This window comes from Leucopleurus acutus (assembly GCF_964270905.1).
Source record: "Leucopleurus acutus genome assembly, chromosome: 3".
In the NCBI taxonomy this organism is placed as follows: domain Eukaryota; kingdom Metazoa; phylum Chordata; class Mammalia; order Artiodactyla; family Delphinidae; genus Leucopleurus; species Leucopleurus acutus.
Window position 1 is genome coordinate 175,856,713 of NC_139145.1, and position 121,896 is coordinate 175,978,608.

Here is a 121,896-nt window from a genome sequence, read left to right on the forward strand (position 1 = left end):
GCGGGGGGGGGGGGGTGCCCATAGCAGGCTGGTGACCCAAATCAGAATTAAGGTTTAGAATTTGGAATCAAGATTCTAGGCACAGAACTTGGAATCCAGAATCTGAACACAGAACTTAAACTAATGAATTAAAAGCAGAATCCAGAATAAGGATTTGGAAATGGAGGCTGAACAGTTAGTGCCAATATTGGCAGTATTTCTTTTTTTTTAACAAATTTATTTATTTTATTTATTTTTCTTTGGCTGCGTTGGGTCTTCGTTGTGGTGTGTGGGCTTCTCATTGCGGTGGCTTCTCTTGTTGCAGAGCACAGGCTCTAGGCACACGGGATTCAGTAGCTGTGGCACACGGGCTTCAGTAGTTGTGGCTCGCAGGCTCTAGAGTGCAGGCTCAGCAGTTGTGGCTCACGGGCTTAGTTGCTCCGAGGCATGTGAGATCTTCCCAGACCAGGGCTCGAACCTGTGTCCCCTGCACCGGCAGGCGGATTCTTAACCACTGTGCAACCAGGGAAGTCCCAACAGTGTTTCTTAAACTTGTGAAACTTAACACTCTTTCCTTTTCATTTTAATATGGTTAATGAATTAACTTACTTGCACACCGTAAAGTCTATGTTTTTCTTATAATGGCACCTTGATGAGGACACAGCACAGCTCCAGCACCCCAAAAACTTCCTTTGGGCTTCCCTTTTGTAGTCAAACCCCTCCTCTACCCCAAACTCCTTTCCATTTCCCCATCTCTAAAGTTGTGTCTTTTGCAGAAGGTCATATAAATTTACCTTTTGAGACTGGTGTCTTCAGCCAGCAGGATGTCTTTGGAGCCACCCAAGTTGTCATATGTATCAGTAGTTTTTTCCTTTTAATTGCTGAGTGGTATTCCATCCATGGACGTCCATTCGCCTGCTGAGAGATACGAAGTTGTTTCCAGTTTTTGGTGATTACGGATAAAAAGCTACTATAAAGAGTCAGGTATGGATTCTTCTATGAAACAGGTTTTCATTTCTCCAGGGTAAATGTCTAGGAATAGATAGCTGAATCATATGGTAAAAGAATGTTGAACTTTAAAAGAAACCGATTTAAAATGCCATTTTCTGGAGTGCCTATATACCACACACTCTCCCGCCAGCAGCGGAGGGGCGTTCCAGTTGCTCTGCGTCCTCACCAGCACTTGATGCTGTCACGTGTTTGGTTTTTCTTCCTTTCTTCTCTTTTTCCTTTTGTGCTGTACTAATAAGTGCACAGCAGTATCACACTGTGGTTTTAGTTTGCACGTCCCTCGTGACTGACGATGTTGAGCATCTTTCTGTGTTCTACACTGCCATCTACAGTTCATTGGTGAAATGTCAGTTCAAATCTTTTGCCTTTATTAACTGGTTTGTCTGAGAGCTCTTTATACCGTCTAGATACAAGTGCTTTGTCAGATAAGTGCCTCACGAACATTTTCTTTTAGTCTGTAGCTTGTCTTTTCATTCTCTTAACAGTGCATTTTGCAAAGCAAAGGTTTTGGTTTTCATGAAGTCTAATTTATCCATTTTTCTGTTTTATAATTTGTGCTTTGGGTGTTAGATCTATGAATTCATATTCTAACCCAAAGTCAAAAACATTTTCTCCTATGTTTCCTTCTAAAAGTTTTATAGCTTTACATTTTGCATTTAGATGTATGATCCATTTGAGTTAATTTTTATAGGTCAACATAGATGTGCATATAAATGTTCACTTTTTGCATATGGATGCCCCATTGTTTCAACATCATTTGTTGAAAAGACAGCCCTTTCTCTGTTGAATTACCTTTGCATCCATTATAAAAATCAATTGACCATATTTGTGTGGGTCTATTTCTGGACCCTCTGTTTTTCCCCATTGATTCGTGTCTATCTTTTTGCCAGTACCACACTGTCTTTGTCACAGCACCTTTACGGTGAGTCTTAAATCAGGTAACATAAATCCTCCAACCGTGCTCTTCTTTTTCAAGACTGCTTTGGCTAATCTAGTCCTTTGCCTTTCCATATAAACTTTAGAACATGCTTCTCTTTATCTAGAAAAATCTTGTTGATATTTCTATTGGAATTGCATTAAACACATAGATCAATCGGGGGAGAGCTGACCTTTTTACTCTGTTGAGTCTTCCAGTCCATGAACACATTATGTCTTCTTTGATTTCTTTCATCAGCATATTGTAATTTTCATCATACGGACCCTGTCATGCTTTATTAAGTGTATGTGTATTTTATTTTCTTTGGAACAATTATGAATGGCACTGAGGTGTAAATTTTGGTCTCCATGTGTCTGTTGTTAGGGTATAAAAATGTGATTGATTTTTTGTGTGTTGAGCTTGTAGCCTGTGACATTGCCGAATTTGTTAGCCCTAGGTGTTTTGTTTTGTAAATTTGTTGATTTTTTATATAAACAATTATAACACCTACAAATAGATATGGTTTATTCCTTCCTTTCCAACCTGTAAGTCTTTATGCCTTCTTTTGCACTAGGACGTCTACTATGATGTTGAAAGGAGTGGTGAGAGAAGCCATCCTTTCCTTAATCCTGATTTTGGGGAGAAAGTATTCAGTTTTCTTGCCATCAAGTGTGATGTTAGGTGTACATTAAGGAAGCTCCCTTCTAGTCCCAGTTTGCTGAGAGCTTTTGTCATGGATGGATCTTAAATTTTGTCTTTTTTTCTGCATAATTTGAAATGATCATGTAGTTTTTCTTCTTTGTCTGTTAACATGGTAGATCGTACTGGTTGAATTTCAAGCGTTTATCGAATCTTACATCCCACTTGGTCACAATGCATTATCATTTCTACACGTTGTTTAGTTCGATTTGCTAATATATTGCTGGGTATTTTTGCATCTAGGCTTATGAGGTATATTTCCATGCAGTTTTATTTTTCTACTGTCATTTACTTGATTTTGCTATCAGGATGATTCTGGCCTCAGAACATCAGATGGGAAGTGGGTTTTTTTTTCTTCTGTCTTCTGGAGGAGATTGTATAGAGTTGGTTGTATTTCATCTTTAAATATTCATAAAATCACTAAAGGAACTGTCTGTATCTGGAATTTTCATTTTTGTTTTTTCACTGTGAATTCAATTACTTTAATACAAAAAGGATTATTTGGGTTATTTAGTTCTTCTTGGATGAGTTTTGGTAATTTGTGTTTCAAATAATTGGTCCACTGCATCTAAGTTGTCGAGTGTATGTGCTGGAGCAGTTCATGATGGTCCCTACAATCCTGTAATGTCTGTGGAGTCGACAGGGCACCTCCTCTTTCACTTAATTTATGTCTCATCTCTCCCTCTCTCATCGGTCTGGTTAAAGGTTTGTCAGTTTTATTGATCTTTTCAAAGAACCGGCTTTTAGTTTCATTGATTTTTTTTCTTTATTGTCTTTGTGTTTTTCATTTCATTGGTTCCTCTTATCTTTATTATTTCTTTTCTTCCGCTTGCTTTCAGTTCAACTTGGTCTTCATTTTCTAACTTCTTAAGGTGGAAGCTTACATTGTTCATTTCTAATTTTTTTCTGTTTCAAATATTTCTTTATTCTTTCTAGTTAAATGCTTCTAATATAAGCAGTTAATTCTATGAATTTCCCTCTAAACACTCTTCAGTTTTGATATGTTACATCTTTATTTTCACTCGGTTCCAATAATTTCCAATTTTGCTGAGATATCCTCCTTGACACATGGATTATCCAGAAGTATGTTGTTTACTTTCCACATATTTGGGGAATTTTCCAGATGTTTTTCTGTTATTGATTTCTAGTTTATTCTATTGTGGATTTTTTTCTTCATTTTAAGTTTATTAAGGTGTGTTTTATGACCCAAGATATGTCTATCTTGGTGAATGTTCCATTGGTGCTTAAAAAGAATGTGTATTTTGATGTGGTTTGACGTAGTAGTCTATAAATGTCAATTAGATCCAGTTGGGTCTTGGTCAGTTCTTCTATAGCCTTGCTAATTTTCTGCCAACTTTTTTGTCAACTACTGAGAGAGGAGTTGTTACAGACTGAATTGTATTTCCCCAAAACTTATATTTTGAAGCCCTAACCTCCAATGTGACTGTATTTGGAGAGAGGATCTCTAAGAAGTAATTAAAGTTAAATGAGGTCATAAAGATGGGGCCCTAAGCCCACAGGACAGAAGAGAAAGACAGCAGATATCTCTCTCTCTGCCTCTCTCTCTGTCTCTCTCTCCACACAAGCACAGAGGAAGGTCATGTGGGGACACAGCAAGAAGGTGGCTGTCTATAAGTCAAGGAGAGAACTCTCACTGTAACCAGCCCTTCCAGCACCTTGATCCTGGACTCCCCGGCCTCCAGGGTGTGGGAAGATAAATGTAGTTCAAGCCGCCCAGGCCGTGCTGCTGTGACAGCGGCAGGCTGGCTGAGACGGGAGGGTGGGGTGTCCAGCTACGGTGATGGGGTCGTCTATTCCCTTTCAAGTCTATAAGGTCTTGTATTTTGAAGCTCTGCTGTCAGATGCACATGCATTTAGGATTATTATGTCTTGGTGACTTGATTGTTCTGTCATTACATAATATTCCTCTTTATTTCCAGTAATTTCTTTATTCTAAGGTTTATTTTGTAACTTCATTTTTTAAAATTGGTCTTTGCTTGGTGTCTTTTTCTATCCTTTTACTTTCAGAGTCTCTGTATCTTTATATCGGCAGCAGGTTTCTGTAGACGGCGTGTAGAGAGATCTTGTTGCTTTTATCCAGGCTGACCATTACTGTCTTCATTGGATTCTTAGAACATTTGCCTTTATTTTCATCATTGACACGTTTGAATTTAGAGCCACCATTCTATTACATGATCCTTATTTGTCTCCTCTTCTTCTCCCCCGTTTCCTGTCTTCTTTTGGATTATTGGAATAATTTCTAATATTTCATTTTAATTTACCTGCTGGTTTAACTAAATCTATTTGTGTAATTTCTTCAGGGGTAACTCTAGGGGTTACTGTATCCACATTAACTTCTCCCTCTACTTATCAATCTAGTGGAATTAACATTTTACCATTTAAAGTGGGATGTGAAAAGCTTATCGACTCTCTACCTTTTGTGGTTGTCAACGTGTATTACACCCATATCCACTTAATCCCTAACCCGTACCCTAACCCTAACCTTAACCCTAACCCTAACCCTAACCCCTGACCCTAACCTTAACCCTAACCCTAACCCCTAACCCCTAACCCTAACTCATACACTAACACTAACCCTAACCCTAACCGAAATTCTACCACTTCATGTTATAATTGCTGCTTTCAACCGTCATACATATTTTAAAGACACAGCTACAAGCTGTCTACAGTTGAAAATATAATGGTGTAGGTACATTATAAATACAGGAATGGAAGAAGTTATATCAGACAAACATCGATTAAATAAAAATCCTCCAATGGCCTTATCAGCGTTAGACAAATTGACTTCAGGGCTAGGAACATCCACAGGAGGGACAAGGAGAAACCAGCTGCTTCGCCTGCCCGCCCTCCTCCCTTCCTCCCTCTCTCCCTCCCTTCCTCCTTCCCTTCCTTTAGCTCGAGTTTCCCTCCAGGGACATGCCCTCTGCCTGAAGGATTCCTTGGTATACCTGTCAGAGCAGGTGTGCCGGCCACAGGCTGTCTTGGTGCTCCTTCACTTCCCTCATTTTGATAATGCTTTTGTGGGACACACAGCTCTGACGTGATGACCTTTCAGATTTGGCTTTTTTTTGGTAAATAAAGTGGGTTTTTTTTAAGTAGAGCTGATTTACAATGTCATGTTAGTTTCAGGTGTACAGCAAAGTGATTCAGTTACACACACACCCCACACACACACACACACACACACACATATTCTTTTTCAGATTATTTTCCCTTATAGATTATTACAAAATATTGAGTATAGTTCCCTGTGCTATACAGTAGGTCCTTGTTGATTATCTATTTTATATACAGTAGTGTGTATATGTTAATCCCAAACTCCTAATTTACCCCTCCCCCCTTCCCCTTTGGTGACCATAAGCTTGTTTTCTATGTCTAGGGTTTGGCACTTTAAACATGTTCTTCAACATCTTCTGGTCTCCACGATGTCTGATGAGAAACCCCAACCGTTTGAATTAATGTTCCCCTATGGGGAGTGTGTCATTTCTCTCTGAGTGCTTCCCAGCACTAACTTAATTAATTTAAATAAACACTATTCTCCCACCAAACACTTCATGGAACACCTGTCACGTTCACCACCTCAATGATTAAGCAGGTGCAGGAATATCTGTCTTTGTTATCTCTTTATCTTCACATCCTAGGAAATACAGTGTGGTATCTGTGACAGATTTTCTGTTTGATGGTATGTCTGAAGAATGTTTGGGTTATTACTTCTATAAGAAAGAAATAATTTCTCAAAGTTGACAAAAACAATGATGGCCATTAGGAGGCATTAGAAGGTAGAGCGGGAAACACCCAACACCAAGCCTTGAACTCGATGCGCACCCAACCTGATCTCGGGCGAATTACCTGAACATATAATGTTCATGTAACGTTTAACCTCGCTCTCCACAGTCCTGGGGTTAAGTGAGGTCAGAATCAGCCTGACAGCTGTGAGATAACGCTTCCACTTCTTTCAAAGCACAGGCAACCTTGGAGGTACTGTGGGTTTGGTTCCAGACCACTGCAATAAAGCAAGCTTCACGGTAAAGAGCGTCACACAAACTTTTTGGTTTCTCATACGAAAGTGCATGTGAAAGTTATGTTTACATCGTACTGCAGTCTGCTAAGTGTGCGATAGCTTTATGTCTAAAAAAAGAATGTATATGCCTTAACTAGAAGTAGTTTATTGCGGGGCTTCCCTGGTGGCGCAGTGGTTGAGAGTCTGCCTGCTGATGCAGGGGACGCGGGTTCGTGCCCCGGTCCGGGAAGATCCCACATGCCGCGGAGTGGCTGGGCCCGTGAGCCATGGCCGCTGAGCCTGCGCATCCGGAGCCTGTGCTCCGCGACGGGAGAGGTCACAACAGTGAGAGGCCCACATAACGCAAAAAAAAAAAAAAAAAAGAAGTAGTTTATTGCTAAAACACACTAACCATCTTCTGAGCCTTCAGTGACTCATAATCTTTTTGCTGGTGAAGTATTTAAAATATTTTGAGAATTACCAAAAAGTAACAGAGACAGTAAGCGAGCAAATGCTATTGGAAAAATGATGCCGATAGACTTGTTCAATAGAGCGTTGTCACAAACCTTCAATCTGTAAAAAACGCAGTGTCTGTGAAGTGCAATGAAATGGATTGCAATAAAGTGAGGTCCGCCTGTATGAGGCGTGAGCTGCCCGTCGTGTGAAGCTGGGGGGCTCTCCACCTGGCGAGAGGACGGGCTGAGGCAGGGGTGGGGGGACTGGAAGGGCCCTGGGCCACCTGAGAGCCGCTAAGGGGGAGCAGGAGCCAGCCAGTCCCCCAGGGCAGAAAAGGCACCAAGGGAGGACCTTTGGAGGCACACGTGAAACGGAGCGTCTCGGGCTGGGGGCCTTGGAGAGAAGCAGCCCTGCTAGTGTTATGGGGCCCCTCGTGGGGCCTGACTCCACGCCTACGCTGCTGTCCCGCTTTGCAGCCATCCTGACGCCTGGAGGCCGAGGCGCGGGGCCTGGGCTCTCACCCAGGTGTTCAGCAAGCAGCCTGCCTGTCACTTTCCGGCGTGTCCTTCCAAAGTTTGTTTGTGCAAATGTATGCAAATGTATGAGCACGTCATTCATCACCCTCCCCCACTTTAGGCGAAAGGCCGCATGGTACACAGACCGCTATTCCCCACCTGTTCTTTTCCTGATGAGAGCGCTCGGAGCTCTGCAGGACGGATTTGAATTGGGAGTTGGTCGACGCCGTTCCAGCGCGTCGGAGCGAGCCAGCCCCAGCGGGTCCCGCTCAGTCACGGAACCACGGTGCCCCCGCCCTCGCCCCCCGCGTGGGGACCCCGTGTGGCCCGACTATCCCCATTTTACAGACGAGGGAGCCGCGACAGCGTTTGGGCCTGCCGAGGGCTCACAGCTAGGAAGAGGCAGAGCCAGGATTCAAGCCCAAAGCTGTTTGTTCCCAAAGCCCACACCCTTTCCCTTGAGCCTCTGGACTTCTCTTGTCCACCCCCCTCGTCTGTCCACCACCCACCCATCCTTCTGTCTAACCATCCAGCCATCAAGGGCTCACGGGTGCCACTCCCTGGACCAGCCCTGACGTTACAAACCCCACAGCCAGAGCGACCTCCCTGACACGTAGAGTGGCCACGCCCTGTGTGAAACCCGCAAGGGTTCCCATCGCCTGCCCGCAGAGGAGGCCCCAGCGCCCCCCCCGCCCCCCCCCCCGGCCAGGCGCCCCTCCTCTCCCACTTCATACTCCGGACCCGCCCCACCCCCTCCTGCCTCGGAAGGCGCCGCCCTGTCCCTGTGCCACGCTGGAGCACACCTCTCCTCACCCCAGCCTCACCCATCGCCGGACACATGCGTCCTCTGCCGCTGCGGCATCGGCTTCCCTTCTCTGACTTCCGAACCTTGAGTTTCCTCTGGAGCTGCCTCTACCCCGCTCTGTCCACGTGTTTCCAAGGGCACCGGGGTGGCGCCCACCTCAAGCTGGCTGAGTGAGAGTCTGAATCAAGACCTGCTGACTCTTAGGAAAGAGGCAGTGTTTGTACCAGATTTTGGAGCTGGGATCGATTTGCCACTACTTGGGAGAGCCCACCTCTCTGTGAGAACACCGCATCGTGAGAACTCGACAACAGAGAGGAAAATGGCTAAGAGATGGACTGGGGCAGACTTGTGAACTTATCACTTTAACACCTGGATCCAGCCGTGTGTGAATGAATTGAGGCTGCCCCAGAGCTGGAGCAGGAGGTCATCACAGCTTCTCTAGAGCATCTGCTGGAGATGTGCTGACTAGCGGCTCAGCTTGCTTTCTGTACAAGTTGAAAACAGCAGAGTTCTGTCCTACGATTCCATCTGTGGCTTCAACAACAAAAAGTCAAAATGAGTTCTGTCCACAACTTGAGAAACCACCTTAAAAACAGACATGCCATTCCAAGAGGAAACACACGTCACTAATTCACACCGTGGCTTTAGGCTGTAAATCTGCTTTAAAAGTACAGTTATAAGAACCACCATACGACCCAGCAATCCCACTACTGGGCATCTACCCTGAGAAAACCATCATTCAAAAAGACTCATGTACCACAATGTTCATTGCAGCTCTACTTACAATAGCCCAGAGATGGAAACAACCTAAGTGTCCATCATCGGATGAATGGATAAAGGAGATGTGGCACATGTATACAATGGAATATTACTCAGCCATAAAAAGAAACGAAATTGAGCTATTTGTAATGAGGTGGATGGACCTAGAGTCTGTCTTACAGAGTGAAGTAAGTCAGAAAGAGAAAGACAGATACCATATGCTAACACATATATATGGAATTTAAGAAAAAAAATATCATGAAGAACATAGGGGTAAGACAGGAATAAAGACACAGACCTACTGGAGAACGGACCTGAGGATATGGGGAGGGGGAAGGGTAAGCTTGACAAAGCAAGAGAGAGGCATGGACATATATACACTACCAAACGTAAGGTAGATAGCTAGTGGGAAGCAGCCGCATGGCACAGGGAGATCAGCTCGGTGCTTTGTGACCGCCTGGAGGGGTGGGATAGGGAGGGTGGGAGGGAGGGAGACGCAAGAGGGAAGAAATATGGGAACATATGTACATGTATAACTGATTCACTTTGTTGTACAGCAGAAACTAACACATCACTGTAAAGCAATTATACCCCAATAAAGATGTTAAAAAACCAAATAAAGTACAGTTATAAATGGTGCACATTTGGTTTTCCTCGGACCCCACCCATCTACCCTCCACCCAGCTCCTGCAGTGTGGTTTCAAAAGACCTGCAGGTGTGACACCTTCCACACCTGCCCAGGTGGCCGGGGCACAGGGCAGCCACGCCATCAGGAACCCTGAGGGTGAGGGCCACTGGAGCAGCCATTGCTTTGTTTATTCTCTTCCTGCCTTTTAATTCTGTAGCCAACAGGAGCATAATACCCGTGTGAAGGCTCAGGAATTGGAAATATTAAGTATCAGCAGATATTGACGGACTAAGAGCAGAGAAGGGAACACCTTATGCCCTGGTGTCATGTGAATGCCCGAGTAGGGCAGAGCAGATGTAAAGAAATCTTTAAAACACACATATACAGAGACTGGGCGAAATTCAAAACAAGGCAGAGCTTATCAGAGGAGGAATCTGCCCACACAGTTAAGGATTAGGACAGAAGGATGCGGTGTTTGCCCACGTACTCCATTACCTCTGTGTTGCTCTCATGCCCGGCAGAGAACCCCCCAGCTGGCTGGCCCTCTCGGCGGCCCCGGACCTTCTTCCAAGGTCCTCATCCCGCGAAAGGAAGCGAGCGCTCCCACTGGGCCGCGCACACACTGCACCATCCAGTGTGGAGGCTGAGGGCAGGACAGCCTCAGAGGCCGCGGGTCACACGTCCTCATCACAGCCAGCACCGTGATGTCCCCAAAACCCACATCCTCGGAGAGAGGCGACGAGTGCCCCAGGCCATGGCCCTCAGGGAGCCCACCTCTCAGACACCCCATCCAACTCCCCCGACCCCAGTGCCTTAGGGCGAGGGCACAGGCCAGGGTCAGCCCATCTTTCTCGACCCTGAGGATTCAGACAGATATCCCCACATAGTTGTCTACAAGTACTGATAATAGTTTAGGCCTCCTTAATTCCATTGAGGAACGAGATGGCGATAAGGAAATAAAAGTGTGATGGTGGACGACAGTTGAGCACGAGGGATAAGGGCTTGAGTCCCAGCGCAGCCTCTGTCCAGCTGCGTGACTCTGGCCGGATCTAGCAGCCTCTCTCTGCCTCAGTTTCCTTACCTAAGCATGAGGATGCAGCTGCTCCCTGCATCCCAGGCTGAGCCACCAGGGGCCCCAGAGCCATTGCTATTGAAGGGCTGATTTTTGAATCAGGGCTCCCTCCCACCCAGCCCGTCTCTGCCCTTCCTCCACCCCAGATTCGTCAGACCCTCTGGGCTTAGCAGCTGGGATCGCCGGGAGCCTACAGTCAACCTGGGTAGAATTGACAGCTCATCAATAATGAATGTTCCAATCTGTGAAGGCGATTTCCCATGCCTCTGATCGAGACGCCCTGTGTGCCTTTTCTTAAATTTAGTCCTAAGTATTTTAGAGTTTTGATGCTATTAAAAACTGGATAAGTCAATATTTTTGTTTTTGACTTATTTGCTACTGTATAGATACATAACTGATCTTGAATTCTGAGACACAGCTAAGCTCTTATTCATTCTAGTAATTGTTGTGAAGATTCCTTAACATTTTCCCTGTTAATAGTTGCATCATCAGTGAATAGTTGGAGGTAGTTTTACTTTTTCCTGGCCAATCTTTATTCCTTCTATTTCTTACCTTACTGCTCTGAGACCTGCAGTGAAGTGTGAAATAGACATGGTTAGAGCAGGTTTCCTTCCCTTGTCCCTGGTCTCAGAGAAGCGTTCAATATTTGGCCACTAAGTACGGTTAGTTGTAGGTTTTACGCTGATGCCTTTGCTTCCAGAGAGCTTTTATCTTGTATGGGTTTTGAATTTTGGTAAATGCCCTTTCTGCTTCTACTATGATGTTTATATGGGTTTCTCCTTTATTTTTTCAATGTGGAGAATTCCATTGATCTGATTTTCAAATACTAACCTAGTCTCACATTCATTCCTGGAAAAGCCCTACTTTGTCATGATGTATAACCTTTTTCATATATTGCTGGATTCACTGGCCAGTATTTTGTTTACATTTTTAGTGTCTCTTTTCATGAAGCTGTTCGTCTGTAACTGTCATATGTTATACTGTCTTTACCTGGTCTGGACATCACAGTTTAGCTAGTCTCACGAGTCAGGCCGGGAAGCGTCCTCTTCTCCCTGGTTTGGGAATAGTTTATGGAATACTGCCGTTATACCTTCATTAGCTATTTCATAGAATTCATTTGAAGCCATCCGGCCCAGGCGTTTTCATTGTGAAAAGGTTTTTGATAACAAATTCCATTTCTTGGATAAACAACGTGCTCTCTGTAATAGTATTCAGTTCATTAAAGTTCTTGCCCAGGAAATAGGGCCGTTCTGATTGTCTCACTTGCTGTCAATCTTGGTAAGTTGTGTTTTTAACAGAATTTATGTATTATATAAATTGTCAAATGTATCAGTATAATATTGTTCATAATGCTCCGATATTGTCCTATTAAAATCCATAGAATTTGTAGTGATATCCTCTCTTATATTCCTGATCTTGGTAATTTATGATCATTTTTTCCTTTAACCATCATTTTCTTCCTTCTACTTATTTTGGATTTCATTTACTCATCTTTTTTGAACTTCCTAAGGTGAATTCTTAGATCTTTCGTTGAAAAAGTTTTTTTTCTCCAATGTGAGCGTTTAAGGTTATAATTTTCTCTTTAAGCTCATGTTTCGCTCACTTTACAGATTTGATATGTTATATACTCATTATCACTCAGTCTCAAATATTTTCTAATTTCCCTGGTGATTTTTTTGACCCATGAGTTATTTTAAAGTGTGTTCTTTAATTTACACATATTTGTGTACAATCATTATTGATCTCTAATTTAACTCTCTAAGTTTTCACATATTGGAAATAATTGAAACTTATTTTATGACCTAGCATATGATCTATAGTAGTATTAAGTTCCAGAATTTCCATTTGGTTCTTCTAAAAAATCACTTCCATTTCTCTGCTGAGACTCCCTGTTTATTCATTATGATTATATTTTCCTTGAATTCCCTGAACGTATTAAAGTTCTTATCTTCTAATTTCACCATTTGTCATTACCTGCCTACCAGGTAGGTTTCTATTAACTTCTTCTTGTAGTGACAGTTCACATTTCCTGTTTCTTTGCATGTCTAGTAACTTTTATTGTAAACTGTTGTACACCTGGCATTGTGCCAGTATGTTGTAACAACTCTGAATTTTGTGATCTTCATCTGACGAGTGTTCACTGTCGTCCTAGCGGGTCGCTTGCCTGACTGAACTCAAACAGCAGCTCTGTCCCCCTTCCGTGAGTGGCAGCGCCCTGCTCAGTTCTTCCAGCTGTTGCCTTTCTTCATGGGACCCTTGGCATCTTCCCCGCAAAAGCAGCCAGGGGCCAGCTGAGGATTTGGATGGAATTTGCACACAGATTTGAGCTCCCTCCTTTTTGCGACTTTAGCCTTCATTTCCCGGCATCTGGCTCTTCCATCCAGCAAGGCTGAAGCTTTCTCTTGGGTTACAGCAGCCCCACACCACGGCCAAGTGTGTCCTTAGCCGAAAGCTGTACACGTGTGAATCTCACCTGTTGCAGCGCCTTCTTCCAAGGATTGTCTGTGTCTAAGTTGTCCTCCAGTGTCTCCGACTAGTGTTTCATATTTTTTCCAGAGTGCATAGTTATTATCTGGGGGAGAGTTACTCTGATCATGCTACCCTGCCACTTACGAAGCTTAGCTCCCCCCATTGCTTTTATTCAATGCAAAGTTTTCTTTCTAAAGTAATTGATACTGTTTACATTTCCTAATAGGATTTACCAATGTCTTTCCCTTCCCTTTCTTCATCCCACTCCTTCCTGAGGAAGTGTATACTTGGTGCTTATTTCTGGGAAACTCTAAGACTTATACACAGATCGCACATTTTAGGACATGACGATTTCGGATGACATTCCAACTTACATTAGATCTATTTTTGAGTCCTTTCAGTAAGACAAAACACCGAGAGAGACGACAAAGGTCTCACGGTCCCTTCCTTTCTTCCGAGACAATGTCGAGCCCGTCCTCCTGCCACTGCCAAAGGCGAGATGTTCAAGGTCCTGAGTGAGGTGGTGCTGGGGATTGGCACAGGGGAGAGTCCCACCGTCTGGAGCCAAGCTTGGCGGGAACACCTGGGCGTCTGTCCCAGAAGGAGGAGGTGCTCTGGCCACTCTCAGCATCCTCCTTAGGAACCTGTGACAGAGCTCTCTTTCTTCATTTGGGACATTCAAGCGCAGGTCTCTTCTTGTTTCCCTTTGAGGTATATGTGGTGAGGGTGCTATTGGAGGAACCTCAGAGCCAAGGAGAGAAGTGCTTCCCTGGACCCACAAGGCCAGATCATGGAGGTCTCCCAGCTCCCAGCCCTGCAAGCCCACAGACCCCAGGCTTTGGTGTCCCTCGTCCAATGCTGCGTGCAAAGGGATCCATTTGTTAGGGGCATGCCTATCTGTTCATAAGACCCCAAACCCAGGTCTAACGTACAGCCAACCTAATATTTCTGGTCACCATGTCCCAATCAAACTGGGACAACTGCTCACCTGGGAATGGTTAATACCACAAGCCTCCAGGATGAAGGAAATGATACGGCAGGAGGAAATGTTTCTTTTAATGGTTGAGAGAGGATTCTCGGAGACAGTGGAGGAGGAAACCCCAGGACTCTGTACCCCACCTGGATGACATCTCACTGGCCCACCCCCCAGCCTCCTGAAGAAGCCACACATTGCATGCAGAGCATGTGGGAGAAGGACCCTGACCCCAGACATCAGGGACCTGTGCTTATCGCCACCTCCTGCTCCTGAACACAGAGTTGCAGACAGAGGGGTTGCCAGTGTGGCAGCCCCGCTCTCTCTGACTGGAGGGACTTCCAGGGGATTTAAAGGGCCAGCGCTTTCCCTCCTTCATAGCTATAGAATATACACACGAGGAAATGAGAAAGAAATTTAAAAGTTACACTACCAAAAATCAACTAAACACGAAAGAAGACAGGAGATGATGGACTAAAGTCTATAAGGCGCACAGAAAGCAGGCAGCGCAATGACAGAGTAAGCCCCTCCTTATCACTAATTGCTTTAACTGTAAATGGATTAAACTCTCCAATCAAAAAGCAGAGATGAGCAGAATGGATAAAAACTCATGATTCAATGATATGCTGCCTACAAAAGACTCGCTTTGGATCCAAAGACACAAATAGATTGAAAGTGAAAGGACGGGAAAAGTTATTCCATGCAAACAGTAACCAAAAGAGAGCGGGGGTGGCCGTACTAACATCAGACAAAACAAACTTGAAATCAAAAAGGTTATAAGTGACAGAGAAGGAATTTTATATTAATAAGAGGTTCAACCCAGTTAGAAGATACAAATACAAACTTTTACACACCTAATGATAGACCATCAAAATATATGAAGCAAAAGTTGACAGAACTGCAAAAACAGACCGTTCTACAATGATGGCTGGAGACTTCAATATGCCGCTCACAATAATGAACACGACCAGACGCAAGATCAGTAGGGAAATGGGACTTGAACCTCACGACAAACTAACTAGACCTAACAGACGTATACAGAACACTTCACCCGACCCAACAGCACACACAGTCAGCCCTCTGAAGTGCACATGGGACATTTTCCAGGACAGACTATAGGTTAGGCCATGAATTAAATCTCAATAAATCATAAAAAGTATCTTCTCTGACTGCAGTGGATGAAGTTAGAAATCTGTAACTGACGAAACAATCACTAATTTGTGGAAATTAAGCAGCACACTCTTAATCAAAGGGTTAAAGAAGAAATTTCAAGAGCAATTAGAAATACTTAGAGACGAGTGAAAATGAAAACACAACATACCAGAACTTACCGGATGCAAAGCGGTTGAAAAATGGAATATTTCCTGCCAAATCAGTAAACAAAGGATATCACAGTCATCAGTGAGTGCAGCCATGCAACGTGAGCGGGTGAGCCCTGAGGGAACTCAGGAAGGAAACAAAGAATGCCTGCCATCTAGCAGCCGTCAGACTGCAGCCGCTCCCAAGGGTAAGCCCTGTGGAAACTCAGGATGTGAAAACAGGATACTGGCCCCAGATAGCTGAGGTGTGCATCAAAGGAATGACCTCAGTGAGCCCAGACTCTTGCATCTTCCCATACACAGAAAAGTGCAAAATTCCTTACTCAAGATATCACGCAGCATGCGGGATCTTAGCTCCCACCAGGGATCGAACCCGCGTCCCCTGCAGTGGAAGTGAGGAGCCTTAACCACTGGACCACCAGGGAAGTCCCTAGTCTTCTTTATTAACAGTAATCTTTTGTTCCTACTACCTGTCCTATTTTGTCCTTGCAAAATTCCTGTATATCCTGGCTCCCCGCTTTGCCTCCTCGGAGCAGTTTTCTTAGGGTTACTTGAGATTCTGCATCCCAGGCTTCAGTATGTCCACTCAGTAAAACATAACTCTCACCGTTTTTTTTTTTTGTTTTTTCTTTTTTTGCGGTACGTGGGCCTCTCACCGCCGTGGCCTCTCCCGTTGCGGAGCACAGGCTCCGGACGCGTAGGCCCAGCGGCCATGGCTCACGGGCCCAGCCGCTCCGCAGCACGTGGGATCCTCCCGGACCGGGACACGAACCCGTGTCCCCTGCATCGGCAGGCGGACTCCCAACCACTGTGCCACCAGGGAAGCCCAACTCTCACCTTTTAAGTTATGAATATTTTTTTTTCTTTAGTTGACACGGTGCTAAGGGGGAAGTACAGCTATAAATGCTTATGTTAAAACAGAAGAAAGAAGGACTTCCCTGGTGGTCCAATGGTTTGGTCTCTGCACTTCCAATGCAGGGGGCATGGGTTCGATCCCTGGGTGGGGAACTGAGATCCTCCAAGATGTGCCTCACAGCAAAAAAATTAAAAAAAGAAGAAGAAGAAGAAAGGTTTCAAATCAACAACCTAACTTTACGATTTAAGGGACTAGGAAAAAACAAGCTAAACCCAAAGCTACCAGAGGAAGGAAATAATAAAGATTAGAACAGAGATAAACAGATTATCGAATAGAAAAACAAAACAGAAAATCAACAAAAGCAAAGATAATTGACAAGTCTTAGCTAGATGAATAAGAAAAAAAGAAGATTCAAATACTAAAATCAGAAATTAAAGTGGGGACATTACTACCAATTCTATAGAAATAAAAAGGATTGTAAGAGTACTATGAACAACTGTACACCAGCAAACTGGATAACCCAGATGAAGTGCAGATTCCTAGAAACACAAAACCTAAACCACTAAGAAACAAAATCTGAATAGAACGAATACTAAGAAGGAGACTGAATCCATAAATCAAAAATTTCTTGACAAAGTAAAGCCCTGGACCCAGCGGCTGACCTCAGTGAATTCTACCAAATATTTAAAGTACTAAGGCCAATCCTTCTCACACTTTTCTAAAGAACTGAAGAGGAGGAGACATGTCCTTACTATTCCCCTCCTAAGTATATACCCACGAAAACTGAAATTCTCTATTCACATAGAAACTTGTACATGGATATTCAGGCAATATTTCTTACAATAGCCAAAGCGTAGAAACAACCCAAATGACCATAGACTGGTAGATGGATACATAAAATGTGTCCATCCACACAGTGGAATGTTATTTGGCAACAAAAATGAATGAAGCACTGACACCCACTACAGCTTGGGTGAACCCGGGAAACATCGTGCTAGGTGAGAGAACCAGGCACGAGGCCACGCAGCTATGGTTTCTTTTCATGAAATGCCCCAAATGGGCAAAAGCATGGAGACAGGAAGTAGATTGGTGATTCCAGGGGCTGGGGGGCGGGGGCTGCATGGTGCTGACTAGGGGAGCAGGGTTTCTTTGGGGGATTAAGAAGGTTCTAAAATTGATCGTGGTGACGGACGCACAACCGGGAATACACTATAAGCCTTTGAAACACGCACTCTAAACAGATTAATTACATGGTATGTGAATTATACCCCAGTAAGGCTGTTTTTCAAAAAACAAAAAGCAAACAGAAAAGAAATTTTGTCACAAAATAATTGGGACCTCCTGGAAGTCCAGTGGTTAGGACTCCACACTTCCACTGCAGGGCGCTGGTTCTGTCCCTGGTCAGGGAGCTAAGATCCCGCATGCCGCACGATGTGGTCAAAAAGAAAAAAAAAGAGAAAGAAGTTATGTAACAAAATAATGACTCACGTTTGTTAGGGCAACCTGCTTAGTTCAGAGGAAAGTGCAGTGTGATGAACGTGGAGCCCTGATTTGTGGAGGATCGCACTGAAGAGCTGGCCGGACGCACCTACTGTGCCCCGTGAACCGTCTCCTCTTAACACGCGTGGCTGGGGGGGTCGTGGAATCAGGTGAGGGACGGGGAGCCCCTGGCCAGTTCTGCTGGTCAGCGGCACCCCAGAGATCTGGGCCTGCTCCCTCTCCATGCCTCTCAGGCCAACTCACACACAGGGAGAGAGGCAACTGGCATTTACATTAATTTTTGAAATCATGTTTTATTTATTTATTTAAACAGAAAGCACATGTATACGGTAGGAAATTCAAAGGGGACAAAAGGAGTGTACATGATGAGCGGGTTCCCTAGACACCTAGTTTTCACCCCGGAAGTAATCAGTCACTGGCTTGGCCCCTGTGCTTCCAGAGCCGTCCATGCTGCAACATTCTTTTTCTCCACATTTGGGCATCTTCTGCCAGCTTTTAACTCCTCCACAGATTGATCTAGTCATGCCTTAGAACTTGTCTTGATTATCCAAGGTTTTTAACACGTCAGAGTATGATAGAGCTAGCTCCACCTCATGGCTGTTCCCTTCCCAGAATTTTCCTGGCTATTATCTATTTAGCCAGAAAATCCTTTATTCACACTACCCAATCAATCTACAGATTTAATGCGATCCTTATCAAATCACGCATGACATTTTTCACAGAACTAGAACAAATAATCCTAAAATTTATAAGGAACCATAAAATACTCAGAATTGCCAAAGCAATCTTGAGGAAAAAGAACAAAGCGGGAGGCATAGCCCTCCCAGACTTCAGACAATACTACAAAGCTACAGTAATCAAAACAGTGTGGTATTGGCTCAAAAACAGATACATGGATCAATGGAGCAAAATAGAGAGCCCAGAAATAAACTCACACACCTATGGTCAATTAATCTTTGACAACAGAGGCAAGAATATACAATGAAGAACAGACAGTCTCTTCAGCAAGTTGTGTTGGGAAAGTTGGACAGCTGCATGTAAATCAATGAAATTAGAACACATCCTCACACCACACACAAAAATAAACTTAAAATGGCTTACAGACTTAAACATAAGACATGACACCATAAAACTCCTAGAAGAGAATATAGGCAAAGCATTCTCTGACATAAATCACACCACTGCTTTCTTAGGTCAGTCTCCCAAGGCAAAAAAAATAAAAGCAAAAATAAACAAATGGGACCTAATCAAACTTACAAGCTTTTGCACAGCAAAGGAAACCATAAACAAAACATAAAAACAAACTACAGAATGGGAGAAAATATTTGCAAACAATGTGACCGGCAAGGGCTTAATTTCCAAATATACAAACAGTTCATACAATTCGACAACAAAAAAACAAACAGCCCAATAGAACACTGGGCAGAAGACCTCAATAGACTTTTCTCCAAAGAAGATATACAGATGGCCAACAGGCACACGAAAAGATGCTCAACTTCACTAATTATTAGAGAAATACAAATCAAAACTACAATGAGGTATCACCTCACACTCGTCAGAATGGCCATCATCAAAAAGTCTACAAATAGAACAAATATATGGACACTAAGGGGGGAAAGTGGCTGGTGGTGGTGGGATGAATTGGGAGATTGGGATTGACATATACACGCTAATATGTATAAAATAGATAACTAGTAAGAACATGCTGTATTAAAAAGTAAATAAAATAAAATGCACAAATTTAAAAAAAACATTAAAAAAACGTCTACAAACAATAAATGCTGGAGAGGGTGTGCAGAAAAGGGAACCCTCCTACACCGTTGGCGGGAATGGAAGTGGGTGCAGCCACTGTGGGGAACAACATGGAGGTTCCTTTAAAAAGTAAAAACAGGCTCTCTGCCCAAGCGCCACCATGCTGCCATCACGGGCACGAGCCGTGTGCAGCCCATCAGGCTTGCCAGGGTCACCAAGGTGCTGGGCGGGACCAGTTCGCAGGGACAGTGCACGCAGGTGCGCATAGAATTCATGGGCTACACGAGCCCTCCATCATCCGAGATGCGAAAGGCCCCGTGCGCAAGGGCGACGTGCTCAGCCCCACTGGAGTCACAGCAAGAGGCTCAGAGGCTGTGCTGAACTTGGGACTGGGTCCTGGACGTCTAGTGACCACTTGGCCCATGAGGGTGACCCGCTGTTGATAAAGTGTTTAGATTGTAAAAAAAAAAAAAAAAAAAGTGAAAACAGAGCTACCATATGACCTTGCAATCCCACTCCTGGACATATAGCTGGAGAAAACCATAATTCGAAAAGATACATCCACCCCAGTGTTGATAGCAGCATTATTTACAGCAGTCAGGACACGGAAGCCACCTAAATGTCCATCCACAGAGGAATGGATAAAGAAGATGTGGCACATATACACAATGGAATATTACTCAGCCATGAAAAAGAATGAAACGGTGCCATTTGCAGCAACATGGATGGACTTAGAGACTGTCATACTGAGTGAAGTAAGTCAGAGAAAGAGAAATATGGTATGATATCACTTATACGTGGAACCTATAAAAATGACACAAACGAACTTATTTACAGAACAGAAGCACACTCACACAGAAAACAAATTTGCGGTTACCAAAGGGTAAGCAGGGGGAGGGATAAAAAAAAAAGAAAATCCTTTACTTGGTTTATTTACACTTTAAAAAGAGTCAGTATAGTTAAAAGTATTCTTTCAATATTTTTATTGGGATCACATTAAGTCTATGGATTTACTTACCTACAATCTTTCTCTTCGTGGTATCACATCTTTCAGTCCAAGAATTCTATGCCTTTGCATTTGTTCACAGATTCCTTTGTAGCTCTGGCTCCTTAAGGCTCCTCCTGGAGACTGTGCCCTTTGTGTTACTGCTGCACGTGGTGTCTGAACAAGTCAAACGCATCAGATGTTCCTGCCCATCTGGCCTCCTCACCGTTCGTCTTGATGTCACACAGATGTTGCATGAGGGCATCGCACCTGTATTTACCTGCATGATTACCCTTCTCGTGCAGCTACTCCTCCTCGCTCTTCTCTGTTTCCAATCTGGGGCCTTTTTCTCCCAGCCTGAAAAACTTCATTATTTCATCACACGCGTTTTGTTAACAGCAAATTCATTCCAAGGTCTGACATTTTTATTTACCCTCCATGTTTGCGGGATAGTTTTGCTTTGCGTGAAATTCCAGGCATGCAGGGACTACTCCTTTGCTTATGGTTGTTTGTTTGGTTTTTTGGTCAGCTCAGGGGTGATGTGTTTCACCGTCTTCTGACTGCGCGGTTTCTGCTGCTATGAGAGCTAACATGCTAACTGCCAATCCCTCAGGGTGATGTCCTTTTCCTCTGGTTGCTTTTAGATGCTCTCTTGACGTTGGTTCGCAGGAGCTGGCTGTGACGTGCGGAGCTGTGTGTGTCTTTACGGATGTGTTCTGCTTGGGCGTCACTGAGATTCGTGACTGTGGTCTTGACGTTGCTGATCAATTTGGGGAAATTCTTGGCACCCAACTTTTCAAGTATTGCTTCTGTCCCATTGCCTCTCCTCTCCTGGGTTGGGGTTCCATTTACAAGAGTTTTAGATTTTTGACCATTTTTCTGCCATTTCCACGGGCATATGGGTCCTGTAAGTCCACTGTCCCTGACTAAAGTGGAAGCCTCCTCCACCCCCTGCATTCCCACGAGGGGCTCCACACTTCCTGAGGCTTAATTCTTTTAGGTTTCCTTGTATCCTCAGCCTTTTAATGGGTTTTTCAGACTATAAATTTATAGCTTAACCAGCTTGTATGATTGTTGGGTGAATCTAGACAGTCTCTTGTGACTTTCTACATTGTAATTGAAGCAGAAGTTATCAATAAATGTGTATTTTTTATATAAACTTTTTTTGTAGAAACTTTTCCTGACCATTTGAGAGTAAATTGCAAACGAGATGTCTCTTCATCCCCCTATACCTCCGAGACAGGACGCTAACTCGAATTGCGACCACCCTCCAGCCCTCAGATTCCATGAAGTTTCTCGAACTGTCCCCCAGCATCCTTTAGCAGAGACTCCAACCCAAAATCGAGCATTGTTTTCGCCGTCACCCTTGACGGTTACGGTTCATTCATTTTGCAGAAAGCCCCTCAGCGTGGGTCTGTCAGATTTTCCTTGCGACCACAGGCAGGTTACAGGGCTGCGGCAGGAATGTCCCAGATGTGGGCGATGCTGTCCCCACGGCGCTGTGCCACCTGGCAGGACTCCCACCTGCCCCTCAGCTGAGAGGCTCCCCTGTTCACTTTGACCTTTAACTAAGGCAGTGTTTTCAGGCGTCTTCACTATAAAGTTGCTTTTCCCCCCAGTGTAGTCTGAGGCGGTAAATATCCCATATTCCTCCTCAAATTCACTGTGTCTTTATTGATGTAAGTCTGGACTCATGTATTCCAGTCACATTCAGTGGGTTATAGCTCATTACTGTCCTTCTTTAGTTTCGTGGCCAGATCGCCCCAGACTCAGCCAGCGGCAGCCTGTTCGTGGCGTTCCAGTGTTCCTGCCCCGCCTTTCTGTGAACAACTCACTTTCTGACACAAGATTTCTGGCTCACCTGTGCTTCCCTTGCCCCGGCCCTGGAACTGTTCACCCACCGAGGTGGATCCCGGGTCCTTTGGGTAAAGGGTGGTATTTAGAAGCTCAGGTCTGGGCGCGGGTGTGCTGGCGGCTGTTGGGTCGATCCCCAGACATCCCTGGTCCAAAGTGGGGAGCACGTGGTTTCTTACATCTGTGATTATGTCCATATCCACCTGTATATTTGGAAAATGGTAAGTTCACACAGATGCCGTCAATTACAGTGCAAGTCAGAGTTTACAGTCATTTTCTCTCTTGAAATTTGTGACTCCCTTTGCTGACAGTAAGAAACTCAGGTCCCATTGTCCTCAACGTGCTTACGTGTTTGATCCACCCTTTAGGAAACACATCTCCATCTCACCCCCCCAGGACAGCCTCTTCCTCTCATGTGTGTGGGTCCCCCCAGCCACTTGGGTTCCAACACAACATTCCAGGCCAGACCTTTGTCCCCGCCCCCATCTGCCTGGTGTGCTTGGGCCTGACCATGCGGCCTCCCCGGCCTCTGGTCGGGGGTCCTCACCTGCCATGGGCAAGGTTACCTGGGTGCAGGGAAGGGGCAGGAGAAGCAGCCAGGGATCCAGCTGAGATGGGGGACCCAGGAGCCTGAGCCTGACTTGGAGGAAGGGGGCTTGGCAGAAGAAAAGGCCCTGGGGCCGCCCTGAAGCCTGGGGAGCCCCAAGGAGGTGGGAGGGGCTTTGTGAAGCACATGCTAGCTGCAGACCCCACGGTGGGAGCCGCACTGCCCGGCGCTGGACCTGGGGAAGTGTTACTGGGTGTGATCCCTTTCTGTGGTTCCCCCGTCCCGGGCAGTATTCCAGGCAAAGTCTGGAGCACCTGATAAAGCACCAATTAAACCCCCTTTCTTCATCTGCTTCTCTTTGACGTGACAGGTAGACTAATCTCATGAGGGGTTGGGCCGGCCCCTTATCTCCCAGCACAGGGAAGTGGGCAACGCTCCCTGTAAAGGCTTTGAACTCCTGCGGGGAAAGAGCCAGTCCTAGGACGGCCCACTGGCCAGAACTCGGGACAGGGAAGGAGATGGACTCACAGCGGACGCCCCGAGCCTGGCGAGGCGCGTGCGGGGGCCCCACGTGCAGCGTGTGGGCGCAGGGCCCTGGCGTGCGTGCCCTGGAGCCGCTGGCCTAGCTGGTGGACACCATGCACCCGCAGCCACATGCTGCCCCCCGGAACAGCAGCGGCGGGGTCCCGGTGGCCAGCCTGCGGTGGCTCTCCGTGCGGGCCCCCTTCCTGCTCAGCCTGTGGGCACTCGTGGCCCTGTCGTCCGTCCTGGGTAAGCACGGGCGTCGGGTCGGGTCCACTCCTGTCCGCGAGGCAAGCCTCTCGAGTGTGTGTGTGGGTTCCGGCTCTGGTTCAGGACTCCTCGTGCCCTGTGGCGATCTCGGGTCAGTACTCCCTTCCGGAACAGCACGTGGACCCCCAAGGCCCCTCAGCCACCCTGCCTGGGGTCCTAGTCCCGCACCTGCCCAGAGTTGTAGGGGGCTGAGCCAGAGAGGCTGATGGGCCTTTGGGGGCCCCTTTGAGGGGACATGACTCATCGAGCACACGGGCACCATCCTGGCTGATGCGACAGCCGCAGAGCCCCAGGAAGCGGTGAGGCCAGGGGCCGGCCTCCTGTCTGCGCTCAGCACACACAGGGTCCTGCTTCCCCGTGGGCCAGGCTCTCCTCTTAGCACGTTCACTAAGCAGTTCTCATACTGAGTATGAAAGGATGAATGCCAACCACCCCATACATTCACAAACTTAAACTGGCGGAGTCGGGATTTGCGAACTGACATCCAGCATGTGATCCGTCAAGACAAGACAGTGTATTCTATTATGTCTGAGTCCAATGACCTCTTTGCAAGGAGGGTTGACTTGGCCACAATACTCCCCTCGGCACCATTGTCTGCGTGGGGTGACCACCCAGGAGCGTGAGCAGCGTGTCTGTGGGTGGCTGACGGTCCCTGCCAGCCTGCCAACCGCCGATGACCACATGTCCTTCCTGCTGGTAGAAGTGCTGACCCTCAGGTAGCCATGTCCCACGGGCGCACAGGCCAGCGAGGAAAGGAAGGTAAGACTTTGCTAATTGAAGAGACACCTACAAAATGCAGGGCTCCCTCGGGACAGCCAGTTTCCTGGCCCTGGAAATTTCCCCGGGTAAGAACACATGTGCACCTACGTCCCTCTGCTGCTGTGGCACAAGGGAGCCGCCCCCTGGGATCCCAGAGAGAGCCTGGAAGGGCCTGGCGAGGGGCCCACGTCTACCTGCAGAATGACCCGAGGCCGGGAAGGGACTAAACAACCAAGGTCTTGCCCCCAGCTGCAGGGCGCTGGGGCCGCGTCCCTCCAAGGTAGGAAATGGGGAGGGACAGCGTGGCCAGAGCCCAGGCGGGTCCACGAGGTGCTGCCTGAGTCTGGGCCAGGAGGCAGGTGTCTAAGGAGTGGACCAGCCCGAGATGGCGCTGGCCATCGGCCTGCAGTTCAGGAGGGAAGTGATAGCCAGGGTGACAGCACCCGAGCAACCGTGAGCGTGGACGAGGCCACACTGGGTGGGCAGGGCCAGCCATCCAGGGCACCGACAGCCCTTCCCTCCGTGTGCTGGCGGAGGAGAGGCTTGGGGGCAGCGGGCATGTCTTGGAGGGCCGGTGGGGAGAGCGCCGAGGGGATTCTGGTGGAAGGCTCGTCTTCCAAGGTAGGAGGACACACAGCTTGTTTATGTGCTGTTAGGGACCCTCCTATCGGCGGGAGGAAGCAGGTGGCAGGAAGACCTAGGATCCCTTTAAACATGGAGCCGTTGCCAGGGGAGCCCCAGGGTGACGATGCAGAGAACTGGGAGGAAGTGGAGGGAAATTCGAGGGCTGACTGCACCTGTGGGCCGGGCACACGAGGTAGGGGCAGTGCAGGCCCGGGTCGCTGGCCTGGAGCCCCTGCTGGTGGGTGGCAGGGGCAGCAGGTGTGCCGTCGGGGCTGGGGGGACAAGCCTGGGGTGGGGCCGTGGCAGTGAGGGGCCAGGGGCGCGGAGGCCAGGACTCCTGAAGGGGCGGTCCGGGAAGGAGCTGAGTGTGCATTTCCACAATGACAGATTCAGGCAAGAGCAAATGGAGAGGGTGGCATTGATCCAGGAGCTAATGAAATGAGCTGGGGAAATGAGGGGGCATGGCCTGGCAGCGGATGGTCATAGGTGATGACCTGGGTTTTTAGGGAGGGGTCCAGAATCAGTGGAAGAATTCTAGGGGCAGGCAGAGCCTCGTGGGCACACAGTGGTGAAACGAGGGCTGGTCCAGGAGGCGGGGCTTCTGGCGAGGGGCACCGATGGAGAGAAGGGACGGGGTGGGGTTGGTCCCGAGGCTCTGTGGTGGGGAAGGGACGTGGTGGCCTCTTCAGCCCCAGGAGACGGAGGTGGGAGCAGGCTCAGTCCAGGCCCGCCTTCCTCTTGACCTTGGTGACGGGGTTGCGCGGGGGGACAGTCCAGGAATCCCTGAGCTTGTGGGCGCGCCTGCAAGGGTGGCAGACTTTGCAGGACTGAAGCATCCGTGTGTCTGTGCAGAAGCATGGCTATTCGGACGACATGGACTCAGGAGGGCTCACACGAACGCCCTTCCACCTGCGCCGCTGCTTCTCATAGGAACATCCTCAGTGGTGAACTGCGCACGGGCCCCACGGTGACGGCCAGAAAGCCATCACCCCCCAGGCTTCCCTGGGGAGCAGCCCCCGTCAGCCAAAGGTGGCCCCTGCAGCCATGGGGGTGGATCTGCGGGGCACAGCCACGCCTGCCCCAGTGGGCGGGCTTGTCTGGGCGGGCCTGTCCCTGATGTACAGGGACAAGAGCTCTGCTGGGGAAACGCACGCGCGCGCTGGACTAGGGTGGCGAGTGCCCGCCGGAGCCGTTCCAGCAGCCCCGCCAGGGCTTCAGAGGATCCCACGCCCGCAACCTCGCAGCGCAGGGCTGATGAGATCCTTGCGCCTCAGGCTTTCCGCGGTGTCTCGTTTGGGTCTCGTTTGAATTTGCTTATTGCTGCGGGGGCTGTCTGTGCATTTGCTTATTGGCCGCTCGGGCCCCGCGGCGGTGGCGCTGCTTGAGCCTTCGCTCCACCTCCTTTCTTGTTTGTAGGACTCTGTGTGGCCCGGCTCCGCTGCTTTGTAACCCACGCATCGCCACAGACCGCCCCCAGCTCCAGCTTACCTTTCCTCCCTTAAAACCACGCCTTCTGAGTGCAGAGGAGTTTTCTTTTAAAGTAAAAAGTAAAGATTTATCTGTGTTTTATGGTTAGTGTATTTTTGTCCTACGTAAGCCATCTTTCCAAAAGGACACCTAGGTTTCCTTCCAAATAGACACTTACTCATCCCAGTGGCCTTGACTCACAAAGACCATCCTTTACCCATGAGCCTGTGAGGCACCTTTGTCACAAGTCAAGTGACCATCGTACTCTATCTGGGTTCCCTATTCCCTCCCACGCTCTGTCCAGACCCGGCCTCTCCTAACCACTGTGGTTTCTTAGTCGGGACGCCCAGGAGAGCCTGTTCCGCTACGCACAGTCTGATCAGGGTGGGCCACTTAAACACAGACACATTGTCTCTCAGTTCCAGAAGCTGTATGTCCAAGATCCAGGTGTCACAGGATGGGTTCCTCCTGAGGCCTCTCTCCTGGGTGTGTAGACAGCCGTCTCCTCTCCCTGTCCTCACATGGTCGTCCCTCTGTGTGTATCTGTGCCCTGATGTCCTCTTCTTATAAGGACCACAGTCACTTTGGATTAGAGGCAACTCTTATGACCTCATTTAACCTTAATGACTTCCTTAAAGACCCCATCTCCAAATATAGCCTCAGTGAGGGTTAGGGCTTCAACGTAGATATCGGCGGGGGCACAGTTCTGTCCATAACACCTGCTCATTCATCTTGAAGAGTGTTCTGGGCTATTCAGAGCTTCACGCATGTCCGTGTAATGTTTGGAATGAGTTTGTCAAGTACAGCAAAATCCTCACTGGGATTTTTATTGGGAATATATTGAATCCACAGATAAAAGTATTTTGCAAATTGAGTCTTCTGATACAAGAACATGCCTTATTTCCTAATTTGGAGGACAAAGTGCAGCCCCCTCCACAAAGGGAGGGCTCTCGGTGGGTCAGCTTGTTTCCAGGCAGCGTTCTGTTCCCCCCCAGGCAACGGTATCACACTGGCCTCTGCTGTTGGCAGCCTGGATGCCCAGCCTTGGTGTGGGGATGTGGGCGTTGCTAAGCCCCTGCAGAGCCTCTATCTCTGCCGCCTTGGCCACTTTGCCCCTGGGCTCACTGAGCCACAGTCCTTTGTCCACGTGCTCATGGAGGGACCTCAACATCTTAATGCTCCGTGCTTGTCCCAGGAGGTCCATCCACAGCTCCATCTCCATCCCAAAGACCACCTTGTCACGTTTTCCAACCAGGGATGAGATTTGCTGCCCAGGGAGACATTTGCATTGTCTGGAGATGTTTTTGGTTGTCCCACCGGCGAATAGAGCCTCCTGCATCTAGCAGGGAGAAGTCAGGGATGTTGCTAAACATCCTACAATGCACAGGTTGTTCCCATCAGCAAAGAATTACCTGGCCCCAAATGTCAACAACTGAACTTGGACCCTTACCTCACACCTTATAAAAAAAATAACCAAAATGGATACATGACCTAAATGTAAAACCTAAAAGTATGACCCTTAGAAAAAACATAGGGCAAAATTTCACAATAGATTTGGCAGTGAGTTCTTTGATATGACACTAAAGGCACAGACAGCAAAAGAAAAAATAGACAAATCGGACTTCATGAAAATGTTAAATTCTTGTACGTCAAGAATTTGTACATCAAGATGTACAAGAGCTTCCCTGGTGGTGCAGTGGTTGGGAGTCCGCCTGCCAATGCAGGGGACACGGGTTCGTGCCCCGGTCCGGGAGGATCCCACATGCCGCGGAGCAGCTGGGCCCGTGAGCCATGGCCTCTGAGCCTGTGCGTCCAGAGCCTGTGCTCCGCAACGGGAGAGGCCACAACAGTGAGAGGCCTGCGTACCGCAAAAAAAAAAAAAAAAAGGCACTATCAACAGAATAAAAAGACAAACCACAGAATGGGAGAAAATATTTGCAAGTTATATATCTGATAAGGATTTAATATGCAGAATATATAGAGAACTCCTGAAACTCAACAGCAAAACAACAATTCAAAAATGGGTAAAGGACTTGAATAGACATTTCTTCAAGGAAAATATACAGATGGCCAATAAGCACATGAAAAGATCCTAATCATTAGGGAAATGCAAATCAAAACTACAACGACATACCACTCCACACTCCTTAGGACGGTTTCTATCAAAATAAAAAAAGCCAGAAAATAGTAAGTATTGGCGAGGATGTGAAGAAATTGAAACCCTTGTGCACAGTTGGTGGGAAGGTAAACTGGGGCAGCCTCTACAGAAAACAGTAGGGAGCCTACTCAAAAAATTAAAAATAAAATTACCATATGATCCAGCAATTTCACTTCTGGGTATATACTCAGAAGAATCGAAAGCAGGCTCTGGAAGAGGTATCTGTACACCCATGTTCACAGCAGTATTAGTCACAGTAGCCAAAGTGTGGAAGCAACCCAAGTGTCCATTGGTGGATGAAAGGATAGCAAAATGTGATATGTTCACACAATGGAATATTATTCAGCCGTAAAAAGGAAGGAACTCCTGACACCTGCTAAAATATGGATAAAATCTTGAGGACTTTATGTTACGTAAAAGAAGACAGTCACAAAAAAACAAATACCCTGTGATCCCACTCACAGGACGTCCCTAGAGCAGTCAACTTCACAGAAACAGAAAGATGGACGGTGGTTCCCAGGGGCTGGGGGAGGGGGAGTTAGTGTTTAATGGGACAGAGTTTCAGTTTGGGAAGATGAGAAAGTTCTGGAGTTGGATGGTGGGGATGGTTGCACAACAACATGAATGTACTTGATGCCGCTGAGCTGTGCACTTAGACATGGTGAAGATGGTAAACTTCGTGTTATGTGTGTTTTATGGTTAGTGTATTTTTGTCCTACGTAAGCCATCTTTCCAAAAGGACACCTAGGAGGTGTGCTTTACCACGTGAAAGACTTGGGCGTAAAATGCCACAATGCTAAGGTTGAGGGACCCTGGATGAACCCTCCCAGCAATCTGCCAACGTCCCTCCAAGTCCTGCACATGCCCGTGAGTGTCCCCACCGCCCCCCCGCCCGCCACCAGCGCTGAGGCCACTCCCACACCCACGAGTTGCTGCGGCTGCGCCTCACGGCATCCCGCCCCCGTGTCTCCCCATCTGCTTTCCCTCATTTTCTCCTGCAGTCTGTGCTGCCGCGTGGACTGTCCCCCTTCAGCTGAAGGCTTCTCCTTGCTATGTCGTTTGTGTTTGTAGCACAGGTATGCTTTTGCTTATCCGAAAACATCTTTGTTTTGCCTTCATTTTGGAGGATACTTTCAGTGAGTATAAGATTATAGGTTGGCAGGATTTCTTTTCTTCCACCACCTTTCAGACGTCATTCAATTTTCTTTTTAAATAAATAAAATCATTTATTAAGAGCACGTTACATTGGCTCAGGAATATGCAAATAAGAAAATTAGACTCTTACTTCAAACAAAAACTTTGGATTACTTGTCTTTTTCATACTGATTCCCAGAAATTCTAGTTTTCTGGATACTAATATCTGTTCTATGAATTGCAAATATCTTCTCACAGTCAATAGCTTTTTCTTTCTTTCTTTTTTTCATTTCTAAGGTGTATTTTCTTGAAGAGGAGTTTTAAAATTTGAAACTAACTTAACGATAAACCTATATTTTGAGGTGTTTTATTTCACTTATGGTATTTTCCCTCCACCTGGAAGACAACATGGTTCTTATTTAGCTTTGGTCTAGCAAACTTGTAAGTATTTAGTCAGTTCGCTATAAGCTAATAAGTAACCTCAAAAGTGTGGAAAATGACATTCTCATCTTGAGACATCTTGTTGCCTGAGAAGTATCTGGTCCAGCTCTGCCCCAGAGGAGGGGGTGTCCATACAGCAAGAGAGTGGTGCCTTGTCTCTCCTAATCGTAACAGGAACATAAAAGGCCATCCCAGTATCACAGAAATAACACAGTAATAGCTCCTACCTCACTGGCTGTGATAAAGATGAGCTGATATAACTGCTTATACTGTGTAAGTGTAAGCACACAGTGTGCCCCACTGTGTCAGCTTCCTTGTTCTTTTCCTAAGGGGCAGATACGCTGGGACCCTGAACAGTGTGGGTGGTCCAGGCAGTGTGGGTGGTCCAGACAATGTGGGTGGTCCGGGCAGGGTGGGTGGTCCGTGCAGAGTGGGTGGTCCGGGCAGGGTGGGTGGTCCGGGCAGGGTGGGTGGTCCGGGCAGAGTGGGTGATCCGTGCAGAGTGGGTGGTCCGTGCAGGGTGGGTGGTCCGTGCAGAGTGGGTGGTCCGGGCAGGGTGGGTGGTCCGGGCAGAGTGGGTGGTCCAGGCAGAGTGGGTGATCCGTGCAGAGTGGGTGGTCCGTGCAGGGTGGGTGGTCCGTGCAGAGTGGGTGGTCTGGGCAGGGTGGGTGGTCGGGCAGAGTGGGTGGTCCAGGCAGGGTGGGTGGTCCGGGCAGGGTGGGTGGTCCGGGCAGGGTGGGTGATCCATGCAGAGTGGGTGGTCCGGGCAGGGTGGGTGATCCATGCAGGGTGGGTGGTCCATGCAGGGTGGGTGGTCCATGCAGGGTGGGTGGTCCGGGCAGGGTGGGGTCTGGGCAGAGGAGAGACAACCATGGAGACATCAGGCTGTACCCCTTTCCCCAGTGGGCTCTCCTCGAGTGTGGCTTGAGTGCTGGTCTGGGCGCCGCTCCGGCATCACAGCCAGGCCGTAACCCTGGGCGTCGTCTGGAAAACTGCTGCTGCCCCGGCGGCCTTGCCCTCAGCCTCTGCACCGGGAAGCAGCGGCTGTCCAGCAGGTGGCAGGCCCGTCACCTCCTCGCTGGGGCCGCCAGCCCCGAGGTCCCCTCCCGCTGCTCGCTCCTTCTCTCTCTTCTCAACCCACCGCACAGAAGGAACGGTGTTGTCCTGACATTTTCCTGTTTCTTGGGAATGTACGTGCTCCTTTGGTTTATTCCCACAAGGTTTTTATGCTTAATCAGAATTAAGGGTAGGAGGTCAGAATCCAGAGAGCACAGCCGAGAGCCCTCCCAGGAGCTCCAGGAGCCCTCGGGGTCCCTGAAGGGTGGCGTGGGGGCCGCTCTTCCATCCCCGTGTTGGGGAGAAGGGGCAGGCTAGGAGGAGGGGCCTGGGCACGTGCTGGCACTCTGCCCCCTCCTGCGGGCCCCCGCCACGGAGACAATCCAGGAGCACGGCAGTCGGCTCCCGGGCCAGCACTGGTCTCCAGAACCCCGTGTCCTCACCTGGCTTCTGCAGCCAGTCGCGGGGAGAAGAGACCCTCCCAAGCGCCACGTGAAGACAGGTAAGCACCTGCGGCTTCTTTCTCAGTATCAAAGCCGCCCACACGCCACCTAATGCTTCAGCGTCCTCAGCTTGGGGAAGATTAACAAGTGTGACTCCCTAAGAAACGGTAGAGACGCCGGAGGGTCTTTACCTATTCCCTCACCCGCAGCGCAGCGCACTGCCGCGCGGCGCGCTGCCATCGTGGCACTGCCAGGAAGTGGGCCCGCGAGATCTGGACACAAAACCTGTGCTGACCCCCCGCCTGCTTCCACCGCTCAGACCCCTGAGCGTCCATGCTTCCCTCGGCCCGACCCCACATCTTGGCCGCAGCCCCTGGTGGCCCAGGCACCTTGGGGAGTAAAGGTGCGTCCCAGGGTCACCCGGAGGCCCCAGAGTCACTGACCTCCTGGCAGGCAGTGAGCTCCCTGCCGTTCATTTCCATTTCTGGCTAACTTTCCCTACAAATACTGGGGCTATGGTCTTATCTTTACATCAGATGTTTTGAATGGTAAATATCCAATGAACACGAAACAGCTGTGTCGCCCTTGCTTTGGTCCAGAATGGAGGCACGTCTGGGTTTTGTTTGTGCTCGAGAGAAGCTCTGGGGCCCAGCACTTAGCCCTGTGGTGGTCGCGCTGGTCTCTTCTCTGAAAGGAGCTGGGTGTGGGCACCTGGGGAGGGATGGACACGGCTTACTGTGTGTGGCAGGGTCCCTGGTGGGGGCCCGGGCAGAGGTGTATGGGGAGAGCTCTCGGACCCGCAGCTCTGGGCCCCTGGCGCGTCCCTGCAGCCCAGCCCAGCTGGCTGCCCTGCTTGAGGTGGGCCGCCAACCTTCCCCGGCGGGGCTGGGAGCCGTGGCCCTTCGGGGGCACCTGGGCAGCTGCCCTGCCTGCTGGGGCTCGGTGCTCACGCAGGTTATTCACAGGACAGCAATGCGAGGGACGCCGCGCAGGAGGTTCATAAGAGTTAAGCAACCTCGCAAGGTCCCTGGGCGGGAAGTCCGCGCACGCCTCGCCAGGGCACCGTCCCAGGTGTCACCCCCTCTGGGGCTCGTATTTATAGGAGCCTTGTGCCGTGTTGAGCATGGTTATATAAGTGGCCCAAAATTCCTTTGAGAAGGAGATAGGGGTGAACACCCTAAATAAACAACCGGAGGGATGTGTTGAAAGGTAAAGACGCGTTTATTTCCCTCGTCATAAACCTGCCGTGGTAACGGGGCAGCGAATTCGGCGGCCGGGGCGCCTGCCGAGGCCCTCGCTGCTTTCGGGACCTTCTTGTAGACACGTGCTGGGCGGCTGGTAGGAGACTCCAAACTGGGGAGGAAACGCCGGAAACAAGAGAACCAGGGGCTGCCCCTCCTCGTGTGGCTTATTCCTGGCTCTCTCTGAGCGGGCCTGGCCGGTGCCCACAGTTCGGTCTGCAACGCAGATGCTGGGCAGACACTGTCCAAATAACTCTTCTATTTGCTTGTAGCCATGTGTGTTCACTGTAAAAATTCTGGGAGCTGTAGAGAAGAATAAATTGACGAAACAAAACCGCTCCCAAGTCGTGTGGTCTGGAGCCCGTCAGGACCTCAACGCACGGCCGTGCAGGCAGCGTCCACGTGTGTGTGACCTTCTCTCCCCTGCTGTCAGCATCACGTTGCACAAAAGAGGGTCCTGATTTTTTTTTTCTCCTAACATCACATAGTGAACATTTTCCCATGTCATTAAAATTGTTTGAAATTTTAAAGGAAGCTTAACATCATCAGATGAATACACTGTAATTTACATAATCAGTCCCTTGTTTAGGCTACTTACTGAAATGCATTTTATGGACCCAAGTGTGTGTCCATGTGCGAACACTGACCCTTCAACGCCCCCATACCCAGCCCCAAGTGCAGATCCCACATGTTTCCTCACCTTTCTGGTAACAAAGGGACTCTATAAACTGCCCAGTCCAGAGACAAGACTCTGCCGGGGCGGTACTCAAGCCGGCACGAAATGGATACTCATTCACTGTGCACTTGCTGCTAGAGGACCCTGGGAAGGTGGCACCCGCAGAAACGGGCAAGGCCACCAGGTCAGGAGGCGGGCGAGACCCACAGGGCACAGCCACAGAGGTACCGGGTCGTTTGTCCCTCGCAGCTGCCCAGCGTAATATTTGGGGCGGGGGGTCCCTGTGGCTCTGGTCTCCTGGGGGCAGGACAGCAGCCCCAGCACAATGGCTGAGGGACCAGCAGCCTCGGCTCCTGGTGCAGGTGTGGGCAGGGCCGGGGGCTCTCACCTGGCGCCTGGGCCTCAGGTGAGCGAAGCAAAGAGCCCCTTGGGTTCACCTGAGCCAGCAGCACCGCCCACGGTGGTCTGTCCCCAGGGCAGGCCACTGGCAGGAACCCATCCTGACCGTACTGCTCCGTGGGCCTGGCTGCCCTGGGCCGACCGGCCTGCAGACAGGGACGTCAGCAAGGCCCGCACAGCACCGGGCAGCACCGCCCAGACAAGCCACACCCCGCCGGGTCCCGGGGCCCAGCCTGCCCCGTGCCTGGGAACACGGCCCCACACCTGCCTCGCCAGCCCCTCCCCGGCTGCCTGCCTAACAGCCCACGTCTCTCACCCCCTTTGCTGGTGCCAGGCTTGAACAGCCTTGACCCTGGGCCCCTGACCACACCCCCGGGCTGTGCAAGTGGCTGGACAGTGCCCGTGGCCCTGAGGTGAGCCTGGGAGGGCTGAGCCCCGGGGTGCTGATAACAGCACTTGAAGGTAGGGCTTCCCCTCCCCGGTCTGGCGGGCCCTGGAGGCGGGGGGCCAGGGCCTGACCCCACTCCCTCCCGAGGGTGTCCGCTCTGCCGGGGTCAGGGTGGCAGGAGGGAGACCCCGGTCTGACGAGGCGCTCCTGGTCCCTCAGAGCCCCCGGAGCACACCCTCTGCCTCCTGGGCCCCCGGCTGGGCCTCCCTTCTGCCGGGGGTCCTGGGTGCCTTCCTGCTGGGTGTGAGCGGGCAGGAGATAGCAGCGGGGGGGACCCACGTTTCTGACCATCTGGAGGTTCCAGGCCCCCGGGGTGAGCTGTGGAGACAGCGCTCCTGCCTTGGCTCCCTAGCAGCAGGCCTAGCGCAGGAATAATGGGGTATCACGAGGTCCACGCCTGTAACTCTGGGGACTTTACTGGCAGGAGGGGCCGTCTCCCAGGCCCACTCACCTGTCTTCTAACAGTACCAGGTACGTGGTGCCCCAGCGCAGAGCAAGGCCACAGTGAGGTGAAGGGCAGAGGACGGTCCAAGGCCCCCCAGAGACCTGCAGGCCGGCTCCAGGGCAGGGCGCTGGCAGGGTCTCAGCCTGGGCAGGCGCTGCCATGAGGTCCGGCAGCCACCGTCGTGGAAAAGCCGCGCGTGGGTTCCCCGGGGTCAGGGTCACGGTCACGTCATGGCGGGCAGGACCGCAGGGCCACCTTTCCCGATAAGCCCGTGGCAGCCGCTGCGAACCTGGAGGGACAAAGTCACTTTCCTGCACGGCCTTCCCGGCACCTGCCCGGTACCTGCCCGAAGCTGCCAGAGGCCACAGAGGCCGAGCCTGCCGGGAACCCAGGAATCCACCGTGGGGTTGCGGGGACGTCCCCACCCTGCGCCCCTTGGGGTCCAGGGCCGATTCTCTGGGCTCTGTGGTGGGTGGCCCTCATGGCCTTGAGGGGGTGGGGAGGTGGGCCTTCAACCGGTTGGGGGCCGCATGGGCCCGGGGGCAGGAAGGAGGCCCCCTCGTGTCCGGGGCTGCCACACCTTCCCGAGGAAGGGCCGGGCCTGCTCTTCATCAGCTAAGATAAGCGGCTTACCCTTGGGGAGTGGCCGGCATGGCCGTGCCAGCCTCTGCCTCCTGGAAGCCCCGTATCTGATGGCTGAGCTGCAGGCGTCACCACCCTCCCGCTGCTCGCACAGTTATAAAGCATCGAAGTCACAAGTCACACGGGGTGAAGACGTCCCGGGCGCCGGCCCCTCCCGCCGCAGCCGCTGAGCCTCGAGCCTGCGCGTGGCGGAGCGAGCTTGGCTAGAGGTGACTTGATCATAAAACGATTGGCAGATCCTCAGCCCGAGCGTCCAGGCAGGAGCCCCACCCGCTATCGGGAGCCCTCGGGGCGGTGGGGAGAGGCCTCTGCTCTGAGCTCCCTTCTCCTTTACTGCTGAGGGCGTCGTAAACCACCACGAGAGGCTAACAGCTGGGCGTAGGCAGGGCAGAGACTCCGGGGGGCCCCCGAGTGGGCGTGCGGCCCGGCTCCCAGCCCTCGGGAACAGCCTCCACCCCACGAGCGCGGCCCTGACCACACTCGCTCTCTCATCCAGTGGTGACGTGGCCCCAGGGAGTGTCCCCAGAGGAGGCCTTGAGGCCTGCGGAGCAAAGCCTCCCGGGACCCAGAGCCGGTGGGCGTCCAGCTGCGGCTCCCTAAAGCCCCGGCCGCCCCACTGCCGTCCAGTGCCCCATCCAGGGTGCGTGTGCAGAAACCCCAGAGGCATTACCGCCTGGGCGGGCTGAACTTGGGCACCGGTGCCTTCCTAATAAACAACACGTGAAACAACCCTAGATGATCTCTCTTCACAACTTTAAGGTAAAAGACACCTGCTTCTGACTGAAGCAGCTCTGCTGGTTCTGCTTCAGAGCCTGCTTCTGACACGCGCTGTTCGCACAGATTGCACAGACGGGGGCTGCCGGCGGGGCTGCAGCTGCAGGCTGGGGCTGCGTCTTCCCTGCGCGGCCTTTCCCGACCACCCCCGCCCTCATCCCTCATTCGCAGGTTCATCCTGCACACGCGGGCACCAGGGGACCAGCACTGACTCGGGCAGAGAAACCCCGGCACCCAGCTCTGCGTCAGGGGGGACAGACACCACAGAAACAGAAGGGGTGCGCTGGGGGTCGCGGTCTTCAAGGCTGGAGGTCAGGGGAGGGGGCGGTGCTGCTCAGCACGGTGTGAGGACGGGCCTGCAGGGGGGCGGGCAGCACAGGCTTTGGGGGGAGGGCAGCTCTCACAGAGGCCAGAGGCAGGGGAGAGGTCAAGAAGAGGTGTGGGCGCAGGGGCCAGGTCTCAGGTGGGCTTTGATTTCTCCAGGGGGCATCAGCAGGAGGCTGATGGCCCGCCCACCTTTTAAAAGGATGGCCTCACCTCCTACAGGTCAAGGGCCTGGACCAGACCAGGGAGCTGTCACCAGCCAGGTGTCACGACCTCGCACGGCCTGTGGCCATCGCCACGTTCTGCTCATCCTGGGGAACTGACTAAACACAGTCCTGTCCAGACACACTTTGTTCTCTTTTCCTATTTCTTAAGACTTAATTTTTCTAGAGCAGTTTTAGGTTCAGAGCCAAACGGAATGGAAGGTACAGAGAGTTCCCACATACCCGCTCCCTGCCCCCCACAGCCTCCCCCATTATCGGCGTCCCCACCAGAAGGGACATTCGTTCCGACTGATGAACCTATACGGGCTCATCGTCTTCACCCGAAGTCCGGCTTACACTGGGGCTCACTCTTGGTGCTGTACATTCTATGGGTTTGGACAAATGTATAGTACGTGTGTCTGCCTTTACGGCATCACACAGAGTAGCTTCCCTGCCCTAAAACCTGCCTGTGCTCCACCTGTTCTGCCCTCCCACCAAACCCCTGGCAACCACTGATCCTTTTAACGCCTCTACAGTCTTGCCTTTTCCAGAATGTTCTAGAGTTGGAATCCTACAGGACGCAGCCTTTTCAGATCAGCTTCTCTCACTCAGTCACATGCATCTAAGGTTCCTCCACGGCGTTTCATGACTCTGATACCTCGTTTATTTTAAGAGCTGAAAAATATTCCAGAGTCTGAAGGACACCTTGGTTGCTTCCAAGTTTTGGCAACGATGAATACAGCTGCTATAAACATCTGGGCGCAGGGTTTTGTGTGGACATAAGTTTGCTACTCCTCTGGATAAATCCCAAGTAGTGGCGTGATAATGGATCAGATGCTGAGAGAATGTTTAGTTTTGTAAGAAACCACCAAACTCTTTTCCAAAGTGGCTGCACCAGTTTGCATTGCCACCAGCAACGAGTGGGAATTCCTGCTGCTCATTGCCTGTGTCCCAGATTGTGGCTATCCTGATTGGTGTGTAGTGGTCTCTCGTTGTTCTAATTTACACTTCCCTGATGACATATGAGTGGAGCATCTTTACATAGGCTTACGTGCAGTGTGTTTCTCTTCTTTAGTGAGAGGTCTATTAACGTCTTTGGCCCATTTTCTAATTGGGTTGTTTGTTTTCTAAATGTTGAGTTTTTAAGAACTCTTTGTATAATTTGGATAATAGGTCTTTATCAGATGTGTCTTTTTTTTTTTTTGGCTGCGTTGGGTCTTCGTCGCCGCACGCAGGCTTTTCTATAGTTGCGGCGAGCGGGGGCTACTCTTCGTTGTGGTGCCCGGGCTTCTCGTTGCAACGGCTCCTCTTGTTGCGAAGCACGGGCTCCAGGCTCTCAGGCTTCATAGTTGTGGCGCAAGGGCTTAGTGGCTCCGCGGCATGTGGGATCATCCGGGACCAGGGCTCGAACCCGTGTCCCCTGCATTGGCAGGTGGATCCTTAACCACTGTGCCACCAGGGAAGCCCTACCAGATGTGTCTTTTGCAAGCATTTCCTCCAGTCTGTGGCTTATCTTCTCATTTTCTTGAAACTATCTTTTGCACAGCGGAAGTTTTTAATTTTAATGAAGGCCAGCTTATCAATTATTTCTTTCACGGGTCATATCTCACTGTTGCATCTAAACACTCATCTCCAAACCTGAGGTCATCTAGGTCTCTCCCATCTTGTTTTCTGGGAGCTTCATAGTTTTGAGTTTTCCACTTAGATCCCTGATTCATTTTGAGCTGCTTTTTGTGAAGGGTGTGAGATCTGTGTCTCAATTCATCTCCCCTGTGGACATCCGTTTTTCCAGCACCATTTGCATGCACCCTGGCTGATGTAATGCCCCTGAGGCTGCCACCTCCCGGAGCCACTCTCCCTCAGAGTACGAGCTGGAAGAAGCGAATCTATCTGAATATTTCCTTGAGCACATCAGTGATTGGCAGGGATTTCTTAGGGAATGAATACAAATTTTGCTTTGAAGCCAAATATGACTGTTGGATTGTCTGCTGTCCCAGGCCCCGTTTCCCGAGGGTGGGTCGCTGGGCGAGTGTAGAGGCAGGTCTCAGGACTGGAGCCCAGGGCCACAGGGCACAGGTCCTGCTCCGAGGGGCTCTTGCCTGGAACAAGCGCCCGCCGCCACGGGGGCACCTCTGCAGCGGCATCGCAGGCCGCGCTTTTGGGCTGGGCTGCTCCCTCCTCCTGCTCTGGGTCCTGGAGCCTCAGTCTGAGGAGACGAATGTGACTTCAGGGCTTCTGAGGAGATGAATGTGACTTCAGGTCTCTAGGGGATGCTCCAACCTTAGGCCTGAGGGCCCAACAAAGTTTCTCATTTCCTTGTTGAAATTCTCCCCAGGGAAGACGAAGTGGGTGACGTGGTGCAGCTCAAAACTGCAGCGGGACGCCGGGCTGGAACCCACACTGGCCTCGGTCCACCCGCAGGGCATTCCACCACCCCCAAGAGCGCCTGCGGCAGGACTCGGGGGAGGCCTGCTCTCGGGTGGGCAGGGCCCCAAACTGTCCTTGGTGAGACTCGTGCTGGGCATTTCACGAAAAGCTTCCGTGGTCATGGTGAGAAAGCCACAGAATTGTGGGTGCCAGCCTTACCCGCTGCATGGCCAGGTGGGACCTCCCTTGGAGACACGGCCTGAGCACCTGGCCTGGCCACAGGGGGTGTGCAGATCTGGAGCTCCCAGGCGCCACCTGAGCTAACAACTGCCTCCTCTTAGAAGGGGGCTCGGCCAGCTGGCACCCCCTGCAACGCAAAAGTGGGGAACGGGGCTAGCGCCTGGTCCTCTCCTGGGACGTGGGGAGCCAGGGCGGTGTGATGGGCCCGGCACACTGCTTTTTCGCTTGAACCCCAAATAAGACGTGGCGGCGACTCCACCAATGCAGTCAGATCGTAACAACGCACCATGATTCCCCACAACTCACCCACAATTTCAGTCTGCCTGCAGGCCAGAGGGATGGCCTTCAGGGAGACCCGGTATCAGCTCGGCTCAGCCCCGGGCCCGGCCCCCAAGGCCCTTCCCGGCCCCGCCCTCTCCTGCGGCTCTAAGGGGGAGGGGAGCTGAGAGCAGCCAGACCGAAGGACGAGGGCACAGAGGGTCAAACGGCCTGCACGGCAGCGCGGGGGGCAGATTGAGGGCACCGTGCAGCCCCGTGCCTGGCCTGGACACTCACCCTGCTTGTGACGGGGCTGGTCCAGATGCCGCCGCTGCCCCTTCTCCAGTCCCAGACCCTGGGGTCTCGCTGACCCACTGATTCTCAGGCAGGGACGCCCCACCTCCACGCCTGCGCTCCCCCAGCTCCCACTGTCCCCATCCCAGCTGGCCCTCCCTCCACTGCTGGGCTGGCTGGAGCCCACCTCCTCGTCTGACCCCACTGCCAGGGGGCCCGCCCCCCCGGCCCCCCGGGGCCGCAGGACAGACCCCCAGGTGGGGCTGGTCCACTCGTGCCTGCCGCCGGTGGGCACATTCTCAGGCTGGGGGCCAGAGCCCTCCTCTGGGCAGACTGTCTCCAGGCCTGAGGCCTTTGCCGGAGCCGCTCGTGGACACCGTCGTTGTGGTCACTGTGGATGGGCCCTGTCTGGACTGGCTTCCCGACGGGCAGGGGGAGGTAACCCGGGCTGAGCCCGCTCAGGACAAGGAGAAAATGGACGGTGTGCAAGTCGAGCCTGGCCTCTGGAGATCCCCGTGAGGAGGCACGAGGGAGGGGGTCTGCAGCTGGCCTGGGGGCGACAGGGGAGGGCCCGAGGCAGGAAAGAAGGCTCGGGGGCTCAAGGGAGGACCCAGAGCCCAGGGGAGCCTCAGAGATAGGCAGGGGCGGCTTCTCCAGCCACCAGGCAGAAGAGACAGGCCTTGGGGCTCAGAGCGGCGTCCTCCCCGCACTCCTGTTGCCGTAGAGGCAGGGGTGGCCAGGACAGCTCCCTGCATCCAGGGAGGGGGCTCTGATGGGGCCTCCGGGGAGGCTCTTCGGCCTGAGGCTGGACCAGGGGCCACCTCTCCTTGGAAGCCGCTGTCCTGAGGCACCCTCTGCCGTCAGGAGTTAATATGTAATGCTGCAGCCCGTGGGTATCTTGCCAGAACCAGGCTATTGTCTGATAAGGATTGAATGAGAAGAAGGAGGGAAAACACCTGATAAGAGCCTTCTCCCATTGTCAGGCGCACCAAGGTCAGGAGGGGGTCGGGGAGGGCACAGACCTGCCCCGCCACCACCCAGGTGGGGCCGCACCTCCGGGACCCCTGGTGTTCCACCGATGTCCGCACCGCCCTTGGGGGACTTTGCGGTGATAGCTCAGCGCTGGTCTATACTGAAAGTTCCGAGTTATTCTGTTCTCACTACTTTGTGCTAACGGCTACCCCGGGCCACAGCCTTGGTGAGGGGCTGGCCACTCAGGTCACCCTGGGCGCCCCGGCCTTTCCATCTCCATGGGCTTTTCCCTCCTGGCTCACAGACAGCAGCCCTGAGAGGCAGGGTCAGGGCGAGTGGCTGTAAGGTCACCCATCGCACGTACAGGCAGTTCCCTTCCTGCTGGCAGGTTCCAGTGGCAGGTCGGGCAGAGCACAAGCTCTTGGGGTTAAAGTAAGAACATGGTGCGTCATAAACTGGGCTCATGTCCCACCCATTCGAGCCCAGGGCCCTCACGCCACCTGTTTATGGGCCCGGCTGCCAGCGGAAGTAGGGCTGGTGGCTAAGGGCCGGTGCCTTCTGCTCCCCAGAACGATTCTGCCAGGGCGGGGTACTGGCCTCTGGGGCACCTCCGGCTCCGCTCAATGCCCCCGCGTGCAGGTCACACCTCCACCCTCCTTCCTGGGGTGATGGGCACCCTTGGGCACGGCCCCCTCTCAGACGAGCAAACCTGGGAAGGAAAGGGGGGCACCGTGCATGTTAGAGAAGAGCTCCCGTGGACTGTGACTGGGAGGCACCCCCCACAAGCTGCTCAGAGGTGTGGACTCACAGGAATCACCATCCGGAGTCTCAGGACACACGCGCTCACACACGGCTTTGCCGTCGGCGTCCGGTCCTGGTCGAGGACAGCCTTCCTGCCCTTGGTCTTCCGTGCTGCCAGCAGGTGGAGGGTGTCTGCCTGGGAGACGCCATGGGGCCGGGCGCGGGATGCCACTGCGGTGCTGGCAGCTTCGCCTCCGCCAGCTGATGGGGCCAGGCCCACGGCTGGCAGAGCTGGGCCCCCCCGAGAAAGCCTGTGGGTGCGTGCAACCTCCTCCAGCCACCTGCACCGTGACCATCACGCACACGACACAAGGTCCACGCTCTGCGGCTTTGTGGTGTCAATGAAAACACTGCTGTGTTGGTCAGCAAATGTCTGGTGGTCACCTGGCCAGCCCGCTGGAGACGCCATCTCCCCCGGTGAAGCCGTCCTCTTGCCCGAGCACATGTGTGCAGACACACTCTGGGGCGGCCGCGGCCACACTGTCCACAGGTGGACAAGGCTGAGAGGTGGTCCAGCCGAGGTTCTCGGCGTGTCTCCTGAAACCTGCTGGCCAGGGACTCATCAGGGTTCCCGGTCGCCCCAAGCCAGCTGCCCCCCACCGCCAGGCCTCCCCCTCAGCCCTCATGCTTCTCCCACCGTGGGCTCTGGGACGACGGTGCTGGGAGGTGAGTGGCGAGGGGCTTCAGGCTGAGGTGTGTGGGTGCGCACCAGGGAGGGGCGACTGCCACAGTCGGCGGCAGGCAGCCCGTGAGCAGAGTGCCTGTTACCCAGGGCCGTCTGGGCAAGTTCATAAACCAGTTGCTGTTATCACCATCACTCTCCTTCAGGCGAGCCAGCCCAGCTCAGTGGGGCACATTCACTGTGGCTAAGCTCTGTGCCGGCCCCATGCCCAGGCAGTGGCTTCACTGGGACCATCACAAGTGGCCTTGGGTGCCTGCAGAGAGCACCTTGCTCCTGCACGGGTGGACAGTCGCCCACACCTCTCACTCACTGAGCCCAGACACTGGACCCTCACGTGGAGCCCTCGGGCTGGGCGCTGTTGCCATCACCCCATCTGACAGATGAGGTATTAAGTCACTCCCCAAAGGCAATACAGCCAGCCAGAGCAGGGGCAGGATTCCCCCAGGCCCTGGGGCCGGCGCAGGCCCACCCTCCACGCTGCTGCCCCTCAGGGAGAACGTCCACGGCCAGGGCAGCCGTGGAGGCTCTGGGGGCCTGGCTCCGGGGCCACGTGATGTGCGGTGGTTCACCGAAGCCTGCAGCTTCCTTGCTTTATGGTGGGATTAGGAGGCGTGGACGGGGCTCATGAGGCTCACTGTGCATGGGGTTCCCGTGGGTATCGAGTGAGGCCAGGCACGCAGTGGGGGTTAGCGGCTGCTTTTATTTCTCTGTGTGTGTAACTCGCGATCTCTAAACAGGGAAGTCCGAGGCAGAACGATGCGCGTATTCATTTGCAGGCAAGCACGAAGGCCCGTCCGTGTCCTGAGCCGGAGCCCAGGGGGCAGGCAGCAGTATGGCCGGGGAACCGTGAGGCTGGCTCACAGACATGCACACGTGTGAGCAGGCCACAGATTCTTCCCGGTACCTTTTCTTAAATGCCAAAGGTGTGTTAAATAAAGGACACCTTGGCCCCAACGCAAAGGAAAACTCCACAGACTCAGGAATTGCCCGCCACAGTCTGCGCCGTGAGCTGACTGTGGGCAGACGGCATGCATTTGATAAGGTGTCAGAGTTGCAGAATTACTGAGAAAATATTTTCACGTGAGGGAAGCGGTGAGCAGGCATCCGCTTGCCTCCTGCTCTTCGGTCGGTTTCGGCCGACCGCGGCCCGGCGAGCCAGCCGGGAGGGGGCCCAGCCGCTGCTCTGCGGGGGGACCCGGAGCCAGTGTCCAAGAAACACACCCTTGTTCTCACGCGCTGAAATGCAGGAGCAGGAGGGATTGATTCTTGAAAGTATTATTCCTGAAATCTAAACCTGCCGCTGGTATTTCCCGGCAGCCTGGCTATTTGGGCATCTCCCATTCGGGATGACAGCATTCACCCTGGGCTTGGCTGGAGCCGCTCAAGGAAGCACATTTGAACTGGGGAGGAAAAACTTGAATTTCCATATTGTCTCCCCCGCCTCGCCCCACATCTCCGCAGTGACCTTTGCACCCGGCTGGCCTGGCCGGGGGTGGCGGGGGGGTGGGGTGGGGGGGTGCCTGCTGCAGGAGGGGTGGGGAGTGGCCCTTCCACACCCTTTCTGGGGCCACTAAACGGTGACTCAGATGGTGTTTCTTTCCCAATTCTTCCTCAGAATTACACTCAATAAACCTGGTGACTCTACTTCTGGAAAGAAGTCCGGTTTATGTCCCACACGGCCGTGTCTCCTTTACAACCCCCAATTGACCTCGGTCCAGCCAGGGCCAGCCCGGGACAGCCTGTCCTCACCGGTGCCTTTGCTGCCTGGCCCGGGCGGTGCTCGGGCCAAGCTCCAGCTCAGGAGTGGCAAGTGAGGATGGGCTGCATCCAGGATGGGGCAAGTCCTCCCCGGCGGTGGGGTGGGAACGGAGGCCAGAGGGGATGCAGCTGGACTCGGGAGAGGTCCCCTGGGCTGAGTCTGAGCCACCAGAAACTGGTAGGGGCCAGAAGCTCCACAGCCCAACACCCGAGCTGCGGATGGGAGGCCCGCTCAGGCCACTCCTCAGGGAGACGGGCTCAGCGTCCCTTCCCTCTCCAGACTGGACCTTGGCCCGTGAGACTCTCAGCCTAGGGGTGTTGGCTCCTGCCCACGGGGTCCCCGCAGACAGGCCACCCTCATGCGCAGCCTAGGGCTGTCTCTCTGCGCAGGTTTCCCAGTCTCTCAGCCTCCCTCGATCTGCTTTCACCCTCATTTTACAGATGGGGAAACCGAGGCACAGAAAGGCCACGTACCCAACAGTGCTCCACAATCCCCATGAAAGCACCAGTGTCCTGGGAGCCTGGTGTGCAGTGGCGCCTGGCAAACCTCATGCCACGAGCAGGTTGCCGGACATAGGCAGGATGCACTGGGGACGGGGCAGCAACCTGCAGAACGCTTCCAACAGGCCTGTGACGATGTCCACTGGGGGACCGGGAGACAGACTCGCCCCCCTCGGGGACAAGAGCTGGTCTCGACAAAGCATGGCTCAAGGCCCAGTCCTGGAGTCCCCGGCCGTGGGGCCGGCGAGAGACGTCCCTGGAGAGGCCCTGGTGGGGGTGCGGGACTGGCAAGGGTCAGCGGGTCTCAGCCGTCTCAGGCCCCAGGGGGTGGAGCAGGGGAGCGCTCGGCCGACGCGGAGTGTCCCCGCACGCAGTACAGTCCTGTGGGAGGTGCGCTGAGGACGAGAGCAGGTTCGCTGAGCCCGGCTGACCGCGGGGCCTGGTGGCCTCCCGTCTTGGCTTCTGCGTCCCCGGGAATCCAGCACACACCCTGAGAGGGCAGGTCCCTGCTGGGGCCAAGGCCGGGGCATCTGGGAGCCTGGGGACAAGCATGTGGGGTCGCCCTGTCCTCTGGCTCCACCCCGTCACCAAGGAGGCCAGCAGCCCCGCTCCCCCGGCCGCTCCTGGCCCCGTGGCCCCGTGGCCCCTGTGCCCTACAGGGGAATGCCAGGGTCTTCAGGGACCAGGCGGCCCTACCTTGGGTCCCCTTCCTCCAGTGGGGACGGGCTCCTCCAGAGCCCTTATTTCTGTTTGGGGGTGTTTCTCAGGGGAGTCTGAACAAACAGCTGGGCTCAGGCAAGTCTGGGCCAACAGGGGTGGCCCCCTCATCGGCATGCTGCACATGTCAGCAGGGCAGGCGGAAGGGACCCCCAGACCCTGGGACAGGGGACACGCTCGTGCCCTGCAGCGTCCAGGCAGAGGGCCTCCCACGGCTGGGAGGAACGGCCTGGGTGCACAGTGGGTGTCTGGGCTGGGGTCGGCCTCCTGCCCGGACACGGATGGGTGCCCTGCCCCTAGCCGGCCCCGCCTGCAGCCAGGCTGAGGACTCCGCGAGGGTCACTCGGGACGGTGCAGGGACAGGGTGTCTGGGACCCTCACTGGCAGGGAGCGGTGCCGTTTTCACAAAAGCACCAGCAGAGGCGTCAGGCCAGAGGGAGCGGGGCCGTCCTGACCGACCTCGCAGACAGAGCCCTTTGTCCTCCCTGTGGCCCTTCTGACGAAGGCAGGCAGCCCTCGCCTGGGGGCCTCGAGGGAAGAGGCTGTTGGGGGCGGGCGGACCTTGGCTGTGCCCTGGACGCCGAGTCCCCCAGAAGCCGCCCTGTGCCAGGCAGTCTTGCATGAGTGGCGTCGCCATCTGAAAGGCTAATGTGTGCAAATGAGTGTTCTGCTCACCGCAGCCCTGCCTAGGAATGTGCCTCCCCGCCACACATCCCACACGCTCCTCCCGTGAAAACTTTCCATCGTCAGCTGGTCCCGCCGCGCGCTGTCCTCGGGGAAGCCTCCAGCTTCAGGCAGCACCGGAGCTGGTCAGAGAGCTTGAAGGGAGGCTGGGGGCAGCTGCTCCGAGGCTCAGGGGGACAGGGGTCGGCGGCTGCGCGCTCACCGTCGGCTGGTTTCAGGACTGAGACTCTGGTCGTCGATTCCGCCTGTGAGTCCCCATGGGCACCCCGGCCCAAGCCAGTGTGAAGCTCCCCACACAGGAGCCTGTGGCATTCGTGGTGCTTCCTAAATGGGGACAGTCCCGCTGGTGACAATGACAGGCCCCCGGAGCCAGCCAGAGCGCCAGCCTGAGTCACGACAGAGGCAGCCGGGGGTCCAGCCCCGCGGCCTCCCGCCACCCCAGGGCCCCGCCTCTCCAGGTTCTGCAGCTGCCCAGGCCTCCCGGCCCCTCTAGGGTGTGTGAGCCCAGGGCTCCCAGAAGGCGCCTGGCTCTCTGAATCCGCAGCCAGCCAACCAGACACGGCTCACACTTACGAATGAGGGTGAAAGGACAGATGCGTGAATCTGCTCACGGCCAATTTCATACATGTTAGTAGGAGTTCTAAAGTCACTCCTGGAGAAATCTCTCTGGATTCTTTTGGGGGGGGAGGGGCGTGGTCGGGGGAGCCATGCTGCACGGCTTGCGGGATCTTAGTTCCCCGACCAGGCACCGAACCCAGGCTGCCGCGGTGAAAGCACCAAGTCCTAACCACTGGACCGCCAGGGAATTCCCACTGCGGATTCGTGTAAAATAACTGCTGTCAGGGGTGAATGTGTTAAAAAAGCGGGCGCGTCCCCGGCGAGTGGGGCTCGTCCCGGAGGACAGCAGTGTTCCCTGCGGGAACACAGTGCTCACTGGGCGGCACCCAGCTCCGAGGTCCGGAGCCTCCTAAGCCCTCTGCACACACCGTGCTGGCCCCAGACAAAGCCCAGCTGCCCTGCTCTCCCTGTCTGGCTATTGTCACCTGGCCTCTTAGGCGAGTGTTTGCTCTGGGCCTGGCCTGCTACTATCGATCGTCAGGTGAAGTGGGGCTGCGGGTGGGCGGCAGAGGTTTTCAGTCCCAAGGGGACCCGCCGCGGTGCACATCGCGGGGTGCAGATGAGGCCACCGAGCCGTCCACATCTGTGCTCCGTGGGGGGCGGCCACCCGGGAGAACTCGGGCTCGTCAACATAAAGGAGACCTGGCCCGAAGCAGGTGGGCGTCTGGGAGCGGGTGTGGGCCCAGCGGCTTCCCGTGTCAGCGGCTCCAGGCCCTTCTGGTTTCAGGGGAAGCACGGAAAGTAAAGGCATCGGAGAGTCTGAATGCCCCCCTGGAGGGAGGATGCGTGTGGGGAGAGTGTTAGGGCTGGGACGCAGCTGCCCGACGTGTCAATTCCTTTCTTCTTCAGTAACGTCCAGCAGCCGGAGCGACGTGGCGCTGGAGGGCAGACCCGACGGCGACTGGGGCCCCCCCAGCCCCTTCTGAATGCCCCTTCACTCATGTGGGTACAGCCCTGCGGCCCCAGGACTCAGCGCCCCACCCTTCCTGGGCGGGCACTGCGAGTCCCCAGCCAGCACGCAGCCTGGGGGTCTGTCTGCATGGGCTGCAGCCTTTACTTTGGGGGTGAACGGGCCCTCCCAGAGGGTGGGCCTGGTAGGACTGGGCCGGGCCCAGGACACATCCAGCGATGAGGCTGACCCAAAGGCTCAGCCCAGCAAGACCACTGCATCTGGCGGGACACACCCCAGAGTCCGCGGGGGCCATTGGGCCTGGGAGGAGGCCAGAGGACGTGGCCCGGATGACCACTCACCTGTGAGAAGCCCCAGGAACTCCAACGACAGCCAAATTCTGTGTGGACGGTGACTTGGAACACCGCAGGGCAGAGGCAAGCAAGGCGGGACCACAGGAACTTGGGGTGGCGGTGAAGTGGTCCCCATGTGGCCGCTGCCACTTGGACTGGCCCTGCTCTGTGTCTCCAGGGCTCATTCGTGCCATTCTGACATTTAGGCACGAGGGTCCACTTCCCATGGGTCGGCTGGGCAGCTGGGGCGTCATTGCTACATGCAGAGCCTAGTGGGTCAAGCAATCTCTGCTGAAGGGAAGTGAATATAAAAGGGGAACTCCTGGGGAAATTAACTGGGCCCAACAAGCCGAAGAAAACATTCGAGCACATGGAGACACTGGAGCTAAGTCTGAGCAAGTGATAGAGCAGAGGGGAGCTGTGGCCCTGGCGGGGTGCTGTGGGTGACAGGAAAGGCAGACACAGCAAGAAGCCCACGGCAACGCCCAGGTCCTGAACCCGGCGATCGCCATGCGCACGTTACTAGTTACGAGCAGATGCGTGAACGTAAACCTTGTCAGACTTGATGAGAAAACAAAAAATGCACTTTAAATATAAAGACAGACGGAAAGCAAAATGCACTTTAAATATAAAGACGGCTGGAAAGCAAAACAAAGGACAATGATTCTCCATACACACATTAACCAGAAGAAAACTGGTGTGGCTACACGAGCATCAGAGGAGACTTCAGGCAAGAAGTATTAGGAGAGAGAAAGAAGGACCGTCCATAAGGACACAGAGCCAATTCAACCTGAAGACACAGCAGTCCTCAAACACAGCTTAAACCATGGAAAGCAAAAGCTAATAGAACTAAAACGACAGACAAAGCCATCGCCAGAGAGGAAGGTTTTAACGTATCTCTCTCAGTTACTGAAATTAGTAACAATATAGATTTGAACAACACAATTAACCAATTCGACTAAACAGACTAATATCAATAATAGAGCCCTACGTCCTTCAACTGCAGAATGTACACTCTTGTCAAGGGTGCATGGAATATTTACCAAAATAGCCCAGGTTCTAAATCACAAAGCAAGTTTTAACAAATGTAGAAGGATTGAAATCACACAGTGTACGTTCTCTGGTCATGGTGGAATTCTATTAGATCTCAACTACAGAAAGATAACAGGAAACACGCCCAAATATTTGGAAATTAAGCAACTGTCATAAGCGAAACACTTATAAGTAACTTTTGTCAAAGAAGAAATTACAATGGAAATTGGAAAATATTTTGAACTGATAAGAAAATGCACCATATTAAATCCACGAGAATATCAGAGGGGGCTTTATAGTTTATTTTTTTTAATTGAAAAAGTCACATACTAAAAAAAAAAAAAAAAAAAAAAAGGGAGAGGGCTTCCCTGGAGGCGCAGTGGTTGAGTCCGCCTGCCGATGCAGGGGACGCGGGTTCGAGCCCCGGTCCGGGAAGATCCCGCATACCGCGGAGCAGCCGGGCCCGTGAGCCATGGCCGCTGAGCCTGCGCGTCCGGAGCCTGTGCTCCGCAACGGGAGGGGCCACAGCAGTGAGAGGCCCACGTACAGCAAAAAAAAAAAAAAAAAAAAAAAAAGGAGAAACACTGAAAATCAAAGACCTAAGCTTCCAGTTCAAAAAGCTAGAAATAGAATATCAAATAAAAGCAAAGAAAGGAGGAAAGAGACAATGATGACTATGAAACAGAAGATGGAACTGCAATAAAGTCAGCAGGACCAGAATCCAGTTCCATGAGAAGATTCATGGTGTTGAGAAACCTCCGGTAGGACAGATCCCTAGCAAGGAAGAAAACAAGAATGACCAACATGAGGAACGGAAAGCGAAACATCACAGCAGAGTCTTGCAGACACAGAAAGGATCTTAAAACACTATGAGGAACTTTGTGTCAATAAACATGATATTTTTGATGAAAAGGGCAAAAATCCTTGAAAATTCAATTTACCAAAATGGACACAAACAGAAACAAAAAGTCTGAATAGTCTGAGATTTATTAAAGAAATTAAATCTAAAATTTAAAGCTTTTCCACCTAGAAAAGTCCAGGCCCGGATGCTCCCCTGGAGAATTCTCCAACAGCATCTTGCACATTTCGTGATAGATTTTTTTCCCTAGGTATTTCGTATTTTTGATGTTGTGTAAATAGTCTTTTTTTTTTTCTTTGCAGTATGTGGGCCTCTCACTGCTGCGGCCTCTCCCGTTGCGGAGCACAGGCTCCGGACGCGCAGGCTCAGCGGCCATGGCTCACGGGCCCAGCCGCTCCGCGGCATGTGGGATCTTCCCGGACCGGGGCACGAACCCGTGTCCCCTGCATCGGCAGGCGGACTCTCAACCACTGCGCCACCAGGGAAGCCCCTAAATAGTACTTTTAAATTAACGTTTGGACTTCCCTGGTGGTGCAGTGGTTAAGAATCTGCCTTCCAACGCAGGGGACAAGGGTTCGAGCCCTGGTCCGGGAAGATCCCACATGCCGTGGAGCAGCTAAGCCCATGCGCCACAACTGCTGAGCCTGCGCTCTAGAGTCCGTGAGCCACAACAAGAGAAGCCACCACAATGAGAAGCCCGCGCACCACAACGAAGAGTAGCCCCCGCTTGCCGCAACTAGAGAAAAGCCCGTGTGCAGCAACAAAGACCCAATGCAGCCAAAAATAAATAAATAAATGAATTTTAAAATAATAATAATAAAGTAACTTTCATTCTCTAAAGAGTTTGTTGCTGCATGTAGAACTGGAGCTGGTTCTGTAGCCAGCAGCCTTGCTTGCCCACTTCTCCTTAATTCTAATAATTTGTCTAAGTCCTTCTGGGCATTGCTAAGAGTTCTCCTTCTTGTCTCTCTTGTCCTGAGTGGATTTTCAATTTCACCAAAGTCCCTTTCTGCCTCTGTTGATGGTCACCCACTTTCTCCCCAGTCTGTCAAATGATGGTCACAGGCTGGTTCTGGGGACCGAGGGCTTAGGAGGGTCCAGCTGCGTCCTGCAGGCAGGGTTTCCTGGCCGCTGGGCTGGCCTGGAGGCCGGGAGGGCAAGTCACCAGGCACGGGGTCCAAGCATGCCCCCACCCGAAGGGTTTTCGTGGGTTCTCAGTGCCAGGAGCACGGTCTGCAGTTTGGGGTCCCAGGGTCATTTTCGGGGAGCCGGTGCCTGGTCCCTAAGGAGTCCCAGCTGGGGGAGGGCATGGGATGTCAGGGGCATCTGTGGTAGGGGTCCCTCCCATAATGGGGGTCTTACTTCCAGAAAAGGGGTCACTGAGACCCTGCAGGGAGGGGTCAGGCCCAGAGAGTGGGGGTCCCGCCAAGAGTCCCCAGCGTCAGGGCTGCAAGGACCAGCTGGGAGGGGAGTGGCATCAGTGAGAGAGGGGGTTGGGGGTCTTTCAGGTCACTGGAGTCAGGGAGGGTCTCCGGTGTCCTCGAGGGTGGGGAGGGGAGGACAGGCGTGGCCCCTGGTCAGGGTCTGGGTCTGCAGCCGGCCCAGCCCCCGAAGTCCAGAATGTGCATCGCCCTGGGGGGCCCATGGGGGCCTAGACCCTGTGGCGCAGCCCATAGTTCCCAGGACCTCAACCCCACCTTGGACCCTGGCCTGGCCATCCTGGCGGTGGGACAGTGCTGGGGGTGTGAGTCCAACCCCAAGGGGGGCATCCTGGGGGCACTTGGGACAAGATAGCGCCTGCTTGAATGTCCAAAGGCTCCTTCCCTGCAAGCTCGGCCTTAGGCCAAAGGCTCCAGGCTCACCTGAGGCCTCAAAGCCTGACAGGCAGACCACAGAGGAGCTGGACTCACAGTTTGTTCGAGAAATGCAATTTTATTCCAGCAATCAAACAAGAGAACATAAATATTCAATGATGGTGATTTTGGACAGCTCCCAGAGGGGCTGTCACCTGGACAGTCCCTGGCACACAGTAGGTGCTCAGCAGAGGGAATAAGGCAGTGCAGGAGCTCCTGGGTAATAAAACCTTCAGAGGAGCTGGAGTGACCACTGGGTAGCGGTGAGGAAGCCCTGTGTGCAGCCTCCCACATAAAACATAAAAACGTGACTCTCATCCCTGTGGGTCGTCAGCAAAAGCAGTAAGTCTCTGCCTCTTTATTCACAAGATATTTTTCACCAACGACATGAATGAGATTCATAACCAAAATTACCATGATGGACTAGATGCGATGTTTTCCATTTTTATTTTCTTAATTTTGCAGACCGGTTACTTGCATTTTTTTAACTTTTTAGGTTATGTTGTATGGTTGTGGCTTTTCCATGGGTGTTATGGACTGAACTGTGTCCCCCTGAAATTCCTATGTTGAAGCCCTGACCGTCCACTGTGATGGTATTTGGAGGCAATTAGGGGTAAATGAGGTCATAAGGGTGGGGCCATAATCCAATAGGATCAGTGGCCTTATAAGAAGAGAAAGAGAGAGAGCTCCCTCCCCGCTCCCGCCTGCACTCTGAGGAAAGGCCACAGAGGACACAGTAGCTGACAGCCAGGAAGGGGCTCTCACCAGAACCAGAACTCTGTCAAGCCTTGGCCTTGGGCTTGCAGCCTCCAGTTCTGTGACAAAATAGATTTCTGTTGTTTAAGCTCCCCTGTCTGTGGTGCTGTGCTCTGGCAGCACAAGCATCTGTGTGCAGGCAAACCTACAGGTGATCCAGGCCAAGGGGGAGGGGAGGGGAGTGGGGACAGGGGGCAGAGAGGGGAGGCTCATGGCTGCCTGATGGCCACTGTGAGTAGCGAGTTATCAGGGTCCTGAGGACACTTCCCAACACGCCCTGCCAACCCTCCTCCCCAAACGCAAACTGCCCTCTGGGTACATTTGGCCTTGCAGGTGTGTCCTGGTGTGGATGGCAGCCTTGGAGTGGAGTCACTGCAGCCCTGCCTAAAATCACCCCCCAGTTAGAAGCAAGGAGGTCATGGAGGCTGCACACCCACCCACAGCCCCAGTCCACGGGGTGACACTGGAGAAGTGGTCGAGGGGAGGCGCCAGCAGCTGGGCGTGGGCGTCAGAAGGGAAGGAACAGTGCACACTCCATGCCCCTACGCTGACTAGGCTCACAGGCAGGCTGGCCTCCGCACCGTTCTTGACCATCTGCCCCGGAGATGCTGTCATCCTACAGGTGCCCACAAATCCAGCCAAACAGCCACGCTTCTCACCCGAGCTCTGCTTCCCGTGTGAGGCGCTCCAGCCTCTGCAGGGGCTTTGGGCTTCCCGTCCCCTTGTCCTTGGGCATCTTGTGGTCACCTCTGCAGCACCCCGTCCAATGGCCAACGACGGCATCACATTCCTTCTGAATCCGTGAGTCCACAGGGTAACGCTCTGCTGCCCCTCGAACGGCTTCTTGGGTCTTAGAAGCAGTCCCACTCAGGAGAGATGCCATGAGTTCTTAGGACAGGCTCTTGGTGAAAACCCCAGAGGGTGACATGAGCGGAGGGTCACTGGGCAGGCAGCACAGCACACACTGTTCTGGTGGAGATGTGGCTGTCCTGTGCGATGTGAGGGCGCTGTCTCCACAGAGGCCACTCTTCTGAAAGGCTTTGCTCAGGAGCCCTGACAAAGGGGCAGGGGCGTGTGCTGGGCCAGAGGTACCCCAAGCTTGTCTGATGGCTCTGTCTCCGGGACAGGGGGCTGCGGATGGGGCTGAGGATGGAGCTGCGGACAGAAACATGGACACGGCTGAGCCCACCACAGCCCACTGCGCCGGGCCACACCCCTGGTGCTGGGCGCCGTGCGCCAGACCCTGTGCTCGGCCCAGTCTAGCCCCGACAGCAACCCTGAGGCTGGCCTTCCTCCCCCTACTGAGCACCCCGGGCTACCTCACAGCAGAAGGTCCTCGAAGGGCACCCAGTGAGGACTGAGCCCCCGGCAGCACCTGCCCAAATGGTCTCCCAGTTCCCCCCCCACACACTCAGAGCTCAGCCGCCCACTGAAGCAGGATGCGAACCCGTTCTCTCTCCACTGCGCCACTGGTGGCCGCTTCCCATCAGCAAGAAACCGGGGAGAAAGCCCGAGGGACAGGCATACTGCTCAGGTCTCCTGGGACTCCGACATAGACTCAGATACTAGAAGATGCACCCGCCTGCGTCCCCACCCACCTGCCCACCAACCCATCTGTCTTCTGTCCATCCAACCAGTGTGTCCCGGGTGCTCTGTGGGTCAGGCAGTGTGTCAGGAACTGGAGAGGCAGCCAGGAGCCTCACGGGCTTTATGGAGCCCCTCATTCATGGAACGATCTCCCCACGGGGAGGGCAGGCCTGGCTGGAAGCCTGGAGGAGGGAGCCCGCGTGTCACAACTGGGAGATGCGATCAGTTGTGGTGGGAGGAGAAGGCAACACCTCAGGGAAGGAGACCCAGAAAGGGTCTCCAAGGAGGTCAGGGAGGGAGCGAGTCCTTTCCTCTAAATAGGAGGGTCCCCAGGCGGCCGACAGGGCAGGTGAAGGGGGCGGGAGGGAGGCTCTGAGCAGCTGCGTGGTGGGCACAGGTGCTGAGAAGAGGCCAGGTTTCTTCTGGGTTCTGAAGGTGCGGCGGACAGGTACGCCGGGGGATCGGAGCAGGGCGCCTGCCTCCTAGGCCTGGGGCAGAAACCCTGGGAGAGGGTATGCCCGGTAGGTACTGAGGCTGCAGGGCGGGCCTGGGAGGAAATGAGGGCTGTGCTGGCCTCATCCAGGGCCCAGGTGAGCCATCCAGCTGACAGCACCAGCCAGAGCAGGTGGAGGGCTGGACAGGGAGCCGGGGTCAAGCCCCGGGGAGGAAGGGCCGGGGGTCCCCCTGCTGGAGGTCTTGGGGGGTGGGGGTGGGGGGCTGGGCTCCCGGGTCGGAGGCACAGGGGCAGCCCTGGATGGGGGAGGGCAGAGGGACTTGGTTTCTCCCTCACCAAGGTGCAGTGGGGAGGCCCTGTTTCTGACAAGTTGTTGACCCTGTCAGGAACTGCAGGCTCCAGGCGGAGACACAGCAGGGGCCTTAAGGCCTGGCCCCTTCTGACCGCAGGCCTCTAGTGGGCTCGGTGCAGCCCCAGGCCCCCGCCTTTAGGGACGAGGAGCGCCTCCGGGTGAACGTGCCCACAGCGGCCCCAGGCAACTCAGGACGGGAGCCAAGGGGCGCCCGAGGCACCGACGCCCACACCCGGCAGCTGAGACCGCAGGGACCCCGGCGCTGCCCTCCGCCCCCAAGGGAGGCGGTCGCCCGGGCCTGCGCCCTCCAGCCCCGGGCGCCAGAGAGGGCGGGACGCAGAGCGCGCGGGGCGGGGAGGGGGCAGGCCGGCGTGGGTAGAAAATGAGGCTCCCGGGGCGCGGGGGTGGGAGGCGAGGTTTGGCGGCCTGGCGGGCGTGCGCCGCACGCCGGCGGGCGGGCCGAGAGCAGGCGACTCCGGCTGCGCTCTCGTGTGCGCGGCGAGGGCGGGAAGGCTCCGCCCCGGGGAGGGAGGGGGCGCCGGATTAAAGGCCACCCAGGCGGGCGGGGACCAGGACAGCAGCCCTCACCCAGAGCGCACTCAGCTCCGCGCCGCCCAGCGCGAGTCCCGCCGGCCCCGCTGGTCCGGCGCCCCGGCGCGGCACGTCCCGCAGAGCGCAGCAGGGCTCCCGCGACCGGAGCATCTGGACAGGGCGCTGAGCGGTGGCGGCGATGTCAGGGCGCGGGGCCCCGGGCCCCGGATGGGGGCTGCTGCTGGCGCTGCTGGCGCTGGGCGAGCTGCCGCGGGCGCAGGGCGTCGAGGAGATTCCTGGCGGCGCGCACGGGGAGAGCCAGGGCTTCCAGGTGGTCACCTTCAAATGGCACCACGTCCAGGACCCGTACATCATCGCGCTCTGGATCCTCGTGGCCAGTTTGGCCAAGATCGGTAAGCCGGCCCGGGCTCCGTCGGCGCGCCGCGGCTTCCCCCCCCCCCACCCGCTGGGTCTGCGGGTCCCTTCCTGCCCCTCCGGCGGGCAGAGCCGGCTGCCTGCGCCGCCTTCTTCACGCGCTCCGCCGGGTCCGCGGTCTTCCCTGTGGAAGGGGCGCGTCCAAGGTCGGTTGCCCGGCGGTCCCGTCGGGGAGCGTCGCGGCCAACCCCGGGGATTCGGCCCTTGGGTCGCTCAGGGCGGGGCTCGGGGACTGCGAGCCTGGCCGGTCCCGGAGTGGCAGTGCTCGTGGCCGAGGGCTACCCGGTCCCGGCCGGGCGGGCGCAGCCTCCTGAGTCCCCGCGTCCCCGGGTCTCCGCGGTCGGGACTCCCTCTGCCCCATCCAGGCCAGCAGACGTCGCGGACTGCTCCGCGCTGGGGCTCCCGCAGCCAGGTTTTCTGTCCGTCGGGCTTGTCGGGGCTGTTAGTGCAGGAGAGAGGGAATGTCCTTGCCTTCAAGCGCCGGAGCACTCCGTCCCCAGTGCAGAAAGAAAAATGGTGTCACCAAGATGAAAGCCGGTACCGTCCTATTTACACGAGCAAGTTTTCCACTGACGGTGTCTCTCTTCAAAATCCTGGTCTGTCAGATTTCTCTCCTCCTGACTGGCTCCACTGAGCCAGCAAAGTGGGAACTGCAGGTAACTCCCGGGCAAGGTGACAGGAAGGTCAGCTTTCTTAAGAGCCTCTGAGGACCAAAGTTTCAGCGTGTTGATCAACACCAGGAAGGGTCTTCCGTGAGGTGGCGGAGCTGTGAGGGCAGGTGTAATTAGTAGGTGGAGCAGGGGAAACCCTGTGAGGGGGTCTGAGGACTCCCCCCTCACCACAGAGCAGCCGGACGGGGATGGGTCCGCAGAGGTTTTGGAATGGGGAGGGGCCGGGGGTGCTGGCCTCCTCAGCGGGGCCAGGAGGGGCAGGCTCTGGGGAGAGGCGGTCAGAGGACTTTGGACCTGGCTTTGGGGGTTCCTGGTGTTCCCTGGCGGCTGGTTACGGCTCGTTTCTCCTTCAGCCCTGCCTGCCCTGTGTCCTGCTGTGCCAGCGACCTCCCTTTAAGTCTCTCGTTTTGTTCTGTTTCTTTCAAAGCTCTCCGGCCCCTCTGCCTCCCCCTTTTTCCTCCCGTGTGTGTTGAGTTCCTTGGCCCTGCCTGCCCGGTCCCTGTGCCCAAGCCGCCCTCCACTGCTTGGCTTTTTTGTGGGGGATTGTGATGTCAGGAGTGAAATGTCGGCACCGAGAGGCGGTCTCACGTGCTGTGTCTCCTCTGGGTGTCTCTGCCGCAGGGGACTTGCCGACACTGGCCACTTTCTACTGGCCACTTACGGGGCAGGTCCAGCCTCACCCTGGGGCTCTAGGAGCAGCACCCCGTCCTGAGGCTCCCCTGGGAGCTGACCGGTTTCTGGGGCAGAGCGGGGGTCTCCTCCTCAGCCCTCTTCTCTCTTCTGTGAAACCACAGATATGTGCAGGGTGGACGCATGACACTCCGGGGGTCCCCACCTGGGACCTGGAGCCCCCCTGTCGTGTAGAGCGAACATGTGCTTCCTGTGCAAGCCCAGCCCCAGGTCCTGCACCTGGAGGTCCAGTGTCTGTCATTCACCCAGGAAGAGCCTGCCCCGAGGTCTCCTGAGCGCTCAGCTCCTCCAGAGGGGACCTTCGGGGGGGGGGCGGGCCCCCTGCTCCCACCAGCTCCGCCTCTCGTGGGCGGGGCGGGCCCAGAATGTGTTTGTCTGTGGCCACTTTAGTAGCTCCGCCTCCCCTGGGGCTGCTGGCTCCATCCGAGGGGGAAGGGGGGCCAGCTTGGGTAGAGGCTCGGTGGGGGGCTGTAAGGGAACACGAACAGGACACCGGAGAGAAGACCCATGGGGCCGGCCTAGCTGGCCTGGGAGTGCCCTGCCCTGGGCCAGGCCTGGCCCCGATGCTGCCCACGCTGTCCTGCACTTGGAGGGTCCTGCTGTGATGGCAGAGGGTCTCGCCCGTGAACAGGCTGCACAGAGGGACTCCGTTCTCCCATCTTAGAAAGCAAGCTGGGACCCTCCCCAGGCCCAGCCCCCTCCCAGCCATGCCCCTGTCTTCTGGAACCCACTGCACTGACCCTGCCCAGGTCCCCAAGGCTCTCCGGGTGGCTCAGCATGGGCTTCACGTGACCCCGCCTCTAGCCCAGCAGGTGTCTCTGCACAGACATCTCCCCCCCCCACCCCCCCACCCCCCCCCGCACCTGACGGAGAAGAGGAACAGGGGTGGCTGCGGAGCTCACAGACACCGAGGCCCCAGGTCCCTATTCGCAGACGCATTTGGGCCTGCCGGTCCCTGCCTGCTGTCGCATCTTTAGGAAATGCAGAAGGGGATGAAGCCAGTGGGGGAGTGGGCCCGCAGGGCCGAGGCTGAGGACCCTCCTGCACTGGGGAGCGTCTGCCCCTGGGTGTGTGGGGAAAGCCCGGGCCGCGGGTGGGATGCGTGCTCCCCAGGGGGCCTCGAGTCTGCAGCCAATCACACCAGGATCAGTCTGGGCCTTGGACCAGGGTGGACTCCCCGTCCCTCAGCCTGTCCCACCTCCTCTGGCCTCCTCTGGGACCAACGTCTAGTGGGCTGGGTGGGCGCGCTTCGGCCGTGCGGGACGGCGAAGCTGTGGCAGCGGTGGGCGGGGCCCTCCTGGGGGTGGGGTCCAGGCGGCTTCGGGAGACAGCCTGGAGGTGGCGGGTGACCGGGGCAGGTGCTCCTGGAGGCCGCCAGGGAGACCCCGTGTGTCGTGCTCTGGCGCCGAGCCGGTGGGTCGAGGGCTCCGCTCACTCCTGGCCGGAGCTGCTGGGAGCGGTGATTCGGCTTCTGAGCTGCGGAGCCAGAGGGGCAGGCGGAACTCGCCGTCTCTGCTGTTTCTCCTCTCCCTCTCCGTCTCCTCTCTCTCTAAGTTGCCCCCCCCAGAGCCCACCCCCAAGGAGGCAGGGGGCTGCCCCCACACCCTGGCAGGAACACTTCGGGAAGAGCCCGGAGCCCGTGGGTCCCCCCGGACCCAGAGAAGGAAGCAGCTGGGGTGGGTGGCGCTGGCCCAGGCGTGCCCAGCGGCCGTGGTCCTCTGAGGTCCTCGGCCTCTCCCCCATGGCCCCCGGGGTTTTGTGAGTGCTTCTGTTCCGTGCTTGGTCACCCCCTCCCTCTTCACCCAGTCTTGGAGGAAGAGACCCCGGCGGGGGGCAGGGTGTGTCTTTCCTGACCAGCAGAAGCCGGACGTGGTCCCCCGGGCACCCTGGGGAGTAGCCAGGGCCTTTAGGGTCACGCGTGCGACCCTGTCTGCACACTTTACCCACTCTGCCCCTCGAGACTGCAGCACCTTGGCTCCTGGAGACGCAGGTCCCTCTTCCCACCTGTGCTCCAGCTGGAGCTCAGCCTTGGGGCCACGCTCTGTTCGGCTGCACGTGTCAGCAGCTGCCTTATCAGGTCAGACTCTGCTCTCCAGGCCCCTAGACCCCGATGCCCGTCACTTGCAAAGCGCCTTCACTGTGGCTTCTCCTCTGGTCCAGCCCCAGCCCTTGCCAGGGGAGGGGCACAGCCCCCGGGTGCTGAGACACCCATGGCTTCTGTCCAGAGCACCTGCCACGTCGGTGGATTTCTCTGAAGTTCAGCCTTCGGGCGCTGGGTGTCTGCCCTGGGTTGTGCTCCCAGGCTGTCGGGGAGTGGTGGACAATATTTACCTCCTTGGGTTGACACCAGAAGCTTGTGGTTTTCGCTCCATGTGCTCTGGTCCTAAGACCAGAACCCCCATCGCTGCACCCAACCCCTGTCCCTCTTTCCTGTGGGCTCCCCGGCGCCCTCCACCATGCTCTCCTCCCTGTTCCCACCAAATTTCCCTTACACCGCAGCGTGAGCAGCAGGAGTCTTCGGTGGACCCCATCCTCCCAGGAGTAGACGAATCAGTGGGCCCTAGTGGACCCCAAGCCTGGCAGGACAGATGGAGTCAAGACCCATCATCCAAGGTCTTGGAACCAAGACCTCTCCCAAGAGTGTCTATGGGAGGGACATTCTGTGCTGAAAGTGTAAAGTCTCATTTGTCAGGAACTGCCCGTGGGAGAATTAGCCACGGGCTGTCAAACAGTCCCCTGCATTTGGAGCTAAGGTACCTTTGTGGAGTATCCTGAGGAAGAGGGGCAAAGGTTGGGAAGTGCTGATAGCCCCAGTCCTGCTTGCTTGGCAGAAGGAACTCTCCAGGGATTTTCCCATCCAGCCCACTCCCGCGGTCCAAGAGAATCACAGCAGTGTTCCCAAGACTGCAAGTCCCAAAGGTCGCTGACACCTGCCGCTGGGCTCTCCCAGTCTGGTGCCTCATCGGCCTCACGTTTATTTCTTCCCAGCGTCTGAGTCCCTTTTGACAGCAAGTTTTCCCAGGAGCGCGTGGCAGAGTGGGGCAGGGGGCTCAGTGTGCGGTGGGCCAGGTCAGGGCTGGTGGTCCCGGGCTCCCTCCACGCCTCCTGCCTTCCCTCTGAGAAGGGACTCCTCCAGCCCTCTCTGTGCTGGAGCCCAGAGTGGGTGGTGACCTCCCTGGGCGGAGGTGGGCACAGTGGGGCCCCGTCCCCTGCACCAGGAAACCTTGGAGGCGCCTAGGCGCTTTCCTGGCGTGAGGTCCGCTCCACTGGGGTGGCCTTGTGCCCAACCCCCGCCTGCACCTTCGCTCCCAGCCAGCCCCCGGCCTCCTTCCTGACCTTTCTTGGTGTCTCCTGCCCCTTCACCATCCCTTCTTCATACTGTGAAGTCTGTCTCCTCCATCTGCCCAGGGCAGGGGGAAGAGGGGTGTTGGCGGAACCCACCACCTCGCCTGCAGAGGCCGTCCCCACCCAGCCCTGCCTACAGAGCCCATCAGACTGGGGGAGTTGAGCTCCAGGGGCCTGTGGGCCGGGTGGGGATGGGGAGGCACAGTATTAGTGGGGGGGGGGGGGATGGGCAGGGGACTGGCGGGGTGGCAGAGGCCCAGGGAGCGCCAGGCACGGGAGCAGCAAGTCCCCGTGGGTGCGAGGCTGTGGCCCTGCCGGCTTCCCTGGTTCTAGCTGAAGCCCGGCCGCTACCCCCCCTTCCCCCCTGCGGCCAGGCCAGGAGCCCCACCCACCAGCATCTCTCCCCCCTCCTCTTCTGAGCTCAGAACCCTCCAGCTCACTGGGGTCTTGAGGTCGCCCCCTCAACACTGGGGTCTGGGCTCAACCAGGTCAGCTCTGCAGAGGCGGGGGCTGCGTCTCTTCGTTCCCACGTGTCCCCAGCGCCTGGAGGCCGGCCTGCCCCGGCAGCGCTCCTGCAGGTGTGTGTGCAGACGCGTGTGCTCGGCCGGACGCGCGCTGGACGGGTGGCTGGACAGGCGTGTGAGCGGGTGAGGGAGCGGACACTCCACGGTGGTGTGAGCTTCGTCCAGACCCTCGAGATGCTAAGCTCCTTAGCCAGATTCTCGACCGGAATTGCCGCACGGGCACACCCGGTGACCGCCGCAGGCCGAGGGCAAGGCCGCATCAGCTTGGAGCACTGTGGGCTGTAGGTCTGAGGCGGGGAGCGCCCGCCCGCGCGAGGCCCGGCCTGAAGCAGCTCCCTGACGAGCTGAGTCGGTCAGTTCACACCCAGTCCTGCCTCCTGGAGCGAGACAGGGCAGAACAGGCCCGCGGGTCCACTCGCAGGCCGCAGACAGACGCCCGCACGCCCTCTGGGCGGAGCCTGGACTCGGGCCCCAGCCGCGCGGTGTGCCCGGCCCGGGACGACATCTGGGCTCGAACGTGTGATTTATTCTATTAGTGCGGCCGCAATGCTTGATTTTTAGCGGCCACGGCTCTGAGCGCTGGTTTAACATTCATCTTACAAACCTTAATGCTGCCACGTGTCCGGCACTGCTGCAGGCCACGAGGACACGGCTTCCCACGAAACAGACCCAGACCTCCCTCGGGGTGTGTCACACCCCCCGGAGCAGGCGAGTTCAGCCGCAGGGTGCATGCGTCGAGTCCTGGCGGAACAGGGAAAGAAGGGAATAGCGCAGGTGGGGAGGAACGAGCCCTGAGGGTTAGGGGGACGTTTCCAGGGTCCAGACGGCCCTGCAGAGGCCCTGAGGTGGCCGTATGGGGGCATGTTTGCGGGGCAGCTGAGGAAGCCCCCCAGGAGAGGGGTGGCAGGTGAGGGGCCAGCGGGTCCACCAGCCACACGCGTCCCAGAGAAGTGGGGCCTTGGAGGCTTCTGGGCCGAGCACCCTTGACCCCTCTGGGAGGGACAGGACCCCAAGGGAGAGATGAGGGTGGGTCGGACCCATCACCCCCTGAGCTGAGCTGCCCCGTGGTGGTGTGTAATGTTTGCAAAATCCCTCTGATTTTGTAAGATTCTCCCCATAAGCATGTTCAGGACAGACAAGCCGGAAAAATGGTGCGTACCTGCTCGAGGATTGGAAGGGAGAGCCAGGTCTGCCTTCCGGAGACTCTGAACGAGGTGTCTGAGCACTAAGGGCCCAGCCAGGCCGCGCTGCTCCAGCCTCTGCGCCCCCGGCGTCCCAGGACAGGGAGGGGCCTGGTGCTGGCTCGCCTCTGCCAGGACCCCGCCTGTAGGGCCAGGGCTGAGGCCCCACTGCAAGGCACTGGGCAGCACCTTGAGGTCAGGGGGTCTTTCCTTGGAGCTGTCAGGGGTCTTTCCTTGGGACTGGCCGCACCTCAGGTCCACATCTGTGAGCTGAGCGTTCGCTCATCGGTTCTAGAATGAATGGAGAGGCCCCAGGGTTTGCTGGACACCGGGGTTCAGAGTCCAGGCTGAGGGCTCAGGTGGTGGCCAGGGTGCGGGCTTCCCCTCTGCGGGGCAGTCGAGATGGGCTGCAAAGGGAGGGGCCGGCAGAGCAAGAAGGGCTGGCGGAGGCAGGGCCGGGCGGAGACGCCAGCCCCGGGGCCCCAGCGCTGGCGGGTGGGAAGGTGTCAGGGCCGCCCCAGCTGCGGTGGGGGGTGGTCAGGGCCGGACGGTGGAGAGGTGGGACAGGCTGGAGGCTGTGGACTCGGGGGGCTGTTGAGCTGAGTCATCCCAGGCCCCCGGTTGAACCCTCTGCTTCCTGCACAGACGTGGCCCTGGCGGGGTGGCCAGCTGTCGGCTCTGCAGGGCGTCCTGTGAGCCTGGACCTCCGGCCTCCAGGGCCGGGGGCAGACCACGGTCCTCTAGGGCCCACCCTGTGCTCGCGGAGGAGGCCGCGGGCTGGAGGGCGAGGGCCAGGCTCCGCTTCCTCCTGGGTATATCAGGAAGCCTCCGATGAGTTCACCACCTGCTTAGCTCTCTTGCCAAAGTCCAACTGGTTTTGAGTTCTCAGCTGGGAAAGGCCCAACATAAAAGCTGGAAGCGGCTGCTCCTCACAGCTCTTGGAACCACACAGAGGGTGGGAACCACCAGCTCACGGGGCTCTGTTTCTGCTCAGGTGTAGCGGGCCCTAGACGCGGGGGCACAGCGAACACGGGCCTGCAGCCTCCCAGCCCGCTTTCCTCGGAACGTGGCCCGCACGCGCTGGGTGCTCGTGCAGCGCCCCCCTGCCTGCTGCTCGCTGTGGACCCATCGAGGCAGGGCCGCCCAGAGGCCTTCGCACCTGCATGTGTGTGCTGGTGCCCATGGGTTGAAGGTGTCACCTGTGGCACTAAGATCTAGTCCCCAAGTGGCCGTGGATGCTGGGGGCCTGAGGACCTGAGGTCCCCTCATGTGCCTCTGGGTCACCCTCTCCCTAGCAGGGTCTGTGAGGAGTGGGTGAGACAGGCCTGGGGCTCTGGTCGTGCTCACGTTGTCCTCACCCCACACAGCCAGCGGGAGCACACGGGGCCGTGAGGAGACCCCTGGGCCCCACTCCAGCAGGAGAAGCCGGGCTCCCAGGGGCGTGCTGGGAAGAGCCTGGCGGTAGGGGAGGAGGCTTGGCCCCCCGAGAGCTGTATCCTGGGGTCACAGAGGCCTTTCTGCTGCAGAAGCCGCCAGGCACCCCCAGGGCAGGGCCCCAGAGCAGGCCTGGGGGCGGCGGTGGGAGGGGTACGGCCTCCCTCCTGCTACTTTGCACAGGCCATTTCGGAGGCCAGGCTCTCCGGGAGGCAGTGTCACCCCCACGCAGCACCTGCAGTAACTCAGTAACCGAGCAGAACGTGCGAGGGTGCCTCCACGTGTGACTGCTAACCCTAACCCTAACCCTTCCACATCCTGAGGCAGCAAAACCTTCATCCTCCTCCTTCAGTTGCCAGTCCGGACGGAGACCCGCTGCCTTGCAGCCTGGGGTGGGCGTGTCGCCGGCCTCAGACTCTCATCAGCTTCTGGGAAGCCTGGCGAGACCCCCGGTCCTCAGTCCGGTTCAGTCTCCTGGGGGTCGTCGGCCCAAACATCTCGAATCAGAGCTTCTGGGGTGAGGCAGGGACCAGGCCCAAGCTTGTGGGTCTCCAGGGCGGGCAGCAGGCAGAAGCAGATGGTCGCTGTCCTGAGCAGACGCCACCCGGCTAGGCTCCTGGAGGCTGCCTGCAACCTCACAGAATTTGAGGACTCCCCAGGGCCCCCCACACTCTTGCACCTGCCTGGTCTGCTACTGCATCTAAGAGGACTTGTGATGGCCTTGCTGTGGGCAAGCTGCTGTCCCCTCTGACACCTCAGCCTCCTCAGCAGGGACACGGCCAGGTTCAGCATCTCCCTCAGGCGCAGACTTAAACAGGTGCTGGCGGACATTCTGTGAACACTAGTTACCCTGCACAGCACCCGGCCTTAATAAGAGGTCGACGAACAATAGTTGAATGAAAACGAAAACGCCAAGACACTCACACAGTAACTACAGACACTAAGTCTGAGGTGGACGGTGGGAGCCAGGACCTCGTGGCACCAGCAAGGGCAGGGGCCAGTGTCCTTTAATGCCGGGGAAGGAGGGACTGGGCGGTCCTGCCCCACACACACCTGTTGCCTGCAGCCTCCTGGTCCCCACCTGTCCTGGGATGGGAATGATTTTGTGGCCTCGGCAAGGTGCTGGCTTTTACCCAGTGAGTTCCCAGCTGGAGAGGGTGTTGCGTGGAGCTGGCCAGGAGTGACCTCTCTGTGACCTGGTGTCGGCCCCAGGCAGGTGCACCTCAAACCCCGGCTGTTAGGTGACCCTTTCGGTGCTGGGGTCTCCAGTACAGTGTCGCTAGGATTTGGGAGGGGGATCATGTGACCGTCGTTTAGCAATATAATTAGCGAACAGAGCAGGGCTCAGGGGTGAGTGTGTGAGGTGGGGCCTGTGGGCACACACCCACGTGCAGGCTGTGAGGGTCCAGCCGTCCCCCGCTCATTCCCCCCAACCCCATACAGCCTACCTTCCTGGGGACAGACTACAAAAGGAGGGCAGTTTTAAGCTTCTGAGAAGCCCCTGGATGGAGAACGTGGCGTCTGTTGTCAAAATCCTTTACTCATTAACTTGCTAGGACCGAGACCGTTCCGATGTCAAGGGCGCCCTCAGCCCCAAGCCCTGTGCACGGCCTGCCCCGGGGGTCTGAGGGGAGCACATCCTGGCCCAGCACCCCCTCTGCCTTCCGCCAGGGCGCCCCAGGGAGGCCTGGCAGATGCAGGGTGAGCACACGTGGCCGGCCGCCCCGGGGCGAGGACAGGCTCCTTTCGCCAGACCGGGGGAGACAGTCCAACCCGACTGCCCCCCCAGGCCCATGCTCTGGGACCCTCTTCCCAACACGCCCGTCCCCCCCGGCCTCTTCCAGCTGGTGCGGGGGACAGAGACCAGGGGAATTTGTCTCTGCAGCCCCCACAGACCCCCACCTGGCCCTCAAGGGCACCCAGGGAACTGGCACGCGAGCAGCAGCTCCGGCGGGCTTTCCATTTACAATCCTGGTTTGCTCACGATCTGGAGAGATTCCTTTCAGTGTTAGTGAGCTGAACATGTCTGGAAGGCAGGTGGAGTGAGCGCCCTCCCAAGCCACCAGCTGCAAGTCACTGCCGTCCTGAGCCGTGCTCGTGGCCCGTGGCCACGGGATCTCGGGGGAGGGGGCCCGAGGCGGCCAGGAGAGGAGCGGGAAGGAGGCCGGCTGCCCGGACGGCCTGTCCTCAGAGGAGGCCTGGCCCCAGCCCCGCGCCCGCGGTGGCCGCCTCTGAGGACAGGCCGCCCGGAGCGCGTGGGACCACCGCATCCCCGCCCACCCCCGCCTGCAGGAGCCCCGGGGCCCGCACTTAGCTCTTCTCAGCCTAATCCACGCAGGCCCCACGGCCTGACTGCGGGAAGTTAAAGTTAAACGAGACAGATCGTCCGCTGTCCGGGAGCAAGGTCCTCCGCTTCGCAGCCGTGCACTCACCTGCACCTCTTCCCGGCAGCCTGGCCTGGGCCCACCCACCGGGGGGCCCCCCGGGGTGTGCGCAGGGGCGGGTCGCAGGGCTCGCCGCCTCGGCTCTCGCCTCCCGTGGAGCCCCCGGGCTCCGAGGACCCTAGGTCGGGCGGTCGTCGGGGCCCCTCCTTCGGAGCAGGGAGAGGCCCGCAGGGGTGAGGAGAGGACGCTGGTCCTGGCGGCGAGGCCGCGGCGCCCCGGGCGGGACTTTCTCCCCGGGGAGGTCCTCTCGCCCCGAGTCGCGCGTGAACGGAGCTCCCGGATCTCGGCAAAGCGCCTTGCGCCGCAGACTCGAAGGTCTGAGACTGCCACGCACCAGGGCTGACCGGCGCTGGACCGCGGGTCCGGCACGTTGCTGGCTTTGCCGTCGTCGCCGGGGCCGCCAGAGCTGGTGTCTGAAGCTGGTGCCGTCCCTGCTCGCGCACACCCACGCTCGCGCACGCCTCCCTCACCCCCTGCCCTCCTTGGCGCCCCGCCGCACACCCCTCAGAGGGCAGGCCCCCTCCCGGGCTGGCGTCCCGGGTCCCGGACCTCACTCTGCTCGTCCGTGGGACCCCTCCCTGTGGACGGCAACAACACCCTTTGCAGTAAAAAGTGGGGCTTTTGTTTGTAAAAGTTCTGGGGGAGCCTTCCCGTCGTGTTGGCGCAGTAGAATCAGGACGGATGGTTGACGCTGGCGGGAAGATGCAGGCTGACGGCACCGGGTTCTCCCTCTGGGTGACAAGCAGGCGTGTTGCCCAGCCCGCCCAGCCCGCCTTCTCGTACTCAGTGTGTCACCTCCATCCCTGGCCTGGCCTCCTGAGGCCACATCCCAGCGCTAGGCCCACCTGCCAGAGGAGCACCCACCATGGCTGCAGAGATGCTGGCTTTTAAAAATTAGTACACGGAATATTTTCAGTTGTAAATTTACAGGATCATTGAGCAGAGAGTCCAGAGAGTTCCCTGTACTCCCATCCCTAGTCCCCTCCCCCCCACGCACACAGTTTCCCTATTGTCAACATTTTGCACTGACACGGATCATTGGTTACAATAGATGAACCAATATCAATACGTTATTGTTAACTGAAGTCCAAGGTTTACATTAAATTTCCATCAGTGTCTTACAGTCTATGAGTTTGGACAACTGTCTAATGACGTGTATCTACTTTTTTATTTATTTCTATTTTGTGGAATCTTAGTTCCCCAGCCAGGGGTCGAACCTGTGCGCCTTGCATTGGAAGCGCGGAGTCTTAACCACCTGACTGCCAGGGAAGCCCCAGCCACTGAGGCTTCTACTGTCTCCGTGGTCTTGCCTTTTCCCAGGATATCCTAGAGTTGGAATCCTACAGGATGCAGCCTTTCAGATGGGCTTCCTTCACTCAGTCACATGCATCTCATGTTCCTCCACGTCTTTTCATGGCCTGATGGCTCTCTTCTTTTTGGTGCAGAATATTCCACTGTCTGGACGGACCACAGTTTATCCATTTCCCTGCTGAAGGACACCTTAGCTGCTTCCAAGTTTTGACAATGATGGATACAGTTGCTATAACCATCTGTGTGCAGGGTTTTGTGTGGACATAAGGTTTTAGCTCATTTGTGTAAATACCAAGGAGCACGATTGCTGGATCACGTGGTAAGAGTGTGTTGAGTTTGTAAGAAACTATTATGCTGTCGTCCAGAGCGGCGACGCCCTTCTGCATCCCCCCCGGGGTTCCTGGAGCTCCACGTGGTCACCAGCAGTCGGTGTGGTCAGTGCCTGGACTTTAATGATTGTGGAGGATGAGCGGTGGTGCTGTTTCCGTTTGTGTTTCCAACAGCGCGTGGTGTGAGTGTCTCTTCGTGTCCTAACTTCCATCTGCACTTCCTCTTTGGTAAGGTATCTGTTTAGACTTGGGGCCCATTTTTCAGTTGGGTTGTTTTCTGATTGAGTTTTAAGAGTTGTTTGTATGTTTTGGATACAAATCCTTTATCAGATGTGTGTTTTGCAAATACTTCATGCCTGTCTATGACTTTTCTCATTCCCTTAGCTTTCACAGACACTTCATTAATTTTAAGGAACCCCAACTTATCAGTTCTTTCTTTCATAGATCATACTTTTGGTGTTGGGTCTAAAAACTCATCTCCAGACCTGAGGTCATCCAGGTTTCTCCCATCTTATCCTCTGGGAGGTTCATAGTTTTGTAGTTTCATTTTAGGTCCCTGATCCATTTTGAGTTGATTTTTGTGAAGGGTATGAGGTCTCGATTCATCTTCTGTGTGGACATCACTTGTCCCAGCACCATTTGTCGAAGAGACTGTCTCTGCTCCGTTGCGTTGTGTTTGCTCCCTTGTCAGAGATCAGTGACCACATTTATAGGGTCTGTTTCTGGGCTCTGTTCTGTCGGTTGATCTCTATGTCTTTTCCGTCTCGGTTTCTGTAGCTTCACAGTAAGTCCTGGAGTCGGGTGGCATCCGTCCTCCAACTCGGTCCTTCTCCTTCAGTGTTGCCTTGGCTGTTCTGGGTCTTTTCCCTCCTCTCCATGTTAGTTTGAGAATCAATTTCTTGACATTCACTTACAATAACTTGCTGGGATTTTTTATTGGGGCTGCACTGTATCTGTGGATTACGTTGGGAACTGATATCTTGACCATATTGAGTCTTCCTCTCCATGAATGTAGACTCTCTCTCCATTTATTTAAATCTTCTTCAGTTTCTTTCATCCAAGTTTAGAAGTTCTCCTCATACAGGCCCAGCACATATTTTGTTAGATTTATACCTAAGCGTGGGTTCTTTTGGTGCTGATGTAAACGGTATTGTGTACTGAATTTCAAATTCCATACATTCAGTGCTAGTTTATAGGAAGCAATTGACAATCTATATCCTTCAGGCTTGCTATCATCACTTAGTAGTTCCAGGAGTTTCCTCTGGATTCTTTGGGGTTTTCTACTCAGATAATCATGTCACCTGGGAACACAGCATCTGCCCTGCGGCCCCGCCCCCAGCAAGGCCAGTGTGCTCGCCCTGTGGCTCCTGGCTTTGCTGCCATGTGTTGGGCATTTCACGCTATCTTGGCCGGGACCAGACATGAGGTGGGCGAGGCGGGAAGGAGCTGTGATGTGAGCTTCCCAGATGTGGGGAACCTGCCCACACCCACGTGTTGCTCCCTGAGTTCTGACGTTCCCACCAAGGTTTCAGTGCCATACACTGCTATGACGACACGAGACGTAGCCTGGAATAGCACGGATCACTGTTCCATTTCCTGCACAACCGTTCGTTTTACCTAAAGTTAATTATTGTCTGGGGTCGGTGGTGCTATTTTCTATGTACTTAGTGACTCCCTGCCCCAGACCCCTGCGGGCTGCTGTGCTACACAGCACTCCAGCCCCCGACACCAGGTCCCTGGGCTTCCCTCTGCCAGACACAGCGCCGGCCCTCCCGTCACTCTGCCCTCCACGGGGCACCCCGCCTGGCATCCCATGCCTTCTGTCTTGGGGAGCCCCTCTTTGGTGGACTCATTCTCCATCAAATGTGACTTTACCCCCTTCCTCTGAGGACTGGCTGTGCAGGGGAGGGTGACATCGACCGTCCTGAGCAGACTGATGACCTACTGGATTCATGCTGGGGACCCCCTCCCCTCTCCCCTCCCTCCTCCCCCCTCCTCTCCCCAGTAATGATGTGCTTTGAGGCAGATCTCATTTCATCTGTCGAGCTTGGTCCCTGGGAGCACAAGCCTTTCATCCGGAGACGTTTGTGGCTGCTTCGTCCGTGTCTCTCCCTCTGTCCCTCTTCTAGCTCCTTCTGAGAGAACCTGTGTCGTCCTCTTTCTACTCTTGAATGTCCTCTCCTGCGTTGGTGTCTCTATCTTTTTCCTCTGTCTTCTGAGAGATCCTTTAACTTCAGCTTCCAACACCTCTGTTGAGTTTTGTTGGGTTTTTAAATTTTTTTTTTTCTTGGCTGTCAGGTCTTAGTTGCGGACGCGGGATCTTCGTTGTGCCATGCAGGCTCTTCGTTGCAGCCCGCAGACTTCTCTGTAGTTGTGACGCGCAGGCTCCAGAGTGCGTGGGCTCCGTAGTTTGCAGCACGTGGGCTCTAGTTGAGGCGCACAGGCTCATTAGTTATGGCGCACGGGCTTAGCTGCCCCGTGGCATGTGGGATCTCAGTTCCCCGACCAGGGATAGAACTCGCGTCCCCTGCCTTGGAAGGCGGATTCTTTACCGCTGGACCAGCAGGGAGGTCCGTCCGTTGAGTTTTTAGTTTCTGCTCCCGTATTTTCTCATATAAACAGGAGTTCGTAAATCACTGACTGCACCCTTTGGCCTAGGATGCAGCCCCTTTTCCTGGTGTGGACCTGCCTCTCCCGGCAGTGTTTCCTCACTTGCCCTGCTTTACATGACTCGGCCGCTGGTTTTCAAGCCCAAGACCTCCCACGCCCCACCCCCAGGGGGGCTGATCAGGCTGCGTCCGCGCACAGGGGGCCCGACCTCACGGTGCCCAGCAGGGAGCGCGGGGGCTGCAGGGGTGGGGAGGCCAGGATGCCAGCGTCTGCAGACCGCCCCCCTTCCTGCTGGCCTGGCCAAAAATCTAAAAATAAAGAAAATAAATGACACCACTGCCCTTTTGTTTCCACCGGGCTTGCAGGAATCTGATTTTCATCTTTACGACAGCCCAGAAAGGTCTAGACTGTCATCTTATGATAAGGGAACCAAGTCTAAAAGGAATAAAACAATAACTTGCTAGTGACCAGCAACACAGGTCCCTCAGAACGGAAGGCCCTCGAATGTGCAGAAACCCTGTCTCTTGACCCCCCGACAGGTGCTGTTCCTCTGGGTGGCCCCAGCATGGGGTGGGGGGCAGCTCCTGCCCTTGGTCCTGACCCCCCTGCACGCATTTGGGCCAAACGATGGGAACCTGGGGGTGCAAAGCAGTCCCAGTGAGGGTGTTGGCTGTGCCGCTCGCCCCCAGGGACAGTTTACATAGCTCAGTCCAGCTTTTCTCAAGACCCGGTGCCCGTGCAGGGTCCCCTGATGGTCTCCCCGCCTCGGGAGCCCTTTGCCCCCTGCAGCACGGTGTCCATATCAGAAGTCAATAGTCCCATCACTTCCTGCTGCTCTGGGTCTGGGCAGTGGCCTGTGACAAAGTCCTGGCTTCGGGGCCAGTGCTGGGAGCGCCCTGATAGCAGGGGCTGCGGTGATCCGGCAGCCACGTGAATGGCAGACGTGGTTTATGACACCTTGGGACATTGCCCACACACTTTATCTGCACAAAAGACATCCTCAGAGAAAATTTTTCACACGAAGGTATAAAGGTCAGCGAGATGTAACGTTGCTCCTCTGCAGGAAATCTGTTCCCAGATTCCCCGAAGCCACGCCAGAGTGGGGCATCCTGCATCCTGGCCCCGGTGGACTTCAGTGAATTGGATCACTGCAGTCAGCCTCCAAACCTCCAGCCAGCCAGCAGCTCCACCGAGGTCAAGACTTTTCTCCCCCCACCATGGCTCCCTGTGATGTAACTAACTTTATGTTCTTAAATCCTAGAACTTTGAAGAATGCCTTTTCTGGTTCGTTTAGCCTCCAGGGCCACCAGCCTCCAGCTTCCTCCTTCTGTGAAAGCAGAGTCACCGAGCACATGCCATCCTGGGGCCCTTCTTCCACCTCCCGCAGAGAAAGGGAGTTTGTGTGGTCCCCGCGCCGGGATCTGTGTGATTCTGATTTGGAAACCTTACCTCTACCTGCCTTTGCTGTTTTCACTGCTGTGCCTGTCACAGCTCAAGTTCAATGAATTCTTCTGTGCAGTAAGGTCTCAGTGACCTGATTAGCAGCTACCTTCAGCAGTCACGCCCTGTGGGTCATTACACTGACACCGTCAGCGTGAACCATCGGCCTTGGCTCTGCCGTGGTGATCTGCTTGGGCCCAGCTCTCCTCTTCTGAGAGCCTGGCCCCAGACCCCACCCAGCTCACCCCGAAGTCCAGGCGCCCACTTCACCTCTGACCTGCAGCTTTTAGGCCCTTCCCGCACCCAAACTTACCTGCCCTGGACCCTCAGCTTCACTTGAAGACAGAGAAATAGAAATCATCTAATCTGAAGTAGTTCTCAAGTCTATAAATTGATACCTTTCATCAAATTGGGGACGTTTTTGGTCATTACTTCTTCAGATTGTTTTCTACTCCATTGCCCTCTCCTCTCCTTCTAGGACTCCAATTTCTTCTGATATTGTCCCACAGGCCACGGAGGCTCTGTTTACTTTTTATCTTTCTTTGTTCTTCAGATTGGATCATTTCTACTGCCACCTCTATCTGCTGTTAAGCCTATCCACTGACTTTTTTATGTCGGTGATTGAATTCTTCAATTCTAGAATTCCAGCTTGGTTCTTTTAGATGTCTTCTATTTCAAGGGCCAGCAGACCATGCCCATGGGCTGGCTACCAGTTTTTGTAAATAAAGTTTTATTGGAACACAGTGGTGTTCATCTGTTTATGTATGTTACGACTGTTTTGTGCTATAGTGGCAGAGCTGAGTAACTGAAAACAGAATGTGTAGCCCACAAGCCTAATTTACTATGTGGCTCTTTTAGAAGAAAATTGCCAAACCCTGCTGTATTCCACTGCTGAGATTTACTGTTGTTAATTCATTACAAGCATATTCTCCTTTACATTCTCGAGCATGGTTATAATAGCGGTTTTTACGTCCTTGTCTGCTAATTCCAACATCTGGATCATCTTGAGGTCTCCACTGATTTATGGATCCCATTTTCCTGTTTCTTCATATGTCTAGTAATTTTGGTTTGTTTCCAGGACACTATGACTGATACATTGTAGAGACTGTATTCTGTTATGTTCCTCCGGAGAGCATTGATTTTTGTGGTGGGTGTTGTTGCCGCACTGTGGTTTTGCCAGGACTGGACCAAAACTCCAGATGTGTCTCCCTGTGGTGACAGCAGCTGAAACCTCTGAAGTTTTAGCTTCTGCTGGCAGCTCAGTACCTGCCTCTCTTGTGTGTAATTCAAGGACCAGCCAGAGATTTCAAGAGTTTGTGCACAGAATTTGGGGTTTGGCCTCTCAGGCTCTTTCCTTTCTGGGATTTCCCCCCTCTCTTTTCAGCTCCTGTGGTTGCCCTGACCTCTAGCCTCTGATTTTTCAATCCAGTCAGACTGTAGGTTTCTATTTGAGTTTTAGCTGCTCTGCATGGCCCCAGCTGGGACCTGCCCTCTGAAAAAAAGCCATAATAAAACAAGGAAAAGTGTAGAGCCCATCTGGCGTCTGCCTGCATTTACTCTCTCTTCAGTGTTGTGTTTGTTGTGGGTATTTTTTCCAGAGCTCATGGTCATTACCCAGAGGACAGTTGGCTGGACAACTATGGACAGTGGGTCCATTGCTGGGACAATGGGAGCTACTCCACTGGTGCCCATCCATGAGGTGTGATTGTCATGAATTCTTCTCCCAAGTCTTTAAGTCAGAGCCAATCATGAAATCATAAGAGAGAAAAGCTTAAAATGTGTGCTTCCTCATATGTGGAGCACTTAGGAGCGGGCTGACACAGAAGAAGGATGGAAAAGCCCCTTGGGGAGAAGGGCACTGTGGGTGGAGCGGGGCTGGCGGCTGCAGACCCAGCTGGCGCTGGGGCCAGGCCACTCACTCATGGCTTCACTTGACAGCACTCGTTAATTATTATCATTAATGTATATAATTATATGTGACATCACCAGTCACACCTGCTGTGTGGTTGCTGCCTGCCCTGCAGGGGATGGCATCTGGGTGGATGTCTCTGAGCACAGGACGGGGGTCCTCGGGCCAGTGCCTGCCCTGGGAGGGGCTTCGGGGACTCCACGGCGTGACTGTAGAGAGTGCTGGAGAGTCAGCGCTGGGAACTGCGTGTGTGTCTGTGTCCCTGTGTGTGTCTGTGTGTCTCTGTGTCCCCGTGTCACTGTGTCTTGTGTCCCTGTGTGTGTCACTGCGTGGGTGTGTCTGTGTGCCTTTGCCGCTGAGCGTGTGACATTTCAGGTCCCACCCGGACCGCTCGTCCCCCCGAGCAGGGGGCTCCCCTGTGCGTCCCAGTGACTTCCCATCCTTCTGCTGGAAGCGTCTCACCGTTCATCTGGTTACTTTGAAGCAGAGCTGGGCTGACCGAGGCTCGTATGTGTTAAAGTACAACCAAGGGATTTACTGCGCCGCTGCGTCGCGTGGACTCAGCCGAATCCGGCCGAGCAGTCCCTGGGGGCGGCGGCCACAGAGGGCCTGACCCCGGGCCCCGGGCTCCCGGCCGCGTTCTGAGGGGCGTGAGGGCCATTGGCAGCGGCCTTCCGGTGCCCGCCCTGCCCAGGGCCCCCTCCAGAATGGCGGGCTGGTCGCAGGGCCTCCGGACCTTTACCGTCAGTCCGAGGGTTTGTAATTAGAAGTAAACACACGTGTCTCTGCTCTTACCGTCCTGCAGCCGTGCTTAATTAGCTGTGACTCCCCAGGCCTTGGCGATCAGAGACCCGTGGGCTCGCAAGTCCCTGTTGGGAGGCCCGGCGGGCGGGCAGCTCCGGCCCGGCCTCATGCGGCTCCACGGGGCCCTGCCGACGCGGTGCCCCTGCATTTGTGCTCCACAGAGACTGTGTCCTGTCTCCTGTGGTCGTTAGCGCTCTGCGGGGTCCCGGGTGTGTGTCACGTGCTCTCCCTACATCGGCACCCGTAACACTTGTGGGGTCCCAGTCGCCCGCGAAGCTGCTGCCCGTGGGTCTCGGCCTGGCTCTGGCCCCGCGGCGGACGTGCACTTGGGCCCCGCGTGGGCCCTTTACACATAGGGCGCGGGAGTCCCTCGAGGCCTCAGGCGGCCTCCACCCTCCCAGCCTAAGGGTTGGCTTCCCAGCAAATGCGGGCCCGATGGGGAGGGCTGCCCCCGCCACTCGCTTCCCAGGGGCGCGGCCCCGGGACACAGGCCCTCGATGTCCGTGGCCCAGGCTCTGGGTTGGCTGGCCGTGGAGGCCCCAGAGCTGCAGGGCCCAAGGTACCGAGGTGGCTGCTCTGAACTGCTTCGCGGGCCCTTCTGTCTTTGGAGGCAAAGGAGGCGAAGGTTGGGAGGGGCATCAGGACCCGCGCTGCTGTTGGGGTCTCTTGGCGAGCAGGCCCCCGGCAGGTGTCCCCAGCAGGGGCCGGGGTGCCAAGGGGTGGCGGCGATGAGCCCCTCCACTGTCCTCACAGCTTCCCCAGAAGACCCGGCCGTCCGGGGCCGCGGATGCTGGAAGGAGGGGCCCAGCACGTGCTCTGGCGGCCGTCTCCACCCCGTCATCCCCGCCGTCTCGCAGAAGCTGCGACGTGAGTGACTGTCTGTCCTAACCATGCACAGTCCGCAGCCGAAGGAAGGGTCCGGCCCCCAGGGACCTGCCCCACCGGGAGCGGCCTCCCTCCCGGCTGGCGGACAGCGTCCTCAGGCACACATGGGCGCCCAGGCACCTGGAGCTTGGCCCACCAACTCCTAAAACGCCCATTATGGGCTTAATGGCTGAGCCACTAACAGATTGCCATTTAAGATCAATCCAGTCTTCAGTTTAATTAGCTCATTACAATGCGGACTGCCGTCTGATGGTGGTCACGGGAGAGCCGCCTGCGGGCCTGACCGGGCCCAGCTGGCAGGACGGCTCGTGAAGAATTCCCATGAAGCAGAGACCCCGGAGCTCTGGGCGAGGACGGAGAATGGGGCCCCCTGCACACTGCTGTTCCCCCTCCCCCCAGACCAGAAAGACAGACCAGGAGCCAGGGGCCAACCTGATGCCAGCGACCTCGGACCACAGGGGAGGGGCAGCGCCGTCCGCCGCGATCGCTCGCTTGAGGGAAGGCGCGTGGACCCACACAGGCCGCAAGTGCGCGTCAGGCCGTTCCCCCCACACCTGAGAGGCAGAGGATGCGGACGGAGCTGCGTGACACGGGGCGGCAGGGACTGGCGCGGAAGCGGGGGGGGGGAGCGAGGGAGGGAGGAAGCCCCTGGAATAAAACGTCACCCAAGAAACAGAAGGAAAGTCTCCGTGGAGCTTTACATCACAGACAAGGGTCAGAATACAGATTCAGTAAGACAGGAGCTCAAATTGAGACCGTAAAATGGTGCTGAAAACGTCAAGAGCATTTTCCAGCTGAGAAAGCTGGAACTAACACGGGGAGAGCTGATCAATAAGCTCGGGACAGCAGGAGCCAGACGGAAGGCGCGGAGGCAAAGCACCGGCCGGACGGAAGGTCTGAGAGGTCGTGGGTGGCAGGCAGGTGGAGGCAGCCGCTGACTCCCTCCTCCCGGCGCGCTCGCTGGGCCCCACGGGCCTCCGCGGTCTGCCCGGAACCGACTGCGAGCAGTGAGCGCGCGGCACACGCGCAGTTAGCGCGATGCCCTCGAGGAGCCGGCCCGGCTGCCGCGGGGATGGGGACGCCTCCTCGACACGCAGGCTGAGCCAACGTCCCCGTATCAGAGGGGGGAGGAGAATCAGCGCTAAGATATACCCTTGCTACGAGGATGCTCTCAAAGACAAAACATCTTCTGACAACCAGACAGAAAAAGCAAGCAAACTGGCGACCACGTGGGAAGAGTAAAGTAAAAACCGGGCTGGTCCGGCCCGTCCCCCGGGTCTGCGGGAGGCTAGGGGCCCAGCCGGGCAGACACCCGCAGACATGAGAAGGTGGTGCCGACCTCTGGCCCCCAAGGGAGACGGGTGCTGAGACTGTCTGGGCGAGGGCCTTGCGGCGGAGGGAACGGTGGGGTCCTGACACCCACAGGGGCTGGAGGGGCCACGCTCACTCGCGGGGTTTCGGGAGCCTTTCTCTCCGGAGTTGGGCAGGTCCTTCCGTTTCAGGACTATTTTTAAATATTTTCTTTGTGAAATTCAAGTAAAGTTAAATTGAACATCAAACCTTCAGTAGAAAACATAGGAGAAAGGAGGGCTTTTTAAAGCATAACACAAAACTCAGAAGCCATGGAGCAGAAGACCAACAGATTTGTGTAAACAGGAGACATCTGCATGTAGCAAAACATGAACAAGAAGCTAAGTGACCACACCTTTGAAAGTGAAGCTACACCTGCGCCGGTGCGTGACGAGCTGCCCGTCGGTAAGAAGAGGCTGGTAACCCAGTGACGCGGCAGCAGGTCCACAGAAAAGGAAGAAACGTCTCCCACATGGGAAGAGACGCTCAAACCTCACTCAGGATAAGGAAGTCAGGTTAAGATGCCATCTCCCACCTGCCTGGGATGAGGGACAGGTGACCACCGCCCCCAGACCCCCCGTGGGCAGGTGAGATGGGCATCTGTGCAGGACACAGGTGAGCGCTCAGTAGGCCCCGCCGTGCACAGAGGTGTGTGTCCAACAGCGCCAGACACAGAGGTCGGAACGGCACGCCCGTCCGTCCACGCTGTGTGTGTATATATTTCTTTCTCAATGGGTAAAAAGTTCAAGTCACCTTTTCTCTACGTTTTCAGGGCTTCCTTCCAAGCAAGAGCATCTGGTGTGAAGTCAGCCTGTGTGTCATCCACCCGTTTTCCAAATTAATAAGATGTTCTGGTAACCGGCTGCTGTAGAGGAATGTGGCGGGGGGTTGGGACTCCGAGTTCCCCAGGGGCCGAGTTTTGTTGCTGTTGTTAAGGGCCACCTGGTTCTTCGGCACCTTCCTGCCCCGCTGGCCCCGCAGTTGTCAGAGGAGATTGAGATCCGAGGTCCACTGGGAATGTCTAATCTGGGGAGACGTTCGGCTAAAGACTGAGCACGAGCCCCAGGACCGGAAGCCAGCCCTGGGCCGCCCCCCTCTGCCACCCTGGCAGGGGGCTCGCTAGGGGTCAGCGGTCACTCGTGCTCCGCACCTGGCCCTGGGCCCAATGACCCGCGGTGCTGGCCTCAGCTCCAGGGGCCCCCAGACCAGCGGGCACCGCGGGGGTGAAGGAGCAGTTGAGGGGCCGTCCCAGACGTGACCTCCGCTGGAGCCTGGCCAGGCCAGGAGGACAGCAGGAGACACACATTTCGTGGGGAGCAGCAGCTCTGGTGAACGGGGTGGGGTCCCGGGGGAGGCCCTCCGTGCAGTTTGCTCGGGGCTCGCTGGGAGTTTGGGGGGCAGGAGCGGACGCCTCACAACTGCCCAGCAGGCAGGGGACTCGGGACGCGCCTGCGGCTCTGGGCGGCTTTTCCAAACTCGGCTCCCGGCCGCCGAGCCCATCGGGAAGGAGACGAGAGGACGAGCCCGCCGTCTGTGGACTTCAGGGAACCCCGGGGAGGTGCAGAGGAGGGGCGAGAGCCGCAGGCCTTTCTATACCAGCACAACTCCCGAGCGGCGTCAGAGCCCAGTGCGACCTCCTGGGCCCAGGGCCTGCTGATCCTGGTGTCCGGGGGGGGGCCTGGGGCCTGCAGCGGTTCTTGCGCTGCCCTGTGCGCTTGGCCGTTGGGGCCAGGAGCCACGGGGCGGAGGGGACGTGGGCACGGCCTCCCAGGTCTCCTCCCAAAGCCTAGGGTGGCCCCGACCGACCGTCACTCAGCCCGGGGTGCGGGGGTGTACCGTCAAGGGAAGACGTGTCTCTCCGGGTCCTTGCCGGGTGGCCGGGGGGGAGCAGGTGCTGCCAGAATGGGGCTCTGGGGCGCCGGCCCGTCTTCCCCACGTCAGGGCCCCTCCGACGACGCTGGGCTCAGAGAGCCCCTCCTGGGGGCCGCGAGCCTGCCAAACCCGATGCCCCGCGCTCACGGGCAGGGCAGGGCTGGAGGACTTCCAGGGAGCTGGGGCTCCTGCTCAGGCATGGCCTCCCTTGCCGTACCCGCGGCGGCCACCGAGGCCTGGTAACTGTGTCACGTGGAAGCGTTGAGGCATCAGCCTCCCGGCCTTTGAGTCTCCCCACGAAGGCGGGACCCCTCTGCTGGCTCCTGGGCACCTCTACTTGGGGAAGCAGCGGCCCTCACCTCCCACCTGCCACGTGTGGAAACTTTCAGAGGAAGAAGCTCGCTCCCAAATCAAAATGTGCAGCTGGTGCCGGGGCGCCAGCGGGTCCTCGGGTCCTGGAGGCAGTGCCCGTTCTCCCTCCACCGGCTGAAACCTGACCCTCCCTGGGCCACAGAGCAGGGCCCGCACCTGTCATGCTGCATCTCAACCAGACGCGGAGAGGACCGTCCCGGGGGACGAGGCGCAGTGACACGGGCCCTCCTTCCTCAGGGAGCCCCCTTGAGAGCCAGCATCTAACCCCCAGATGTCCCCTGGCTACCAGCGAGGACACAGGCCAGGGACAGGGTGCAGGGCTCCTGGATCAGAACCCGCGGGACCCGGCCCAAGAAGTCTTCCCTGAGATAGCTGGGACGGGTCAGCCTCTCCCACTGGACGCCCCGCCCCTGCTGCCCTGGGGTCCTTGCATCTCAGGAGACAGCTCTCCTTAGAATACAGAAGAAGACCTCCCCATAAACAGAGCTTGCGTGAGTGAGGCGAGAGCTAGCTCAAACTGCTCGAGCTGGAGAGCCACCTCTTCTGTCAACATTCCAGCTATTCTGAAATCAGACTTAACACAGGATCCTTATCACATTTTCCCTGAGTCTTAAAATAGAACAAAGGAGAAATGGCCCCAACTGTTGGAGTGCACGCCTCCCTCGAGGTCCTGGCAGGGTTGACAGGTGAGGGGGCCGTCGCTGGGGAGGCCTCTGCGCCCCTCTGTCCCCCGAGCGCGTGACTGCGGCGGTGGGGCTGACTGCTGCTGGGGGGCCCTGAGACCCTGGCCTTACAAGGCTCTCATCCTGGGCACTCTGACCCCAGGAAAGCCAGGTAGAGGGGACGGCCGGCATGGGGTTCCTCCACGGAAGATCAAAACACAGCTAGGCTTCAAGCAGGGTGAGGGTCCCGGTCACCATGTATGGCACGAGGGATGATGTCGGAGGGGGTCAGTGGGGCCTGGGGGCCTGCAGGCCCTGCACTCTGCCCACCAATCCGGGCCTCCGTCCCCAAGCCACCGTGCAGCCTCTCTCGCCTATCACAGGGGGCTCCCTGTGGAGGGGGGCCATTCTCTGAGCAGGAGGCAGGGGGACATCTGAGGAGGGTGTCCTTGGGGCCAGGGCGACTGGCAGGGCCTCCTCTGCGGCCACAGACCCGGATGTCGGGCCTTGTTTCCCGAGCTCATGTCTGTCCTGTGGTGCCAGGCAAGACCCCCCATTGCCCCCCCGTGGGGTCCCGGCCCCCCTGACCCCTCCCTACCCCGCAGGCTTCCACGTGTCCCACAAGGTCACCAGCGTCGTCCCCGAGAGCGCACTGCTCATCGTGCTGGGCCTGGTGCTGGGCGGCATCGTCCTGGCGGCCGACCACATCGCCTCCTTCTCACTCACGCCCACGGTCTTCTTCTTCTACCTGCTGCCGCCCATCGTGCTGGACGCCGGCTACTTCATGCCCAACCGCCTCTTCTTCGGCAACCTGGGCACCATCCTGCTGTACGCCGTCATCGGCACCGTGTGGAACGCGGCCACCACTGGCCTGTCCCTCTACGGCGTCTTCCGCAGCGGCCTGATGGGTGAGTGGGCACCGCCCCCCGACCGGGGGCTCATGGAGGGTCCTGGGGGGTCCTCAGGGCGGGCTCCAGGCAGCCTCGTTTAAGAAAGCCCAGGACGAAGAATACAGACCTTAGGGGGGGCGGTGAGCTTAGGGGTCATCAAGAGATGTCACCGGTGGCCGCGTGCCCCTCCTGGCTTATAAGTCGTCAGTAGCCAGCCCACGCCCGGCCCCAGGCCGAAACACGTGTCCCGCTTGGGAGTAAAGTCTGGTCCGACCAGGTCAGGCAGTGGGTGGCGCAGTGGGAACGACCCAGCTGCTGTCCCGCCCCCTTGGCGGGGAGATGGGGTCCAGCCTCAGTCCCCCCATCTCCAAGAGGCCAGGGAAAGAGGAGGAGGCCCCTGTGGCAGAGGCTGGCATCCCAGTCCCACGATCGTGGAGCCCAGGTAAACCTGCACCTGAGCAGAAGGTTTGGGTGTCATTTCTACGCAAACCGGCAGGGAAGAGCCGCGCCAGCTTCTCCTCTGTCACCATGGCGTCTGCGTCTCCTGCTCCCCCACCCCCGCTGGTGCTTCCTGCCGGCTGGTTACTAACCTCGGCCCTGGCATACCTCAGAGGTGCACCCCACCCACCTGGGAGCTGGCCATTATCCACCGGGGAAACCGGAGCAGGTGGGGCCTGGGCTCACCTGAGGCCTCGCACAGATGTGCCCGATTGCACAGCCCTAAATGCAGCCCGTCCCGGCGTGGCTACGGCCGCCCCTATTTGCCTCCGGGCTCTGCAGTTTGAGCTCCTGGCATCGGGGACCACTGGAGGTGGGTGTCGGCACCCCGGGCGCCAGTCCACACTCCGCCTTGGCCTCAGACACTTCCACCAGCTGAACCAGACCCAGGGCCAGGCCCTCTGACTGAAGGAAGGGCACCCCCGAGCCCCACGGTGGGGCTCACGACCTACCTTGAAGTCGCAGTGACAAGACTATTAAGAAACAGGGGCCGAAGGTCCCCCGTGGGGAGGAGTCACCTCGGGACTCTGTCCTCACCCCGTGGGGAGCGCGCGCTTCCGCGAGCCCTCGCTGCCGTCCGGCATCACCCCCAGGCCCGGCCGGGAAGCCCACGAAGGCTGGCGTGAGGCTGCACGCGCCCAGCCAGGCCTCGCAGGCGCCTGAGCCGCAGGGGCCGTGTGGGTGCGATCAGACTGCTTTCATCGGCAGCGCCTTAGGCAGTTGGGACAATCTAAGGCCATCGGGCCACCTCCAGCTCCCGGGCCCAAGGGTAGGTCTTGGGGTTTGGAACGGGCATTCCTGCTCCTCGAGGGCGCACAGCTGTCTGAGGCCTGTGCTCAGCCCTTGTGACACAGCTGGTCAAGGCCGGGTGTCAGCCAAGGTCATGGAGCAGAGCAGCGCCCAGGGGACACCCAGAGCCGGGGCCCTGCCGCCTGGAGAGCAGCGGTGGGTCTCTGCTGAGCGGCGGCCGGGCTCCAGGCTGGGAGGTGCGGCCCAAGGCCAGGGTGCGCCTCCGAGGAAGGGTCACCTGGGGGGCGTCTGGGCACAGCGGCCCAGCACCCAGAAGCTCTGGGCCATAGACAGGCCCTGCAGGTGGGCAAGGCCGTGGCAGAAATGAGGTACTGGAACACACAGCCTGGTGGCCCTGAGCCCACAGTGCGGTCCCGGGACCTTCCTGGCAGGGCTGGTGGGTGGTGGACTGACCCGCCAGGGAGGAGGGCAGGCTGCCCCCCGCACCAGGCTCTCCTGCCTGGGATGCTGCCCACCCCCGGCTCTCCTGCCTGGGAGGCTGGCCCGCCCCCAGGGCTCTCCTGCCTGGGACGCTGCCCACCCCCCCCGGCTCTCCTGCCTGGGATGCTGCCCCCCACCACCAGGGCTCTCCTGCCTGGGAGGCTGCCCCCCGGGCTCCCCCCAACGGCCCCTCGTCTTCCAGGAGACCTGAACATCGGGCTGCTGGACTTCCTCCTGTTCGGCAGTCTGATCGCCGCCGTGGACCCAGTGGCTGTCCTGGCCGTGTTTGAGGAGGTGCACGTCAACGAGGTGCTGTTCATCATCGTGTTCGGGGAGTCGCTGCTCAACGACGCCGTCACCGTGGTGAGCGCAAGCGGGAGGAAGGCACCTGCCTCTCGGGGCCTCTGTGCGCGCCCCGCCAGCGCCTCTGCCGCGCTGTCCTGCTCCAGGGCCTCCTAACTCAGAATGACCGGCGGCTTTAGTCAGATTGTCTGGTTCTTAGAGCCCACTTCACACCTTTGCAGTTAGCGACTTTGCTGCTGAAATCCCACGAGCACTGTTCCCAGCTTTGGGTCCCGGCTGGGGCCCCCATTCCTGATTGTGGAATTGGTGGACGATCACAGTCTCACGGGGACCACGGAGGGGAATCAGCTGCGCTGCTGGGAGCCCGCGACCCTGGCGGCCGGCAGGGGCCCACGTCAGCTCCGTGCGGGGTGGACAGAGGTGCAGGAAACGGGAGGCGGCTGTGACTGGACGTCGGCGTCCTCCGCGACACCGGGCCGCGGGCTCCGGGGCAGTGAGGTCCCGGGCGGGGGCAGCGCAGAGCCGCCTGCCTTCCCCGCATCGGCGGCTGGCGGAGCGTCTGAGCGCCAGCCCACTGGCACCTGGCCCGCGGATTCGCAGACACAGCAGGCGTGCGGGCTCCCTTTTGCTCTTAAAGCCCCATGCTGAAGCGGGAACTTCTGCCCGAGCCAGGGAGCTCTTCACCTGACCCCTCTGTGAGGTCCATCTCCCCAGGACCCCCATTCCCGTAAAGAAGCGGGGCGGCTGTGGTCTGGTCCCGTGGCCTTCACGGCTGCGCCACGCTCCCCAGTCCCTGTGCGTCGGCACTGCGTGGGTTTCCTTCTGGGAGCACAGCTTTGCAACCCGCCCCTTGAGGGCCCTCTCCCCCGCTGGAGAGCACAGACTTGGGAGCACAGGGACAGGTTTCTTCCCTAGGGGCCTGCAGCCCACCCCGGGCTGCCCCTTGGGCCCCTGCCCCAGACGTGGAGCCCCCGCATCATTTAGGAGCTCAGAGAGCACGGCAGCGCCCACTCCCGAGGCCTAGGATGAGGTGTTGGGTGTTCATCTCAACGTCTTGGCGGGATAAGGTTTAAATGTCAACAGGCAAAGATGCCCCGGGTGCCACCCCACAGTCAGGGCCCAACATCGCAACAAAGTCGCTGACGATGAAACTCTGGGTTTGTCCTGGGAAATGAAGTCGAGGATTGTCACTGTGGGCGGGCTTCATGGTCGCCCTGCTTAGCCGACGGTGGGAAAGGCCAGGTTTTCTCTGAAGGTTCTCGCTCCTTCCAGGCTGCTCTCCTGCCCCCAGACCCCACACTGCTGCCGGGACGATTTCCTCCTGGGGGTTTTCGGTTTCCGTCCACACGGCTGCCACAGTCTTCTGACTCAGCTCAAGTTCCACAGGGCCTGGGGCCCGAGGCAGGGCTGATGGTGTCCCGTCTGCCTCTGTCCCCCCAGGTCCTGTACAACGTGTTCGAATCTTTCGTGACGCTGGGTGGTGACAAGGTGACTGGCGTGGACTGCGCGAAAGGAATAGGTGGGTGACTGGCGGGGCCATGCATCAGGGGAGAGCTGGGGCCGGTCTCTTCTCCAGAACATGGGCCCCTCAGGGCGGTGTCTGTGACGGCCTGGGACCCACAGCCCGGGGAGGAAACGGCGTTTCCACTTCCAAGTCTCGGCCACAGGTCCCTCCCTCCCCCACGTGTTTCACTGGCACGATTTGATCAGGCCCCAGGCACCCTGGCCGGCAAGGGTCATCGCCCCATCAGGCCCAGCAGGAGGCCGTGGATCCCGTATCCTGGGGGTCCCGGGCATTTCTCTGGGCAGGGACAGTGACAGTGGGCTGTCCCTGCGGGCCCAGGACCCAGTCCTTGCTGCCAATGCTCTGCACAAGGGCTCCTGGTCGCAGTGCTGCCTCCACGGGGGGGCAGCCAGGCCTCCCTCGGGCGCAGGGCTGTCCCCTCCCCAGCTGTCCCTGTGGAGGTTGGAGCCGACGCCCAGCCTGTCTCTGTCCTCCGAGAGAATCAGCCTCTTGTTTGCTGAGCTGCCGGTGCCTCGGGGGGTCAGCGGGAGACCTCAACGAGGAGCGGTCCGGAGGCCGGCGGCCAGCTCGCCTACGCCGCGGCCACAAAGGGCCATTCAGGGGCCAGCGGCAGCGTCCTTGCCCTTGCAGTGTCCTTCTTCGTGGTGAGCCTGGGGGGCACGCTGGTGGGGGTCGTCTTCGCCTTCCTGCTCTCGCTGGTGACGCGCTTCACCAAGCACGTGCGCATCATCGAGCCCGGCTTCGTGTTCGTCCTCTCCTACCTGTCCTACCTCACGTCAGAGATGCTGTCCCTGTCGGCCATCCTGGCGTGAGTCCTCGCTTGCTGGTGGGCCACAGCCTCGGGGTCCCGGGCCCTGGGGGGCGGGGTGACCGCCCCCACGCGCCAGGCGGACCCGCCCAGGGGAGGAGTGGCCCGTCCCCCGCCTGCTCTGCTTGGCCCACTTCCCCACGCTGAGTGGGAGCTCACTGTGGGCGCCAAGAATTTGATCTATTTCGTCCTTCCAGTAAGGAGTTGGTGTTTTCACAGAACTGTCAGGGGCTGCCTCACCTGCTCTGAGCAGAGAAAGGGCCCACACGCAGCCCCTCCCGGCGGCTCTGAGTCTCAGAGCTGGCCCACTTTGGGGTGGGGACAGAAAATGAGGCAGCCCACTCCCCCGCAGCGCAGGGCCCAGGCCTCCAGAGGCCGTAAGCAGCGTCGGGGCGCGGGGGCCCACTCGCCCAGTGCAGGGCACCGAGTCCTTAGGAGGAGCCCTGTGCTCACGAAGAGGAGGGCTGACCTGTGGGGCGGACGTTTACCTGGGCCGCAGAGGCCCTGAGGTGCCGCCTGCCCGGAGACGGGCCCTTAGCCCCACGGGGGTCCGGTGGGAGCTGAGCCTCGGCCCGAGACCTCACGGTGGGCCGGCCCGTCCCGCAGCATCACCTTCTGCGGCATCTGCTGTCAGAAGTACGTGAAAGCCAACATCTCGGAGCAGTCCGCCACCACGGTGCGCTACGCCATGAAGATGCTGGCCAGCGGGGCCGAGACCATCATCTTCATGTTCCTGGGCATCTCGGCCGTGGACCCTCTCATCTGGAAGTGGAACACAGCTTTCGTGCTGCTCACACTGGTCTTCATCTCTGTGTACCGGGCCATTGGTGAGGGGGCGGGGGGCATGGGGGGCACTGGAGGGAAGATGGGGATGACGGGGGCATGGGGACCACGGGGATGGTGGCAGGATGAGGGGACACAGTCGGCCAATGGCAGGGATTGGTTGCAGGGAGTCTGTGGAGCCCCGGACATGCTTTTGCCCCTAGCCCCCAGCCCCCCAGCCCCATGAGTGGCAGGTTCAAGAGACCCTGGGGAGCCTCAGGCTGGCCTGGCCACTGGCCCTCCTCAGTGAAGGGGCAGGCCTCCTCACAACCTTGTAGCCTCACAACAGAAATAGGACAACCTAGAGGTCAGAGTGGAAGGTTCCAGCACCCCACGTGGCTTCCCACTGACTCACTCTGGTGTGGCCACTCGGGGACAGCATCAGTCACCATGGCACGTGAGAGGCAGGACCCTTGCTGCCCGCACCCAGCTCAGGTCCCTGGTCCCTGGTGTGCGGCGCTGACCCAGGGCCAGGGAGGGGAGGAGACAAGAGGTGGTCCAGGTGGCCCCCACGCGCTCTGCCCACAGTCACTGAACTGCGGGCTCCAGGGAGCAGATGCTCTGCGGGCAGGTGGCATCTGGTCCTGGAGCTGCTGGGCAGTTCCACCCGTGGTCACAGTGAGGCCTGAGAACTTCCAGAGCTGCTGGGAGCAGAGCTGCGGGGTGTGCGGAGGTTGGCTGGTGGCCCAGAGGGCAGGGGCCTGGGTCCAAAGTGGACAAAGGGACTTGTGGGGAGGGGGCTGCAGGGTGGAGTTTCCTGGTCCCACGTGCAGAATGCGCTGCAAGGAGGGCCTCGGCAGGGATGGAAGGGCTGTGTCCCCCTCCCAGAAGTGCTGAGCGCACGCTGGGCCCTGCAGGTGTCGTCCTGCAGACCTGGGTTCTGAACCGGTACCGGATGGTGCAGCTGGAGATCATAGACCAGGTGGTCATGTCCTACGGCGGCCTCCGCGGGGCCGTGGCTTATGCCCTGGTGGTCCTTCTGGACGAGAACAAGGTCAAGGAGAAGAACCTGTTCGTCAGCACCACCATCATCGTCATCTTTTTCACTGTCATCTTCCAGGTACTGTGCCCTCCCCTCCCGTAGTGGGCGGGACCCACTCTCACAGGCTCCAGGCCCAGCTGGGTTTGATAATTTTAGTAACTAGGAGAAGTTTTGTAGGTTTCCACGTGGCCCCACTGGGGATGCAGCGCGACTTGCCCTAAAAACGTCCTTCCTCGGTCCTTGCTGGTTAACGAAACCCCAGTTAGCATTTCATTGACCAGACATGCCCGGGAAGGGCCCCACTTCGCCTTGCTTTTGGCTAATCTAAGGAGCCGGCCAGGGGCCTCTGAGGGTGTCCGGTGACCCGCAGGTGGCAGGGGCTCCTTCCCGCCGGGAGGTGGGCACGGACCACCTGGAGCCTGGCTAAGGGGCGGCTCCTTCCTGCCCATGCAGGTGTGGGTGGGTGCTGGCTTGGTGGGCCACAGTGGGGCCTGCCCCAGCCTCAGGGTCCGGGTGCCCTGTCTTCTAGGGCCTGACCATCAAGCCCCTGGTGCAGTGGCTGAAGGTGAAGAGAAGTGAACAGCGAGACCCCAAGCTCAACGAGAAGCTGCATGGCCGGGTAGGGGGAGTGGGGAGAGGAGAGGAGAGGAGGGAGGGGGAGGGGGGGGACGGGTCTGTCCAGGTGATGCTGACCCACTTGCCTTTCCTCCCAAAGGCTTTTGACCACATCCTCTCAGCCATCGAGGACATATCAGGGCAAATTGGACACAATTATCTCAGAGATAAGTAAGTGGCTGGAGTGGCCCCGACCCAACTGCAACAGGAAAATTCAGAGGCACGTTTGTCTCGGCTGTTAACTGATGACTCGGGACCCCCAGGCTATAGAAGGAATCTCTGGCATCACCATAACCCTAACCCCACAAAGCCCTAGTGGCCTAAGAATACTGCCCTCAAAGGCGCCAGAAGCCACTTGCCCACTTGTCTGGGTCCCCGCCCCCCCGCCCCTTCGGCCGCTGGAGCTCCCTCCTCCCCCAAGGCCCACTTCTCCTCCTAGAATCCCTCTCCCTCTTCTCCTGGGAACCCCCTTCCCTCCTTTAGATCCCCTCCTCCCCCTGGGCACCCCTGTCCCCCCATGTTCACTGTGCCCATTCAAGTCTGGCCCAGCCACCTCCTTTTCTGATCCAAATAACCCAAATATTCATTTGTGTTGGAGTTAAAGCCTCCTTCTGGGCAGCCTAGTTCTCTAAGTGCGAGAGCTCAGGGGGCTTCTCCCAGCCTACCACTGGTGCAGGTAAAATGCGCCCCGGGCACTGCAGCCAGAGCCCCGGCCCCGCCCCTGCCGGCCCACCCCGCCCTCCATCCATCTTCCTGGAGGGTTAGGCAGTCACGGGAAAACTGCTTGCAACGTGGCATTAGAGGAGAAGGTGTAATCCCACTTTTACGCACAGCACGCTAATGACCACGCTGCCGTGACAGGAAGGCAGGAGCGACGCACACGACGGGGAGGCAGGGGTCAGGTGGCAGCACAGAGGCGTTTGCGTCCTTTCTTTCAAAGCTCGCCTGTGTGGTTGTCACAGGAAATGGAAATCAAGGTGTCCCGCCCCAGCAGCCAAACACGGTCCATCCTGAGTCCGGATGGTGGGAGGGGGCCCCTGCTCCCCACAAACGCCACCAGCGCCCCTCTGTCCTGGGGCCTCACCCAGGCCCTGCCGAGCGCTGACAGCTATTGGTTTGGCCCCCCAGGTGGTCCAATTTTGATAGGAAGTTCCTCAGCAAAATCCTTATGAGAAGGTCAGCCCAGAAATCACGAGACCGGATCCTGAACGTTTTCCACGAGCTCAACCTGAAGGACGCCATCAGCTACGTGGCTGAGGTACCAGACGTCTCGTCTGCTCGTTTTGTTGGAGTCGGGGTTGAAGCAAGACAGACACACGTGTGGACAGCTGCTGGGGTCCTGCACCCCGAGGTCCCGGGGTGGGGCTGGGGCAGCTGGCGGGCGACGCACGGCCTTCTCGAGGCCTTAGCCGCGAGCTCACCTGAGCTCCCAGGTCCTCAGGCACTCCCGAGGATGGCTCACGTCACAGCCCCCAGTCTGTGGCACTGGTGGGTCTGAGATCGCAAACCCCAATGTGCACAAGCTCCAGGCTCCAGCAGGGGCGAAGCCAGGGGATGGAAGCTACTGGAAGGACTGTCGTCTGCACCTCCGACCCTGGCTGAGAACGTGCAGCGCACGAATCCCGGCCCCTGTGACTGCGACGCCTCCAAGGCCTCGCAGCCTGAACGGGGCTGGGAAGGTGGGAGGTGTTCTCCTGGGGGTGTCCCCCTCTGCTGGCCGCACCCTCTCTCCCGGGGACCCTCCGCGGCCCCCAGTCCCCAGGAGGTAACACAGGCTCCCAGTAGGGCGCCAGCCTCCCCTCCACCCGCTGCTGCAACGAGCAGGGCACCAGCCTCCCCTCCACCCGCTGCTGCAACGTCAGTGCCTGTGACCCAGGCCTGTGGGCGCCTCCCTGCTCAGACCAGACCGGGTGGCATGTCCCCCCGGGCTGTGCCTGTGAGCGGCGGCCTCTGGCAGGCCCACCTGCAGCATCCGCTCTGCCGTGGCGGGGTGGCACCCGCCCGGCCACCCTTCCCGGCTCCACCCCCCTCTCCTAGGGCACCCCAGCACACGGCGCCGCACCCCGCTCGGCAGTGTGACTACTGTTGCCCCAGGGCTCTGCTCCGTGTGGTTTTAATCTGATTCTGGAGGCCTGGGGATTCCCTTCTGGGGTAAACGAGGGCAGCTGGTCTGGAGCCCCCAGTGGGGACAGGGCCACCTTCCCAATCCCGGGGGGATTCGTAGTGTCTTCCCGACACTCCCCGAGGTGCACCAAGGCACCGTGTCCTTCGTGCGATCGTCTGCGAGCCGTCCAGCTCCAGCATTGTCCCCACCATGGCTTCCAGGGCCTCGGCTCTCCCGTGGCTGCAAGGTGCCTCGCGGCGGCTGGGGCCCTCTGGCCGCACCCAGCTCTCTGCAGCCAGGCCGTGGGTGCTGATGAGGCCGCCACCTCCTGCAGGGAGAGCGCCGCGGGTCCCTGGCCTTCATCCGCTCCCCCAGCACGGACAACATGGTCAACGTGGACTTCAGCACCCCGCGCCCCTCGACCGTGGAGGCCTCCATCTCCTACCTGCTGTACGTGCCCCACGGCTGCCACGGGCCAGGCTCTCCCCGGGCCCCCCGACCAAGCCGCAGGCACCAGCAGCGGGCACGCTGGGGCTCCCGGCACGGAGCGGAGGGAGCGTGGGAAGGGGGCCAGGGCCCCCGCACCAGATTCCCCCGTGGTGTCAGTCGGTGCTGGTGGTGGCACTGATGCAGAGGCAGCACGCAGGGCCGGGCGGCAGATTTAAGGCCAGAGGCCTCACTGGGAGTGCCCCCTCCCCCCGCCACGAAAGACAGGGCCACGGGTCCTGGATTTCAGGCCTCTGGCCTCTGCTCCGCCGGGGTGCTTGACTGGGGCTTGCGGCCAGCTCAGGGCTATTCTGGACATCACCCACCGGCAGCCATGTGCCGGAGAGAAGGTCGGGGCTTTGGAGGGGCGGGTGCACTGCTAGGAGGCCGAGAAGCCCTTGGGGGGACGGCCCCCAGGGTGCGTCGCAGCGTGCGCTCACCAAGGCCCCGCACAGGAGGGAGAACGCCAGCGCCGTGCGCCTGGACATGCAGTCCCTGGAGCAGAGGCGACAGAGCATCCGCGACACGGAGGACATGACCACTCACCACACGCTGCAGCAGTACCTGTACAAGCCCCGGCAGGAGGTGGGCATGCCCGGACCCCTCCCGCCAGAGCCTAGGGCGGGGCAGCATTCTCCCCGCGCCCCCCACCCCCACCCCGCCCCAGACAAGGCGGGTCCTTGCTCGGTGCAAGACGGCTCCAGCAGGCCGGGAGGGGGCAGGGGAGGGTCGGGGCTCAGTCCCCGGGCTCACATCCGGGGGCAGCCCTGGCCCTGCGGACAGCACCAGCTGTGACTGTCCGGCCCCCCTTTTCCCCCAGTACAAACATCTCTACAGTCGACACGAGCTAACTGTGGACGAGGACGAGACGCAGGACAAGGAGATCTTCCGCCGGACCATGCGGAGACGCCTGGAGTCCTTCAAGTCGGCCAAGCTGGGCGTCAGCCCGCACAAGAAGGCCTCGAAGCTGCTCAAGAGGGAGCGCGTCCAGAAGCGGGTGAGGGCGCCATGCTTGGGCTAGCCTCACCGAGGGGGGTGCCCCGGCGGCAGGGCCGGGGGTCTCCCGGGGGGTGGACAGGCGGATCGGGCACGACCCAGAGCTGTGAGCAGTTTCCTTCTGTTTCTCAGAGAAACAGCAGCATTCCCAACGGGAAACTGCCGATGGTGAGCCCCCTGCACGATCTCACCATCAAGGAGAAAGGTACGGCTGGGCCGCGGCACAAACGCTGGTCAGCGGGGACTCAGGAACGCGCGAGGGGCAGGCGGGTGCAGAGCGCTGTCCTTCCAGGGAGACCCTTCCCCTCGGCACGCAGGACCCTCCTGCACAGGCTGCTGCCCTGCTCTTCCCGCTGCAGCCGCTCTGGTGCGCAGTGCCCTGGAACTGGGCTCCGCATCCCCTTCCCCTGTGGCCACGTGGTCCCAGCCCCTCCCTTCCAGCTCGCCCCCGTCCTCAGAAAGGCCAAGTGTGGCTGGGGGGGGGGCAGCGGGAACCCCTGGTGTGGTTCTCTTTGCCCAGCCCCGTGCTGGTGCGACCCTGAGGGCACCGCCGTCCGTGAGCTGCCCAGAGGCTGCTGGGGGAGGTGGAGGCAACGACAGCACTCGGGCTCGGCAGGCCGGTCCGGAGCGCCGGTCAAGAGCACGGGACGAGGTCGTCTGCGCCTCCAGCCTGTTCCCCTCATGCTGCCCCTTCCCTGCCACCAGATTTGGAACTTTCAGACCCTGAGGAAGCCCCCAGCTATGATGCCGAGGAGGTGAGCAGGGGGATCGAGTTCCTGGCGAACATCACGCAGGACGCAGCAACAGACTCCCCCTCAGGTGAGGGGACAGCCCTCTGCCACCCCAGAAACGATCACTGGCGGGAAGGCCGGGCAGTGGAGCGCTGGGTCCACGTGGCCGCACGGTTGTGGGCAGCGGGCCGAGGCCTCTGCTCTGAAATAAGGGAGAGCGAGAGCCGGTGGCCCCCAAAGGCCCGTGACCCTGACCTTCCAGGTGACCTTCCAGGTTGTGGCTGCCCGCCGGAAGAGCTGGTGTCTGACGCCAGGGCAGCTCCCTCCCTCTCTGCCCTTGGGTGTGCCTGGGGAGCTGATGAGCCGCTGCCCTTTCTCCTAGGAATTGACAACCCCGTGTTCTCCCCGGACGAGGACCCCGGCATCCTCTCTGCGGTGCCACCCTGGCTGTCTCCTGGGGAGACGGTGGTGCCCTCCCAGAGGGCCCGCGTGCAGATCCCCCACTCTCCCAGCAACTTCCACCGCCTGGCACCCTTCCGCCTCAGCGGCAAGTCCGTGGACTCCTTCCTGCTGGCCGACGGCGCCGAGGGGCAGCCCCACGCCCCGCCCAACTCCACACTCATGTAACTGGTCCCTCTAACCCCGCCTCTCTCCTCTGCTCCTCTCGCAGCGCCCGCCTCCTCCCGCCGGGACCTGCGCTTCCGCACACTCTCTCCGGCAGCTGCCTGCCTCCTTCTAAGCCTGTTCTCACAAGCCTCTTGTTCCAGCGCACGTTTCTTAAAAGACCCATCTGACTTCCTGCTTCTCCAACCGAGCGGGGTGGGGGATCACTGCTGTCGAAGGACGCGACTGTTTTAGGCTGTCGCTTAGGAGAGCGTGAGCTCAGAGCGGGGGGGCACAGGGAAGGGGAAGGTGCTCTTCTCCCTGAAGGCCCGCGGCCCTGGAGAGCCCACTGCCCGACAGAAGTGAGTCCAGGAGAGACCCTCACACCGAGGGCAGCGCAGGGGGGCTCCCCGAGGGCCGGCGCCTCTGGGGCAGTCTTCTTCCCGCGGCTTCGCCTCCGGGCCTCGCACCCTCCTCGGGCCTGGGGTGTGGTCCCCGGTCCCGCCTGGGCTGGGGGCGCCGCGCTGCCGCGCGCTCACGCCGGCTTCTCCCGCAGGTGACACCGGCTCCGACGCGCCGCTGACCGGACGCTCGTCCCCGCGCGAGACCCAGCCCGCCGCCGAAAAGACCCCGCGCGTGCGCGCCCCGAGCCCGGCCCCGCCCAGCCCCGCGAACGCCCCGCCCACTGCGCCGCCCGACCCCGATACGGGAGCCGGGCCTGCTCCGGGGACGGGGCCAGAGCGCCGCGGGCTACCTGGCGCGCACGCGCGGTCGGCGGCGGCGCGCCGCGTGCATAGCCGGCGCTCTTTCCAGCGGCCCCGCGCGCGCCGCCGCCCCGCGTTGCTCAAGCTGTCTTCGCTGCAGCCGTCGTGCTACGCGCCGCCGCACGCGCTGGAGCAGGAGGAAACGCCGCTGTGATGGCCACCCACCAGGGGTCTGCACGCACGACTTCGCCCCCGGGGTGTGCCCCACGGCCGCGCCCCCCTGGGGTTTCCGCCCCCTTCCCCCACGGCCGCGCCCCCATGGGGTCTCCACCCCCCCACATGGCCGTGCCCCTCGGGGGATCTCCGCCCTCATCACGGCGGCTTTCCCGGGATCTGCACCCATTACCTCGCCCCAGGCGATAACCTCGACCCTCACGACCTCGCCTTCCAGGGGTCTCTACCCCGCCATAGCCGCCCATCCGGGGATCTGCTCCCATGGCCGTGTCGCCTGGGGTCGTGCCCTCCATGGCCTCACTCCCAAGGGGTCTTCCGGTCGCCTGGAGTAGCCCTGGACACTCACCCATCCACTTGGGTGCTGGGGTGGACAGGAGCTGGACTCCCCGGGGACCAGATGTGCAGCAAGGCCTGAACCTCGGCATTGCATAGGGTTCCTGCAGAGAGGCCGCTGCGGGCCAGGAAGTGGGCCGTGAGCCTCCTCCACCTTCTGGGAGGCCTGGGCAGGTGCCCTTGCCGGGAGACTCCATTGTGGGCCCTCTGTCCCGTCCTGGATTTGAACTGAGCCGGCACTTGTGTGTTACTGTTTCCACAGTCACCCCTGACTCAGGGACAGTCTGTGCTTGAGTTCTTGCCACCGGTGTCCATTCTCATCACTGCTGGGGAAACTGAGACCCAAACCAGATGAGATTTGCCCACTGTGATACCCACCCAGGACTCCAGGCCAGGCTGGCCTCTCCCAAAGCCCCCAGGCTTCTCACCTTGGGGCAGCCCCGACTCCAGGGTGGGATGCGGGATATCTTCGTGTCCACTCACCAGGTCTTTGAACCACCTGTCACCTTAGGGACTGTAGGTACAACCGCAGAAACGTTCCCCTTTGCTCATCCTTTTTGTGCTGAGATTCCCAGAGCCCAGCCCTCGCCCCGCAGACACCCCAGTCTCAGTATGGTGGCTTCTGGGTCTGTAGGCTGATGTGCAGATCTGCTCACCACGTGAGCCGCTCGCTCAGCCGTCACCAGGACAGGAGTGACACACGGTTTGCAGTACTTGTCCCCACACTCGCAGCCATTTTGGCCCACTCTGTGAGCACAAAGGCCAGCCATTTGTCTGACGCACAGACCAAGGCACATGCTCCGTCCACTCGCTGCAGGAGTGGTTCACCCAGAGCAGGCTGGCTGGTCCAGACTCCACAGCCCAGCCAGCCCAGCATCTCCAGCTGCCTTAACAACTCCCCTGGACCGCTGGACCCAGATCTGATTCCCGGCTGCAGGGCCAGAGGCTGAGCCGGGAAGAGCAGCTCTGGACGGCCACTCGACACGGTAGACAGTAAGCCTGCAGGTGGCCAACCTCTCCTGGGCTGGCTCCGCAGCTGGTGTTTTCTGGGAATGGGAGGCAGGCTCTCTGTGACTGGCACAAGCTGAGTGCAGCATCGTGGAGTGAAGGTTCCAGGCCGGACATTTCAACCTGAAAGACGGTGTTTGGTCTGTGACACGGTGTTATAAACCCTAGTACTGCGGATACATTTCATAAATGAGAATCCTAGCTGTTCTTGTCATTGTAAAACAGAATGTAAACAGTCTTATGAATGTATTTCCTTAGGAAAACTTGTAAAATTTTTTATTAGGAAAGAATTCTTATTTATTTAATACCGAACTTTGGCCTACTTTGTGGTAGACCAGAAAGTACACAAATTTAGGAGTCACTCTCACCTCTGTAGTTACAGTGCTCGCATACTGTGTACTATTATCGATCTCTATTGTTAAAGGAGATTTAATGGAGAAATTGCACTGAAACTGGAATTGGAATGCATTTTAAGCTATGAGTGGTGAAGACTGTGAATGCTAGTTTTGTGAATGTAGTCTTGTGAATGTAGTCTAGTCAAGCAAGCTTTGTGTGACCCGAATCACAATCCACGTGCCTTATCGAAGTCCTGCCCCACGTGCTGTCGGCAGCGTCTGGGCAGCGCCCACCACAGACCCTACGACACCTGCTTGATCAAGTCCATTAAAAATGTTTCAAGGCGTTTGGGAGAAAACTTTGTTCACAAGTGAGAGTTCATATCAAGGAGGCTTTAAGAAGCCGTCTTCGGCAGGCAGACTGTATTCTGGCCCTGAAATTAACGCGTACGTGCCTGTGCGTGCGTGCGTACGTGTGTGCCCGCATGCGCGTTAGGCTCAGGGGTAGTGCACAGGCTGTGGCACGGCCTGGGCCCTGGGAGCCAGTCCCTCCTCAGCAGAGCCTGGACATGCACCACTCTCTGGCTTCTGCGGCAGGGGCAGCCCACCCGGCCAGAGTGGGAGGACCAAGCACCTGTCCCAGGCATGGGCCTGGGGCTGGAAAGAGGTGGGTGGGGACAGCGGGGTCCAGAGCCTGGGGGGCAAGGAGGCGGCTCTGCAGGCTTGAGAGGAGGCTGGTGGGGGAGGCAGCCAGTGGGCAGACCCCGTCCCCCAGGTGGAGCCGCCCGGGGCTGTGGGTCATCTCCTGCAGGTCATCCTTGGGGCCTCCCTGCCAGAGACAGCCTTTGATTTTAATAGTTAGAATTTTTAATTTTACTATAAAAAGAAAACAGCAAGTCCAAGTGGAGTCCACAGACACTGTTTCCAAGAGGAGCCTACCCAGTAAATTTACAGCCCTTTCCATGTTGGTGGAAAGCACAGACTCCAGCAAGGAGGGGGCTCTTTCCTGCGGCTCCCCTCGCTCCCTGGGATAAGAAAGTATCACAAAGCAGGTGGCTTCAAACACCACTTACTGCAGGGAATCGGCATCAGGTGAGGGCAGGGCCGCGCCACCTCGGGCCGCTTCAGCCTCTGGTGCTCCTAGGCGGGTAGCAGCTTCACAACCCCGTCTCCACGTGGCGTCGCCTCATCGGGACAGCCACGTCTGCTTAGGTGCCCCACCTCCACTCTTCCCACATTGGCTGCCCACGCAGGAGGGTGCACAGGGCAGCTGGAAGCCCCGTGTTGTCCCCCAGCCCCAACTGACTTCCTCGGGAAAGGAAGAAACCCCTGCTTCCGGGCTCCGTCGTGGGGTGTCCTTGTTACGGCAGCGTGGACCGTACGTGGGCAGGTGCAGGGGGACAGCACGCCAGGCAGTGCGACAGACACACAGGGTCAGGCGCCCCTCCCCCCTGCTTTTTGGAAACCCGCTGAGTAAAACTGAGAGTTGGAAACTTCCGGACTTGAAAGACGCTTTTCGACTGAACGGCAGTGTATAGGGAGAACCGCCCCAAGACTCGGTGAGTCTGCCACGGCCTGACAAGGTGAAGCTGCCTTCCGGCGTGGGCCGCAGGCTGTCCGTCCTGGTGCACCCACTTCCCCCGCCGGGCACGTGGCAGCGTGATCAAGAGGCAGGCACTGGCCTTCGGTGTGGGTGCCTGCTAGCCTTTCGCCCAGTGACCTGGAGGTGACCCTCCCCTAGGTGCCGGTGTGGACACCACCGCCCACCCACCGGGACGTGGCCCTCACCACACCTCCCAGCACATCCTGGCCCCGCTGGAACATGGTGGCATCTGGCATTCAGCTTGGGGCCCACCATCGCACAGGTGTCCCCAGCGACCGAAGGCCCTGCCTGCCCCTGTGGTGACCACTGTGTAATCAGGGCAAGGACAGCACAGGGCACTTGGGTCTGCTCTTGGGAAGAGCCACCCCGGGTATTTATTCCAGAAGTAACTCAGAGTGAAAATTCTCTCAGCCAGTGGAAAAATAAATGTAATCTGCATTATCGTAAGGGGCAATGACTAACGATTGTTAACACTCGACTTTATTAATTCAAAAACTGTGCACTGAGCGCCGCTACCTACTAGACAGTAAGTCTCGTCACACAGCGAACTGATTAACGTGTGTATTAACAGACAGCACACTGGCAAGAAGCCTCGAGGAAGGTCACGTCTCTTCTGAGCAACACTTGTAAGAACACCCTCATGTCTCCATTTAGGTTTTGATCCTTCAAGAAAAAAGTCCCACCTGTGAATTTTTCACCCCTCGTGAGGAGGAAATAAGAGCACAGCATCCACTCTTCCGTCCTGAAAGCCTGTGAGGAAGGAACTGGGCCCCTCAGAGCAGCCCAGCACCGCACACGCCACGTCCTGCACGGGAGGAGGAACGGGGCGAACGCTGGAGCCATCCCCGTGGTTCCCTCGGAGCTCAGCTGCCGAGAAACCTGTCCAGCAGGGCGGCGGCAAGGGTAGGGACCACACGGGGCTCACCGTTTACTCAGGGTGCGACTCTGCAATTCACTTGGTGGAAAAGTAAGATGTATTTGCAGGCGGTGGGGATTCACGCACCACACCCACCCGGTGGCAGGTGTGACCCCACGGGAGGGAGGAGGGAGGGAGGGAGGGAGCAGTGCGCCCACCAGACCCCAGCGGGCTGGCTCATCACCAGGAAGAGGCCCTCACAGCGGGAAGCCCTCACGTCCCATCGGAAGCCCAGACTCGACTGAGCGGCAGTTTCAGAAGTGTGTGCACAGCGCAGAGGCGAGGGGGCTCTCCCGAGACAAGGCCGTCCCCAGACACGCAGCTGACGCCTGGTGGGGGGCCCCGCTGGCTACTTGAGGAGCTTGGCCACGTTCAGGCTAGGAACCACGATATCCTTGAAGATGGGCACGTAGTCTGGACTCGCCTGGGCCGGGCCCTGCTCCAGCGTCTCGATGATGGTCTGCTTCATGTCCCGGCTGGCGTCCCCCCGCACGGCCAGCAGCGCGCCGATGTGCTCGTCCCTGGCGGGGGGAGGGGGCGTCAGGGTGCAGCCGCGGCCACTCAGCCTCCAAAGCCGACTCAAGCCCCCCGACCCCCGACCGGGCGGCAGGGTTCCTGGAGGTTCACAAAGGCTGGCGGGGAGCCAGCGCCGGGGAGCCGCTCCCCTCGCTTCCTTCCCCCACACGCAGGAGGGGCCCGGCTCCGTTCCCTGGTTCCACCTACACGCGGCACAGGATCAGCCTCCAGAAACCAGTCTGCTCGGCCACCCTCCCATCGGCGCCCGAGCACCAACTGTGGCCTGGTGACGCCCGGGAACCGGGACCCGCGGTGGGGCTGGCGGGCACCGCTGTCATCTCTGAAACCCACTCTGCCCGCATCGCCGTCCGCACGGCATCTGGGGTCCTCGCTGGAGCCCGGACCTGCCACACTCACCCGGGAGGCTCCCACCTAATGCCCGGGACCCTCCCTCTCCCCAGCGACCTCAGGAATGTCCCTGCCGCTACCTGATGTCTGGGTATTTGCTGACCAGAGTCGAGACCTCCAGGTAGAGCAGAGAAGGGTCCGTGAGCTTAATGACTTCGGCAACGGCGACGATGGTGTCACAGTGCCCGTCCATCTCCTCACCAAACCCGGCAGCCAGCTTGTGGAAGAGGAAGCGCAGCTGCTCGGCCTCCCGCGCCATGCGCTCGGCGCCCTCCTTGCGCTCCTCGGCGTTCCGGAACGAGATGCGCTTCTGCAGGACGGCCCGCAGGTACTCCTGCACCACGCGCCGGTGCGCCTCGGCGATCATCCGCTACGGGGCACACGGAGAACGGGGTCAGCTGGCACGCGGCCCCAAGGCGAGTCCAGGCCCACGGTGCACGGGCCAGCGCGCTCCTTCCCGTTTCTCATCGATACAAATTTTAGAGTCAACAAAGTAAGCACACCTGAGTCTTTATTACAAATTCTATCTTAGAAAACTGTAGCAGGTTCACCGTGTTTCACGTCTGGGACGCGGGCAGACGCACCGGCCGCACGGCAGCAGCCGGAAGTCAGTACTGCCTGGACACCTCAGATGCTCACGTCCATTCTAGAGAGCCCACAGAATAAAGTACGCCGCGGGGACGCCTGCCTGCAGCCCCGCCAGACACGTCGTTCTGGGCGCGGACCCGCTGCAGAGCAGCTTCCCGTCGGGGGCGAAGGGGCAGGTGCCAGGGCGGCACCCGCTTTACGGAGACCCGTCTGGTGACTCACGGGCCCCCCTGGGGGATCCGGGTCTATTTTCCTCGCCCTGCCCATCCTGCACGCGTCTCTCAGCTTCTCAGCCCAGGAGTGTGGGGTGTGGGTTCAGTGGGAGGGCTGGGGACCCTGGGCCAGGCCCTGCTCTGCCCCTCACAGGCTGAAGGGCTCCACACACACCACACCTCGTGCACAGAGGCTAGTCAACGACCAGTCTCTGGGGGTGGTGTGACGAGCTTCTGGGAAAAGAGGAGCCCCAAGTCCACACGTTTGGGGAAGTTTTGGAGAAGGCCGTGGTTTTCTCCGGAGCCCACCCACAGGTAGACGGACACCTGGCCGTCACCCACGAACACGCGAGCACGACTCTGCTGACACAAGGCGCAGCCTCAGAGTCCCAAGAACAGACATCAGAAGCTCCGTGTACCAGGGAGGCCGGGCAGTGAGGGGGACCCCAAGGGCCCCAAACAAGACAAAGCGAGACGACACCCGGTAGCTGCAGGGACTCAGGCGGAGGCCAGGCTCTTGGCAGAGCAAGTGAGACCGCGGGCTCCCGGCCGCTCCAGGAGGCGAGCCATCTGGACCAGGAGTGGCTGAGACACAAGCCCCAAGGACTTCACACACCCGGTTAGATCAAAGGACAGATGCTGAGAAACATAAAAGGTGGAACCAGAAACTACAAAAACCAAGAAATTCAAAATTGAACAGAGCTGGTCCCACCGACCTCTAACCACCAGAGGCTCCTGACAGCTGTGAAGCGACCAACCAGGTGGATTTAAAACACCTGGGTCTCCCTGCAAGCATCACTTTTAATGGCAGGGTTAGGAGAATTTAAGCTTACGAATGAGACAAAGATGCCCCCGTGCTGGGGGGTCCCAGCCAGGGCAGCGAGACAAGGAGAAGACACGAAGGTACAAGAACCAGAAATGAAATGACACAGTGACGCTGCTCACAAATGAGACAAGTGTCTACAGGGATGCCCAGAGGACCTGGAGACACGTCCTGAAGTGTCCGCACCCAAGCTCTGTGTGTCAAACCACTCACGCTTCCATAAACCACAAACAGAAAGGCTGATTTTAAAGCAAAACCCACCCAAGGCCCTGAGAATTCCCCCGCGGAAAGCTGCCTGAGCCCCAGACCGGAACAGGGGCATTTCACGGGGCCTGGAGGGGACCCCGACAGCCGGGGAGCCTGGAGTCTCCTGTGGGCCCTGTGCTGAGAGCCGCCCGCTGGCCCCCAAGCGTGGACGTGAAAGGGGAACTGCGGTTCCTGCCCAGCCTCTCATCAGAGCCATGGCCACAGCCCCACCCGCCCTTTGAGGGGTCCCTGCTGAGGAAGTCCCCACTACCCATGGGGTTCTGGGTCTGCGGCCGTGTCAGCGTGGCCTTGGACAGCAAGGTGCATGCCCCATCACCCCCACCTCTGCCACCTTCAGACGGCAACGTCTCCGACCTGCCTGGGTTCACAAAACCACCCATGAACTTCCACCCAAGAACTGATGACACCAAATTCTACATAAGATGCCAGGGGACTCAGGCCACATGTGTGCCCCACACTCTTACCTTTCTATATGGCTTTTTAATTTTGGCAAAATCATTAAAATAGTCTTCCACGGTGACACAGATGATGTCTACAGCATTTGATCCTAACAGCCACTTCTTCGTCATCAGCTCATTGAGATGTTGCTGAAAGCACAGACCACAGAAAACACCCTCATGACGGCCTGTCATCGGGAGAGGCACTTGGAGCCTCCTTCCTACGCCCGCCTGACGTTCAGCGATGCTCACGCAGAAACTCTGCAAACATGTACTTTAACCGTAAAGACTTATATGAGACGCAAGGGCGGTATCTGTGCGGACACGTCTTCCCTTATTGACTACACCTATTTGTTGTGTGGATGCTCTGTAATTTGTGTACCCAATTCTGATGAACACTTAAAATGTCTCATTTTGCAATTATAAAGAATGCTGCAGTGAATCTGTATATTTTTGCAGATGAAATTCCTAAAACTAAAAGTTATTAGTCAGAAAGTATGCACACTACAACCTTGACGACTGTTGCCCTCCAAAACTCGTGCCAACTGCCCTCCCATAACTGTGCCGATTCACGGTTCTACACGGAATACAGGAGTCTCGTGCCCTCGACATCACGTGGTAGCAATGTTCTTAATCCCTACCGTCCTGGTAAGCAACAAAAATATTCAGTTTTAATTTGCGTTTCTTTGAAGAGCAGTTAAGACTGGGCACTCTGTTTCCTACTTAGGACACATGACTCCTTGTTCTGGGAAACAGTTATTCATGTCCCTTGTCTATTTCTCTATTATGTTGTCTTTTTAAGTACACTTTGTTTTCTAAACCATTTCTGAGAAAGTTACAGCTGTCATGAAATGATACCACCCATCACCCCAGGAGCTCCTTCCCTGCAGGACCCAAGATGACCATGATTCTATTTGTTAAATGCACTCTGGTTTCTGCCGGTTCTATATGATGCTGAGCCATTTTCATACCTTCTGAAGTAAACTTACTTGCTCAACACACGCCACGCCTTGGCTGTGACCTGAATGCACTTTGTTTATGGCTGTGCTCTGTGCCTTTGCTCAAACCCGAGCCCGGCTGTGTGACGGGCGTGCAGCCCAGCTCGTGCCCTCAAGCAACAATCTGCTGATGGCCATAACCAATCTCCTCTCCAATACCAGCTTCTACCCTGTAACCTGCTGAGTGCTCTGGTCTCTAACACTTCCTGCAAGGGGCTCTCCTTGACGCCACACCAGGGGACCCGGCCCGCGGCGCCCACCTCCAGGTCCAGGAAGACTTCCTCAAGCAGGCTGCTGCAGCCCTCCTCAGCGATGGCGTCCAGAAGCCCATCCATGCTCGGCTGGCTCAGAGACACGCCTTCGTCCGCGTCATGCTGCAGATACTTTCTTTTCAAACTGACTATGGATTCTCTGCGAGGAGACAGAGGAGGAGACAGAGGGCCGGTGAGGCCGCCGAGCACCGCCCCCCCCCGCCCCGGCCGCAGCCGAGCGCCCCCGCCCCGCGGCCACAGGGCCCCTGCTCACCTGAGGGTCCAGCAGTTGTTGATGAGCGCGATCATGTACTGCACGTAGCAGTGCGGGTGCTGCCGCTTCCGCAGGTGCTCCTCCTTGTACAGCTGCGCCTCCTCTTTGTACCTGGGGGACACACGGCCACGTCAGAGCAGCCTCGCAGCACGGCGCCAACGCGCAGCCTAACAATCACATTCTGCATCGCTAGCATCTGGCCAGACGAGTCTTCAAAAATAAAGGATTCTAGAGGGGGTGACCTATGCTAATAGAAGTTGATCATCTAAAAAAGATTATTAAAAATTAATTTCGTTATTAGGCTTTGAAATATGGCTCAGTGTTCTGATTTTACAAATATTCTGAAACATTTGTAATTGGGAGAGTATTATTTTGTCTGACGTATGATTCAGCTAGAAACTCATACAATAGTGTTTGGGACACAATCAAATGTTAGATAAAATGTCCTTTTCTGAGACTTTCCCTGAAAAAATCAAACTAAAAATAAATTAGACTCTTTAAAATGTCAAGAAAACAACTGAGACGGCTACATACTTCATTTTTGAATTTATCATGGAGATTCTCAAACATATATGGGAGTACAAGAAAAGCACAACACACCGTATAAATTTGTATGCGTTTTCAATAGATGTGAAGGAAGGAGCAAACTGAAAACTGGCAATTAAAGGGAAGTAATCAAGCATTTATTCCACGCTTCTGTCCAAAGCATGATTCAGGTAACCACACAGCTGAGGCTGCTGAGGAAAACATCTACTTTACAGAACAATACCAACGGGATGACTAACTCAGGCCATGACCCATGGGTGACAGCTGACGGGGATCCTAAGCAGAGGCCCGGCTGTCGGCACCCGAGCCACAGGAGCAGGCTATGGGCAAACAGTAAGGAAACACGGAGGAGCCCCACGGCCTTCAGAGCCAACCTGTGGTTCGTGGGCAGACGGCAGCTTGAGGCCAGGCTGGAGGACACTGGACAGGAGGGTCTGTGCATCTCCACAAGCCAGCGGCTCAGAGCGCGAGGGGCTGCTCTCCGGCACCACAGAGTGCAGGCCTTCTGCCAACCCGGTCTGAACACACAGCTATAAACAGGTGGGTCTGAGACCAGCGGGAAAACCCAAACACAAACCTGGTGTCAGGCGGCCCCACGGAACACTCCTGACAGATCGGTGGGTTGACGGCACTGCAGTTAGGGTAGGGAATGCAGGGGATGAAACGCCGCAGCGTCCGGGATTTGCTGTAAAGCACAGCTGATCCCTGAACAACGTGGGTTTGAAGTGTGCAGGTTCACTTACACGTGAACCTTTTCAGCCAACACGCACCGCAGCACTGCACGAGCCGAGGCTGGCTGATCTGGGGGTGCGCGACCACGGCAGGAGCGCCGACTGCAAGCTTATGCGTGGATTTTCAGCCGCACCAGGGGTTGTCCCCTCCAGCCCCCATGTTGTTCAAGGGTCAAGTGTACTTCAGCAGAGCGAGGGGGAGGAGAGCCGGATGTGGCAAGGGGGGCTTTACAGGCAGCTTTTGAACCTGGATGGTGGGCTAAGCAGGTGTTTAGGCCATTCTTCCTACCTCCGTATACATTTGAGAATCTTCTTTGTGTACAACTTGGTGGGGGGGGCATCCCTGTGGAGGGCACCCCGGGAAATGGGACAACAGGAAGGCTGACTGAAGGAGGTCCCCAGCTCCAAGCCTGCAGTAGCACCAGCCCACTGCTGAGAACCCCACACCATCACACCCGGGACCCCGGGGGAATGCAACCCATTCAAAAGGCAGATAACAAGAAAGGGCTTGAGTTCTGACTAACGGAAAAAGGTGACTACAGCGAATCCAGGCTTGAATTCTTTTTTAATACTAGCCAGGTTGGGATCAACACAGTTTTCCTCTCCATTAAAAAAAAAAAAAAACCTACTAAATTAGCACACTGGCAAGAATACATACCTACTTAAAAAAGAATTCATTTGCTGAAGACACAAAACGAGTACCTTTGTTTTCAAATCTTCACTTATCTGAGCAGCGACTTGAAGGTTCTGTTCAAACATCTAAAAATTGGAGAACTTATGAATTCTGATAGAAACTCACGAGGGTGCAGATTTCCCATTATATAAACCCCCCACCTGTTAACTGGTAGTCAGGACAGTCCAAATTCAGAGGAAAAAATGACGCCAGGTGAAAAATAACAAAGTTACTTAAACAAACACACAAAACTTTCTTACCAGGTAAAAAAAAAAAAACCCAGGGAATCATTTCCTAATTCCCTGCAAACAGGCTGGTCTCCACAAGGGGGACACGTATGTTCTCATGGGGAGACAGGGAAACGAGGGGTCCGGGGAGGGCGGGTGTGGCTGGGGTCACACGGGTACCAGGGGCTGGGCTGTGGTTTGCGATGTGGGTTTCTTAAGAAGCGCTAGGAGGACACACGCTGGAGCTGGGGGGCCGGACGTGGGAAGGTGGAGAAGCACCAGAAGGCAGAGCTCACCCCACGTGGTCACCGGACGTCAGCTTCCAAAATAAAGGAAAGGTGAAGCCCAACACGTCATGGACTAGTGGGATCACCCAGAGCCTGGCTAGAGCCCCAGCTCCGTGTCAGCAGAAGGAGAGCCCTCTATCGCGGCTCGGCCCTCCTACCATCAGCAATGTTTCTCAAAGGAAGGGGACTGGACAGGCCAGACAAAGAGAGCAGGCTACCTGTAAGAACGCACGATGACGCTAAAACCCTCAAAGACTCCTCCCAAAGTACGTCAGATTAGACTCGATCGTGTAGCATTTACGAAGACAAACCTTGGCCATTACATCAGGAAATAAGCAAATTCCAATTTGAGCATCAGACACACATAACACATAATTAGCTTCTGGTTTGAGATCAAAAACCATTAGGAGGGCTTCCCTGGTGGCACAGTGGTTGAGAGTCTGCCTGCCAATGCAGGGGACACGGGTTCGAGCCCTGGTCCGGGAAGATCCCACGTACTGTGGAGCAACTGGGCCCGTGAGCCACAACTACTGAGCCTGTGTGTCTGGAGCCTGTGCTCCTCAACAAGAGAGGCCACAATAGTGAGAGGCCCGCGCACCGCGATGAAGAGTGGCCCCCGCTCGCCGCAACTAGAGATAGCCCTCGCACAGAAACGAAGACCCAACACAGCCAAAGATAAAAAAAAAAAAAAAAAAAAACCCATTAGGAGAACAAAAAACATTAGGTTTTGCGGCCGTGGGTGAAGCTACTTGGCAAGTCTGAGCCTCGGCTGCACAGCTTCAGAGAGAAGCAGGTTCTCTCCGCCGGCAGCAACTGCGTGCATCTGGGAAGCCCGAGGCCCGGTACCTGGAAGACGATGGCAGGCAGTGTCGTCTGGTAGTAGCCGTCCTGGTCGGCCTCAGGTTCAGTCTCTTTCACCCAGTCCTTCCTGTCTGTTTCCAGGGCTTTCCGCAGCCAAGCAATGATGTTTGACTAAGCAGGAGGAAAGAACAGAACCAGGCTTGGAGTCAACAGGCCGCTCTTCAGTGGAGCAGCTGCAGAAGCCAACACCACCCCCTGGGGATCCCAGGCCCCACACAAGGGAACAATCCACCTCCACGCGCGGGACCCCGCCAGCCTCCCTCAGCTTAACCTTCTGGACGACGGTCATGCTGGAGGACAGGCCAGGTCAGTCAGGACAGGGAAGCACGAGACCTACGTGCCTCTGGCAGGCCATTCACGGAGACCAGACCCCACGGCCGCTACCCCAGCCGCCCCTGCGCCCCAGCACGGCCTTGGCGCCTCTGTCAGAGGCTGCCTGGTGTCAGGCTCCCCACGTCCCAGGAGCAGACCTGACCACCTCATCGCACCCTCGGACCCCCGAGGGCACTGGGCGGTACCCCACCCCCACCCCCGCCGCCTGCCGCCCTCCCACTCCCAGGCTCAGCGCTGTGAGGCGGGCAGGTGCCACGGCACATCCAGGACGCCTCCAGACCCGACTTCTCAGAAAGAGCCGCGCGTCCTCTGGAAGCCCGACGGCCAGATGGGTCCTGGCTGCAGCCCGACTCGGCCCATGTGGGCCCACATCCCTCCACTCACTGTCAGAGTCGACATGTAGGTGTCGAGCAGCTCGGCGACCACGTCTGGAGAAAGCAGGGGCTCCAGGACCCCGACGTCCACGTCCGGGGCCAGCTCTGCGTTCCCCATCATCTCTGCACTGCGGGGACAGGCGGGAAGGGAAACAGGAAGCCCTCAGGTGGGTGGTGCAGTTCCCCGTCCCAGGGGCCTGCAGGGCAAGGTTTGCTGGCTCCACCCACGGTGCCCTGAGGAAGACCAGGGCCTGGCAGGTAGGAGGTCCCATGAGTTGGAGAACAGACAAGCACTGAATTTAGAAACGTAGGGCACAGGCGCTAATGCCGCTGGTCCAGCAGGACGAGGACCAGAGCAGAGAACACCTGACGCCCGCAACCAAACGCGACTCAGCAAGTGAAGTGTCAGCACTTCCAGCCTATGGGGCTGAAGAAGGGAGGGATGTGAACCAAGCTTCAGAAAACAGTTTTCATAAAAAACAGATAAAAGCCAGGTATGCGGCTGGGTTCCTAAATGTCCGAGGCTGATTGCTCGGATGACCCCTAAGTATGGATTCAGAATGACAATCCTGAGTACTAACAGCTTGTCCTCCACTCCTAAGACATCCAAGGTCTTCCTGAGTGAAAAAGCACTTCATGAGATTCTGCAAATACTAAGAGACCATCTACAACTTAGATTATTTCTGCCCCAAGAACCTTAACTCCGCATGAAAATGTTTCTAGCGTGAAAGCGGTCCAACTTTTCCCATAAGAAGCTCCAATATGAAAGGATGTGGTGACCAACAAGAAGCCGTCAAGAACTGCCAAGGACAGAAAAGTGCTTACAACGTGGCGAGTGGGAAACAAAATCAAGGCCTAGAACCGTGCAGGTCACACAAATGCGCACCCCGAGGTCTGGCGGCCGGGGCACGGTGAGGGCCCCGACCCCAGGTCAAGTCGCGCCCCCCACCCGAGGGCTGTGTGACCCTGGGCGTGTTCCTCCCTGTGCCTCAAAACGAAGATGATGGTGAGAGGTCTTCCTCGAGGGTGGCCTGACGACAGGATCACGCGACGGCAGTGGAGGGCGGCACACAGGAGGCGCCGAGGCCCAGGCCCAGCACGGGGAAGCAGAGACAGCGCCAGCCACAATGAATACGATGTTTTCTTTCCCTTTATATGTTTCCGTGTTGAAATGTACATATTCTCTACCACAAGCAGCTACCAAAAAACAAACAAACACAGACCCCAAAAATCCCCAAACCTTACTGCAAAAACGAGAGGTTTCATTAATTCTACACGCTAGCACAAGACAGGCTAGAATAAGACGTGCTTTCCTCTCGCTAGCGAACCCTAAGAGTTTCAGAATGCCCCACCACTGGCTTGTTTTTCAAACCCTACCTCAGAGTAACGCCCGCACAAAGGGGCTCACAGCCCTTTCAGGAAGCGACAGAGCGTCAAGGCTGAAGTGCCGAAGGGCAGCCGACAAGGAACCAGACTCGGGGCGGGGGCGGAAGCCGGCAGGGGCAAGCTGCCGTCTCCTCAGCAGCACGAGACTCTGTGCGGGTCTCGGGGCCTCCTGGGTCCACGTGTCCTCACCTGTCCAACAGGTGACACCACCTGCTCTCAGTGTCACCGCGAGAAGGCGGGTCAGGAGTGCAGGAAACGCAAGGCCGAACTGCTCACTACGGACTGACCGGCCAGGGCACAGGCTCCACCCAAATGCAAGAGCGTGCACACGACCAGGGGCCGGGCCCGACCTCGGGTCACAGGTGGACCAAAAGGGGACGCGTCAGCCGGAAGGCAACGCCCTGAGCAACAGGACTCGGCGGCCGTTTAGAACGGCCAGTACGCTTCGCCCCAGGAAACAGGAAACGCCAGGTACACAGGGGAGTTACCTGGTGTAAGTGTTTAGGACCCAGGTCAGCAGGCTCACGATCTCGTTTGCTTCCAGGTCCTCTGCTGCGAGCTCCTGCATCCGCGTGCTTAGAGCCTGGTGGTACACGTTCAGGAGGCTCCTGAAAATCTGGTAGCGAGGAGGAAAGCACTGCACCATCAGGCTCCGGGCGACGAGGAGGTCGTCCAGGACACACTTCCTTATGATCTCCAGGTGGCGCACGAGCCACATCCTGTCAGACTCCCTGGTGTCCGCCTGCGTGCCCTCGATCCTCGTGGTCACCGTTCTGTCCAGGACGGCGAACATCTTCTCCTTCCAGTTCTTGGGCCTTCCAGGAGGAACGAAGCCAGTTTGCTTCTTTCGGTCAAGTATGCGCCTGTCAATCTTTTCTTCCCTTTCGATGATCCTGACCACGGAGACCAGCAAGGTGGGGTCGCGGCGCACGGTGACCAGGGACCGCTGCAGCACCATCCACAGCTGCTTGGCCAGCTCGTCGGACAGCGCCTGCGTGCTCCCGAAGTAGCTGTGGATGAGGCTCATGTCACGCGCGTTCCCGCTGTCCATGCGGTACTGCTCGTACATCAGCCCGTCGCGGGAGCACTCCAGGTCCATCAGCTTCCGGTGGGCCTGCAGCAGCGCCCCTTGCTCTATGAGGTCCTGGGTCTCCCTCACGATCTCGGGCACTGCGGGAAAGGCACAAGATGGTACCGTGAAAAACCACACAAAGGGCCATACGGGACTCTGGGCAGATGGGGACAAGGGTGACCAGCAACCTGTCTCCCACCTGGACAGCTGCCGCACTGACAGACTCCATCCGAGTACCTGTTTTGGAACTCTGGAGTCTACTGAAGGCATACAACTTCCAGGGAAAGGTGTGAAAGTAAGGTGTGGTTAATACTGGTGCATTTCAGCTCTCAGCACCAGTAGAAAAGTAGAAACTGACTGCAAATGACCAGGAGAGGCGCAGGCTCAGAAAGACCTGAGAAGACCTTGAGTTTCCATCTCAGCCTGACCCTCTGCACAGACACAGCCTACGACAATCAAAACAACAAAAACAATAAACAATCAGCATACCCTGGCAAAGAGGAAAACCTGATTTCCAGAGTCACATGTCATTAGATTCGAACGTCCAACGTTCGACAACAACATCACAAGGCATACGAAGATGCAGGAGAGAACGGAGATTCAAGGAAAAAATAAACCAACAGAAATCATCCCCGAGAAGGACAGACAGATGGTGGACTAGACAAGCCTCTGAAGCAAACTCTTCAACACGCTCAAAGAACTAAAAGAAAACGCGCAGGAAAGTATAAGAACTGGATGGAAAATTTACTTCAAATTTTCAAAGCAGATTTGATCAAGCAGAAGAAGGCAACAGCAAACCTGAAGACAGGAAGGAAGTTATCAAGAGTGAGGATAAGAGGAAAACAACTAGAGAGGAGCGAACAGAGCCTAAGGGGTCTGTGGGGTGCACACTGTGGGAGACCCAGAGGAAGAAAGAAAGATGGGCAGAGCGGCTACGGGCACGCTGCACTTTACCGTGCTGCGCTTTCCTGTGCTTCACAGACGCTGCACGTTTTACAAACCGAAGGTCTGTGGCAACCCTGCATCAAGCAAGTCAATCAGCACCATTTTTCCAACATCATTTGCTCACTTCGTGTCTCTGTGTCACATTCTAGTTATTCTTTCAATATTTCAAACTTTTCACTATGATTGTAAGTGTTACGGTGATCCGTGATCAGTCACCTTTGATGTTACTACTGTAATTGCTTTGGGGCACCGAGACTCGTGCCCGTATAACATGGCGAACGTGACTGACAAATGTGGTGTGTGTTCTCACTGCTCCCCGTGCTCTCGCCCTCTCCTCAGGGCCTCCCTATTCCGAGACACAAGAATACTGAAATTGGGCCGATTAATAACCCTACAATGGCTGGTCAAGTGAAAGGAAGAGTCGCACATCTCTCACTTTAAATCAAAAGCTAGAAATGATTAAGCTGAGTGAGGAAGGCCTGTCGAAAGCCGAGATAAGCTGAAAGCTGGGCCTCTTGTGCCAAACGGTTAGCCAAGCTCTGAAGGCAAAGGACAGTTCTGGAAGGAAATTAAAAGTGGTACTTCAGTGAACACACGAATGGTAGGAAAGCAATACAGCCTTATTGCTGATATGGAGAAAGTTTTAGTGACTGGACAGATCAAACCAGCCACAACATTCCCTTAATCAAAGCCTAATCCAGAGCAAGTCCCATTTCTCTGAAGGCTGAGACAGGTGAGGAAACTACAGATCTAAAGTCAGAAGCCAGCAGAGTCTGGCTCATGAGGTTGAAGGAAAGAAGCCGTCGCGATAACACAGAAGCCCAAGGTGAAGCTGCAAGTGCCGGTGTAGGAGCTGCAGCAAGTTCTCCAGAAGATCCAGCTGCCATAACTCATGAAGGTGGCTGCACGAAACGACAGGTTTTCAATGCAGACAAAACAGCCTTCTATTGAAAGAAGGTACCATCTAGGACTTTCACAGCTAGAGAGAAGTCAGCGCCTGGCTTCAAAGCTTCAGAGGACAGGCTGACTCTCTTGTTAGGGGCTAATGCAGGTGGTGCCCCTAAGGTGAAACCAATCTTCATTTATCATTCCAAAAATCCTGGGACCCTTACGAATTATATTAAATCTATTCCACCTGTGCTCTATAAAGGAACAGCAAAGGCTGGATGACAGCACATGTCTTTACAACATCATCTGCTGAATATTTTAAGCCCACTGTTGAGACCTACTGCTAAGAAAAAAAAGATGTCTTTCAAAACATTACTGCTCATTGATAATGCACGTGGCCACTCGAGCTCTGACAGAGATGTGCAACAACATCCTTGTTGTTTTCACGTCTGCTAACACAACATCTACTCTGCAGCCCACGGATAGAGGAATAACATCGACTTGCAAATCTTATTATTTCAGAAATACATTTCGAAAGGCTACAGCTGCCATAGATAGTGATTCCTCTCATAGATCAGGGCAGAGTCAATTGAAGACCTTCTGGAAAGGATTTACCGTTCTGGAGGCCATTAAGAACACTCATGATTCATGAGAAGAGGTCCAAATACCAACATTAACAGGAGTTTGGAAGAAGCTGATTCCAACCCTCGTGGATGACTTTGAGGGGTTCACGACTTCAGTGGAGGAAGTAATGGCAGATGTGGTGGAAACAGCAAGAGAACCAGAATTCGAAGTGGAGCCTGAAGATGTGACTGAACTGCTGTGATCTCACGATAAAACTTTAACACATGCAGAGTTGCTTCTTACGGATGAACAAAGAAAGTTCTTAAGATAGAAACTACTCCTGAAGTTTAAAGATGCTGTGAAAATTGTTGAAATAACAAAGGATTTAGAATATTACATAAACTTAGTTGACAAAGCAGCAGCAGGGTTTAAGAGGATTGACTCCAATTTTAGAAGAAGTTCTCCTGTGGTAAAATGCTATCAAACAACATTGCTGCTACAGAGAAATCATTCCTGAAAGGAAGAGTCAGTCAACACAGCCAGCGTCACTGCTGTCTTATTTAAGAAACGGCCGCAGCCACTCCAGCCTTCAGCAACCACTGCCCCGATCAGTCAGCAGCCACCAACGCTAAGGCAAGACCCTCCACCAGCAAGAAGATAAGCACTCACTGAAGGTCTGGATGACAGTCAGCATTTCTCAGCAATAAAGTATTTTTTATTTTAGGTATGTACATTGTTTTTTTAGACATACTCGTATCGCACACTTAATAAACTACAACACAATGTAAACATAACTTATATTCAGTGGGAAACCAAAAAATTCGCATGACTCGCTTTGCTGAGATAATTTGCTTAACTGAGGTAGTCTAAAAACGAACCTGCATTATCTCCAAGGTGTGCCTGTATTTTAAATAATGGTCAAAGACTTACTAAATTTGATGAAAGACATAAATATAAACATTCAAGAACTCAACAAACTCCAAACAGAAAAAACTCAAAGAGACCCAACACCAAGACACATTGTAATCAAACCACAGAAAGCCAAACACAGAGAGAGAAATCTTGAAAGCTGCAAGGGAGAAGCAGCTGATCACATACAAGGGATCCTCAGTGGAGTATCAGCAGATTTCTCTTCAGAGACTTTGAAGGACAAAAAGCAGCCTGCTGGTAATATTCAAAGCGCTAAAAGGAAAAAAACCTGTAACTCAAGAATCCTATATCTGGTAAAACTGTCCCCCAAAAGTGAAGGAGAAATTAAGACATTCCCAAACAACAGCTGAAGGAGTTTGTGACCACTGGACCTACGCTGTGAGAAATGCTAAAGAAGTTCTGCAGGTGAAATGACACCAGACAGCAACTTGAAGCTGTGGGAAGAAATGAAGGTCTCCGTAAAGGTAAATACATGGGCAACTGTAAAGCCAGTATTATTGTAACTTTGCTTTGTAACTCTTTTTGTTTTACATAATTCAAGAGACTAATACATTTAGAGAAAAAAAAAATTAGTCCAAAGCTAGTACTAATAGAAAGCTAGAATAGCTGTAACTCTGGTTTATAATTCCACATTTTACTTTCTACATAATTTGAAAGACGAACGCATTTTTTTTTAAATAGCAACTAGTCTATGTTTTTGGATACACAATATATAAAGGTGTAGTTTTGTGACATCAATAACTGAAAGGAGATGGGAAGTGTTGTATAGGAGCAGAGTTTCTGTATATTATTGAAGTTACGCTGGTATAAATTCAAATTAGTGTTATAACTTTAGGATGGTAAATGTAATCCCCATGGGAACAAAAAACGATAATAGCTATAGAATATACCAAAAAAAAGGATTGAGAAAGGAATTAAAACACTTTACTACAAAAAAAAAATCAACTAAACAAAAGACTATAATGCAGAAAATGACAAAATAAGGGCATACAGAAAACAGTTGGGAAATGACAGAATTAAGTCCCTCCTTACCAGTAATTACTTCAAATGTAAGTGGATTAAACTCTCCAATCAAAAGACAGAGACTGGCAGAATGGATAAAAACACATGATCCAACTTTACGCTGCCTACAAAAGACTCACTTGAGATCCAAAGACACAAATAGATTGAAAGTGAAAGGATGGGAAAAGTTATTCCATGCAAACAGTAACCAAAAGAGAGTGGGGGTGGCCGTGCTAACATCAGACAAAACAGATTCAAAGTCAAAAAAGGTTGTAAGAAACAAAGAAGGAATTTTATATTAATAAGACGTTCAATCCAGTAAGAATACACAAGTATAAACATTTACACACCTAATGACCATCAAAATATACGAAACAAAAATTGACAGAACTGGAAAAACAGACCGTTCTACAATGATGGCTGGAGACTTCAATATGCCGCTCACAATAATGAACACGACCAGACGCAAGATCAGTAGGGAAATGGGACTTGAACCTCACGACAAACTAACTAGACCTAACAGACGTATACAGAACACTTCACCCGACCCAACAGCACACACAGTCAGTCCTCTTAAGTGCACATGGGACATTTTCTAGGGCAGACCATACCCTTAGGCATGAATTAAATTAAATCATTAGGAATGAATTCATTTAAACCATGAATTAAATCTCAATAGATTTTAAAAGATAAATGTCATACAAAATATCTTCTCTGACTACAAATGGATAAAGTTAAATATCTGTGATTGACCAAAAATTCACAAATTTGTGGAAATTAAGCAGCACACTCTTAATCAATGGGCCAAAGAAGAAATTACAAGGGAAATTAGAAAATACTTAGAGACAAATGAAAATGAAAACACAACATACCAGAACTTACAGTGCTAAGGGCGAAGTACAGCTATAAACACTTCAGTTAAAAGAGAACGATTTCACGTCAACAACCTAGCTTTACAACTTAAGGAACTAGAAAAAGAATCAACTAAACCCTCAACTACAATGGAAAAGAATATGAAAAAGAATATACCTACATGTATGTGTATAACTAAACCACTTTGCTGTATACCAGAAACTAATACAACATAAGTCAACTATACTAATTTTTTTTTAAGAAGTTCTTAGAAAAAAAAAAAAGCTAAACCCAAAGCTACCAAAAGGAAGGCAATAATCAAGATTAGAGCAGGGATAAACAGAGAATCGAAAAACACAACAGAAAATCAACAAAACCAAACGCAGTTCTTTCAAAAGATTAACGATTGACAAATCTTACCTAGATGAACTAAGAAAATAAGAAGACTCAAAAACTAAAATCAGAAATAAAAGTGAGGACATTACTACCAATTCTACAGAAATAAAAGGGATTATAAGAGTACTATGAACAACTGTACACCAGCAAACTGGATAACCCAGATGAAGTGCAGATTCCTAGAAACACAAAACCTAAACCACAAAGAAACAGAAAATCTAAATAGACCTATAAACTAGTAAGGGACTTGGGGGAGGGGGCATGGGGAACTATTATTTAACGGCTGCAGATTTTTTTTCTTTCAGTTTTATTGAGATAGAATTGACACTGCACTATATAATAAAGTTTCAATTTGCAAGGTGAAGAGTTCTAGAGATGGATAGTGATGGTTTCACAATGATACGAAAGCACTTCATACTACAGAACTGTGCAATTGAAAATGGTCAAGATGGTAAATCTTATATTATGCATATTTTATAATTTGTAAAAGTGTGGAGAAAAAAACAGGCTGTGTGCACAACACTACTGAATTACAGGCAATGAGAAAAGTCTGAAGGGAGCCAAATAAGCACAACATCTTCCCAATAAAAACATACTCCTAACAAAAACCACATCTACATCACAGCCTCATTGTTCATCAAAGGAAGAAAGTTATTTTCAACCTCTGTGGATAGAAAGGTAGCTTTTTGGTCATTTGGCATTAGCGTCCAAGACTGGAAGAAGATGTCAGTCAACAGGAAATTGTAAGAGGGAAATTAACTAAGAAGGCTGGTTGAATGTCATGAAGGAGATTGTGGCAGGTAGACTGGACCAATTCCAGGTCGTCCACAGTCACCAAGAGGAGCTGCTTCCAGAGCGCCCACCACAGTCGGCAGTGCTGTGTCATTCATGGGGGGGACGGAGAAGGGCCCCGGGAAGCTGAGCGTGCACAGAGGGGCGGGGTCAAGTACTCAATAATGCTGCCCTCAGACATGCTGCAGTTCATACGTGGTGGGCTGGTGGGCGGAGGGGAAGAACTGCACCAGGTTCACCTCCGGGGTGGAGCAGAGTTCGGAAGGAAGCGCAGAAAGAACTCGCTGAGACCAGACACCAGATAAAGGCAGGGAAGGGGTCGCACCATCCCAAGGCTTCGGGCTGGGATGATGACCCTGACAGCGGCGAGGGGACGAGGGGACGAGGGGACGGGGGGACGGGGGGACGGGGGGACAAGGGGACGGGGGGACGGGGGTACGGGGTACGAGGGGGCGGGGGGACGGGGGGGCGGGGGTACGGGGGTACGGGGTACGAGGGGGCGGGGGGGCGGGGGGACGAGGGGACGGGGGGCGGGGGGGCGGGGGGGGCGGGGGGACGGGGGGCGGGGGTACGGGGGGGCGGGGGGGCGGGGTACGGGGGGACGGGGGGGCGGGGGGCGGGACGGGCGGGAGGCGGGCGGGGGGCGGGGGGACGGGGGGACGGGGGGACGGGGGGACGGGGGGACGGGGGGCGGGGGGCGGGGGGACGGGGGGGCGGGGGACGGGGGCGGGGGGACGGGACGGGCGGGGGGGCGGGGGGGCGGGGGGACGGGGGGGCGGGGGACGGGGGCGGGGGGGCGGGACGGGCGGGGGGGCGGCGGGGCGGCGGGGGGGCGGGACGGGCGGGGGGGCGGCGGGGCGGCGGGGGGGCGGGACGGGCGGGGGGGCGGCGGGGCGGCGGGGGGGCGGGACGGGCGGGGGGGCGGCGGGGCGGCGGGGGGGCGGGGGGACGGGGGGACGGGGTACGAGGGGACGGGGGGACGGGGGGACGGGCGGGCGGGGGTGCGGGGGACGAGGGGACGGGGGGACGGGGGACGGGGGGGCGGGGGGCGGGGGGCGGGGGGGCGGGGGACGAGGGGACGGGGGGACGGGGGGACGGGGGGCGGGGGGGCGGGGGGCGGGGGGGCGGGGGGACGGGGGGCGGGGGGGGCGGGGGGGCGGGGAACGAGGGGACGGGGGGACGGGGGGACGGGGGGGGCGGGGGGACGGGGGGCGGGGGGCGGGGCGGGCGGGAGGCGGGCGGGGGGGGCGGGGGGGCGGGGAACGAGGGGACGGGGGGCGGGGGGACGGGGGGCGGGGGGGCGGGGGGGCGGGGGGCGGGGGGGACGGGGCACGAGGGGACGGGGCACGAGGGGACGGGGCGAGGGACTAGCTCCAGGGGGTGGAGCACAAGCGAGGAGGCTGTGCCGAACACAGCAGGGCACCCTGTGCTGGCGACGGCTGACGCTGAGCCCACTGTTCCTCCCGGCAGTGAGGTACTGGGACAGGCTTCTGAAAGGGCGCCTCCCGCGCCCCCACCTTCCCCACCAGCCCCAAGCACTCCCACAGGCCCAGCTCCCATGGGGACTGAGACTCCAGGGTGTGCCCTATCCGCCCCCTGCCCTGCGCCCAGCCTGCGAGCCGGGCACACCCTTCCCGTCTGGGAACTGCGCCCTGTCGTCCGCTCGCAGCGCTGCTCCGCCCGCAGACCACGCGCCTGAGCGCGAGCCGTCCCGCGGGCGGCGCATCCTCATCCTCCAGCACCTGCCGAGCCCCGCTGAGCCGCACGCAGCTGAGGGAACCATGCTCACGCAGCGCTTGCTCGGTTACCCGCCTCTGCGCCCGTCCTGACCATCTCAGAACCACAGACGTTCCACCAGCCTTTATTTGCTCAACTGACCATCCGCCTGCGCTCAAAATATGAACCCAACTGTGCAGGCAGAAATCACCCCTCTGAGCAGCGCGACGACAGCTGCAACTGCCCTGCGGCACCCACAGGGCAAGGAAACGCACACGTGAGTCGTGGAAGAGAGCGCGGCCGTGGCCCGGCTACCTGAGAAGATGTTCTTGAGGTTCTCCACGGCGGCCGCGAGCTGGCTGTGCCGCACGACGGCGTCCTTCACAGCCTTGAGGCTCTCGACGGTGTTGATGCTCTGCCTCCAGTCCTTGCTGACGTCGGCCAGGGACCGCTGGATGTCCTTGACGTCGCTCAGCGCGCTGTGGAGCTGGCTGAGGCCCGTGCGCACCCCGTCCAACTGCGACTGGATCGCGGCCTAGGGAAGACACTGGGTGGGTGAGCAGAGCTGGGAGGGCCCCGAGCAGACCTTCCCCAGGAGGCTCAGAGTGTAGAAAAGAGGCGTTTCAGTAGTAGAGAACAGTCAATGCCCACAGACAAGACAACAAAACGCAACAAGGATTCCACTGATTCATAAGGTAGCTTTTCCTTTTTCCCATTGCTTCTTAGAACAAAACGTTTTTAAAGCTCTGCTGAGAAAACCTCACAACACCCGTCATCCAGCCCCTTGAGCTGAGAACGCCAGACTCCCCCGTGGGAACACCCCGAGTCCCGGGCCGCCCCTTAAGTGCGGCCCTTAGAAGGCCTCCACACCACCTCTCAGGCACCCCTCAGCCTCCTCACAGGCCTTCACTCCATGGAGAAACCGTCAGGACTCGCTCATCAGCTTGAGCGGAGAGGGTTTTCCTGCCACTCGGCCAGAACCAGACTCCGCTCCAGGACGGCCGGCCCCACGACGCAGAGCTGGTGCACCTGAGATTCAGACTCACTCTGAGAGCCCGTGGCAATGCCACGCAGTGAGCCGTACAGTCAGAATGGAGAGGGCGTGAAGGAGCAGCAGGTGGATGGGAAAAGGAAGGGAAAGGCCAGGGAGCACAACGGTGCCCAGGAATACCTTTCACCCACGAAACACTAAGTAGCGTTTAGAAATAGTTAATGATTTCAACAAAACACAACAACTGTCAGCTAATCCCACAAGTTCCTAGAACAGATTAAAATTCTAAATAAGGGCTTCCCTGGTGGCGCAGTGGTTAAGAATCCGCCTGCCAATGCAGGAGATAGGGGTTCGAGCCCTGTTCCGGGAAGATCCCACATGCCGCGGAGCAGCTAAGCCCAGGCGCCACAACTGCTGAGCCTGCGCTCTGGAGCCCAAGAGCCACAACTACTGAAGCCCCTGTGCCTAGAGCCCGTGCTCCACAATAAGAGAAGCCACTGCCATGAGAAGCCCACGCACCGCAAGGAAGAGGAGACCCCACTCGCCGCAACTAGAGAAAGCCCGCGTGCAGCAATGAAGACCCAACACAGCCAAAAATGAACTTAAAATAAATTTAAAATAAATAAAATAGGCCTTCCCTGGTGGCGCAGTGGTTGAGAGTCCGCCTGCCAATGCAGGGGACATGGGTTTGTGCCCTGGTCCGGGAGGGTCCCACGCGCCGCAGAGCGGCTGGGCCCATGGGCCATGGCCGCTGGGCCTCCGCGTCCGGAGCCTGTGCTCCACAACGGGAGAGGCCGCAGCAGTGAGAGGCCCGCATACCGCAAAAAAATAAATAAATAAATAAATAATAAAATAAAATAAAATTCTGAATAAAAACGTAGCAGGTCTACACTATTTTTTTTCCTTTGTTGTTTTTTTTTTTTTTGGCTGCGCTGGGTCTTCGTTGCTCCACGTGGGCTTTCTTCTAGTTTTGGCGAGCAGGGGCTACTCTTCGTTGCAGTGCGTGGGCTTCTCACTGCGGTGTCTTCTCTTGTGGAGCACAGGCTCTAGGCACACGGGCTTCAGTAGTTGTGGCTCGCAGCTCTAGAGCGCAGGTTCAGTAGTTGTGGCGCACGGGCTTAGCTGCTCTGCAGCACGTGGGATCTTCCCGGACCAGGTATCGAACCCGTGTCCCCTGCGTTGACAGGCAGATTCTTAACTACTGTGCCACCAGGGAAGCCCTAAACCATTTTTTAAATTGACATGAAACTGTTTCAAATTAGTCCAGCAGGTCTTTGGCTGCTTCACTGGTGCAAGTGAATGAGCCTCATCCTGTCTCAACAAACCTGCACTTACCCGGCCGCTAATGTTTTCGACTGGAGAGGTGACCTCACTGCCCTGTCACCATGAGAAGTAACCTTCCTAAAATGCGCTCTCGAGTCCTCAAGACCGCTGTGCTGCCAGTCAACTACAGCAGGCCACGGTCTCAACGTGTTTACAACTACACCAAGTGTGCGTAATTTTAATAACACCTCCTCTCTCCGCGTGAATTAAGTTGAAAGCCAATCCAAATCATACAAGATCGATTTTCTTTCTTGCCTCAGTCTCCCACACTCTAATAAACGTGCCGAGCTCTCCTCCTTCCTGCCCCAGGGCCAGCCTACTACAGCACGTGCCAGAACGAGCCAAACAAAATGCTCTCTGGATACGCTCTGCAGAAGAGCTTTTAATGAAGAGAAGCTGTCATTCTTCTAGCGTTCTTTAAAAAGTTAAATGGACATTTCTGGGTGCTCAAAAAGGTTGTTCCTTTGGTGTTTTCAACATTCCCCCTGTCTTGTTTGTCAATCTACCGATTGGCAGGATACTGTTGGAAGGAACGTGCTAAGTCAAGGTACGTTCAAGGCTGCCCCCTTCCACGTCATCACAAAGTCCAGTTGTTAAGCAGGAACCAGAAACTTGAGATAAAAGCCTGTGTCCCACCTGGGAGTGAAGCAGGTGCCCATGGCCACTCAGGCCTCATACCTTCAATCTGGCCTCCACAGAGGCCTTCTTCCGGGCCTCTCTTCGGCGATACTGCTCCACTTTGTCCAGCTGGTCCGGGCGCTGAAGCATCCCAGCAACCCTCTGGACCGCTGTCGCAACAGCCTCCCGGTCCGTCTCCTTCATGGCTACAAAGCTGGCAGAATCTCTGCGCCTGTCATGCTAGAGGCATCCTGTGTCCATAGGCAGAGAGGGAACAGGAGGGGGAAAATGTGTTAGGGAGGTAGAAAAGTTAGCAACAAAACTTAGCCCCCTCCACCAACAGTGCTGTTCACAGCGGGGCTCTAATGAGAGCATTCGAGGTCATTAACCCAGTAAACCTGAAAGAAAGTTGAACTAGGATTATGAACTGCTCGATAAGCAATACAAACCTTCAGAACACAGTTTTACCTTTAAGCGGACCAGAGGCGATTACAGGTGTAAGATATTGACATACAGACAATGCCTCTATGGGGGCCCCAGACTACTCATCGTATCAGATGTCAGTCTCCAGGGCACTTCTCTGCCCCAGATAGGGCCAATTTCTCATTTCCAGAGCCCTCACACCACCCCTTGACACACCAGGGGACAGGGGTGGGGGCCACGCCGGGACACCTCGTGCACACGTGGAGGCACAGGGACAGCACGCACCTTACCCTCCCTAGCTGAGGTTCCAGCACCCGTCCTACCATTTCCCTCAAAAATCACTGTCTGCAGTATCCCAAATTCCGTTTCCTACTGCTTAACAGCCCTAGTCAACAAAGGTGAGAGGGCAGAAGGCACTCTGCTCAGGTGCAGTGCACGGGGCACAGGTGCTTGGACACCAAGCACACCTGCCTTCAGCGCCAGCTCCACCAACATCCCAGCCACGGAACTAGGGACACCTGGTGAGCGTCTGGCAGCGGAGGACTGACTTCAGCTATTGGCCGCCCGTCTCCACGCGTGTTTTCTGTGCAAAGTTCTCAAAGACATTTCTCACCCCTCCTCACACGCTTTCAGAGCGCCACCCAAGTCCGCGCAGGCCCCCGAGGGCCCTGGACACGAGTGCCTTTCGTGCACGCCCACGGAGCGGGGCTGCGGCGCCATCCCTCCTCGCCCCCTTTCCTGATCACAGGCCCGCGCACAGGGCCGGACACCCGGGGCGGCCGCGCGTCTCCCCGCCCGCCACCCGCGCGCGCAGCTCTGCACCTGCTTCCTCCCTCCTCGCGCGGCGCGTCGCCGGCCCCTTCGCGGACGAGAGCCCGCCCCCGGGACCCCACTGCCACCCGCACCGCCTCCCGGCCGCGCCCGCGCCAGCCGGAGCCCGGGGAAGGGACAGCGGGTGGCGACCGCGACCACCGCCCGGAGACCGCCCTACCGCAGCTGCCTCACTGTGCGTGCCGCCGCCGCCGCCGCCGCCGCCGCCGCCGCCGCCGCCGCCCCCGCCCGGAAGTGAGCGGCCGGCAGGCACTTCCGTTTCCGGCCTCGCGACTGTAAGGGTGGGGTCTGGGCGGTCCCGACGCTGCGTGCCCGGCGCGCGGGGTGAGTGACCTGGCGAGCTGGCTGCCCACGGGTGCGGCCCAGGTTGGTGGGTACCGCGCCACCCGGAGGGAGCAGAGCGGGGATGCGGCGCGGCGCGGCGCGGCGCGGGAGGGCGCGAGCGCACACACACCGCACGCACGTGAACACATACCACAGGCACACGCCACAAACAGACACAGACACGCACGTGTAGACACACCAAACATTTGCACACCACACCCAAAGACACGCACCACCCGTATAGACACAGCACACACAGCAGACACACACCGCACAGACACGTACCACATACAGACATGCCACACACATACGCACACGCCACGCACACACGCCATAAACGTAC

At 56.4% G+C, this 121,896-nt stretch overlaps 2 protein-coding genes across 4 annotated transcripts; one reads left to right on the plus strand and one right to left on the minus strand.

The window, feature by feature from the left end:
* Positions 1 to 55,899: 55,899 nt before the first annotated feature.
* Positions 55,900 to 92,585, plus strand: SLC9A3 (solute carrier family 9 member A3; the record flags this gene model as incomplete). Its single annotated transcript, XM_082835142.1, has 16 exons — positions 55,900 to 56,113; positions 80,574 to 80,876; positions 82,789 to 82,949; positions 84,330 to 84,408; positions 85,045 to 85,222; positions 85,829 to 86,049; positions 86,902 to 87,104; positions 87,556 to 87,645; positions 87,742 to 87,812; positions 88,770 to 88,899; positions 90,080 to 90,195; positions 90,687 to 90,816; positions 91,052 to 91,228; positions 91,360 to 91,432; positions 91,933 to 92,046; positions 92,341 to 92,585. The coding sequence occupies 16 exons, from the start codon at positions 55,900 to 55,902 to the stop codon at positions 92,583 to 92,585; spliced, it is 2,505 nt and encodes an 834-aa protein (XP_082691268.1).
* A 4,785-nt stretch (positions 92,586 to 97,370) lies between these two features.
* Positions 97,371 to 121,428, minus strand: EXOC3 (exocyst complex component 3). Of its 3 annotated transcripts, none has more exons than XM_082835528.1 (12): positions 121,390 to 121,428; positions 120,036 to 120,226; positions 117,359 to 117,578; positions 108,375 to 109,056; positions 106,511 to 106,628; positions 105,779 to 105,904; positions 104,404 to 104,504; positions 102,469 to 102,579; positions 102,204 to 102,354; positions 100,973 to 101,095; positions 98,699 to 98,988; positions 97,371 to 98,215 (listed from the first exon to the last, which is right to left on the minus strand). In XM_082835528.1, the coding sequence occupies exons 2-12, from the start codon at positions 120,177 to 120,179 to the stop codon at positions 98,044 to 98,046; spliced, it is 2,238 nt and encodes a 745-aa protein (XP_082691654.1). In that variant the 5' UTR covers positions 120,180 to 120,226; positions 121,390 to 121,428; the 3' UTR covers positions 97,371 to 98,043. The 3 variants fall into 3 exon arrangements, with proteins under 3 accessions (XP_082691654.1, XP_082691653.1, XP_082691655.1); XM_082835527.1 differs by lacking the exon at positions 121,390 to 121,428 and adding an exon at positions 121,221 to 121,332; XM_082835529.1 differs by lacking the exon at positions 121,390 to 121,428 and adding an exon at positions 121,012 to 121,125.
* Positions 121,429 to 121,896: the final 468 nt, after the last annotated feature.

Coding starts and splice junctions, on each gene's coding strand:
- EXOC3 (XM_082835528.1), bottom strand. CDS start 120,179: ATGAAGGAGACGGACCGGGAGGCTGTTGCGACAGCGGTCCAGAGGGTT. Junction 106,629..108,374: donor GTCCTAAACACTTACACCAG/GTAACTCCCCTG, acceptor CTGTCCCCGCAG/TGCAGAGATGATGGGGAACG. Junction 102,580..104,403: donor ATGAATTCTTTTTTAAGTAG/GTATGTATTCTT, acceptor TGTGTCCCCCAG/GTACAAAGAGGAGGCGCAGC.